At 38.2% G+C, this 144,179-nt stretch overlaps 4 protein-coding genes and 2 long non-coding RNA genes across 13 annotated transcripts; 3 read left to right on the top strand and 3 right to left on the bottom strand.

Moving 5' to 3' along the window:
- The first annotated feature begins 2,162 nt into the window (after positions 1 to 2,162).
- LOC136260366 (uncharacterized) lies at positions 2,163 to 35,177 on the top strand. The gene is made up of 6 exons (XR_010703514.1): positions 2,163 to 2,338; positions 2,757 to 2,890; positions 3,225 to 3,419; positions 32,456 to 32,589; positions 34,316 to 34,424; positions 34,472 to 35,177. It is a non-coding gene; the product is annotated as an uncharacterized lncRNA (long non-coding RNA).
- LOC136260365 (uncharacterized) lies at positions 15,428 to 18,680 on the bottom strand. Its single transcript, XM_066054078.1, has 4 exons — positions 18,357 to 18,680; positions 17,818 to 18,299; positions 15,712 to 17,772; positions 15,428 to 15,657 (listed from the first exon to the last, which is right to left on the bottom strand). Exons 1-3 carry the CDS (start codon positions 18,418 to 18,420, stop codon positions 17,689 to 17,691), a joined length of 630 nt encoding a protein of 209 aa, XP_065910150.1. The 5' UTR covers positions 18,421 to 18,680; the 3' UTR covers positions 15,428 to 15,657; positions 15,712 to 17,688.
- Positions 35,178 to 38,367: 3,190 nt separating the features above from the next.
- On the bottom strand, positions 38,368 to 39,407 carry LOC136262593 (T-box transcription factor mls-1-like). Its single transcript, XM_066056978.1, has 4 exons — positions 39,142 to 39,407; positions 38,936 to 39,094; positions 38,742 to 38,871; positions 38,368 to 38,693 (listed from the first exon to the last, which is right to left on the bottom strand). Exons 1-4 carry the CDS (start codon positions 39,250 to 39,252, stop codon positions 38,512 to 38,514), a joined length of 582 nt encoding a protein of 193 aa, XP_065913050.1. The 5' UTR covers positions 39,253 to 39,407; the 3' UTR covers positions 38,368 to 38,511.
- Positions 39,408 to 42,472: 3,065 nt separating this feature from the next.
- LOC136260364 (uncharacterized) lies at positions 42,473 to 71,665 on the top strand. Of its 8 annotated transcripts, XM_066054075.1 has the most exons (9): positions 42,473 to 42,598; positions 43,505 to 43,615; positions 43,665 to 43,770; positions 61,245 to 61,294; positions 61,363 to 61,426; positions 68,581 to 68,714; positions 71,086 to 71,194; positions 71,242 to 71,533; positions 71,579 to 71,665. In XM_066054075.1, the coding sequence occupies exons 2-6, from the start codon at positions 43,561 to 43,563 to the stop codon at positions 68,675 to 68,677; spliced, it is 372 nt and encodes a 123-aa protein (XP_065910147.1). In that variant the 5' UTR covers positions 42,473 to 42,598; positions 43,505 to 43,560; the 3' UTR covers positions 68,678 to 68,714; positions 71,086 to 71,194; positions 71,242 to 71,533; positions 71,579 to 71,665. The 8 variants fall into 8 exon arrangements, 3 of the variants coding, with proteins under 3 accessions (XP_065910147.1, XP_065910148.1, XP_065910146.1); XR_010703509.1 differs by adding an exon at positions 44,094 to 44,353 and having other exon boundaries at positions 43,505 to 43,638; positions 43,710 to 43,770; positions 61,245 to 61,426; positions 71,242 to 71,653; XM_066054076.1 differs by having other exon boundaries at positions 61,366 to 61,426; positions 71,242 to 71,649.
- Positions 71,666 to 80,927: 9,262 nt separating this feature from the next.
- On the bottom strand, positions 80,928 to 82,612 carry LOC136259877 (T-box transcription factor TBX4-like). The gene is made up of 6 exons (XM_066053432.1): positions 82,464 to 82,612; positions 82,276 to 82,413; positions 81,944 to 82,217; positions 81,738 to 81,896; positions 81,544 to 81,673; positions 80,928 to 81,495 (listed from the first exon to the last, which is right to left on the bottom strand). The coding sequence occupies exons 1-6, from the start codon at positions 82,610 to 82,612 to the stop codon at positions 81,314 to 81,316; spliced, it is 1,032 nt and encodes a 343-aa protein (XP_065909504.1). The 3' UTR covers positions 80,928 to 81,313.
- A 2,668-nt stretch (positions 82,613 to 85,280) lies between these two features.
- On the top strand, positions 85,281 to 112,769 carry LOC136260447 (uncharacterized). Its single transcript, XR_010703546.1, has 5 exons — positions 85,281 to 85,419; positions 86,315 to 86,448; positions 102,605 to 102,672; positions 111,622 to 112,431; positions 112,486 to 112,769. It is a non-coding gene; the product is annotated as an uncharacterized lncRNA (long non-coding RNA).
- Positions 112,770 to 144,179: the final 31,410 nt, after the last annotated feature.

Raw genomic sequence — 144,179 nt, 5'->3', positions numbered from 1 at the left:
TCTTGGAGTACAACCCGTTTTTGTAACCCTGCATGATAACATTGGTTTCTATAAGAGTAAAGCAGTACCAGAAAGTAGAGCTGCTTTTTCTGTATTCTATGACAAAGGTTGACCAGGTTAAACCTACGCTCTCTCCTACACTATCAGGATTGCAAAACGGGCTGTACTCCAAGATGGTGCATGGATGTAGCTATGGCAGCAGTTCACCTGCAAAGGGTCTGTTGTCACAATGTATTAAAAGCCTCCTGTATTCATGTCTGGATGTAACAGAAAAATAATATGTGGAGCCTGGAAATCATTATAGCCACTGCATGCATCATAGCTAGCATAGCTACATATACAGTCTATGACCTGCTACTGTGCATATTGACACCTATACATAATCTGGACACTTCTTAATGGGCTTTAGTATGTAAACTGACCTGGAAAGGCAGGTCAATGATCAAGATCCTTGATTGATCCAAAGGTGGCTATATGACAAATTATGTACATCATATTGTGGAACACATTCATGCAGCTTAACTTGTGGCCCATGTGGTCTAACATTGACAACAACAAAGTAACATTCACAGCAACAATTTACTTTGTGTGTATATGTTGCTGATTAGGTGAGAACCTCCAGGTCAGAAATCACACACTGTATATACAAGCATCCCATGATTAATTTGCTGGTGGGAGGGAGCTACATGTAGCATGTAGGATTCCCATATATGGTCAATCATGTAACACAAAGGGCTAGACTGAATATTGGAGTGATCTATGTACCTGCATCAATGCAGTAAATACAGACTAAAGATACAGTGGAACTTTTAGCCAGCATCCATTTATATATAGAAAGGTCACCAGTCCTTAAAGTGGCTAATTGTCTGTACTCAATGACAACATAGCATAGTGTGGGACAACATAAGTAGCAGTGCAAAATGAAAAGGATGGAAAATGGCGCTGAACAAACAACAATACTGGCAAATGTACATTGTATACTGTTTTGTTGATAACTTGAAGGGATGTGGTGGGCATGATGGGTCAGCAACAAAGTGTAAATCTTGTAAGCCATTGAGGTAAATCTAGCTTATAGCTATTAAGTGACTGCTACAATAATAGCAATAAGACAGATTGCTGCTTAACTACAGTATAGCCAAATATTGTATGGCTCTATGGAGTAAAACTTGTAGCAACTGATTTTTTTTACTTACTGAGGTCTCATGATCACAATAGAATGTTAAGGATTGGTAGGTTTCGTCAAGGTTCATGTGTCGGCTAAAACAGAAATGTGACTCGGTCATAGTGTGATCATGACAAAATGGAAGTCTTATAGTCTTTCCAAATATAAACATCCAAGTTTGATAACCCATGCCTTTGTCATAATCGAGTCTACTTTTCACATGTTAGCTACAGAAACATCTTCAAACTGGCAAAGCTCTAAGCCACCAGCTATCTTCAGTATTCACAACACAGGTTATGATTTGTAAAGTCGTGCCAATTGGAAAGGCTATAGCGGCTAAGACTTTGTTTTGTCAGACCAGGTCACAAATTTAATACTCTTGTACCAGTGATCACACAGATTACTGGTATGCTTTTAACTCTCACACTTGACACCACCTGCATGTACATGGGAATAACAACACTACTGTTAAAGTAGCTATACTGCAGTGAAAGGAAGCCATGAAATTTAATGTTGCTTGAGATGTTGCCACTGGAAATAAATCTGTCTTCTCAGGTGATTCTCTTCACTGTTCTCCACTCCTCCAATATGCACTTTGGTGGAGCATGTTACACATACTAACATTCAATGCTACAAAATACTAGTAGCACCAGCAAGAAAAATTATACTGGCAATCAAGATCACTATCACCTGATGCTACGGGACTGAGAAAAGCACAACAACTGTAGCTACTTCAAGACAATAACGTTGCACATTATCCACAGAGTGTCCATGCTTGGTTCAGCAGTCATCATGTGTCCGGCTAGCTGTAGAATATATGGTAGCTGCTCTACAACAGCTTTTCTCAGTCCTAGCATCAGGTGATAGTATCATATACAAGTTAGCTAGCTACATTGTAAGTGATCAGTACTGTGAGTGACATCTGTTGTGTCAACACTTCAATACAAACTTGTATATAGTGTGACAGTGTAGACTTTACATGATGTCACCAGGGTTGATACACTAAAATAGTGACGTCAAATTAGTTAATTAATTGCTCTGGTGATCGAGTCAGTGTGCTCTAGCTGATCTGACGCCGAGGCTCTGGCTGATGAATGCGAGGATGAATGTCACAGGCGGTGGCAGTCTAGAGTAAAGAGGCCTGAGCAAACACTACGACAAACCTGAGTAGTAAAGGTGGAGTTATAGTGAAACTAATTCTTTACCTGTATTTCGCCAACCTGTTGTTCCCGTCCCAAACTGGCATGCCAGGGTGTAGTTTCTCTCGTCTAGTGGTGGTAACGTCCATTTTTTGCAGCTCACGTGGTAATGGGAATACTTTTTATAAAATTCCTTCACTTGTAGAAACAATGGCTGGAAATGTTTCTTTGAAGTTTCACAATTAGTTATGGTCAAAATTTTACTGTGCAATAAGTGCACAATTCCTTATGCTTACCTCAAGTTACTCCTCCTTTTAACTGAGGAGAGACTCTATTTTATGGCTGGGTGGTATTGAAAGTTTATATTGTATTGCATGAAAATTTTATATGGAATTTAATTTTACCGTTGATGTCACATCCATAAAATTAAACATCCATTAATAATGTTTTTATAGGGCAACACATTGTTGCAAAGCAGCTAACATGACCATCATGGATTTTGTCTTATTCTATGACTGCAGAAATATCCTTGCTGCATACAAGACTATTTGAGCTGAGTAATAGTGGTGATTAATTGATTGTCATGATGGTGAGTAACAATTGTGTTAATGATAGTATATACAATCATGCTGACATGATAAATTATACATACTCAAAGTAAGAGCAAACACAATAGTGTTGAAGTTGAAGAACTGTGATAGTGTGGACTACAAAAACAATAAGTAGTGTTATACAGTGATAACCAGTGTTGGGAGTAACGCGTTACGTAATATTATAACTTTTGTGGTAACTAAGTAATATAACGAAATACGTTATAAAAACAGGTAAAATAACTCAAGTTACTTTACTTACAAATGTAACGCATTACCTAAGTAATATAGTTACTGTAACAAATCTAATATTATGTAATATTATTACTACAGGTAACGAAGTTACTAATCTCGTTAGTAATCCACTGAGAAACGCCTAGCCACAACGAAGTAATGAAGCCTACTGAATGAAGCTTATTCACCAGCTTATTACTTATAACCAAGATTTGTACATTGTCCAACAATGCAATCATGTCACATGATGAGGTGGTAGTTTCACACGTGACAGCTTAAGGCTGTGGACACAAAGTAATATTTTATTTACTTTATTTTATGGGTAATATGTAACTGTAACTAAATAGTTCAGTTGCAAGTAATATGTAACTAGTTACTTTTAAAAAGTAACTTGCCCAACACTGGTGATATAACATAGCAATTTTTGCCAATGGAGTGGATATCTACAGTAATAGTAATATCATGATACTACATTATCATGATATAAAAGTCAGTCGTGATTATTATAGTTACACTATCACTCAACTCTAATTTGTTGCTCCACTGAAACACTTCAGTCACGATCACATGGTCTCAACACATGTGAACACTTCAGTAGCAGAAACTGCTACAACTACTACACTACATGCAATTGTATATGTGGTTCCCACAGATGGAAGAATCATGAAGCCAAGCTTTCATAAATTTAAAGTCCATCAACTTAATTTAGTAGGATTATATGGCGAGGCCATTAATTTTTTTTCTTGTCACATTTTCATGCTATTTGTGATGTTGCTAAATGTCACAATATTTTCAAAATAGTCAAATGTTTTATTAGAACAACTGGCTGTTATATTAGAGTGCTTGACTGCTCTATTAGAGTATCTTGGTATTTGCTTTTTCTAGAGCAAGGAAAGTGGCTATAGGGTTAATTATTAGTAGTGTGGTAATGTCAGTATTGTGCATTGAGGTACATTAGTTTCTCAACATTCAGTTTTGTTTGCTGTAGTTTAGCCCAATAGGTATTGTCTAGGTGATTGTACACTGTTTTGGGTAGTAAAGTGCAAAGAGTTGTAGGAGCTTGAAGTGGTCAGGAGACTAGACTATGCCTTAGGGAACACTAATGCAGAATTTGTTCATTCAATATAATGAAGAGTTAATAGATTCTAGTGCTTACTGTATTGTTAACTCTTGGTACAAACCCTAATCCATTTCCTTGTATGTTTCATATTAAGAAATGGAGTGTGTGGTATCAAGGTAACACTATCTTGTGCTCTATAACATTATCACTACCATATTGTGATTAGCATCCCTGATGAAAATAAAGCAGTAATAGTTAGGTAAAACTAAGCCCAAACAAGCCTTCAGATCAACCCGAAATGCTTTAAACAAGTTGCTATGGAATTCCTTCAGATCAACCCGAAATGCTTTAAACAAGTTGCTATGGAATTAAAGAAAAAGCATTAAATGGAATTTTCTACTGACTGACTGAGTAACTGACTGATGCCTTAAGACAAGCGTAGCTCGATAACAGCTAAGGCTATGGGCTTGATTCTTACACTGTTTGATGTCACTTTGGCCCAAGAGGTGCCTTTTAGCATACCGCAGTACATACAATGCGTGACTTACCAGTGTCCTCCTTTGTGTCCCATTCATCTTTGCTGACAGCGAAAAGTGTTGATTTGCATGATGGCTTCCCTTTGTAACGGAAATCGTCCATATTTTTCATAGTGGCTGCTTTGATTACTTTTTGAACAGTTCTTGATTCACGACACTGTGTAACGGATTGAACATAACTGACAACAAAGCATAATGAATACTTCACTTTCAGATCGTGATAATTGATAGCTGGGATATGCCACACTATTTCTTTTTCTTAATATGGTATGGGTGGGTTCACCAGTCATAATGATGTTATTTTACAAAACCAAAAAAAAATATTGGGTATTTGAACTACCATAGCACATCAATAAAAAGTACTGAAACAAGCTGGAGTAGTGCACAATATTAAATCACAGCATAACAATAAGAAGTGTTATATCCCTACTGTATGTGTGCATTTCCATTATGGTATCTTGAGCACAATAGAGGTATAACACTTCTTATTGTTCAATATCGTGCACTAATCCAGCTTATTTCAGTACTTTATCGATGTGCTATGGTCCCTACTCTAGTTGAAAATTCCAATGTTTTGTGCACTTGTAGAATGATTAAGAGAGTTCACACAAGTTTGAACAAGATATACATACATAAAAGTGAGAGGGACTTAGACTATAGAGGTAATCATCTTCTTTAAGTGAATGTTTTGTTTAAAAAGTGTAACATTTCTACTTTCTCAACATTGAGTCGTGTCCTTTTGTCTAGCTGTCACAATGTTACCAGCAGTGCTAAATAATCTCTTTGATGGAATTGTAGTACAGAGAGGTGTCAGATACTTCCTTGCAATTCGTGTAAGTAGAGGATACCGTGATTTATTCTCCATCCAATACTGTTATGGACTAGTGTGACGATCAGTAATTGGCTCTCCAAGATAATTAAGGATCAACAACTTTTTCACATGATGTATAGTCATCATCGTGTTCACTAGCTGTCATGTTCTTTCATCATTTCATCACAGCTATATCCCAAAGAACACTATCGGCATCACTCCTTTGACTTGTTAAGCTCTTTTAGGAGAGGAGGCATCTATTGGGGTTGATGGACTCTCAGTTGTGTTGGACTGTAGAGTTTCTTGACTTCCTTTATCATCATCACTCTGTTTTTAAACCTTGGATCTAATTGTAGATAAACAGTAAATCTATTGAGCTTCACAACTACTGAATTGGGTTTACATAGAGAGAAGCATTTTTTTCATAGTCATGATTCCAAAGTCAGCTTGAAGAAACTTAGCGAGTGAATATACAAAAGGAATAAATAAAGCGATTGAGGATGTGTCACTGCATGCTTAAGTATACAGTAGTTTGATAACCTTTTCTAGTGAGAAGGAGTGAGATCAAATGATTCTGCATTTGCATGCAGCACGTCTTTTAAGCATGTAATAGCTACTATTCCACTGTGTCAGTTCATATAGATACAGAGTACACACTTTTAATTCTAGTTGGGCTTGTATTTTTTGTAAAGCATATGGAAGGCCACATTAGAATGTTTATAATGGCCTACTATTTTTCTTCGAGCTGCTGATAAATCCTGTACATCTTTCTGTGTTAAAACACCATCGTGAATAACATGTTAAAGGTCATGTGCAAGACAATTAAGTAGCATCAGCACAGTTGAATCCTGAAACAAAATTTGAGCCTCAATTCTCAAAACACACTAGATATTGAATCTCCCATTGAGAAACACAATCAGAATACATTGAAACGATGTTGTCACCAGTATGCCTTTCATTAAACTTGCTTGCAACAAGCAGTGTTTCCAGAGAAACTGTCCTCTGTTATGAAGTGGGCTGTAATTATAACTGAGTCATGGCCATGGGAAGACCAGATATCAACTGTTAGCACAATATAATTATCTCAGCAATTTCCTTGCACTTCTCAAACAGGTGAAGAATTAAGGTTGTTGAAAAGTATTTACGACTACATCGACTAGGCATCTGGTAACAGGGTTGTAGTTTGTTTACTAGATTCACAAAACCATCATCTTCTACAATGCTGAATGGCTGACAGTCTACAGCTATCATTTCCCCAATCAGACAGGTGATCTTCCGTGCCACTGGATGATACACAGGATAAGGTCCCGTGCACTCAAAGCAATCATCCAGTGTTATCACTGTATAACTGGGAGAATTTTATAAGTCCGGATATCAGAAAATGGTCAGACAGATTTTGGATTGATTTTATAAAGAACAAGATGTCACAGAGATCATAACAAATTGAGTTTGATAAGTAACTTTAAGTGTATAAATACTCCTCTTTATAGCATTCAGAGCTGGAGGCTATGTTGCTGTTCAGCACACTACATAGCATATATATTCTGCAACTGGACATGTGATGGCTGTTCACAATGATATGTCATTCTTGCTCTGTTGATAGTGCGTCAGCTTTATTGTCTTGAAGTCCACTGGTCAGTTGTTTAGTTTTTCTCACCATCAGGTGATGATATGCTCATATTAGTTACATTTATGAGCGACATCTATTTTGTTTTGACACCACCAGTGTTATCGACACAAATGTGTAGTGTGGACGTTGTAGCCTGTCCATGAACTCATAAATGAGTTTAAACTTGCAACTGCATCAATACATGCATTCTTGACAACCTTGTCTGTTGTGAATGATAGGAAGATACAGCAATAAATGTTGTTTGTCTTGTTTCTTTACTTAATATACACTTCATCCAGATTATGGAGTGTTAGCTTGCTTGTTAACTAATGCTAACTTGTACCATAGCTTGAGCTGAACACATAGTTAAGTCATCTTTAAAAAACGGTTGTGGTTAAAAACTTTAAAAATAGCCAAACAGGTTTTAATTTATTTGCTCCCACACCATACCATACCCATACACACCCACTACTTAATTCATTACTGGGTTGTGCCACCACAGAAGGTTGGCTATTAATAATGGTTGACCACTAGGGTTGTGCCACCACAGAAGGTTGGCTATTAATAATGGTTGACCACTAGCATACATACAAATCCTTTACAACAACTAACTAATACTTAATCAGATCTTGCATTACAGAAAAAGAAAAACTGCATGAGTAATGAAGTGGGGGCTAGCAAAATAAAAATAAGCTCAACAAAAAAATTCTGAGCACCCAGCCCAAGGCAACTCAAGGAAAAAAACCTGCCGGCCTTTTTTTTTTTTTTTTTTTGACCGTACAGGAAAAAACCCAAAAAGCTCCACTCCAGTGCATGTATATGTTAAAGTCAAAAGTTCTCCGTCTGTCTGCTCCGGTTATCTGATGTGAGTTAAGGAATTTCACAGGGGAGGGTGGGTGGGTCCAACCTGTTTCAACACACGTGGCCTAGAGTGAATTATAACACACCACAACACACTTTTTATACTAGGCGTCACGTGCAGACGTGACGCAACACTATCAGTATTAACGTGGGAGCTTATTTTCTGTCTAATTCATTGCATTCAAACGCCAGAAAATACACCTCCCACACCATACCATACCCATACACACCCACTACTTAATTCATTACTGGGTTGTGCCACCACAGAAGGTTGGCTATTAATAATGGTTGACCACTAGAGAGGCCAAAGAAGGCGTTTACAAGATACAGTCCCAAGCTTTGGGAGACCTGCAGCCTGCTCTCCACACTATCCTTCACGTATCCATCCTTGGCTGATTCAGAACGCCATCTCCCATGCCTTTTAAACAGCCTATCAGGCACCTTAGCATTAGCTGCTGCTGTAGCACCACCAGATCTCATACTGTGCAGGCCAAAATCGTTGACATTGAAGCCAAGGCTGGATAGCTTTTTCCGAAAGAGATCTCTGAGGCAACTATAACTTATCTTGCCTGTACTTCGAAGCTCTTCACCATTTTTGGATCTATGGATTGGCCTAAACAGGAAGCGCTGGTCATCCTGAGGTGTGCTAGCAAGAAGGAATACAGATACAACGGATGCACATTTATTTATTTATTTTTAAAATTTATTTGTATACTTATTTATTTTATTTATTTATTTATTTTTTTTATGGCTACATTGAGGGTGCTTTTTAGGTAGTAAAATCTAGCCGTAATGCCAAAACTGGAGTGTTGGGTATGCCTTTAAACAGATTATGACCTGTTTCACCTGGTAAGAGCAGGGTTTCACTGTTAGGGAGCTCAGCTATCCCCACAACTGAATCTATCGGGTTCGCACCATCAGGGAACAATAGGGGCCAAAAGGGGGAAGACACCCACTGGGGTGTAATCAGGGTTCCCCTACAATGTGTACTTTGAGCATGCCTAATGACTCTGGGGATTAAATAGACAGGGGGACACCACCAATTATTCTCTCCTGCCCAGGTGCAGGTAAAAGCGTCTACAGCTTCTGATCCTGGTGACCAAAATCTTGAGTTAAAGCGTTCAAGCTGCGCATTAGATGGGTTAGCAAACTGGTCAATTGTATGAGGACCCCACAAGGCATCCAACCAGCTGAAAATGGAAGGGTTCAACATCCAGTCATTGTAGTCAACAATACGACTATAATAGTCTGCCAATTCATTTTGCTCCCTTGGGATCCACTCAGGCTCTATCCGTATATTATTACTCACACATGCAGAGAAAATTCCTAGAGCCTCAGTTTGTAGGGCAAGCTTTTTACTTCCACACTGGACAATTCTGACCACATTCTGGTTGTCAGTAAACCAACGCACACACTCATTTTTTAACTTAGTCTGGAATGATTCTAATACCATCCTCACGGCTCTTAATTCTCTCCAAGTTGAGCTTTGTGTTGCTTCATCAGGTGACCACTGCCCATTAGCAACAACATTCCCGTGTTCCACGAAGTACCCCCCATAACCAGTGATGCTTGCATCTGAATACACCACTCTGACTGCAGAAGCTGTGGGCCATATCTTCTGACCATTAAAGTGAGATATCTCATCCAGCCAAAACTGCAATTCATCCAATGCGTCCTTTGACAGTGCTAACCTCTGGCACCAAGATACACGGTCATTTAGCACAGCGTACAGGTTGCGTGTCATTAGGCGAGTAACTGGGCCCAGGGCTATGGACATAGAAATAATTGTACCAATCACACTGGCCAGCTGTCGGGCTGGAACTAACTGGGCCTCTTTAGCTGTCAACAGCTTTGACCTGATCATATTAATTTTACATGCAGGGACTGAGAACTCGCCCACTGATAAGTCTATCTGAAACCCAAGCCATTCTGTATTACGGCTGGGCACCCAATTGCATTTCTCATTGTTAACTATAAAGCCAGCATTATCAAGGTCAAGCTTTACTTGAGCACTCTCTCTCAGGTCTTGTTCTCTGTCTTTTATTGCCACAATTCCATCATCGAGATAAACAATAGCCTTCAGTCCTCTCCCACGCCAGTGTCTAATCAAAGGCCTCATCAACTTGGTGAATAGGTAACATGCAGATGAAAGCCCAAAGGGTAGGACTATAAACACATAGTTTTTAACTTTGTCATGTGTCTTCCACTGAAAACCCAAGTATTTCTGATACTCGGGATGGATGTCAACATGGTGATAACCAGATTTTAGATCAAACTTAAAGAGGTATTCGTTTACTTCAAACATCAGAGCAGCCGTTCTAAGGTCTTCATACTTAAAACTCAAGACATGCAGGAACTGATTCAGGTACTTTAGGTTGAGAATGAGACGCAGCTTGCCTGATGAGTTTGATACAACTGAGAGGGGGCTACATACATAGGGCCTATCATTCACAAGTGCTACGCATCTATTTTTGACTAAATTTTCAATGGCCTCATTTACAAACTCATTGTGGGTTGCTGTTGAGTTGTGGTTGCACTGAAAGCGCGTTGGGGGAACAAACTTAAGCGGAAGGCGATAGCCATGCAGTACATTTTTCCAGTACATTAAATGTTTCTTCAGGCGCCCTTGAACATCAGTTATCTGTTTGAGTCCACTGGACTCCACTTCCCAGAACTTTGGGTTTACTTCTGAACACATGTCACTGCTATTCACATAGTGCGTAGCACTGCATTCCACCTCATGCATATTACAGGATTCTAACTCATGCAAGTCATACATACCATTGCCCTCTGTACTATCAACACTTTCCCCATTGGTCACATGCTCTGAGACCTTAGTTGCAGCCTCATCAACACATTCTATACCTCTGGCTGATCCAGCAGCCACATTATCAACACATACACCACAAGTACTTTGATGTATGAACTCAGACACATCAGCAGCTCTGCTCACCACAGGCTGGTTCAAAGGATATGGGCGTTCTTTTGCCCCACAACTGGCAGCCAGATGACCATATGCTCCACAGCTGAAGCATGGGCCTGTTACGATACTGTGGGGGTGGTCTATTCTGGAATTGGTACTGCCCCATCAGCGGTGGTGGTGGTTGATACACTTTTGGATCTCGCTCATCAGCTTCTCGAACTTGTCGTCTTCCATTACGTAGACTATAAGTTTACGAAACGCAGCCAACCTGTTTCAACACACGTGGCCTAGAGTGAATTATATCACACCACAACACACTTTTTATACTAGGCGTCACGTGCAGACGTGACGCAACACTATCAGTATTAACGTGGGGGCTTATTTTCTGTCTAATTCATTGCATTCAAACGCCAGAAAATACACCTGCTTGAATTAACACGTTTGTCTGTCATACAAAATTTGCTGCAATCAGCAAGTAGTGACATAATTAACTTGCGAGAAGTGGCAGTTTGGTGAAATATTGGCGTCCCACTCGTTACTTTCTAAGAATAATGTGGCAGCCTACTTTGAACACAACCTCAACACATACCAGCTACTCAACATCTCCTTTGTGTGAAATAGCTGATGGACCACTGATCAAGGAAGGCAGAGATCACGCAACACAGGTTATGATTTGGCTATAGCTAAGACTTGTTTTGTCAGACCAGGTCACAAAATTAATATTACTGCTTGCTCTTGTACCAGTGATCACGTAGATTACTGGTTATGTGTTGTTGAACCTTGAATCGGGAATACCACCCTATAGACTTCAGTCACATACTTGTGCAGTGTGTGTAACAAAGTCTGTGATGTATAGATTAGGCTTGTGGTGACAGGTAGAATAATACCAATGTAAATGCTGTCCTTTCCAATGGTCTTCTTTGTTACTCTGCATTAGTTCAACATTTACTTCTGTAGTGTACTTATTTAGTGTGTGTTAGAAAATGTTTAATGTATAGGACAATTGCATCAAGTTTACTCATCTGCTGCAGGATGTAAATTGAACTCATCTCATCTACTCATCTGCTGCAGGATCTTCAGTGAATTGCATGAGTTAACACTTTAGCATTTGAACTAAATTTTAATGGTTATGTGTTATTGAACCTTGAATCAGGAATACAAGCTTATAGCGTAGCAGGAAATGGAAAGTCCATACATGATGTAGTAGAGAAGTATAGAGACGTGATTCATAGAACTGCAGGTATATATACATAAGCTTTTAAAATATTCTTTATTGCAAGGGTTATATCCCAAACTATATAGCATGTGATGGAACACAGCTTGCTAATGGTACTAGTAGCAGCAGAGAAAGGAAAACAATGTTATACTCACATTGGCTTTTTGATAATGACTTTAGTTTCATTGTTTTGTAAGCTATATCATGATGTGCCTACCCAGTGGTATTGGCACAAACCGTGTAGTAGTGCAGAGAACTGTTGGCTTTAGTCCTGTTGGAGTTATCACGAAACATCCTCCTGTAAAATAACATGATATAGTGACCACAAAACATCCATTAGTAAATTACCTTCCACCCTTGGTAACAATCATCTTGTTGTCCACAGTATGGAACTCTTCCCACAAGCAGTGCTACAAGAGATCTAACCAACTTGCATATACACTTGGCTTCACTTGTAGGTTGATGCCACAACTTGTACATGTACAAAATAAGAGAATAAATTCAGGTGTGTTTATACCATATGCATAGCAAAAATGCTCTAATATAAGAAAGTAATAGATAGGACTGCAGGTACATGTGATATTGTGTCATACTTATACAATACATCAGATAGAAATGGCTTGTTATCAGTAATGTGTTCTTGCCACATTGCTAACATGTAAATGGACAGTCCATACTTTACTAGTAGTGTTGCACCGAATCGGTTCAATAATCGGTATCGGGCCGATATTGGCTACTAGCCGATTAATCGGTTTTGATTAAATCAAGGCCGATGTTAATCTCTACTGTGTTAATCTCCACTGCGTGGTGTAGTATAATGATGTGGGGGAGGCTAGACATAAGTTATTTGGCATTTTAATTAAGTTATGTGTTAATGGTTTAGCAGTGACTACAAGCCATGCCCATAATAAACTGTCAGGGTTTAGGCCATGCCCAACAATAAACTGAGGTTTTTAGGTTTCTATGTAGTGCCAGCCACTTGTCTCAACTGTATAGCAGTAGTAAAATGTACTTAAACCCCAGTGCGTGGGAGTATCAAAGTGCCGCGCTGGGTTATAACTACCATACAGCTAGACAGAGCGGCGCTGCTACTGTACGATATATTAGTTAACTTATCACCCTGTTGCGGAGCCACTCAGTCTCTTTCGTGACATCATAATAACCGCGAATGGCATTGTTTACCAATGGAACAAAGAACCAAATAAGGAAATATTGATACAAAACACACCAATACAGCACTTAAAACTACCTAAATCTTACAAGAAAACTGTTAATCCTTTACACAATAACACTACAAGTTACCAATACCGTGATAGCTAGTTTAACAAATGTCAAGAATAGTCCGTGACGATTTTCGCTCCAGCAATCACTCCCAACGGTCACTATGGTGAAGAACTAACTTCCTCTAGCTTCATCGTTCTATCTTGGACTATGGTAGCCACTTGTTGGTCTTTATTTTTCTCTTGCACACCACGCGACACCACCATACCAATTTCTGACGAAGGCGAATCGTACCTGGAACCGCTGCTTCATAACACCGCCCTTCGCTACAGTTTGTAAGCAGTATGTAAGGTCTCTCTTGTAGCTACGATGTAGAATCTCCACACAATTCGGACGAAATCTTGAGCACAGTGACAGGAACTCAAACCGGAACTTAATTTACTATCCGTAAACTTCTGCGCACTCCCGCGCACTGGGATATAAAACAGTTATATCCCGTATACTCGGATGATATCATTGTTATTACACTCGTCCTCGGCTCCGCCTCGGACTCGTGTAATAACAATGATATCACCCTCGTACCGGGATATAACTATAACTTAAAACCTGTTTACCATGAGTAACTTTTACTTGTGGTATACATCTAACTTTACATTTTAGCCTAGAATGAGCTGTATATCAATGGTTATGTCACTAATATGAGCCATTTAATAATGATGAGGATAAGTGTTAGTGTTATTAGTGTATATCGGATCGGTTATCGGTATCGGCTAATTCTGTTGCTTAATATCGGTTATCGGAATAATCGGCTAATTTGGATATCGGTGCAACACTATTTACTAGTGATGGATAAGCTTAAGAGATGTATCCTGGCATGTGTACATGTTACGTCATAGAGCACATGTGTAGTGGATCATATGATCTATCACTGATAACATACTTCACTACAGTAATGTACTTTTTGTGGTCTGTCTTTTAGGTACACAATGGGGTGGACTTTCAAACTCGGGAAATAATGATACATCGTCTGCATGTAAAGTTCAATGGGTATAATAATGCCGTTATGAATCAAAAATTAGTAATGTGGCTCCTTGCCTGAGTGATAGTACCCTGTGTGACCGTTAGTTAATACACACATTTGGCAATCCTAGGAATTGGCAGATTGTTGCATCATCAGTTAAATACATAATGATGCCTAATATTTTATGATGTTGACAAATACATCAATATATTCTATAAGCCTGTGATGACAGGTTGGATGATACTGCTATGAATGTTGTCATTGAGAATTAATCTTTTGTCTCATTACTCTGCACTAGTCCATTATGTATATCTGCCATGCACAGAATGTTACAAAATACGTAATGTATAGAGTAATTACATCAAGTCATTGTACTGCTGCAGGTTGCAAATTGTGGACATCTTGAAGTAAATTGCATGATTTACAATATGTGTTTTCTTGAATCAAGAATGCTAACTTGTACCATAGCTACATGGAAATGGAAAATTTGTATATCGTACATGATGTAGGACTGCAGGTACATGTGATGTTGTGTCATACTTATACAATCTATCAACAATCAAGTGATGTTGTCATATGAACTACAATTGATTCACTTCTATATACAAGTAACTAGTAACATACACAAGCTCTTAAAGTATTCATCATGGAACATGACTTGCTAAAGGTACTAGTAGCAGCAAAGGGATAAGGCTGCCAAGGAAGGAATAACTGTTGTGGTCTGTACCAAGTGCAAAAGGATTTCCTTTTAATGCTAATAATACATGAATCTGTAGTTTGTACATACAGTAGCCTATCAGTAATACAGTAAAACTTCCTTTAACTGCAAGGCATACATATAGTAATAGTTTTGCATCAGTTCTCAATTGTCATATTATATTATAAGCTGCGCTGCACAGCTACAGTTAATTTACCAAGATTTGTAATCATATTTGCGGTCTTTGATGATCGGTAGGTTGAACCTTTTGAGAGAATGAGGTGCATGTTGTTGTTGTGTCTGCTGAATATTATCTTGTTACTAGACATTATAAACTATAACCAAGCTTCAGAGATATGATTAGATAATTTTAAAAATTGTGAAATTACAAATTTGAATAGGTGAAATACATAGCTGTACAATAAATTACAAATACACTCTTAATTAAAATACTCCGGCTGATTGTGTGCAGTCACAAAAGGGATTTCACTGCATGGTATTCCATATGGAACAAAATATGGCTCATTACCATAGGTAGCACCCAACTTCCAGGGTAGAGTTGGCATTGCAGGGAAACCTGGAGACAAAAGACATTTAAAATTAACTTGTATTGGATTAAGTGTACACTAACTGTTATGATGAGGAATCAGTGGAGGAGATGGTAGTGGTGGTATGGTTGTTGGGCCTGGATTGACCAATGCCAAGGGAGAATGATTCAACTGTGGTGGGTTTTTGAACCCTTGAGCAAATTGATTATGTTGTACTTTCAATGCACATACCTGAAATGACATTATACATACATCTCCAGTCTGTGTAAAATCATAGATAGTATAGACTCCGTACCCGGGATTGCGCACCAACTTCATTAACACTTATCAACACACACAATCCGTGTTGTACTTTAATATCCGGTGTTCCGGATTACTCTCGTTAATTTGTCTTGAAAAATGGTGCTATTTGCTGGCGATGTGATCGATGAATCCGGCGGTCTCATTCCTAAATCTTGCTCGAAAAGTAGTAGCAATGCCATATCAGGTAGCTACTTATTAGGGTTAATGTTTGATTCATTATTAGCTTTTTCTGTTTTTTATCCGGTGTTTTTTTCAACAGGTCATGACAACAACAATGACAATGAGTTGGCGAGAGCGCTGAAGCAGGTGCTTGATGATGATTCATTCAAAGTGAAGGCACCAGCAACGATTGCAGCAAGAAAAAGTGCAGATGAATTGCTTAACTGGTGTCTAGGCACTAAAAATAGTGAATTCCTTGAAGATTTTACCAAACACTTGGCTGATTCTTTGACTAAAGTAATCAAAGCATCTTCTACAAGGTCTTTTGCCTACAACAATGACAAATTGTGGAAAAAAATTTTTCTGCTACGATCTAGTCCGGAGTTCATAAAATGGTGGACCACCTTTTTAAAGCCCACTGGTGTAGCAGTAAAACCAGTTTTATTTCAACACCTCGCAGACAATATCTTTAGAAAGTTTCTTAATGATCATTTTCGAACAGAATATCTAAATCAACAGGATGGAACAGCTGATGTAGAATTGACGAAAACTGAAAAGGGTGTTCTGCGTTATGTTGCTGGCTACATCTGTAGGCATTTAAGGCAAACTTTGGAAAGAGAGAGACACCAATTTAAAGAAGAAATGGTACTATGTTTAATGGAATTGGTGAAAGATCAGGATGCAGAACAAGCAGGCGTGGATGAAGAGTGGACTGATTTGATTGATAGGGGTGGACTGTGGCACATCAAAGAATGCACTTATCAGTTTTTCCGTGCAGTTGAAGATGTGATTAGGAATGATTTACATATGCTTGCTCATCCAGTACCACCATCAAAGCTTCAAATGATTTAAAATATTATGACCGATGAAGATGTCCAGTTTTACTGGCTTATTGTGAGTGCCGACTTCGATACAGATGACCAGGAAATTCATGAAATCCTGCTAGAAAAGATAGCAGCGCTTTATGTCACAGTACGTGGCTTTTCATATGCTAGTGGCTGGCTTGAAAAGTACAAGCAACGTACTAAACAGGCTACACAACGAACCAAAAGTCTCCGCAGAGAATTGCACGATGGCACCAATGCCCAGTAGTGTAGATACTATGACATTAGTAATGTACTTGCATTATTATGTACGTAAAGAATATCAGCAAATGTTAACAGAATATACATGATCATAATCCAATAAAATGTTAACCCTACAATAACATTTTTTGTAGCAGTTCAGATTTCATTTGCTCTCTAATAGCAGGAATGTCTTTTTGAGAAAAGTCTAATCTATGGTTTGCTGCTAAGAAACGAGCATACAAACAAGTAAAAACAACACAGTCATAAGAATTCAACTGCCTTGGAATGCTCTTTTCTTTGGTAATTGAGTAGCACTGTCCATTTAGCTTAAACAAGAAATTTTTCAAACCATTAAACAGTCATAGTTGTCTTTCTCAAGAGAATCAAAACAAGTAATTAGCTTAGCGGGAACATCAGCTACAGCCAGGCACCAATGAGAAATTGCTTCTTGATGGACCAGAAATATTAGCAGCCGTTTGTTGACGAAGTCCACTCTTTTGTGCCAATGAAAAACAGAACCCAAGCCATGGCTTAACAGTTTAGTATATAAAATGTACTAAATATGAAAATGTCATCATGCTTCTCCATGACTAACTTCATGTAGTAGTTGATTACCTGGACATGAAATATCTTACTCATATTATTATGGTATAAACTAACCTGGTCATTCAACCAATTATGGTTGTTGAGTGTGTTAAGATCCTGATGTCGCAATACAATTCCACAGTGTTTGGCTACTACATCATTAGCTCTGCTTAAAGCTGGCTGATATTGTGCTGGTGTTGGAAGTGACGATTCAACATGTGGAGGTGGTGTTGACAGTGAAACATGAATAACTTCAGCGGACTGAATTGAACTATCTTCTGGTACAGATTGGATTGGCAGTGAAGAATTGACTGGTTGGACTGACGAATGTTGGACCAATGATTTGACTGGCTGGACTGATGATTTGACTGGCTGGACTGATGATTTGACTGGCTGGACTGACGATGAATGTTGGACCGATGATTTGACTGACTGGACTGATGATGAACATTTTACTGGTTGAGCTGGTAATGAAGATCTGACTGTTTGGACTGACAAAGATTTGACTGGTTGGACTGGAGTTGAAGATTTGATCGATGAAGCAGGGGATGAAGGTTCTAATAGTGGAACTGGTGTTGAACAGGCAGTCTCATCATGCAATAATGAATTCTTACCTGTGTTATGTGATGGTGGTTTTCTTATTCGGCGACGTTTCGGTAATGGTTTAGTGTCTTCCATGTCAATACTCTGTTTCCAACCACGACAATTTCATTTGGAAATATTTCCACAAACTGAATTGATTACCCGAATCGCCTGAGTATTTGTACAAAATTGAGAAGCATTGGGGTTTTCTCCTGTTCTTCCTCTTTGCCTTTGTACTCCAAAAAAATTTTGAAGTGGATCTTGAGAAATCCGCTCACTTAGGAACAACTGTGCACCAGGTACTTTCAAAATATACTGTACTAGCTCAACAAATGATTTAACTGCAGAATAATACACCACATGTGGATATACACAAGGGTTCATATACGATAAGATTTACCTGTTACATCTATTCCTTGACGTGTTTCTTTAGCTAATACCATCATGGCCTTTGCTTGTGGAGAAAATCCTTCCCTCTTCTACACATCTTCTTCCCATTGTTTGAGATATGGGACAAATTCATCAGTCAGCCACTAAAAGTGCAAGCAATTCAGTAACATGAGGAAATGACCATATACTTAAGTCTATTGACCTATAGTGTTGTCAGTTTACATATGAATATATAAATGTATGGTGTGCATGACATTAGCTCTGTCATGAATATATATAAACACATTACAGCATTTATATCTTTTATTTTAGAGGCTGACAGAGTAATTATATAAATTTCACTAACACTAATCCATGCTTGAAATGGAAAAAGGTAAATAGGTACTTATATTGGTGATGGCACTATGCAAGTGCAGCTACTTTATTCATTTATGCCTCGTACTTGGAAATATGTGACACCGTGTGCAGAATGTATACCTTCAGCCGAAAGTCATCAACCTTTCTATATGGTGACTGGAAAGACTTCCTCTTCTTCCTTCCGGAGTTCATGTCAGTGACATTTAAACAATCAAAAAATTTATCAATCATGCCAATAAATTTTGCCGTCTCTTCAACTGTGTTATCATGGGCATCTAACAAAGCTTTAGACACTGTTTCGCTCATGACCTATAGAAAATCAAAAGAAAATTAAAAATAACGCAGACAACAAGTGATCCTCTATACCTGTGCAGCAAGGTCAACCCACATCTTTGAAAATGAGTTGAGCATCATATGCTCATACTTAACTTTCCTGATTTGTCTTAGATTAATTGGCCTTGCAGTGTCTTGATAGTAAAGATTAACCACATGCTGCCAAGAAATTTCTTTGCCATTGCACTAGAACAGTAAACAGCCACATATAGGAATTGCCCAAAAACAGTCATAATTTCCACAATGTGGGAAATTATAAGATCAACAGACACATGCACATTTACTTGGTTATATATACCTGAGTTCAAAAATTGGTACAATGAATGTTCATAATAAATATTCTTGGGGTTCAACCTAGTAAATATGGTACACAAACTTACTACATAATTTTTCCTACCCAAAGTCTTCTCTTTGGATTGCAGAAACTATTTCGTATCGTCTTAAGTAAATGCGGAGGGTCTGATATAAAATAAAAGTCCCTTTCATCATCTGCAAACAAATTTGGAACTTTATGAATCAGCTCATCATGATTATTATGTAATTTCCATAATCTGCGATTTGGCAATGCTCCATCACAAGAAAGCCCTAGAACACAGAAGCCTAGCCTTTCCAGTCTCGACACAGCCTCCCACATCGGGTCAAACATTTGACTGCCACTAATATCACTGCATGCAAACTGCACATATGGGTAGTTGAACTTGCACAAGAGGCCTCTAACATGAAAACTAGCATAGTGGATGCCAAAGTTCGATCAGTTGTATCAGCAGCCAATGTTTTCTCAAATTCTAATATCTGATTATTTGTGCTGCCTAGATCCACAAACCCTATCAAGGAACCACTATGCTTATCATACACCAAGTCGTGCTTAATGTGCATTTCATCCATCACTAGTAAAACATATTTGTTCATTTCACAGCTTAGAAATGCTGTATCAACTAGACAGATGCTAAAAGCATTGTGGGGCGAGCCTGATCTATAGCTAAAAGACTTGTATAGCTAGCTATACACATTAGGGATGCAACAATACAGGTAAACACCCTAATTGCGTATTGTCTTTATCTTGCTGTCTTCTGGTAAGCCTTTGGTGTTCATCCACGTTCTCGCATCTAATTCTTTCATATTGACTTTGCCTAGCCAACCTACAGTAGTATTTTCGAAAGGCACAGGTAGCAAGCTGCACTTAGTGCATGTACCGGCTATTTACGTTTACAAACCTTGCTTGTCTTTCCTCCTCGGTTTTTCTCTCTCTTCTGGGCCTATCGCGCTCCCTTCTTCTTCTGAGCCTTTCTTCTCTCTGTTCTGCACTTTCAACACTCGCCATGGTCACATCGCGCCACGTGCAATAAAGTGACCACTGTAAATTTTTGGAAACTGAATGTGACGGTCCCGACTACCAACAGTGTGGGATTTTCCGTGTTCTTTGCGTAAACGTTTGGGAATGCGACGATCGTACGGTCCAATGGAGTACTAACAGTGTGGGACTTTCCGTGTTCTTTGCGTAAACGTTTGGGAATGCAAAAGTCATACGACGGTCCAATGGACTACTAACAGTGTGGGACTTTCCGTGTTCTTTGCGTAAACGTTTGGGAACGCGACGATCGTACGGTCGAATAGAGTACTGTAATTGTGGGACTCGCTCAGGCTCGCCCCAACAAGATGCTGGTCAACTTCAGCTGAAAATCCTATTTTAGCAGGAATGTGGTGAGTATAATCTCTTAGAGTTGATTGAGATGGCAGTTTAATGCAACCAGACTTAGCAATAGCTCATAAGCCTTTCCAGAAAGGTGCTTTAAATATAAGCTCCATTTAATAAAGAGTGGATGCCACTTCATTGACTTTGAGTTGCTATATCCACTGGCTTTAATTTGTTGGTCCCAAAACAGTCTTTGAAAAGAGCCTTCTGGATATGAACTATAAACCTGTTTTGTAAATGATGCTGCCATCTTCTTCATATCATTGTGAAGTTCATCATTAAGGGTGACGCCATCTTGCATAGTTGCTGCAGCCAACTTGCACTCTAGTTCTACAACTTTACGACTTAGTTTCTGCTTTTCTTTCTGGGTCCGTGACAGTCTCTCATGTTTCTCTGGTGTATATAAGCGTGCATAAGCAGTGTGACTGCTGGGATTTGTTACATCATCTTTATGTTCATGACAAGCCATGGCACACAAAGTCTTCCTATGTTTCTTGCAACATTCACATCTGCTGCTGCCTCGAGCCACCAAAACTTCACAATCAGTATGATATATGGAAGGCATCTCCCCTCTACTGGACTCCAGGGTTGCGATTGTACGACTACCTAATAAAGATACAAGCTTGTATGAAATCGCATATGTAAATCATAAGAATAAATTTATGCAAAACTTTGGCACGCACAACATACCTGTGGCATCTTTCATACAATTTTTGTGAATGTTTAGTAGTGCCAAGAACCGTTCATCTTCACACATGTCAGCCTCAGACAATATATTTAAAACATCCTTTACTTTTGACACTAAATGATTTCCAAAATATCATATAAGATATAAGTTATTCAGAAATATACCTGTGTTTATCTCTGATGGAAGATCCCTTAAAAGTCTACAAACTTCTCGATTAACACTATGCCTTCGATAGGAGACTGTCCAAGTGAAATCCTGCTTCACCGTTAACGATATGGTGACCTCTGGCCCAGTTTTGAAAAATGCAAGTTTGTAAATGACCAATGTCCTTTCCTGAATTTCATCAGTCCATCCTATCAACAATCAATTATGCCACTGTTAACCATAACATTTTCCAATACCTGATGGAATACTTCCAAGTTTTTTTAGCCGTTTATGTAAATCATCGATTGCTATCAATGGTAAATCCATATAGGCTGAAACTGGTATAGAGATCTTCAAACTAGTAGGTTCAGGTTCTTCTTGTGGACATGGTGATTCGTCCACTATAACAGTTCTGGTCTGAGCCTGTTTAGGCTTTGGTTTAAAATGTTTCCTGCTAGTAAGCCTTAGCTTTCTGTGTCTCCTTCTGTCAATCATCCCTCTATTGATGACTGTTAGTCAGCAATGACCTATAGGATCAAACAGAATTGCACAAGTGCTATGACAATTAAAAATCACAAGCAAATAGGGCATTGGTGAAAGCTTAGCAGCTGTCAACTATGGCAACAGTATGAGAAATTAGAGTCTAAAAAAGCACAGGTGTGATAAATTCACACACGTAATTAGAACATATCATTTGCAACAAGAAGGATTTAAAATCTTAAACAACACAAATATCACAAAACCTTCAGCTAGAACGGTGTTTGATGGAGTGAATTACCAGAAAATAATAAGAAATACAGAGCATTATTCTTACAACAGACTTTATAATCTCCAAACTTTACACTATGCGGCCATCTTAATCCTTTCAATACACGGGTTATGGTGAACACTAAACCAATGTTAAACAGTCCGCAATGGTTATCTGAACTAGCAGAGCTAAAGTTTACTGAATCATCCGTCTTTAAAAAGTCACTGTGAACCCCAAACCACTTCCAGAAAAAATCTCACGTACTGGCGCACAACCACAAATTTTACCTCGCTCCGCACTTACCCAACACATCTCAAACGATTACAACGCCAACAACAGTAAAGAGTGGCAGTACTAGCCCGATTTCTTCGACTGGACCAACGACCCATACAACACCTTGGCAGAAAAGTTCAAAGGAAAAGTGTTAATGAGTACAACGATGATCATTCCTTTGAAATCCGGCGGTGCGCAATCCCGGGTACGTAGTCTATACTATCTATGGTAAAATTTAACCTTACTTGTGGTGACAAGTAAGAAGACACCACAATGAAGCTGTGACAGGGAATTGGTAATGAAACTGTTCTTTCTCTCCATGATTCTGCTGCGGCACTGATTCAATAAGCACTTCAGATACATATTTGTGCAAAGTGTGCAACAAAATCTGCAACATAGGGAATTAAGAGTCAGTGTAAAAGAGCTATTTAGGTACACAATGACTACTTGCATGTCCATTCTTGCTGTTTGAGTAGTGAGTTAGTTTCATTGTTTTAAAGTCCATTGTTTGATCGTTTAACTGATCACCTAGTGCCGGGGTGGACGGATGTTGATACCTCATACGAGTTACATCATGAGTCACATCTGATGTGCCAGTGCTGTGCCACTGAGTTTATATACTTGTATCTCAAGTTATCAGCACAAACTATTTGCAATTCAACAGTGTAGAGAAGTGTGGGATTTAATCCCTTTGGAGTTATCACCACAAAGGGGAACATCCTTCTGTAAAATGATAAAAGAATTATCACAGTAGCTACCAAGATGCAATAAATTACCTTCCAGGTTTGGTGACAATCATTTCATTGCCCACTGCCCTAAAATCTTTCCATAAATTATACTCATGAATCTGGACGACAGGTTTACCCTCAGCTTGTGCTGTTCTTGCACTTTCGAGTTGACGCTGCAACCTGTAAGAAGATAACCTAGAATATGGTAGCTGAACACGCTTGCATGCCACAAACCCAGGTGTAACTTGAGAACAATTTCCACCTTCAGGAGACCAGATCCAGTGGTATCTTCAGCTGCCATGCTAGTGATATCAAACACTCGCAAACACTATTGATAACTGAGAACGTTCGCTCCTGAGTCTCCATATTTATTTGCCATTCCAGTTGGCACCTTTGTCTGTTTGGAAAACTCTCTCATCCTTCGGTCCTTTGAAGCAAGTCGGTGAAGCCACTGATAGAGGTGTCAAAGGTGATGAAATTATTTTTGAATAATAATAATAATACGTCCATAACTGAAGCAGCCGCATTAGCAATCATGTCAATGTGGAATCCCTTCAGTGTCAACTTCAACCTGCAACTAGACCTTTTTGTATAAGTGTATGGAACCAGATGAATTGCCCCTTAAAGCACAAAAGTTGTCTAAGTAAGGTCAAGTCAGTATAAGCTACTCAATAGTCTTTGTCTACCCATAGCAGGAGAAAAATTGCATCACACAATGGGAGTGCTACAATAAGCCATGTATGGATCATCAGAAGTTTCTTGATGGTCTGTGTTGTGGTCCATACTTGACCAGATTGTGTTTTACTCTCAGTGATACATGCATCTTCAGTCTGTATAAACTTCAACCTGTTGGTGACAAGTATGACAAATGTGGTCACAGGAAATAGATAAGGAAAAGCGTTCTTGTTCCCTATCTCTCAGCATCGATTCAATGTGGACTTCAGTCACATACTTGTGCAGTGTGTGTAACAAAATCTCTGATGTAGATAAGGCTTGTGGTAATAATACCAATGTAAAAGCTGTCCTTTCCCATTGTCTTCTTTGTTACTCTACGTTAGTTCAACACTTACTTCTGTAGTGTACTTATTGTAATATATAGGAGAATCTACTGCTGCAGGATCGATGCACATTAAATTTGGTAAATTGCATGATTTAACTCTTTAGCTTTTGAACAAAATTTTAATGGTTACTTGTTATTGCACCTGAATCAGGAGTACAAGCTTACAGTGTGGAAAATCCATAGATGATGTAGTAGATAATGTAGACCTGCAGGTGTATTAAAATATTCTTTGTTGCAAGGTTATATCCAGCTTTCCATAGTATGTGATGGAACACGGCTTGCTATTGGTACTAGTAGCAGCAGAGAAAACTGCCAAAGGAAAAATATTATACTCACATTAGCATTCTTGATAATGACTTGGTTTCGTTGTTTTGTAAAGACCAAGTCATATGGTTGCTCCAGGAGTGGATGGATGTTGGTATTTCATTTTAATTTCATTGTGAGTGACATCCAATGTGCCTGCCCAGTGGTATTGACACAAACTGTGTAGTAGTATAGAGAACTGTTGGTTTTAATCCTGTTGGAGTTATGACGACGAAACATCCTCCTGTAAAATAACATGATATAGTGACCACCAACATCAAATTGCCTTCCATGCTTGGTAACAATCATCTTGTTGCCCACAGCATGGAACTCTTCTCACAAGCAGTGTTTGTGTAGTAGTAGACAAGAGGTCTAACCAACTTGCACTACACTTCTGGGTTGATGCTGCAACTTGTACATGTACAAAATAAGAGAATAAATTCAGACCATTCCCTCAGTTATTTGTGCTTATAATGTATACCATATGCATAGTAAAAATACTCTAATATTAAAGTTTTGATTGGAAACGTTCTCAGTCTAAACTTTGTCTGACACAGCAGAAATCAACATTATTACTGGAAGCTTCTAAATTTCCAGCACATACCTGTGGAGTATGGTAACAAAACATGTAATGTACACTGCTACGTCATTACACATGGGAAAGGATAAGAGGAGGTATAGAGGAATGATTGTTGTTGTCAGGTGTAAACAATATACAAGGCTGAACAATGTACTTGTCATCTGGTAAATATTGTGGTCTGTCTTTAGATGCACAAATGAGGTTGACTTTCAAACTCAGGGAATAACGATACTTTGTCTGCATATATAAATTCAATGGGTATAATAATGCCTCTATGAATCAAAAATTGGTAATGTGGGTCCTTGCCTGAGTGATGGTACCTTGTGTGACCGTTGGTTAATACGCACACTTGGCAATCACAGGCATTGCTAGATTGTTGCATCATTAGTAAAATAAATAATGATGCCTGGGTCTGATTCATCATGGTCCACGTTCATATGTTTCTCCACCAAGAGTCACAGGTTTCGTTAGAGATGGTAGTCTATGGTTTATCAGAAACAAATTTGTCCATTTGACAACGTGGAAACTTAATAACACTAGTTGCACAGCTCTTTCATTAGCCACACCCACTTATTGCGTTGCAAACATATGTTCAGCCATGCCCATTTATTAATAGGTGCAGTCTGTAGCAATAAATAAATTATGATGATTACTGAGCAACCAACACCCATAGCAAATACCTCCCAGGTTTGGTCACAATCATCTCATTGCCAACTGTTCTGTGTTCCTCTCATTCTCATACAACTGGACAACAGGTCTAGTGTAACCCACATCTTGCACTCCACTTGGCAGGTCAGCACTTTCCAGTTGACACCACAACCTATAAGAAAAAAGAATCAATTCAGACCATTCTGGTAAGCATGATTACTTTCCAGGTACATTTTTTGGACTATTTCCACCTTCAGACGTGTACCATGGTGATGGCCGTTGGGAGAACAGTTGCCAGGTGACCAGTAGCTATAGCTAACTTCAGCAGAGCCTGCTGCCATGTTAGTGATCATATCAAGCATCCGACTTCTGTGGTGGCAAGTACGACAACACTGCTATAATTGTTGTTACTGGAAATGGGAAATTAAAGAGCTCATCTTCCCCATCACTCTGCAGTCTGCACTGATTCAATACATACTTCAGTGACAAATTTTATGATGTAGACAAATACATCAATATGTTCTATAAGCCTGTGGTGACAGGTAGGATGATACTGCTATGAATATTGTCATTGAGAATTAATCTTTTGTCTCGTTACTCTGCACTAGTCCATTATATATATCTGCCATGCACAGAATGTTACAAAATACGTAATGTATAGAGTAATTACATCAAGTCATTGTACTGCTGCAGGTTGCAAATTGTGGACATCTTGAAGTAAATTGCATGATTTAATACTTGAATAAAATTTTAACAAATCAAAATATACATTTTCTTGAATCAAGAATGCTAACTTGCACCGTAGCTTGAGCTGAACATGTAGCTGCTGGATTTAACAAGCAAGTCATCTTTATGATTGAAAACTTGAAAAACAGTCACACAGTTTTCAATTTATTTTGCTGATTGGATTAACACATTTGTCTGTCCTGCAAAATTTGCCACCAACAGCAAGTAGTTTACGAGAAGTGGTAGTTTGGTGAAACGTTGGCGTCCCACTCATTACTTTCTAAGAATAATGTGGCAGCCTACTTTGAACACAACATCTCCTTTGTGTGAGATTTCTGGCAGAGACCACTGATCAAGGAAAGCAGAGCTCATACAGCACAGGTTATGATTTGTAAAGTCATGCCTGCCAATTGGAAAGGCTATAGCTAAAACTTGTTTTGTCAGACCAACCAGGTCACAAAATTAATATTACTGCTTGCTCTTGTACCAGTGATCACATAGATTACTGGTATGCTTAAGATTTGACACCACCTGTATGTACATGGGAATAACAACACACATTTAATAATGCTATGTTTAAAGTAACTGCTGTATACTGCAATGAAAGGAAGCCATGAAATTTAATGTTGCTCAAAATGTTGTCAATCTGTCTTCTCAGGCGATCCTCTTCACTATTCTCCAATATGCACTTTGGTGTATGGAGCTTGTGCCACAACATCTTATACACAATAAAAGTAAAGCAGTCAATGCTACAAAATGTTAACTAGCTACATCGTGAGTGACTAGTACCAAGAGTTAATAATACTCTCAATTATTAACTCTTGCTAGTACTGCGGGTGATATCTGTTGTGTCAACACTTTGATATGAACTTGTGTATAGTGTGGCAGTGTAGGCTTGAAATGGCTTCCATCCTGAATAAAGACCTCTACATGTTGTCACCATGGATACACTAGTGGTGATACACTGAGAATATTAACTTGTTGTACGCACATCATAAAGGCACAGCCTATATACCATAACTGAACAAATTCAACAAATGCAATCATACATAACTGGCATTAGCTACAGCATCAAAATTAATATGCACAGTGCTTTGATAATTAAAGTGCTTAATATCATAAACTGCACTCTGTGCTCTGGCACCAAGGCTCTGGTTCTGGCTGATGACTGCAAGGATGAATGTCACAAAGTGGTGGTAGTCTAGAGTAAAGAGGCCTGAGAAAACAGTACGACAAACCTGAGTAGTAAAAAGGTACAGTTATAGCAAAACTTTACCTGTATTTTGTCAGAAGGCTCTCAGAGAAATCAAACCTGCTGCTCCCATCCCAAACCGGCATGTGAGGGTGTAGTGTCTCTCATCTAGTGGTGGCATCCATTGTTTGCAGCTCACGTGCTAATGAGTGTATTTTGGAATATGTTTTATAAAATTCTTTTGCTTGTAGAAATATCGTCAATGATTGCTAGAAATGTAAGAAAATTAATCAGAAATTTGATTCGACATTTCCAACTCGATAGACCAATCACGTGGGAAAACATTGTAAGTGGATTGTATATATATGGAAAATACTGATACTCACAATACATTACTAAACTCACAACTAAGATTTTCTCAAACAATATTCTGAAGGCCTCCTTTTGCAATGGTATATTGTATCAGTTGAACATATCTCTGAACCAAAACTTCTTGCTTAGAGGTTTAAAATCACTGTAGAACACTTCACTATTTATCCATTCATACTCATTACACCAAGCATTTGTATGTGAAAATGTGACTCTGGAGTGCTGGAAAAGCTGGAAAAGGCTGCCAAGGAAAGAATAACTGTTGTGGTCTGTACCAAGAGCAAGAGAGTTATGTTTTCCTTTTAATGCTAATAATACATGAATCTTTAGTTTGTACATACAGTAGCCTATCAGTAATACAGTAAAGCTTCCTTTAACTGCAAGGCATACATATAGTAATAGTTTTGCATCAGTTCTCAATTGTCATATTATACTATAAACTGTGCTGTACAGCTACAGTTAGAGATTTGTAATCATATTTGCGGCCTTTGATGATTGGTAGGTTGAATTTTTTGAGAGAATGAGGTGTTACTGTTGTGTCTGCTGCTTGTTACTCTCCTGTACAGATAATATAAACTATAACCAAGCTTCAGAGATATGATTAGGTAATTTTAAAAATTGTAAAATTACAAATTTGAATAGGCGAATAAATAGCTGTACAATAAATTACAAATACACTCTTAATTAAAATACTCCGGCTGATCGTATGCAATCACAGAAAGAATTTCACTGCATGGTATTCCATATGGAACAAAATATGGCTCATTATCATAGGTAGCACCCAGCTACCAGGGTAGAGTTGGCATTACAGGAAAATCTGGAGACAGAAGACACTTAAAAATTAACTTGTATTGGATTATGTGTACACTAAATGTTATGATGAGGAATCAGTGGAGGAGATGGTAGTGGTGGTATGGTTGTTGGGCCTGGATTGGCCAATGCCAAGGGAGAATTATTCAACTGTGGTGGGTTTTTGAACCCTTGAGCAAATTGATTATGTTGTACTTTCAATGCAGATACATTATACATACATCTCCAGTTTGTGTAAAATTCAACCTTACTTGTGGTGACAGGTAAGAAGACACCACATTAAAAGCTGTGACAGGGAATTGGTAATGAAACTGTTCTGATTCTGCTGTGGCACTGATTCAATAAGCACTTCAGATACATATTTGTGCAAAGTGTGCAACAAAATCTGCAACATAGGGAATTAAGAGTCGGTGTAAAAGAGCTATTTAGGTACACAATGACTACTTACATGTCCATTCTTGCTGTTTGAATAATGAGTTAACTTCATTGTTTTAAAATCCATTGGTTGATCATTTAACTGGTCTCCTAGTGCCGGGCTGGACGGATGTTGATACCTCATACGAGTTACATCATGAGTCACATCTGATGTGCCAGCGCTGTGCCACTTAGAGTTTGTATACTTGTATCTCAAGTTATCAGCACAAACTATGTGCAATTCAACAGTGTAAAGCATTGTTGGATTTATAATCCCTTTGGAGTTATCACCACATAAGGGAACATCTTTCTGTAAAATGATAAAAGAATTATCACAGTAGCTACCAAGATGCAGTAAATTACCTTCCAGGTTTGGCGACAATCATTTCATTGCCCACTGCTTTAAAATATTTCCTTAAATTATACTCATGAATCTGGACGACAGGTCTACCCGCAGCTTGTGATGTTCTTGCACTTTTGAGTTTACACCGCACCTGTAAGAAAATATCTAGAATGTGGTAGCTGAACACGCTTGCGTGCCACAAACCCAGGTGTAACTTCAGAACAATTTCCACCTTCAGGAGACCAGAATCCAGTGGTATCTTCAGCTGCCATACTAGTGATATCTAACACTCAATAACTGAGAACGTTTGCTCTTGAGTCTCCATATTTATTTGTCATGCCAGTTGACACCTTTTTCTGTTTGGCAAACTCTCTCATCCTTCGGTGCTTTGAAGCAAGTCGGTGAAGCCACTGATAGAAGTGTCAAAAGTGATGAGATTATTTTTTGAATAATACGTCCATAACTGAAGCAGCTGCGTTAGCAATCATGTCAATGTGGAACCTCTTGAATGTTAACTTCAACCTGCAACTAGACTATACAGTCTCCTGGGTCAGTACCCCATACTACATTGTAATACTCCCTTGTCTTTGATCACTCAAAAACCATTTGCTAGAAAAGCCACTTGAACTGTGCTTCTTTACTACTATATACTGAGGGATTTCCCCTCCTAACACATGCGTGCATGTGTGTAACTTCCCTAATACAACACACACATAATACACTGTATGGTGATAAGATTGTAACCCTTTATGGAGTAGCAGACTGTTCATGATTAGTGTATGGTATTAATTGGCATAAAAACTGCATGTGTGCATAGCCAGCAATAATGAATGGTTGAAATACTGATTAACATGCAATGGTAATAGTTCACAGATCTGTCCATTAATCCATACATCATATCACTTCATAACATTTCACTGTGGACCATGCAGTTAAGATGGGTTTGAAATTTCATCCATTACAACAGTGTAGCTACACAGTAGTGCTTGTTCTACCACCAGATTTGTGACCATATAACAACAGGTGATTTATGATTAAAGGGCTACATCAGCTCAAAAGAGGTGCTTTTCAGAATTGGTAAGGCAAAAGTAAATCACACTGTAATAGATGTGATACTAGTTGATCACGAATTATATACTCAAAAATCTTTGAAAAAAAATGGAAGAACTGAGATCGGATGTAAGTTAGGCAGAGTTAAGTTACCCTTAGACTTCCGAATCAGGGTAACAATAACACTCTTTCAAAGATCGGGATAGCTATGTAGAAGACAAAATGCTTTAGTCAAAAAATTCTCCATTGCATGCCTCTAAAAACTTTACTGGGGGGAGTGTGAAAACATTCACATGCGAAAACATTGTGAGTGGATTGAATATGGGAAAATAGTGATACCCACAATACATTACAAAACTCACAACTAAGATTTTCTTGAGCAATATTGTTTTTACTACTGAAGGCCTCTTTTGCAATGGTATATTGTACCTGTTTCTCTGTGCCAAAACTTCTTGCTTAGTTGTTTTAAAATCACTGTAGAACACTTCACTCGTTCATCCACTCATACCCAAGCATCTGTATGTGAAAACGTGACTCAGGAATGCTGGATAACCTCTATTGACAGTTTTTTTGTAATAAGCTCAGTCAGTAGGTGCCTAGTTGCACTAAGAAGAATTTTTACATGTGATTGAGCTGATTTGCCAGCAGAAGGTTTGTCACAGCTTGACATGGTTCGAAACCACATGTTGGTGTGAGTGTTGGTGATGACCCAAATATAAACCAAGTAAAAGGATGACTGTTAACAAAATATATGGGTGAGCATAATCCAAATTTCAAAGTTTGCTCTAACATCAAAGTCACAGTAAGTTAGCACAAACTTTGGCTGTCATTACAAAGCCTGTTTAATAGTGTGTCAGCTGTAAAAATTTCATATGATCAAAATTTTACTGTGCAATAAGTGCACAATTCCTTATGCTTGCCTCAAGCTCCTCCTTTTGTAGCAGTAAAACTAGAGTACCAGTCATCTACTGCCTACAAATTAAGTCAGAAGTGTTAACTGTTCTGGAAGATGTTGTATATAATGTGTGTTCATGTATTCTTCAAACTATTTCTTTGTGTGGTTCAATCAAGTAGTTGTTTGAAAGAAGTCATCTGTCACTCCTTCATGTGTTGTGTGGATAACAAATCTTATGTTTGCTACAACTTTAAAGGAGAGACTCTATTTTATGGCTGGGTGATATTGAAAGTTTATATTGTATTGCATGAAAATTTTATATGGAATTTAATTTTAAAGTTGATGTCACATCCATAAAATTAAACATCCATTAATAATGTTTTATAGGGCAGCACATTGTTGCAAAGCAGCTAACATGGCCATCATGGATTTTGTCTTATTCTATGACTACAGAAATATCCTTGGTGCATACAAGACTATTTGAGCTGAACGATAGTGGTGATTAATTGATTGTCATGATGGTGAGTAACAATTGTGATAATGATAGTATACAATCATGCTGACATGATAAATTACAAGTACACGAAAAAATTTGGAATTTTCAACTAGAGTAGGGACCATAGCACATCGATAAAAAGTACTGAAACAAGTTGGAGTAGTCCATGATATTAAATCACTGTAAAACAATAAGAAGTGTTATATCCCTCCTGTGCATTTCTGTTATGGTATCTTGAGCACAGTAGGGATATAACACTTTTTACTGTCATGGACTACTCAGTACTTTTTATCGATGTGCTATGGTCCCTACTCTAGTTGAAAATTCCAAATTTTTTCATGTACTTGTTTGTTAACTTTTTTTGTAAATTTTACTATGACTGGTGAACCCACGCATACAGCATCTGAAATGGCACCGTGCACCCCAGCTATATCAATTATCATATAAAAAGTGAAGTATCTATTATGCTTCGTTGTCAGCTATGTTCAACCCGTTACACAGCATTTCGAATCAAGAACTGTTTGAAAAGCACCTCTGCAATCAAAATAGCCACTATGAAAAATACGGACGATTTCCATTTCGAAGGGAAGCCATCACGTGCTCGCGTCAAATCGACACCTTTCCCTGTCAGCAAAGATGAATGGGACACAAAGGAGGACACTGGTAAGTCCATGAAGAATGCATTGTACATACTGCGGTATGCCAAAAGGTACCTCTCGGGCCGAAGCGACGTCGAACAGTGAAAAAATCAAGCCTGTAGCCTTAGCCGTTATTTAGTTACGCTTGTCTGAAGGCATCAGTCAGTCAGTTACTTACTCAGTCAATCAGTAGAAAATTCTGTCGAATAAAAAAATTTAAAATTCCGTAGCAACTTCTTGAAAGCGTTTCAGGTCAATCTGAAAACTTGTTTGGGCTTAGTTTTACCTAACCAATACTGCCTCATCGTCGTAAGGGAAAATTGAGACTGGTTTTTGGTTGATATTATTTTGTGGGCCACGCCTACTCCTTTGTGGTCCCTACTATACAGTACTATCTATACAGTACTATTGTCTTGTATGATAACATATATCAAACAACCCCCTATCACCCCCACCATTTGCCGGTTTTGTATTGCAATTGTTGAGGGAATTGTGAATACTGGTAGAGCATGTACATCTAAGATAATAAGTGTAATTACCAATGAGAGTTATAAAAGTTGATATGTGGTGTATGGAGTATTCATGTGTTGAGGTTGAGTATCTTTGATAACTGTTAGTAATATCATGATACTACCGTTATCATGATACAAAAGTCAGTAGTGATTACGCAATCACTCAGCTCTAATTTGTTGCTCCACTGAAACACTTCAGTCACATGATCTCAACACATGTGAACACTTCAGTAGCAGAAACTGCAGTTTAGCCCAATAGTGATTGTCTTGAAGTTGGTTAAGTGACAACTGCTCTTGTGTTAGTTGTAGCTGATCTAGTCTTGCATGCCCTAGACAAGCTTGTTCTAATGAATAATGGCAGAGCTCCCAGCCGTCTTTGACAAATACTGCTTTCCAGATGAGAGGAATTTGTCACACCGCTTGTATGTGTGCACATAATGAAGTGACTCTCATAGTTCACAATCCATTTGGTCACCATTGTGATGTGTTCAAAATCACAAACTTATACTAGAGCATTTTTACTATGCATATGGTATACATTATAAGCACAAATAGTTGAGGGAATAATCTGAATTTATTCTCTTATTTTATACATATACAGGTTGCATTGTCAACCCAGAAGTGTAGTGCAAGTTGGTTAGACCTCTTGTCTACTTGTGGGAAGAGTTCCATGCTGTGGGCAACAAGATGATTGTTACCAAGGGTGGAAGGTAATTTGCTAATGGATGTTTGTGGTCACTATCATGTCATTTTACAGGAGGAACTCTAACAGGCAGCAACATGTGCTGCAGCCTTTGGATAACAGCCTCCATTTACTCCTGGAGGAACCATATCACAATGGTTCACCTGCAATGCCAATGATCTCCTGGCAGCCATTTTTAATGCGGTGGTACCTATAACAACCAGCCACCTATTGGATACCATACAATTTAGGATATGGAAACTTAGTAATATACTTTAATTATACTTTTAGTAATCATATCTTACATCTACATAATGACATACACATGTGCCCAAGAGTTCACTGTATGGTGAAGAGCAACTGAAAAGTATTCAGCAGACGCGTAACATATTAAATGTTTGACCTTATCAACAGTTTTCTATTAGATCAAAAGGAAAGTGCTTGTGTTCTAGTGTATGATTTATGGTGCATAAGGATGTGAAGGAGCATGCTGTCTTCATGCATGCAATGGAGGGAAATGGTATTTTCAAAATAGTTATCATTGTCTAAAATCTAAACTTTCAAGTATCAGCATTCTACATGTCACTTATTGTACTGTTTCTGACAAGTATGTGAACTAGTGCAGTAACAACAATCATTTCCAGCTTTTGCCAATTGGTGCAGCAGTGGATGTTGATCCAGGAGCAGTTCAGTGATGATCATTCCATATGAGTATAGTACACAGAACCTTATGTACTAAAGGGACCTACATCTAGTGTATTATATGTGTGGTGTACATGATTTGGTAGTTTCTATAACTTGAGCATGAAGCACATGCACTTGTATTTTGAAAGTCTATCCCAAGAAAAGTGCTAGTATTATACTCCCAGTGGTTACATCTAAATGGTCTGAAAATATTGTTTATGTTCACAGTTTATACGTTAGCTGGTTTATAGTGGTACAAGTGTCCCTCAGGGTAAGGCTGGTTCAGCTACTGATGTCATGAGTGATGCCACACATTTAATTGTAATGAACGGTGGGTGGGTGTGGCTGTTACACAATTTGTTTAAGTGTTGCTATATTATACCTGTATAGTGGCATGACGTAATGGTGCACCTGCCATCATCTCATCAGAAAACTGTATGCCATCAGGTTACTAGCATTTTGTCCAAACGTATGGTCTAGACTAACACACACTCTACAAGGTATGGTTTCTAATGCACCTATCAAATGTGAAGCCTCATCCCCACTCACCTATACTGGGGATTTGACATCTACATCTTGTCCCACCCCTGGGGGCTTTTGATAATGGCAGTTTGCTGCAAGCTGACCCAATAATTATTTTAATAGGTAAATCAAATCAGATTCAGTGGAATGGAACGGTAGCTACTTAGATAATTTGAATTAGTGCTCACCTCTTTATGAAAACCATTTTACTTTAATGTTGTATCCCCATAGGATGGTCTTGTTTATCAGTTGTGCACCACATGCTGAGAAAAGATATCTAATTTGTACTGAATACAGCAATATACCCCATGCAAAACAGTTTAGCTGTATACAAAAATAACATGCCTAGCTAGCTATATATCAAACTGACAACTAAAGGAGCTAAAATCTGGTGAGGCCAAGGAATGAATGTTAATACCAGCAACCAAGCAACTAATTGGCTATAATTCATAAAATAAATAAATAAAAAATTGGTCCTTTATCATTGACTCGTGCAGTCTTGCTGCTTATTAGTGTCCCTGTAATTACCTAGTAATCCTTTTCTCCTCTACAATGACTATTATATTGGAAAGGTACCAATTTACTAGCCAATTAGACTGACAGGGAATTAATTAGGATTACAGCCAAGTCAATGATAAAGGACCAAGATTATTGTAAAAAATAATATACCGTAACTTGCTTTTTTTTCGTAGTAAAATAATTTTCGTATATATGCAAAATTTGTACGAAAATTTCTTGCACGAAAACTTTTATACAAGATCGAACTACTCTAGCTAATAGAGCAGTCATTCACGTAAATCATACGAAAATATTTTTACAAGAAAGTTTTCACGAAAATTTTGCACGAAAATAAAGCGAATTACAGTATTTAGTTGCCAGCATAGGCGGCGGAAAGGGGGGGCTAGGGGGCTAAAGCCCCCCTCGGTCTGCTGAGGGGGGCCCAGCCCCCTCTCAGAATGATACCACGCCGAAGTTATCCTTCTTGGAGTGGGGCTGAAAACCGCGATAAAGATCGAGATACTCTAATAGAGCAGTCAGTCTAATAAAGCATTCATAGTATTAGAGCAGTGTGTAGCGAGCTATGTAAGGATTTTTATGTAGTTTATCAGTTATGAATACGTAGCTGGTGAGGTGGGCAGCTATTGTTAGCTGGTTGCGAACTTTTTTTTTTTTTTTTTTGGTCTCACCATACCAAACCAGAGACTAAGTCTGGGTCAGCCCAGCCCCCCCTCATATCAACTACTTCCTCCGCCCCTGGTTGCCAGTATATATTAACATTCATTTCTTGGCCTCACCAGATAATTAGCTCCTTTAAATACCAGTCACTTTTACCAAGAGTTCATGAACTCTTACTTTTAGCTTAATGGACACGTCTTTTTGTATAGCCAAGCTGTTTTTAATTTGTATGGGATAGCTGTATTGTATCATAAATCAGTTATCACTCTGAGTTTTCTAGGCATAACATGTGGCACACGATTCATTGATAAGACTGTCTTATGGGGATACAATGTAAAACAACAATTTAGACATTAAAGTAAATGGTCTTTGTAAAGAGGTGGTCTTATTAGAAGATGGTCTTTATAAAGAGGTGACCACCAATTGAAATTATTTATGTACCATTCCATTCCACTGAATCAAAAACAGCATTTTAACATCAACATCATTGCAGCCATTTCATGACCGCCACCTTTGATTTCAGGCCGCACCCTTTTTATACAGCTTGGCTTTTTTGCATGGATGTAGGAGTAGCTATATCACCTACAAAAACACAAGATACAAAAACAAAACACAACAAACTATACATACACATCAGAAGTTGACAAGCTAGTGGGAGGTGAACAGAGCATGTACCTGTGTGCCGATCGGTTTGTGTTATGTACTTCAGGTTGATGTGTCAAATTTTGTACAATCATCTGAGGCCTCTAAGAAGTAACACTGCATGAAGCACAGAGCATTCGGTGTGCCTGGGTAAGGAATGACAATTACTTGGTAAAAATTTTTGGTATGCCAGAAGAGATCATCTGCTCTGGGGTGTAGACCAGATGTTACTAGTGGAGTGTTACTTTGGTGACATGACCGCAGCACCTAGCTTTACGACTCACCAACGCCACAGGAAAATGATATTGATGGACCATGCCAGTCCCCTGGAGCTCCATGCAACTGGACACTTTCACACGCTCTATACAGCCAATGAATATTACTTTCCTATTTTATTGGGTGTGCATTGTTTAAAGAGATTGGCACTGCAATGGTCAGAATAATTGATGCTTTGCATAGTACAATGTGTAAAGTACCATTGATGGCAATGTCTGAAGTGAAAAAGGCAATACATGGCACGAGATATGAGAGATTGGTCTGACTATCATAACGTGAAACTGCAATGGCTATCCACATTCTAAAAACTAGCTTGTAGTTACACGGAGCCCAGTTATTGCAGTCTACACTATGCAGGTACAGTGGTTATATGTAGTCACTAATACACATCAACTAATGACTGTATACAAGCAAGTGTATGAGAGTGCATTAAATCACATTACACATGTTTTGTCTCTCACATTCCATTCCTTCAATTAGTGTATCTAACATAATTTTCTTTTACAGCTGTAGCTAATTATATACATTACAAATACAAGAAATGTACAGTGGTTATTTAATATTACTGTTAGTTGTTCACATTCTAATGAATTGTTGAGTAATGTATGAATGATGAGGATTTGGTATCGGCCTAAAATTAATCCTGCCACTGAATATCATCATGACTGCATTCTTCTATAAATAATGTCAGTATTGAGCAACCCATTTCCCAAATAAGTGCTAGCTTTATTAATAAAATTTGCCAAACAATTCCTGATAACAAACAACACACAAAATTCATTTGCTATAAATTTATAAACGTCAACTACTTGTATTCAGTTTTGCTGCTCTTCATTACTGACTGAATAATGGACTGGATAGTTATAAGGATCTGGGTAGTAAGTGGTAAGACTAGGGTAGAAATTGACTGGAGTTGGGTTTATGGCAGTCGGGAAAGATTGCAGTGATGTGAAAGATGGCAGTGATGTGAAAGATGGCAGTGATGCAATTGGCAGACCTAGAATACCACCAATAGTATACATATCATACACTGTATGGTACTAACCATGTGGGTTTGGAGGAGGGAAGATAATGGGTAATGGGCTGGATGCAATTGTTGGTATTAAATTCTGCTCATCTGGTCTGTTCTTGAAACCTCTAGCAAAGTGGTTGTGATCCACCTTCAATTGTGTTAACTAGAGGTAAAGATTGATTACATTCTACATAATTAGTAATATGATTTTTTTGTGATGTAATTACCTGTGGTGAAAGGTAAGAAGTTACAGTAATAAAGGTAGTGACTGGGAATCTAAAGACATAGCTTGCTTTCTCAACATCATTTTGGGGGTGACATTCTTCACCATATGTTTCTTTAATGTGTACCTCCACCAAATATTTGTGCATTGTGTTTAATAAAACCTGATAGTGACAGACATCAGAAATTGTATCAACAACATTGTACTCACGTCTCCATTCTTGCTTGTTGAGTGGTGTGTCAATTTCATGGTCTTGAAATCTAATGGATGATTATTCAAGTGTTCTCCCAGTGCAGGGGTAAATGGGTGCTGATACTTCATTTGACTTTCGTCATGCGTCACATCTGTTCTGATAATGCTGTGCCATCTGGAGTCCGTATATTTATACCTGAAGCTGTCTGCACAGACTATCTGCAATACAACAGTATAAAGAGCTCCTGGCTTGAGTCCCGACGGAGTAACGACGACAAACGGAAACATCCTCCTGTAAAGCATGTAGCTATAATTGTGGTGCTGAAATACATACACAATAATTCTTGCCTGCCAGCTTTGGTCAAAATCATTTCATTACCAACGAGATAGAACTGTTTCCACAATTCGTTCTCTTGCAAGGAGACATGAACTGTCTGTCCTGATCCACTGGCTCCACTTGACACTTCAGTTCCGCCATCGGACAACCTGAGTAGTACAATGATTGACAGTACTGGCACGATTGAGTTGACACTTACGTCGATGCAATGTCACGACGATTTTCGCATTCACCACTGATGATGCTTAAATCCTGACTGCTACTACTGCAGCTACTACTCGAGTAGGTAGGAATAGAGGACATTAACGAGACTTCTGAGGTACTGCGATTTTGAGCTGTCATCTTTAGTTACGATTAAAAACTTAAAAGACAGCCACACAGTTTTTCAATTTATTTGCTGCTTGAATTAACACGTTTGTCTGTCCTGCAAAATTTGCAACAGCCAGCAAGTAGTGACGTAATTGACTTGCGCGAAGCGGCACTTTGGTGACCCACTCGTTAATTTCTAAGAATAATGTGGCGGCCTACTTTGAAAGGTCACAACCTCAACGCATACCAGCTACTCAACATCTCCTTTGCGTGAAATAGCTGGCAGACCACTGATCAAGCAGAACTCACGAGACTAATCTAGGGAAAATCAGCTGTCCCTGGGACCAATTGATTACTCTCTTCCTCTACTTTTACACTGTTTGACCTGTTTTCACCAGCAGGTCCCTTGGCTTTAAGTACGTATTTAACCACTGGCTGGGATTTAATATCATGCATGTCAGCCATACAAAATACACACATATCATTATTAGTTATATAGACCCTGAGCTGCTACCATAGCAACATCCGCTATCTTGGAGTACAACCCTGTTTTTTTTTTTTTTTTTTGCAGCCCTGATAGCATTGGTTTTTATAAGAGTAAAACAGTTCCAGGAAGTAGAGCTGCTTCTATATTCTACGACAAAGGCTGATCAGGTTAACCCTATATGCTCTCTCCTACACTATCAGGGTTGAAAAATGGGCTCAGTACTCCAAGATGGTGAAAGTAGCTATGGTAGCAGCTCACCAAGGGTCTATTGTCATAATGTATTAAAAACCTCCTGTATTCATGTCTGGATGTAACAGAAAAATATATACGTGGAGCTGAAAATCATTATAGCCATTGCATGCATCATAGCATAGCTACACATACAGTCAGTATGACCTGCTACTGTGCATATTGACACCTATACATAATCTGGACACTTCTTAATGGGCTTTAGTATGTAAACTGACCTGGAAAGGCAGGTCAATAATCAGGATCCTTGATTGATCCAAAGGTGGCTATATGACAAATTATGTACATCATGTTGTGGAGCCTTAACTTGTGACCCATGTGGTCTAACATTGATAACAACAAAGTAACATTCACAGCAACAATTTACTTTGTGTGTATATGTTGCTGATTAGGTGAGAACCTTCAGGTAAGAAATCACACACTGTGTATACAAGTATCCCATGATTAATTGCTGGTGGAGTATGTAGGATTCCCATATATGGTCAATCATGTAACACAAAGGGCTAGACTGAATATTGGAGTGATATACATACCTACATCAATGCAGTAAATACAGACTAAAGATATAGTGGAACCTGTCTTAGCCAGCATCCATCTGTATAGAAAGGTCACCAGTCCTTAAAGTGGCTAATTGTCTGGGACTCAATGGCAACATATATACATAGTGCAAAATGAAAAGGATGGAAAATGGCGCTGAACAAACAACGATACTGGCAAATGTACACTGTGTACTGTTTTGTTGATAACTTGAAGGGATGTGGTGGGCATGATGGGTCAGCAACAAAGTATAAATCTTGTAAGCCATTAAAGAACTTATCATATATATTAAGTGACTGCTGGAATAATAGTGACAAGACAGTTTGCTGCTTAACTACTAAATATTTTATGGCTCTCTGGAGTAAATCTTGTAGCAATTTTTTACTTACTGAGGTCTCATGATCACAATAGAATGTTAAGGATTGGTAGGTTTCGTCAAGGTTCATGTGTCGGCTAAAACAGAAAGTGACTCGTTCATGGTGTGACAAAATGGAAGCTTTATAGTCTTTCCAAATACAAACATCCAAGTTTGACAACCCATGCCTTTGTCATGATTGAGTCTACTCACATGTTAACTACAGAAACATCTTCAAGCTGGCAAAGTTCTAAGCCACTAGCTATCTTCAGTATTCACAACACAGGTTATGATTTGTAAAGTCGTGCCAATTGGAAAGGCTATAGCGACTAAGACTTTGTTTTGTCAGACCAGGTCACAAATTTAATACTCTTGTACCAGTGATCACACAGATTACTGGTATGCTTTTAACTCTCAAACTTAACACCACCTGCATGTACATGGGAATAACAACACTATACTGTTAAAGTAGCTATACTGCAGTGAAAGGAAGCCATGAAAGTTAATGTTGCTTGAAATGTTGCCACTGGAAATAAATTTGTCTTCTCAGGTGATTCTCTTCACTGTTCTCCACTCCTCCAATATGCACTTTGGTGGAGCATGTTACACATAATAAAACATTCAATGCTACAAAATACTAGCAAGAAAAATTATACTGACTGGCAATCAAGATCACTATCACCTGATGCTACGAGACTGAGAAAGGCAAAACTGTACTTCAAGACAATAACATTGCACACTACCCACAGAGTGTCCATGCTTGAAATTGCAGTTTGGTAGTCATCACGTGTCCGGCTAGCTGTAGAATATATGATAGCTACTCTACAACAGCTTTTCTCAGTTCTAGCATCAGGTGATGGCCGGTACCATATATAAGTTAGCTAGCTACATCATGAGTGACCAGTACTGAGTGATATCTGTTGTGTCAACACTTCAATACAAACTTGTATATAGTGTGGCAGTGTAGACTCACCTCTACATGTCACCAGGGTTGATTTACTTAAAAAGTGACGTTAAATTAGATAATTTATTGATTTAATTAGCACTTAATAATATATGCTTTGGTGAGACACTCACAGTGTGCTCTAGCTGATCCGACGCCGAGGCTCTGGCTGATGAATGCGAGGATGAATGTCACAGGCGGTGGCAGTCTAGAGTAAAGAGGCCTGAGCAAACACTACGACAAACCTGAGTAGTAAAGGTAGAGTTATAGTGAAACTAATTCTTACCTGTATTTTGCCAACCTGCTGTTCCCGTCCCTAAGTAGCATGCCAGGGTGTAGTTTCTCTCGTCTAGTGGTGGTAACGTCCATTATTGCAGCTCGCATGGCAATGGGAATACTTTTTATAAAATTCCTTCACTTGTAGAAATAATGGCTACTGGCTCGGTGGCTGGAAATGCTTCTTTGGATTGTAGTACTAGTTTCACCATTAGTTATGGGCATAATTTTACTGTGCGATAAGTGCATAATTCCTTATGCTTGCTTCAAGTTACTCCTCCTTTTGTAGCAGTAGAGTACCAGTCATCTACTGCCTACAAATTAATTAAGTCAGAAGCGAGGTCAGAAGTGTAAATTGTTCTTGAAGATGTTGTATAGACCCTTTTCAGGTAAGCAGCTGTCAGCAACATCCGCCATTTTGGAGTACAACCCATTTTGAAACCCTAGCCTGGTAGCATGGGGGAAAGCATATGTTTAACCAGGTCAACCTTTGCTGTGGAATGCAGAAGAAGTTCAACTTCCTGGGTATTGTTTTACTCTTATAGAAAGTAACGCTAACGGGGTTGCAAAACGGGTTGTACTCTAAGATGGCGGATGTTGCTATGGCAGCAGCTCACCTGAAAAGGGTCTATATAATGTATTCTTCAAACTGTTTTTGTGTTTCAATCAAGTAGCTGTTTAAAAGAAGTCATCTGTCACTCCTTCATGTGTTGTATGGATAACAAATCTGTTTGCTAGATCTTTCACTTAACTGAGGAGAGACTCTATTTTATGGCTGGGTGGTATTGAAAGTTTATATTGTATTGCATGAAAATTTTATATGGAATTTAAGTTTAAGGTTGATGTCACATCCATAAAATTAAACATCCATTAATAATGTTTTTATAGGGCAGCACATTGTTGCAAAGCAGCTAACATGACCAACATGGATTTTGTCTTATTCTATGACTACAGAAATATCCTTGCTGCATACAAGACTATTTGAGCTGAGCAATAGTGGTGATTAATCAATTGTCATGATGGTGAGTAACAATTGTGTTAATGATAGTATACAATCATGCTGACATGATAAATAATATAAACATGAAAGCAGGAGCAAACATGATAGTGTTGAAGTTGAACGACCGAAAGAGCGTGGACAACAATGACAATATGTAAGTGTAAGTGAATGTTTTTTTTTTTAAAAGTATAACATTTCTAGTCGTGTCCTTTTGTCTGTCGAACACAATATTACCAACATGCAGTGCTGAATAATCTCTCTGATGAAATTGTAGTATACAGAGAGGTGTCAGATACTTCCTTGCAATTCATGCAAGTAGAGGATACCATGATTTATTCTCCATACAATACTGTAATGGACTAGTATGACAATGAGTATTGGCTCAATCTCCAAGATAATTTAGTATCAACAACTTTTTCACATGATGTATAATCATCATCATGTTCACTGTCGTGTTCTTTCATCATTTCATCACAGCTGTAGCTCAAAGAACACTCCTTTGACTTGTTAAGCTCTTTTAGGAGAGGAGGCATCTATTGGGGTTGATGGACTCTCAGTTGTGTTGGACTGTAGAGTTTCATGACTTCCTTCTTCTTCATCATCACTCTGTTTTTGAACCTTGGATCTAATTGTATAAGCAGTACATCTATTGAGCTTCACAACTACTGAATTGGGTTTGTGTAGAGAGAAGCATTTTTTTCATGGTCATGATTCCAAAGTCAGTTTGAAGCAACTCAGTGAGTGAATTAAGAATAGGAATAAATAAAGTGATTGAGGATGTGTCACTGCTTAAGTCTATAGTACCATAGATAATAGAGTATTTAAAAGGGATAGGAAACGCAATAACGTGACGTCACAAAATACGTACATTTCTATTAGAATTCCTTGTATTACATCACGAACATACTCGTTACGCTTGCTGCGCTTGTATCAAAGAGAGACAAATTGTTGTAACGACAGAATTTTGCAACCAACAACTGTGAAACTTCGCTACAATGAACTCAAGTAAGTAACCAAGGGAACTAGGATGGTACCAACCTTCAAGGAAGTTGTGCGCAAAATTAAAGAGATTGAAAGTAAAAAAAACGGCCCAAAAATTACTTTAAACCACTTTACTTTCTTCGTAAATATATTCTATCCTTTTAACTGTGATAAACCTATTCCTTACCATTTAACAGAGAGAACCAGAGGAAATATCAGAGCAAAACAGGAACTGTTGCTTGAAGAAACGACTAAGTATCTTCCATTTTTTACCAAAAGTTTAAACCACCTTGCAGTGCAACGCAACGGTAAAAGACTGTGTTGGTGACACGCCTAGCTTACCACAAGATTCGAAAGTGGAACCGGCTATAAAAAGAAGTGGTATGGACGAGGCATGAAGGTACTATGAGCGAAACTATGACAGCATGTAACAATTACGGTTAATGCGATACGCTTTGTTACAAAATCTACGGTCTGAATTCTCTCGCCAAAATCTCTCACAAAGGCCTAAATACTTGCTGTAGTCTGTTGGGTCACTATTTACGCTGCTTAGAACACTAATTCCCATGCTTGAGCACAAAACTGTCTTGTCCTTTCAAGTCACGCGTAACGGAAATCAAACCGGAAATCGCTTGCGTTTCCTATTCCTTTTACTCTATTATCTATGATAGTACATAGCATATATATTCTGCAACTGGATATGTGATGGCTGTTCACAATGATATGTCATTCTTGCTCTGTTCAGTTTTATTGTCTTGAAGTTCAATGGTCAGATGTTTAGCTTTTCTCACCATCAGGTGATGATATGCTCATATTAGTTACCTGTATACGTAAAAAATTTCGAGGTGGAAAATTTTCATAGATTTTGTAGATCACCTTTCACCTACGAAAATTTTCCTCCAAATCCAGATTATATACATATAATTAGCTATTGTAACTACCTATCTACGAAAATTTTCCTACGAATCTTGCCATAGTCATTCATCTACGAGTTTTCCACCTCGAAACTTTTTACGTATATGGTACAGTTATGAGTGACATCTATTTTGTTTTGACACCATCAGTGTTATCGACACAAATGTGTAGTATGGATGTTGTAGCCTGTCCTTGAACTCATAAATGAGTTTAAACTTGCAACTGCATCAATAAATGCATTCTTGACAACCTTATCTGTCATGAATGTTAGGAAGATACAGCAATAAATGTTGTTTGAGGAAATATGTCTTGTTTCTTTACTTAATATGCACTCTATCCAGATTGTGGAGTGTTAGCTTGCTTGTTAACTAATGCTAGCTTGCACCATAGCTTGAGCTGAACACGTAGTTACTGAATTTAACAAGCAAGTCATCTTTACAAAAATGGTTGTGATTGAAAACTTGAAAAACAGCCATACAGTTTTCAATTTATTTGCTGCATTAACACGTTTGTCTGTCGTACAAGATTTGCCACAGCCAGCAAGTAGTGACATAATTAACTTGCGAGAAGTGGCAGTTTGGTGAAATGTTGGCGTCCCACTCGTTATTTTCTAAGAATAATGTGGCAGCCTACTTTGAACACAACCTCAACACATACCAGCTACTCAACATCTCCTTTGTGTGAAATTTCTGGCAGAGACCACTGATCAAGGAAAGCAGAGCTCATGCAGCACAGGTTATGATTTGTAAAGTCATGCCTGCCAATTGGAAAGGCTATAGCTAAGACTTGTTTTGTCAGACCAGGTCGCAAAATTAATATTACTGCTTTCTCTTGTACCAGGGATCACATAGATTACTGGTATGCTTAACATTTGACATCACCTGCATGTACATGGGAATAACAACACACATTTAATAATGCTACGTTTAAAGTAACTGCTGTATACTGCAATGAAAGGAAACCATGAAATTTAATGTTACTCAAAATGTTGTCAATCTCTCTTCACTATTCTCCAATATGCACTTTGGTGTATGGATCTTGTGCCACAACATCTTATACACAATAAAAGTAAAGCAGTCAATGCTACAAAATGCTAGTAGAACCAGAAAGAAAAATGATACCAGTAATCAATGTCACCATCACCTGATGCTACGGGACTGAGAAAAACCGTTGTGTAGTCACTGTACTTCAAGACAATAATGTTGCACACTATCCACAGAGTGTCTATGCTTGAAATTGCAGTTTAGCATCAGGTGATGGTATCCTATACAAGTTTGCTAGCTACACCATGAGTGACTAGTACTGTGGGTGACATCTGTTGTGTCAACACTTTGATATGAACTTGTATTTAGTGTGGCAGTGTAGGCTTGAAATGACTCCCATCCTGCATAAAGACCTCTACATGTTGTCACCATGGATACACTAGTGGTGATACACTGAGAATATCAACTAATATTAACTTGTTGTACCACATCATAAAGGCACAGCCTATATATACCATAACTGAACAAATTCAACAAATTTAATCACCTCTGGCATCATATGTAGCTGGCATTAGCTACAGCATCAAAATTAATATACACAGTGCTTTGATAATTAAAGTGCTTAATATCATAAACTGCGCTCTGTGCTCTGGCACCAAGGCTCTGGTTCTGGCTGATGACTGCGAGGATGAATGTCACAAAGTGGTGGTAGTCTAGAGTAAAGAGGCCTGAGCAAACAGTACGACAAACCTGAGTAGTAAAAAGGTACAGTTACAGCAAAACTTTACCTGTATTTTGTCAGAAGGCTCTCAGAGAAATCAAACCTGCTGCTCCCATCCCAAACCGGCATGTGAGGGTGTAGTGTCTCTCATCTAGTGGTGGCATCCATTGTTTGCAGCTCACGTGCTAATGAGTGTATTTTGGAATATGTTTTATAAAATTCTTTTGCTTGTAGAAATATCGTCAATGATTGCTGGAAATGTAAGAGAATTAGTCAGAAATTTGGTTCGACATTTCCAACTCGTCACGTGGGAAAACATTGTGAGTGGATTGAATATATATGGAAAGTACCGATACCCACAATACATTACTAAACTCACAACTAAGATTTTCTCAAACAATATTCTGAAGGCCTCCTTTTGCAATGGTATATTGTATCTGTTGAACATATCTCTGAACCAAAACTTCTTGCTTAGTGGTTTAAAATCACTGTAGAACACTTCACTATTTATCCATTCATACTCATTACACCAAGCATTTGTATGCGAAAATGTGACTCTGGAGTGCTGGAAAAGCTGGAAAAGGCTGCCAAGGAAAGAATAACTGTTGTGGTCTGTACCAAGAGTAAGAGAATTATGTTTTCCTTTTAATGCTAACAATACATGAATCTTTAGTTTGTACATACAGTAGCCTATCAGTAATACAGTAAAACTTCCTTTAACTGCAAGGCATACATATGGTAATAGTTTTACCTCAGTTCTCAATTGTTATATTATATTATAAACTGTACTGCACAGCTACAGTTAATTGTAATTATGTTTGCGGCCTTTGATGATTGGTAGGTTGGACCTTTTGAGAGAATGAAGTGTTACTGTTGTGTCTGCTGAATATTTTCTTGTTACTCCCCCTGCACAGACGTTATAAACTATAACCCAAGCTTCAGAGATATGATTAGATAATTTTAAAAATTGTGAAATTACAAATTTGAATAGGTGAATAAATAGCTGTACAATAAATTACAAATACAATCTTAATTAAAATACTCCGACTGATTGTATGCAATCACAGATGGAATTTCACTGCATGGTATTCCATGTGGAACAAACTATGGCTCATTACCATAGGTAGCACCCAGCTTCCAGGGTAGAGTTGGCATTGCAGGAAAACTTGGAGACAAAAGACATTTAAAATTATCTTGTATTGGATTAAGTGTACACTAACTGTTATGATGAGGAATCAGTGGAGGAACTGGTAGTGGTGGTATGGTTGTTGGGCCTGGATTGACCAATGCCAAGGGAGAATTATTCAACTGTGGTGGGTTTTTGAACCCTTGAGCAAATTGATTATGTTGTAGTTTCAATGTAGATTCCTGAAATGACATTATACATACATCTCCAGTTTGTGTAAATTCAACCTTACTTGTGGTGACAGGTAAGAAGACACCGCTATGAAAGCTGTGACAGGAAATTGGTAATGAAACTGTTCTTTCTCTCCTTGATTCTGCTGTGGCACTGAATCAATAAGCACTTCAGATACATATTGTACAAAGCGTACAACAAAATCTGCAACGTAGGGAATTAAGAGTCAGTGTAAAAGAGCTATTTAGGTACACAATGACTCCTTACATGTCCATTCTTGCTGTTTGAATAATGAGTTAACTTCATTGTTTTAAAATCCATTGGTTGATCATTTAACTGGTTTCCTAGTGCCGGGGTGGACGGATGTTGATACTTCATACGAGTTACATCATGAGTCACATCTGATGTGCCAGCACTGTGCCACTGAGAGTTTGTATACTTGTATCTCAAGTTATCAGCACAAACTATGTGCAATTCAACAGTGTAAAGCATTGTTGGATTTATAATCCCTTTGGAGTTATCACCACATAAGGGAACATCCTTCTGTAAAATGATAAAAGAATTATCACAGTAGCTACCAAGATGCAATAAATTACCTTCCAGGTTTGGTGACAATCATTACTACTTTAAAATCTTTCCGTAAATTATACTCATGAATCTGGACGACGGGTTTACCCTCAGCTTGTGCTATTCTTGCACTTTCAAGTCGACGCTGCAACCTGTAAGAAGATAACCTAGAATGTGGTAGCTGAACACGCTTGCATGCCACAAACCCAGGTGTAACTTGAGAACAATTTCCACCTTCAGGAGACCAGGATCCAGTGGTGCCATGCTAGTGATATCTAATACTCGCAAACACTATTGATAACTGTGAAGGTTCGCTCCTGAGTCTCCATATTTATTTGCCATTTCAGTTGACACCTCTGTCTGTTTGACAAACTCTCTCATCCTTCAGTACTTTGAAGCAAGTCGGTGAAGCCACTGATAGAGGTGTCAAAAGTGATGAAATTATTTTTGAATAATAATAATAATACGTCCATAACTGAAGCAGCTGCATTAGCAATCATACCAATGCGGAATCCCTTCAGTGTCAACTTCAGCCTGCAACTATACCTTTTTGTATGAGTGTATGGAACCAGATGAATTGCCCCTTAAAGCACAAAAGTTGTCTAGGTAAGGTCAAGTCAGTATAAGCTGCTCAATAGTCATTGTCTACCCATAGCAGGAGAAAAATTGCGTCACACAATGGGAGTGCTACAATAAGCCATGTATGGATCATCAGAAGTTTCTTGATGGTCTGTGTTGTGGTCCATACTTGACCAGATTGTGTTTTACTCTCAGTGATACATGCATCTTCAGTCTGTATAAACTTCAACCTGTTGGTGACAAGTATGACAAATGTGGTCACAGGAAATGGATAAAGAAAAGTGTCCTATCTCTCAGCATCGATTTAGTGTGGACTGCAGTGTGTGTAACAAAATCTGTGATGGTAGATAAGGCTTATGGTGACAGGTAGAATAATACCAATGTAAAAGCTGTCCTTTCCCATTCTCTTCTTTGTTACTCTACGTTAGTTCAACACTTACTTCTGTAGTGTACTTACTGCTGCAGTATCGATGCACGGGTAAATTACATGATTTAACTCTTTAGCTTTTGAACAAAATTTTAATGGCTACTTGTTATTGCACCTGAATCAGGAGTACAAGCTTACAGTGTGGAAAATCCATAGATGATGTAGTAGATAATGTAGACCTGCAAGGTGTATTAAAATATTCTTTGTTGCAAGGTTATATCCAGCTTTCCATAGTATGTGATGGAACACGGCTTGCTATTGGTACTAGTAGCAGCAGAAAAGAGGCTGCCGAAAGAAATATATTATACTCACATTGACATTCTTGATAGTTTCATTGTTTTGTAAAGACCAAGTCATATGGTTGCTCCAGGAGTGGATGGATGTTGGTATTTCATTTTAACTTCATTGTGAGTGACATCCAATGTGCCTACCCAGCGGTATTGGCACAAACTGTGTAGTAGTGTAGAGAACTGTTGGCTTTAATCCTGTTGGAGTTATGACGATGAAACATCCTCCTGTAAAATAACATGATATAGTGACCACCAACATCAAATTGCCTTCCATGCTTGGTAACAATCATCTTGTTGCCCACAGCATGGAACTCTTCCCACAAGCAGTGTTTGTGTAGTAGTAGACAAGAGGTCTAACCAACTTGCACTACACTTCTGGGTTGATGCTGCAACTTGTACATGTACAAAATATGAGAAGAAGCTCAGACCATTCCCTCAGTTATTTCACAGTAGATGTGCTTATAATGTATACTAAAAATGCTCTAATATTAAAGTTTTGATTGGAAACGCTTTCAGTCTAAACTTTGTCTGACACAGCAGAACTCAACATTACTACTGGAAGCTTCTAAATTTCCATCACATACCTGTGGAGTATGTGTAACAAAACATGTAATGTACACTGCTACATCATTACACATGGGAAAGGATAAGAGGAGGTATAGAGGAATGATTGTTGTTGTCAGGTGTAAACAATATACAAGGCTGAACAATGTACGTGTCATCTGGTAAATATTGTGGTCTGTCTTTAGATTCACAAATGAGGTTGACTTTCAAACTCAGGGAATAACGATACTTTGTCTGCATATATAAATTCAATGGGTATAATGATGCCACTATGAATCAAAATTGGTAATGTGGCTCCTTGCCTGAGTGATGGTACCCTGTGTGACCGTTGGTTAATACTCATACTTGGCAATCCCAGGAATTGCTAGATTGTTGCATCATCAGTAAGCACTTTCCAGTTGACACCACAACCTATAAGAAAAAAGAATCAATTCAGACGTAAGCATGGTTACTTTCCAGGTGCATTTTTTGGACGATTTCCACCTTCAGATGTGTACCATGGTGATGGCCGTTGGGAGAGTAGTTGTCAGGTGACCGGTAGCTATAGTCCTAACTTCAGCAGAGCCTGCTGCCATGTCAGTGATCATATCAAGCATCCGACTTCTGTGGTGGCAAGTACAATGACACTGGTACAAATGTTGTTACTGGAAATGGGAAATTAAAGAGCTCATCTTCCCCATCACTCTGCAGTCTGCACTGATTCAGTACATACTTCAGTGACATATTTTATGATGTAGACAAATATATTCTATAGGCCTGTGGTGACAGTTAAGATGTCACTACAATAAATGTGGTTATTGAGAATTAATCTTTTGTCTCGTTACTCTGCACTAGTCCATTATGTATATCTGCCATGCACAGAATGTTACAAAATACGTAATGTATAGAGTAATTACATCAAGTCATTGTACTGCTGCAGGTTGCAAATTGTAAACATCTTGAAGTAAATTGCATGATTTAATACTTGAATAAAATTTTAACAAATCAAATATGCGTTTTCTTGAATCAAGAATGCTAACTTGCACCGTAGCTTGAGCTGAACATGTAGCTGCTGAATTTAACAAGCAAGTCATCTTTATGATTGAAAACTTGAAAAACAGTCACACAGTTTTCAATTTATTTTGCTGATTGGATTAACACGTTTGTCTGTCTTGCAAAATTTGCCACAGCCAGCAAGTAGTGTCATAATTAACTTGCGATAAGTCGCAGTTTGGTGAAATATTGGCGTCATCTTTGAGGTGCTGCGATAGCTTTCCAGCATAGCTTGAGCTGTCATCTTTAGTTACGATTAAAAACTTAAAAGACAGCCACACAGTTTTCAATTTATTTGCTGCTTGAATTAACACGTTTGTCTGTCCTGCAAAATTTGCAACAGCCAGCAAGTAGTGACTTGACTCGCGTGAAGCAGCACTTTGGTGACCCACTCGTTACTTTCTAAGAATAATGTGGCAGCCTACTTTGAACACAACCTCAACACATACCAGCTACTCAATATCTCCTTTGTGTGAAATTTCTGGCAGAGACCACTGATCAAGGAAAGCAGAGCTCATGCAGCACAGGTTATGATTTGTAAAGTCGTGCCTGCCAATTGGAGAGGCTATAGCTAAAACTTGTTTTGTCAGACCAGGTCACAAAATTAATATTACTGCTTGCTCTTGTACCAGTGATCACATAGATTACTGGTATGCTTAACATTTGACACCACCTGCATGTACATGGGAATAACAACGCACATTTAATAATGCTATGTTTAAAGTATGTAACTGCTGTATAGTACTGCAATGAAAGGAAGCCATGAAATTTAATGTTGTTCAAAATGTTGTCAGTCTCTCTTCACTATTCTCTAATATGCACTTTGGTGTATGGAGCTTGTGCCACAGCATCTTATACACAATAAAAGTAAAGCAGTCAATGCTACAAAATGCTAGTAGAACCAGAAAGAAAAAATGATACTAGCAATCAAAGTCACCATCACCTGATGCTACGGGACTGAGAAAAACCGTTGTGTAGTCACTGGACTTCAAGACAATAATGTTGCACACTATCCACAGAGTACCTATGCTTGAAATTGCAGTTTAACAATCATCATGTGTTCGGCTAGCTGTAGAATATATGGTAGCTGCTCTACAACAGTCCTAGCATCAATCCTATACAAGTTAGCTAGCTACACCATGAGTGACTAGTACTGTGGGTGATATCTGTTGTGTCAACACTTTGATATGAACTTGTATTTAGTGTGGCAGTGTAGGCTTGAAATGACTCCCATCCTGCATAAAGACCTCTACATGTTGTCACCATGGATACACTAGTGGTGATACACTGAGAATATCAACTAATATTAACTTGTTGTACCACATCATAAAGGCACAGCCTATATATACCATAACTGAACAAATTCAACAAATTTAATCACCTCTGGCATCATATGTAGCTGGCATTAGCTACAGCATCAAAATTAATATACACAGTGCTTTGATAATTAAAGTGCTTAATATCATAAACTGCGCTCTGTGCTCTGGCACCAAGGCTCTGGTTCTGGCTGATGACTGCGAGGATGAATGTCACAAAGTGGTGGTAGTCTAGAGTAAAGAGACCTGAGCAAACAGTACGACAAACCTGAGTAGTAAAAAGGTACAGTTATAGCAAAACTTTACCTGTATTTTGTCAGAAGGCTCTCAGAGAAATCAAACCTGCTACTCCCATCCCAAACCGGCATGTGAGGGTGCAGTGTCTCTCATCTAGTGGTGGCATCCATTGTTTGCAGCTCACGTGCTAATGAGTGTATTTTGGAATATGTTTTATAAAATTCTTTTGCTTGTAGAAATATCGTCAATGATTGCTGGAAATGTAAGAAAATTAGTCAGAAATTTGGTTCGACATTTCCAACTCGTCACGTGGGAAAACATTGTGAGTGGATTGAATGTATATGGAAAGTACTGATACTCACAATACATTACAAAACTCACAACTAAGATTTTCTCAAACAATATTCTGAAGGCCTCCTTTTGCAATAGTATATTGTATCTGTTGAACATATCTCTGAACCAAAACTTCTTGCTTAGTGGTTTAAAATCACTGTAGAACACTTCACTATTTATCCATTCATACTCATTACACCAAGCATTTGTATGTGAAAATGTGACTCTGGAGTGCTGGAAAAGCTGGAAAAGGCTGCCAAGGAAAGAATAACTGTTGTGGTCTGTACCAAGAGTAAGAGAATTATGTTTTCCTTTTAATGCTAACAATGCATGAATCTTTAGTTTGTACATACAGTAGCCTATCAGTAATACAGTAAAGCTTCCTTTAGCTGCAAGGCATACATATGGTAATAGTTTTACATCAGTTCTCAATTGTCATATTATACTATAAACTGTACTGCACAGCTACAGTTAATTGTAATTATGTTTGCGGCCTTTGATGATTGGTAGGTTGGACCTTTTGAGAGAATGAAGTGTTACTGTTGTGTCTGCTGAATATTTTCTTGTTACTCCCCCTGCTCAGACGTTATAAACTATAACCAAGCTTCAGAGATATGATTAGATAATTTTAAAAATTGTGAAATTACAAATTTGAATAGGTGAACAAATAGCTGTACAATAAATTACAAATGCACTCTTAATTGAAATACTCCGACTGATTGTATGCAATCACAGAAGGAATTTCACTGCATGGTATTCCATGTGGAACAAACTATGGCTCATTACCATAGGTAGCACCCAGCTGCCAGGGTAGCAGGAAAACTTGGAGACAAAAGACATTTAAAATTAACTTGTATTGGATTAAGTGTACACTAACTGTTATGATGAGGAATCAGTGGAGGAACTGGTAGTGGTGGTATGGTTGTTGGGCCTGGATTGACCAATGCCAAGGGAGAATGATTCAACTGTGGTGGGTTTTTGAACCCTTGAGCAAATTGATTATGTTGTACTTTCAATGCAGATTCCTGAAATGACATTATACATACATCTCCAGTTTGTGTAAATTCAACCTTACTTGTGGTGACATGTAAGAAGACACCGCTATGAAAGCTGTGACAGGAAATTGGTGTTCTTTCTCTCCATGATGCTGCTGTGGCACTGATTCAATAAGCACTTCAGATACATATTTGTGCAAAGCGTACAACAAAATCTGCAACGTAGGGAATTAAGAGTCAGTGTATAAGAGCTATTTAGGTACACAATGACTACTTACATGTCCATTCTTGCTGTTTGAATAATGAGTTAACTTCATTGTTTTAAAATCCATTGGTTGATCATTTAACTGGTTTCCTAGTGCCGGGGTGGACGGATGTTGATACTTCATACGAGTTACATCATGAGTCACATCTGATGTGCCAGCACTGTGCCACTTAGAGTTTGTATACTTGTATCTCAAGTTATCAGCACAAACTATGTGCAATTCAACAGTGTAAAGCATTGTTGAATTTATAATCCCTTTGGAGTTATCACCACATAAGGGAACATCCTTTTGTAAAATGATAAAAGAATTATCACAGTAGCTACCAAGATGCAATAAATTACCTTCCAGGTTTGGTGACAATCATTCCATTGCCCACTACTTTAAAATCTTTCCATAAATTATACTCATGAATCTGGACGACGGGTTTACCCTCAGCTTGTGCTATTTTTGCACTTTCAAGTCGACGCTGCAACCTGTAAGAAGATAACCTAGAATGTGGTAGCTGAACACGCTTGCATGCCACAAACCCAGGTGTAACTTGAGAACAATTTCCACCTTCAGGAGACCAGGATCCAGTGGTGCCATGCTAGTGATATCTAACACTCGCAAACACTATTGATAACTGTGAAGGTTCGCTCCTGAGTCTCCATATTTATTTGCCATTTCAGTTGACACCTCTGTCTGTTTGGCAAACTCTCTCATCCTTCAGTGCTTTGAAGCAAGTCGGTGAAGCCACTGATAGAGGTGTCAAAAGTGATGAAATTATTTTTGAATAATAATAATAATACATCCATAACTAAAGCAGCTGCATTAGCAATCATACCAATGCGGAATCCCTTCAGTGTCAACTTCAGCCTGCAACTATACCTTTTTGTATGAGTGTATGGAACCAGATGAATTGCCTCTTAAAGCACAAAAGTTGTCTAAGTAAGGTCAAGTCAGTATAAGCTGCTCAATAGTCATTGTCTACCCATAGCAGGAGAAAAATTGCATCACACAATGGGAGTGCTACAATAAGCCATGTATGGATCATCAGAAGTTTCTTGATGGTCTGTGTTGTGGTCCATACTTGACCGGATTGTGTTTTACTGTCAGTGATACATGCATCTTCAGTCTGTATAAACTTCAACCTGTTGGTGACAAGTATGACGAATGTGGTCACAGGAAATGGATAAAGAAAAGTGTCCTATCTCTCAGCATCGATTTAGTGTGGACTGCAGTGTGTGTAACAAAATCTGTGATGGTAGATAAGGCTTATGGTGACAGGTAGAATAATACCAATGTAAAAGCTGTCCTTTCCCATTCTCTTCTTTGTTACTCTACGTTAGTTCAACACTTACTTCTGTAGTGTACTTATTGCTGCAGTATCGATGCACTGGTAAATTACATGATTTAACTCTTTAGCTTTTGAACAAAATTTTAATGGTTACTTGTTATTGCACCTGAATCAGGGGTACAGGCTTACAGTGTGGAAAATCCATAGATGATGTAGTAGATAATGTAGACCTGCAGGTGTATTAAAATATTCTTTGTTGCAAGGTTATATCCAGCTTTCCATAGTATGTGATGGAACACGGCTTGCTATTGGTACTAGTAGCAGCAGAGAAAACTGCCAAAGGAAAAATATTATACTCACATTAGCATTCTTGATAATGACTTGGTTTCGTTGTTTTGTAAAGACCAAGTCATATGGTTGCTCCAGGAGTGGATGGATGTTGGTATTTCATTTTAACTTCATCATGAGTGACATCCAATGTGCCTACCCAGTGGTATTGACACAAACTGTGTAGTAGTATAGAGAACTGTTGGCTTTAATCCTGTTGGAGTTATGGCGACGAAACATCCTCCTGTAAAATAACATGATATAGTGACCACCAACATCAAATTGCCTTCCATGCTTGGTAACAATCATCTTGTTGCCCACAGCATGGAACTCTTCCCACAAGCAGTGTTTGTGTAGTAGTAGACAAGAGGTCTAACCAACTTGGACTACACTTCTGGGTTGATGCTGCAACTTGTACATGTACAAAATATGAGAAGAAGCTCAGACCATTCCCTCAGTTATTTCACAGTAGATGTGCTTATAATGTATACTAAAAATGCTCTAATATTAAAGTTTTGATTGGAAACGCTCTCAGTCTAAACTTTGTCTGACACAGCAGAAATCAACATTATTACTGGAAGCTTCTAAATTTCTATCACATACCTGTGGAGTATGTGTAACAAAACATGTAATGTACACTGCTACGTTATTACACATGGGAAGGGATAAGAGGAGGTATAGAGGAATGATTGTTGTTGACAGGTGTAAACAATATACAAGGCTGAACAATGTACGTGTCATTTGGTAAATATTGTGGTCTGTCTTTAGATGCACAAATGAGGTTGACTTTCAAACTCAGGGAATAACGATACTTTGTCTGCATATATAAATTCAATGGGTATAATAATGCCACTATGAATCAAAATTGGTAATGTGGCTCCTTGTGCAGCTTGCCTGAGTGATGGTACCCTGTGTGACCGTTGGTTACTACGCACGCTTGGCAATCACAGGCATTGCTAGATTGTTGCATCATCGGTAAAAATAATGATGCCTGGGTCTGATTCATCATGGTCCACTTTCATGTTTCTCCACCAAGAGTCACAGGTTTCATTTAAGAAATGGTAGTCTATGGTTTATCAGAAACAAATTTGTCCATTTGACAACGTGGAAACTTAATAACACTAGTTGCACAGCTCTTTCATTAGCCACACCCACTTATTGCGTTGCAAACATATGTTCAGCCATGCCCATTTATTAATAGGTGTAGTCTGTAGCAATAAATAAATTATGATGATTACTGAGCAACCAACACCCATAGCAAATACCTCCCAGGTTTGGTCACAATCATCTCATTGCCAACTGTTCTGTGTTCCTCTCATTCTCATACAACTGGACAACAGGTCTAGTGTAACCCACATCTTGCACTCCACTTGGCAGGTCAGCACTTTCCAGTTGACACCACAACCTACAAGAAAAAGAATCAATTCAGACCATTTTGGTAAGCATGGTTACTTTCCAGGTGCATTTTTTGGACTATTTCCACCTTCAGACGTGTACCATGGTGATGGCCGTTGGGAGAGTAGTTGTCAGGTGACCAGTAGCTATAGTCCTAACTTCAGCAGAGCCTGCTGCCATGTTAGTGATCATATCAAGCATCCGACTTCTGTAGTGGCAAGTACGATGGCACTGCTACAAATGTTGTTACTGGAAATGGGAAATTAAAGAGCTCATCTTACCCATCACTCTGCAGTCTGCACTGATTCAATACATACTTCAGTAACATATTTTATGATGTAGACAAATACATCAATATATTCTATAAGCCTGTGGTGACAGTTAAGATGTCACTGCAATAAATGTGGTTATTGAGAATTAATCTTTTGTCTCATTACTCTGCACTAGTCCATTATGTATATCTGCCATGCACAGAATGTTACAAAATACGTAATGTATAGAGTAATTACATCAAGTCATTGTACTGCTGCAGGTTGCAAATTGTGGACATCTTGAAGTAAATTGCATGATTTAATACTTGAATAAAATTTTAACAAATCAAATATGTATTTTCTTGAATCAAGAATGCTAACTTGCACCGTAGCTTGAGCTGAACATGTAGCTGCTGAATTTAACAAGCAAGTCATCTTTATGATTGAAAACTTGAAAAACAGTCACACAGTTTTCAATTTATATTGCTGATTGGATTAACACGTTTGTCTGTCCTACAAAATTTGCCACAACCAGCAAGTAGTGTCGTAATTAACTTGCGAGAAGTGGCAGTTTGGTGAAATGTTGGCGTCCTACTCGTTACTTTCTAAGAATAATGTGGCAGCCTACTTTGAACACAACCTCAACACATACCAGCTACTCAACATCTCCTTTGTGTGAAATTTCTGGCAGAGACCACTGATCAAGGAAAGCAGAGCTCGTGTAACACAGGTTATGATTTGTAAAGTCATGCCTGCCAATTGGAAAGGCTACAACTAAGACTTGTTTTGTCAGACCAGGTCACAAAATTAATATTACTGCTTGCTCTTGTACCAGTGATCACATAGATTACTGGTAAAGACAATAACGTTGCACACTATCCACAGAGTGTCCATGCTTGAAATTGCAGTTTAGCATCAGGTGATGGTATCCTATACAAGTTAGCTAGCTATATCATGAGTGACTAGTACTGTGGGTGACATCTGTTGTGTCAAAACTTTGATATGAACTTGTGTACAGTGTGGAAGTGTAGGCTTGAAATGGCTTCCATCCTGCATAAAGACCTCTACATGTTGTCACCATGGATACACTAGTGGTGATACACTGAGAATATCAACTAACATTAACTTGTTGTACGCACATCATAAAGGCACAGCCTATATATCCTAACTGAACAAATTCAACAAATGCAATCACCTCTGGCATCTTATGTAACTGGCATTAGCTACAGCATCAAAATTAATATGCACAGTGCTTTGATAATTATTAATTAAATAAGTGCTTAATATTGTTAACTGCACTCTGTGCTCTGGTACCAAGGCTCTGGTTCTGGCTGATGACTGCGAGGATGAATGTCATAAAGTGGTGACAGTCTAGAGTAAAGAGGCCTGAGAAAACAGTATGACAAACCTGAGTAGTAAAAAGGTACAGTTATAGCAAAACTTTACCTGTATTTTGTCAGAAGGCTCTCAGAGAAATCAAACCTGCTGCTCTCATCCCAAACTGGCATGTCAGGGTGTAGTGTCTCTCATCTAGTGGTGGCATCCATTGTTTGCAGCTCACATGCTAATGAGTGTATTTTGGAGTATGTTTTATAAATTCCTTTGCTTGTAAAAATATCATCAATGATGGCTGGAAATGTAGAATTTCTTTTAGAAATTCAGAAAATTAATCAGAAATTTGGTTCGACATTTCCAACTCAATAGACCAATCACATAGGAAAACATTGTAAGTGGATTGAATATGGGAAAATACCAATACCCACAATACATTACAAAACTCACAACTAAGATTTTCTCAAGCAATATTGTTTTACTACTGAAGGCCTCTTTTTGCAATAGTATATTGTACCTGTTGAACATATCTCTGAACCAAAACTTCTTGCTTAGTGGTTTTATAATCACTGTAGAACGCTTCACTCTTTATCCATTCATACTGATTACACCAAGCATTTGTATGTGAAAACGTGACTCTGGAATGCTGGATAACCTCTATTGACAGTTTGGTGGTAATAAGCTCAGTCAGTAGGTGCTTAGTTGTACTCAGAAGAATGTTACAAGTGATTGAGCTGAGCTCAGTTTGTGGGGCAGCAGAAGGTTTGTCATAGCTTGGCATTGTTTAAAACCACATGTTGGTGTGAGTGCTGGTGATGACCCACATGCAAACCAGATGATTGCTAGTGGAAAGGATGACTGTTAACAAAACTATGTGGAAAAAATATATGCGTGATCATAATCCAAATTTCGAAATCTGCTCTAACACCACAGTCACAGTAAGTTAGTACAAACTTTGGCTGTCAATACAAAGCCTGTTTTATGCAGTACAAATTTCATGATTAGTTATGGTAAAAATTTTGCTGTGCAATAAGTGCATAATTCCTTACGCTTGCCTCGAGTTACTCCTTTTGTAGCAGTAAATAAACTGGAGTACCAATCATCTACTGCCTACAAATTAAGTCAGGAGTGTAAACTGTTCTGGAAGATGTTGTATATAATGTGTGTTTATGTATTCTTCAAACTATTTCTTTGTGTGGTTCAATCAAGTAGTTGTTTGAAAGAAGTCATCCGTCACTCCTTCATGTGTTGTGTGGACAACAAATCTTATGTTTGCTACAACTTTAAAGGAGAGACTCTATTTTATGGCTGGGTGATATTGAAAGTTTATATTGTATTGCATGAAACTTTTACACAGAATTTAATTTTGCGGTTGATGTCACATCCATAAAATTAAACATTCATTAATAATGTTTTTTTAGAACAGTATTGTTGCAAAGCAGATATGTGTCCATCATGGATTTTGTCTTATTCTATGACTACAGAAATATCCTTGCTGCATACAAGACTAGCGATAGTAATGATTGTCATGATGGTGAGTAACAATTGTGTTAATGATAGTATACAATCATGCTGACATGATAAATAATATAAACATGAAAGCAGGAGCAAACATGATAGTGTTGAAGTTGAACGACCGAAAGAGCGTGGACAACAAAGATAATACGTAAGTATAATACAGTGATAATATAACAATTTTTACCAATGAGAGTTATAAAAGTTGATATGTGGTGTATGGATTATTCCTGTGTTTTGGTTGAGTATCTTTGATAACTGCTAGTAAGATCATGATACTACCGTTATCATGATATAAAAGTCAGTCATGATTATTATAGTTACACTATCACTCAGCTCTAATTTGTTGCTCCACTGAAACACTTCAGTCACATGATCTCAACACATGTGAACACTCCAGTAGCAGAAACTGCTACAACTACTACACTCCATAGATGATCTCAAACCGAGTTTTGATAAGTATTAGGTGTTTATAAAAGCCAAGCTTCCATAAATTAAAAGCGTTCACAAATTAAAAATCTGTTGACTTAATTTAGTAGGATTATATGGTATGTCTGTTAACTTTTTTTCTTGTCACATTTTCATGTTATGTGGTATCTTGACAATATTGTGATGTTGCTAAATGTCACAATATTTTCAAAATAATCAAATGTTTTATTAGAATAACTGGCTGTTATATTAGAGTGCTTGACTGCTCTATTAGAGTATCTTGATCTTTGCTTTTTCTAGGGCAAGGAAAGTGGCTATAGGGTTAATTATTAGTAGTGTGGTAAGGTCAGTATTGTGCATTGAGGTACATTAGTTTCTCAACATTCAGTTTTGTTTGCTGTAGTTTATCCCAATAGGTATTGTCTAGGTGATTGTACACTGTTTTGGGTAGTAAAGTGCAAAGAGTTGTAGGAGCTTGAAGTGGTCAGGAGACTAGACAACATTAGTACAGAATTTGTTCATTCAATATAACAGAGAGTTAATAGATCGTAGTATTTATTGTATTATTAACTCTTGGTACATGTGTGTCTTCTATGGAGGAGCCAAACCCTAATTCATTTCCTTGTATATTCCATATTAAGAATGAAGTGTGTGGTATCAAGTCCAATACTATTTGATGGTCCATAAGATTTACACTACCATATTGTGATTAACATGAGTACGTTACCATAAGGTCATGTTATTCAGGATAACTACATGAACTGGTACATAATATGATGTGTTGCAACAAAGTTTCTCAGGAAATGGAAAAATCTGTACCACAGTGTAACATTCAAACTGACTAACTGTATATAACAACACGTACATTGTGTCAATCTTTACCTTTGAAAGTGCACCAATATCACAAAGTCACATGCGCTGAACCTAAATATAGAATGATTACATCAATGTGTGTGCGTGTGTGTGTGGTATAAATCACATGTCCCCTTTCTTTGGCTAATTGTGATATCTTTCTGAAGGTTAAACAGTGGCTTCAGTAACAGATCTGGTTATATGATGATGTGGACTAACATTTCAGTGTGACAATGTGGTTGGCTGTTGGTAAGGAGCAACATTAAGATGAATTCTCGCTTCCCTATGTGGAGTATTTACAACATAAGTTCACAGAGAGTTCAATGGTGTTCAGAGTTGGACCTGATGTAGCCCATAATTCAGTGTCATTAGGGTTGCAATGGGTGGTAAAGGGTGAGAGTGGTGTCACCTATGAAAATCTGTCTTTTGCTGCTACTGTTTGTTTTTTTAAAATTTTTTTATTAGTTTTTATGTAGTAGCTATTTGTCCAGAATTCTGGACGCTGACTTATACAGGCTGTTCGTCTGGCACTCATCCATCATAACTCAAGTATCAGCACAATAGTCTTCCAACCCTAGCTCACCTCAAACTCACCAAAACTTACCTTCATACAGCCAGTGAAGGATATCATTATGCTTAACAGGTGGACTTAAGGTTAAGGTCAGGTTCAACTTCACCCAGTATTCTTACTATATACAGGTTACTTATTGAATCACTTTTGTCAGATAGAAAAGTAAAGGAGCTGGGTCGCTTATAGCACAGGTGGTGCCATGCTAGCCTTTCACACTGGTGGTCCACATTCAAGCCTTGGGAATTTTGCAAAAAAAAATTGCCAACCTTTTTTGTATAAGTGTATGGAACTGGATGAATTGCCCCTTAAAGCACGAAAGTTGTATAAGTAAGGTCAAGTCGTGTAAGCTACTCAATAGTCTTTTAGCAGGAGAAAAATTGCACCACACAAAGGGAGTGCTACAATAAGCCATGTATGGATCATCAGAAGTTTCTTGATGGTCTGTGTTGTAGTCCGTACTTAACCGGATTGTGTTTTACTCTCAGTGATATTAATACATGCATCTTCAGTCTGTATAAACTTCAACCTGTGGTGACAAGTATGACGAATGTGGTCACAGGAAATGGATAAGGAAAAGCGTTCTTGTTCCCTATCACTCGGCATTGATTCAGTGTGGACTTCAGTCACATACTTGTGCAGTGTGTGTAACAAAATCTGTGATGTAGATAAGGCTTGTGGTGACAGGTAGAATAATACCAACATAAATGCTGTCCTTTCCCATTGTCTTCTTTGCATTAGTTCAACACTTACTTCTGTAGTGTACTTATTTAGTGTGTGTTAGAAAATGTTTAATGTATAGGACAATCACATCAAGTTTGCTGCTATAGGATGTAAATTATATTGGACATCTTCAGTAAATTGCATAATTTTAGCATTTGAACAAAAAGTTTAATGGTTATGTGATGTTGAACCTTACTCAGAAATACAAGTTTACAGCATAACTGGAAATGGAAAGTCCATACATGATGTAGTATAGAAGTGTAGAGGTGTGGTAGGTAGGACTGCAGGTGTATACACAAGCTTCTAAAATATTCTTTATTGCAAGAGTTGTATCCAAAACTGTAAAGCTTTTCATAGCATGTGATGGAACACGGCTTGCTAATGGTACTAGTAGCAGCAGAGAAAAGGCTGCCCAGGAAAAAATATTATACTCACATTGGCATTCTTGACAATGACTTGGTTTCATTGTTTTGTACAGACCAAGTCATATGGTTGCTCCAGGAATGGATGAATGTTGGTATTTTGTTTTAACTTCATTGTGAGTGACATCCGATGTGTTTAACCAGCACAGTATTGGCATGTGTAGTAGTGTAGAGAATTGTTGGCTCCGATCCTGTTTAAGTTATCATGGAACATCTTCCTGTAAAATGATGAGAAAAAATTCAAGTGTGTTTATACCATATGTATAGCAAAAAATGCTCTAAGATAAGAAGTTTAGGTAGGGTAATTACAATCCATTGAGAATCAAGTGATGTTGTCATATGGACTACAATTGATTCACTTCTATATACAAGTAACTAGTAACATACACAAGCTCTTAAAGTATTCATCATGGAACATGACTTGCTAAAGGTACTAGTAGCAACAACAAAGGCTGCCAAGGAAAGGCTGGCAGCAAAAGCTGCCTTTTCAAGTTCTTGATAATGCCACATAGATTATCATTCTTATTCACACTCCTATAATAAAGCATTTCTAGTGTTACGAAGACTACACACCCACTCACCTCTTAGATATGGCCACTTTACACAGAAACTGGAAAGGCTGGAAAAGCCAGGCTACCAAGGAAAGAATAACTGTTGTGGTCTGTACCAAGAGCAAAAGAATTATGTTTTCCTTTTAATGTTAATAATACATGAATCTTTAGTTTGTACATACAGTAGCCTATCAGTAATACAGTAAAACTTCCTTTAACTGCAAGGCATACATATGGTAATAGTTTTGCATCAGTTCTCAATTGTCATATTATATTATAAACTGTACTGCACAGCTACAGTTAGAGATTTGTAATCATATTTGCGGCCTTTGATGATTGGTAGGTTGAACTTTTTGAGAGAATGAGGTGTTACTGTTGTGTCTGCTGCTTGTTACTCTCCTGTACAGATAATATAAACTATAACCAAGCTTCAGAGATATGATTAGGTAATTTTAAAAACTGTAAAATTACAAATTTGAATAGGTGAATAAACAGCTGTACAATAAATTACAAATACACTCTTAATTAAAATACTCCGGCTGATCGTATGCAATCACAGAAAGAATTTCACTGCATGGTATTCCATATGGAACAAACTATGGCTCATTATCATAGGTAGCACCCAGCTTCCAGGGTAGAGTTGGCATTACAGGAAAATCTGGAGACAGAAGACATTTAAAAATTAACTTGTATTGGATTAAGTGTACACTAAATGTTATGATGAGGAATCAGTGGAGGAGATGGTAGTGGTGGTATGGTTGTTGGGCCTGGATTGACCAATGCCAAGGGAGAATGATTCAACTGTGGTGGGTTTTTGAACCTTTGAGCAAATTGATTATGTTGTACTTTCAATGCAGATACATTATACGTACATCTCCAGTTTGTGTAAAATTCAACCTTACTTGTGGTGACAGGTAAGAAGACACCACATTAAAAGCTGTGACAGGGAATTGGTAATGAAACTGTTCTTTCTCTCCATGATTCTGCTGTGGCACTGATTCAATAAGCACTTCAGATACATATTTGTGCAAAGTGTGCAACAAAATCTGCAACATAGGGAATTAAGAGTCAGTGTAAAAGAGCTATTTAGGTACACAATGACTACTTTCATGTCCATTCTTGCTGTTTGAATAATGAGTTAACTTCATTGTTTTAAAATCCATTGGTTGATCATTTAACTAGTCTCCTAGTGCCGGGGTGGACGGATGTTGATACCTCATACGAGTTACATCATGAGTCACATCTGATGTGCCAGCGCTGTGCCACTTAGAGTTTGTATACTTGTATCTCAAGTTATCAGCACAAACTATGTGCAATTCAACAGTGTAAAGCATTGTTGGATTTATAATCCCTTTGGAGTTATCACCACATAAGGGAACATCCTTCTGTAAAATGATAAAAGAATTATCACAGTAGCTACCAAGATGCAATAAATTACCTTCCAAGTTTGGCGACAATCATTTCATTGCCCACTGCTTTAAAATATTTCCTTAAATTATACTCATGAATCTGGACGACAGGTCTACCCGCAGCTTGTGATGTTCTTGCACTTTTGAGTTTACACCGCACCTGTAAGAAAATATCTAGAATGTGGTAGCTGAACACACTTGCGTGCCACAAACCCAGGTGTAACTTCAGAACAATTTCCGCCTTCAGGAGACCAGAATCCAGTGGTATCTTCAGCTGCCATACTAGTGATATCTAACACTCAATAACTGAGAACGTTTGCTCCTGAGTCTCCATATTTATTTGTCATGCCAGTTGACACCTTTGTCTGTTTGGCAAACTCTCTCATCCTTCGGTGCTTTGAAGCAAGTCGGTGAAGCCACTGATAGAAGTGTCAAAAGTGATGAGATTATTTTTTGAATAATACGTCCAAAACTGAAGCAGCTGCGTTAGCAATCATGTCAATGTGGAACCTCTTCAATGTTAACTTCAACCTGCAACTAGACTATACAGTCTCCTGGGTCAGTACCCCATACTACATTGTTATACTCCCTTGTCTTTGACCACTCAAAAACCATTTGCTATAAAAGCCACTTGAACTGTGCTTCTTTACTACTATATACTTAGGGATTTCCCCTCCTAACACATGCGTGCATGTGTGTAACTTCCCTAATACAACACACACATAATACACTGTATGGTCATAAGATTGTAACCCTTTATGGAGTAGCAGACTGTTCATGATTAGTGCATGGTATTAATTGGCATAAAAACTGCATGTGTGCATAGCCAGCAATAATGAATGGTTGAAATACTGATTAACATGCAATGGTAATAGTTCACAGATCTGTCCATTAATCCATACATCATATCACTTCATAATATTTCACTGTGGACCATGCAGTTAAGATGGGTTTGAAATTTCATCCATTACAACAGTGTAGCTACACAGTAGTGCTTGTTCTACCACCAGATTTGTGACCATATAACAACAGGTGATTTATGATTAAAGGGCTACATCAGCTCAAAAGAGGTGCTTTTCAGAATTGGTAAGGCAAAAATAAATCACACTGTAATAGATGTGATACTAGTTGATCACAAATTATATACTCAAAAATCTTTGGAAAAAAAAATGGAAGAACTGAGATCGGATGTAAGTTAGGCAGAGTTAAGTTACCCTTAGACTTCCGAATCAGGGTAACAATAGCACTCTTTCAAAGATCAGGATGGCTATGTAGAAGACAAAATGCTTTAGTCAAAGAATTCTCCATTGCATGCCTCTAAAAACTTTACTGGGGGGAGTGTGAAAACATTCACATGCGAAAACATTGTGAGTGGATTGAATATGGGAAAATAGTGATACCCACAATACATTACAAAACTCACAACTAAGATTTTCTTGAGCAATATTGTTTTTACTACTGAAGGTCTCTTTTGCAATGGTATATTGTACCTGTTTCTCTGTGCCAAAACTTCTTGCTTAGTTGTTTTAAAATCACTGTAGAACACTTCACCCGTTCATCCACTCATACCCAAGCATCTGTATGTGAAAACGTGACTCTGGAATGCTGGATAACCTCTATTGACAGTTTTTTTGTAATAAGCTCAGTCAGTAGGTGCCTAGTTGCACTCAGAAGAATGTTTACATGTGATTGAGCTGATTTGCCAGCAGAAGGTTTGTCACAGCTTGACATGGTTCGAAACCACATGTTGGTGTGAGTGTTGGTGATGACCCAAATATAAACCAAGTAAAAGGATGACTATTAACAAAGTTTCAAAATATATGGGTGCGCATAATCCAAATTTCAAAGTTTGCTCTAACATCATAGTCACAGTAAGTTAGCACAAACTTTGGCTGTCATTACAAAGCCTGTTTAATAGTGTGTCAGCTGTAAAAATTTCATATGATCAAAATTTTACTGTGCAATAGGTGCATAATTCCTTATGCTTGCCTCAAGCTCCTCCTTTTGTATCAGTAAAACTAGAGTACCAGTCATCTACTGCCTACAAATTAAGTCAGAAGTGTTAACTGTTCTGGAAGATGTTGTATACAATGTGTGTTTATGTATTCTTCAAACTATTTCTTTGTGTGGTTCAATCAAGTAGTTGTTTGAAAGAAGTCATCTGTCACTCCTTCATGTGTTGTGTGGACAACAAATCTTATGTTTGCTACAACTTTAAAGGAGAGACTCTATTTTATGGCTGGGTGATATTGAAAGTTTATATTGTATTGCATGAAAATTTTATATGGAATTTAATTTTAAGGTTGATGTCACATCCATAAAATTATACATCCATTAATAATGTTTTATAGGGCAGCACATTGTTGCAAAGCAGTTAACATGACCAACATGGATTTTGTCTTATTCTATGACTACAGAAATATCCTTGGTGCATACAAGACTATTTGAGCTGAACGATAGTGGTGATTAATTGATTGTCATGATGGTGAGTAACAATTGTGATAATGATAGTATACAATCATGCTGACATGATAAATTACAAGTACACGAAAAAATTTGGAATTTTCAACTAGAGTAGGGACCATAGCACATCGATAAAAAGTACTGAAACAAGTTGAAATAGTCCATGACAGTAAAACAATAAGAAGTGTTATATCCCTACTGTGCATTTCTGTTATGGTATCTAGAGCACAGTGGGGATATAAAACTTCTTATCATTTTACTGTGATGGACTACTCCAACTTGTTTCAGTACTTTTTATCGATGTGCTATGGTCCCTACTCTAGTTGAAAATTCCAAATTTTTTCGTGTACTTGTTTGTTAACTTTTTTTGTAAATAATTTTACTATGACTGGTGAACCCACGCATACTGCATCTGAAATGGTACCGTGCGCCCCAGCTATATCAATTATCATATAAAAAGTGAAGTATCCATTTTGCTTCGTTGCCAGCTATGTTCAACCCATTGCAGGGCTGGAGCCCGGAGATTTTGAGTGGTCCGGTCATCCATGGACTGCAATGAAGGTCATAGTCATGCACACTACTCAGTTTTTACTGATCTATTATGATCTGTAAATCAGACATTATCTGCTTTGGTGTGTTACTTAACTGCATGTGCTATAAGTACACAGAGCGTGCTAAGCTAGAGGGGTCATGGGGCATGCTCCCCCAGAGAAGCTTTTGAAAATAGATACTCTGAAATGGCATCCGGAGGCTATGCAAAGTCTCTTCTTTTTGTTAACATCAATGGTAATTTGTGCTACATTACCAATTAATTGAGTTTCATATCTGACTATTATAGCTAGTATATAGCTAATTTTGTGTTCATGATGTATACAAAATTTCTCAACGTGAAAGTTTAGTCGTGAAAGTTGTAGTTTTAGATTGTAACCGCATGCTAATGCATGACATGCATGATCAATTAGCTCAATGCAGTGTGCCATGCAGATGACTCACTGGGTATTTTAAAACAGTTAACACAGATGTCATGGCTTAGACTATAAGTACTGGATGCTTTATTAGAGTATCATGATGATTGTTCTATTAGAGTATATTTTGATGACTGCTCTATTAGAGTATTTCGATCTTAGCTAAAAAGTGATTGGCCGGACCGTGGCTGACCCATTGCACAGCATTTCGAATCAAGAACTGTTTGAAAAGCACCTCTACTTTCAAAACAGCCACTACGAAAAATACGGACGATTTCTGTTACAAAGGGAAGCCATCACGTACTATCGCCAAATTGATACTTTTCACTGTCAGCAAAGATGAATGGGACACAAAAAAGGATACTAGTAAATCCATGAAGAATGCATTGTACATACTGTGGTATGCCAAAAGGCACCTGTTGGGCCAAAGCGATGTCGAACAGTGAAAAAATCAAGCCCGTAGCCTCATCTGTTATCAAGTTATGCTTGTCTGAAGGCATCAGTCAGTCAGTTACTCAGTCAGTAGAAAATTCTGTTGATTTAAAATTCCGTAGCAACTTGTTGAAAGCATTTCGGGTTGATCTTATGGCTTGTTTAGGTTTAGTTTTACCTAACCAATACTGCGTCATCATCGTCTGGGAAAATTGAGGTTGGTTTTTGGTTGATATTATTTTGTGGGCCACGCCTATTCCTTTGTGGTCCCTACTGTACAGTACTATCTATACAGTACTATTGTACTGTATGATAACATATATCAAACAACCCCCTGTCACCCCCACCATTTGTCAGTTTTGTATTGCAATTGTTGAGGGAATTGTGAATACTGGTAGAGCATGTACAACTAAGATAATAAGTGTAATTACCAATGAGAGTTATAAAAGTTGATATGTGGTGTATGGATTATTCATGTGTCGAGGTTGAGTATCTTTGATAACTGTTAGTAATATCATGATACTACCGTTATCATGATACAAAAGTCAGTAGTGATTACACAATCACTCAGCTCTAATTTGTTGCTCCACTGAAACACTTCAGTCACATGATCTCAACACATGTGAACACTTCAGTAGCAGAAACTGCAGTTTAGCCCAATAGTGATTGTCTTGAAGTTGGTTAAGTGATAACTGCTCTTGTGTTAGTTGTAGTCTTGCATGCCCTAGACAAGCTTGTTCAAATGAATAATGGCAGAGCTCCCAACCATCTTTGACAAATACTGCTTTCCAGATGAGAGGAATTTGTCACACCACTTGTATGTGTGCACATAATGAAGTGACTCTCATAGTTCACAATCCATTTGGTCACCATTGTGATGTGTTCAAAATCACAAACTTATACTAGAGCATTTTTACTATGCATATGGTATACATTATAAGCACAAATAGTTGAGGGAATAGTCTGAATTTATTCTCTTATTTTATACATATACAGGTTGCATTGTCAACCCAGAAGTGTAGTGCAAGTTGGTTAGACCTCTTGTCTACTTGTGGGAAGAGTTCCATGCTGTGGGCAACAAGATGATTATTACCAAGGGTGGAAGGTAATTTACTAATGGATGTTTGTGGTCACTATCATGTCATTTTACAGGAAGAACTCTAACAGGCAGCAACATGTGCTGCAGCGTTTGGATAACAGCCTCCATTCACTCCTGGAGGAACCATATCACAATGGTTCACCTGCAATGCCAATGATCTCCTGGCAGCCATTTTTAATACGGTGGTACCTATAACAACCAGCCACCTATTGGATACCATACAATTTAGGATATGAAAACTTAGTAATATACTTTAATTGTACTTTTAGTAATCATATCTTACATCTACATAATGACATACACATGTGCCCAAGAGTTCACTGTATGGTGAAGAGCAACTGAAAAGTATGCAGCAGACGCGTAACATTAAATGTTTGACCTTATCAACAGTTTTCTATTAGATCAAAAGGAAAGTGCTTGTGTTCTAGTGTATGATTTATGGTGCATAAGGATGCGAAGGAGCATGCTGTATTCATGCATGCAATGGAGGGAAATGGTATTTTCAAAATAGTTATCATTGTCTAAAATCTAAACTTTCAAGTATCAGCATTCTACATGTCACTTATTGTACTGTTTCTGACAAGTATGTGAACTAGTGCAGTAACAACAATTATTTCCAGCTTTTGCCAATTGGTGCAGCAGTGGGTGTTGATCCAGGAGCAGTTCAGTGATGATCATTCCATATGAGTATAGTACACATAACCTTATGTACTAAAGGGACCTACATCTAGTGTATTATATGTGTGGTGTACATGATTTGGTAGTTTCTATAACTTGAGCATGAAGCACATACACTTGTATTTTGAAAGTCTATCCCAAGAAAAGTGCTAGTATTATACTCCCAGTAGTTACATCTAAATGGTCTGAAAATATTGTTTGTGTTCACAATTTATACGTTAGCTGGTTTATACAGCGGTACAAGTGTCCCTCAGGGTAAGGCTGGTTCAGCTACTGATGTCATGAGTGATGCCACACATTTAATTGTAATGAACGGTGGGTGGGTGTGGCTGTTACACAATTTTTGTTTAATAAGTGTTACTATATTACACCTGTATTAGTAGTGGCATGATGTAATGGTGCACCTGTCATCATCTCATCATCAGAAAACTGTATGCCATCAGGTTACTAGCATTTTGTCCAAACATATGGTGTAGACTAACACACACACTCTACAAGGTATGGTTTCTAATGCACCTATCAAATGTGAAGCCTCACCCCCACCCTGGGGGTCCCCACACACCTACTGGGGATTTGACATCTACATCTTGTCCCACCCCTGGGGGCTTTTGATAATGGCAGTTTGCTGCAAGCTGACCCAATAATGATTTTAATAGGTAAATCAGATTCAGTGGAATGGAACGATAGCTACTTAGGTAATTTGAATTAGTGCTCACCTCTTTATGAAAACCATTTTACTTTAATGCTGTATCCCCATAGGATGGTCTTTTTTATCAGCATGCTGAGAAAAGATATCTAATTTGTAATACAGCAATATACCCCATGCAAAACAGTTTAGCTGTATACAAAAATAACATGCCTAGCTAGCTATATATCAAACTGACAACTAAAGGAGCTAAGGCCACTGCAAATAAATTCTTTGTTTCCCGTCCTGGACTCAAGCATATCATTTCCATTATTTCATTATAAGATTGGCAGCTTTTCAAGCCATTACTTGCCTGGCATAACCATAAAAAGCTGCATAAAAGCATGCTTAAGCTTGTTCCTTCCTTTTCAAGTTGCGAAAATAGTACAAACGTGAAGTTTGTGCCAACTCGATATCATTTACTGACACGTGAGCTGACACTGTTTCAAGATGGCTTTTACTGAGCCTCTCAGTATGCAAGAATAACCGGAAAATAATGGAAGAATACGGAATAATGGAATATTTAGAGCTGACAGTAACTAGATGCGGGCGGTGGATGGGAAACAGAGAATTACACAGGGGCCTAGCCAGGATTTTTTGAAGGGGGGTTCCAGCACCAGCATTGAGTTGCTAGAAGCAGGGGTCTGGGGGCACAGCCCCCAGCCGCTGAGAGACTTTCAATATTTTAATAAATCAAAACTCAGCAAATTGCTATATTTTATGCAAAAGTACATTAATTATGATGCATTAAGTGCCCCTGGGATGAATGTAGTACTAGATAAAGTCACCTAGTGGAAACAGACAGCATGACACATATAGTAATCTGTAAGTGATGGTTATATCTCACTGTGGTATAGGAGCCATGAATCCACTGATACAAATGACAATCAAAACGATATAACTATACAAATATGCATAGCATGAATTCATTTTGCATAACACAAGTGATAGCTCTATATCTTTAAACACTGCACACCAAAGCTATAGCAATATAAGGTCATGCTAAGTTTTGCATTTATAATGTTGGAATGTCTCAAAAACTTCATATGGACATGGATATTTACATGCATGTTTTATTAGAGTATACCTGACTGCTCTATTAGAGTATATACCTGACTGCTCTATAAGTTTTGAAGAGGGCTCATGTTACCTCTGTAAATCCTTCCCTGAGAGATGAATGTAAGTTTTATCAATTGTTGTGCTGTGCCATTATATTATATTGCTCACTCATTTTGTCCTGCCACACTAAATGGTGTGTTAGGATCCTGCTTGCAGAAGTCTAAATTTTACAGGGGGGGTTCCTGAACCCCCCAGAACCCCCCCTCCCTACGCCCCTGGGACTCAGTGGCCTAAAATCTGGTGAGGCCAAGGAATGAATGTTAATACCAGCAACCAAGCAACTAATTGGCTATAATTCATAAAATAAATAAATAAAAAATTGGTCCTTTATCATTGACTCGTGCAGTCTTGCTGCTTATTAGCAGGGCCGCCCACAGGGGGGGGGGCAACTGGGGCATTTTGCTCCGGGCCCCAGCCTGAAAGGGGCCCCAGGAGGCCCCATGAAGGGCCCCCTGAATACCTGTTTAAAAGATCTATATACTCTAATAGATCAGTCAGATCTAAATACTCTAATAGAGCAGTCACAGTAGTCTTCAGAGGAGCAGTGTAGCAAACTTATAGATAAGGAGATATGGTTGGTAATGGGTAGTTATTGTCATTGCCAGCAGGTTGTGACCTTTTTTTTTTTGTTTTGTTTTTTTTGGTCTTCACCTTACAACTTGGGTGAAGGGCCCCACTTTAACTCTTTTCCCTGGGCCCCTTAATTTCTCTGGGCGGCCCTGCTTATTAGTGTCCCTGTAATTGCCTAGTAATCCTTTTTTCTCCTCTACAATGACTATTATATTGGAAAGGTACCAATTTACTAGCCAATTAGACTGACAGGGAATTAATTAGGATTACAGCCAAGTCGATGATAAAGGACCAAGATTATAAAATATTTTTACAAGAAAGTTTTTATCACGAAAAATTTTGCACGAAAATAAAGCGAATTACGGTATTTAGTTAGTCTCGCGTGGCCAGACCCTTTCCGCGCAGCCGCTTATCGATTGGAAATTATCAGCGCCGCGCTACAAGGTAGTGCGGCGCTTATAATTTCCAATCGATAAGCAGCTGCGCGGAAAGGGTCTGGCCACGCGAGACTAGTATTTAGTTGCCAGCATAGGCGGCGGAAAGGGGGGGGGGGGGGGGGGGGCAAGGGGCTAAAGGCCCCCTCGGTCTGCTGAGGGGGGCCCAGCCCCCTCCCAGTATGATACCACGCCGAAGTTATCCTTCTTGGAGTGGGGCTGAAAACCGCGATAAAGATCGAGATACTCTAATAGAGCAGTCAGTCTAATAAAGCAGTCACAGTATTAGAGCAGTGTGTAGCGAGCTATGTAGGGATTTTTATATAGTTTATCAGCTATGAATACGTAGCTGGTGAGGTGGGCAGCTATTGTTAGCTGGTTTCGAACTTTTTTTTCTTTTTTTGGTCTCACCATACCAAACCAGAGACTAAGTCTGGGTCAGCCCAGCCCCCCCTCATATCAACTACTTCCTCCGCCCCTGGTTGCCAGTATATATTAACATTCATTTCTTGGCCTCACCAGATAATTAGCTCCTTTAAATACCAGTCACTTTTACCAAGAGTTCATGAACTCTTACTTTTAGCTTAATGGACACGTCTTTTTTGTATAGCCAAGCTGTTTTTAATTTGTATGGGATAGCTGTATTGTATCATAAATCAGTTATCACTCTGAGTTTTCTAGGCATAACATGTGGCACACGATTCATTGATAAGACTGTCTTATGGGGATACAATGTAAAACAACAATTTAGACATTAAAGTAAATGGTCTTTGTAAAGAGATGGTCTTATTAGAAGATGGTCTTTATAAAGAGGTTGTGGTATATCTGTACGCATGTCTGTAATTACGTAATCCTCGTTGTGTAATTGTTTACTTGTATTATGCTTACGTAGCTGATAGTGCACGTGTTTGCTGTACTTCTTGAGAGTTGTAGCTTTTAATCCTTAGTGATTGTATCATGATTGTGCTTGTACATCTGTGGTAATTGACAGTGTTAATTATACTACAATTCAATATTACGAAGATACTACAACTGGCGACGAGGATGGGATTCTACAATGGCAAGTGCCCCGCCACAGTTTGACACTTTCAATCCTGCAAAGGACGAGTGGAACTCATGGAGTCGCCGTTTCGAACAATGGTTGCTACTCAGTCCGTTTTCCATAGGCGACGATGCCGAGGCGAAGAAGCGAGCAGCTCTCTGCACGTATGTGGACTCGTCTACCTTCAAACTTTTGTGTTCCCTTTGTGCTCCAGATAAGCCCGAAGATACTTCTTATGCCAATTTGAAGGAGAAACTAGACAAGCAATACGGTGTCAAGAGACTAGTCTTAGCTGAACGCCACAGGTTTTACACCTACAAACAAGGGAAGACGCAACCTCTCTCAGAATATGTTTCTGAACTACGACGACTTGCTCTGACGTGTGACTGGAATCAAGCTCAGTTAGCTGACAATTTGCGTGATAAATTTGTGATGGGTCTTTACAATGAGCGTCTGTTACAACAGCTCCTGAGCCAAGATCACAAGAAGTCATTAGAAGACCTGTTTCAACACGCCCTTACTTTTGAGGCAGCTGAACAAGAGTCGCTCAAGCGTGCTGATTCGGGAACTACCAATTCAGTGAATGCTTTAAGCCAACGTCACAAGAAGTCCAAGTTTCCAAAAGCTCCCAGTGTTACTAAACCACCAGCAAAGCCTAAGAACTTTCCCAAACAAACTACACAACCCGGTTCATGTAACAGTTGTGGTGAGAATCATGCTCGTAGCACATGTCGTTTTCGTAATGCTAAATGTTTGAATTGTGGGAAAGTTGGTCATATTCAAAGAGTTTGCAGATCATCTCCAATAGCAGTTGTTCAATCTAACACTTCAGCAGAATCTTCAAATTCCTCACAACAACCAACACATTCCTTACCACAATCTTCAGATTCTTCACAACAACCTACAGCAGACTCAGCAGTAGTAACACTTTCACATTCTTCAGAAGAAATTCCCCCAATGTTTCAGATACTGCAACTTCCAGAGCTGGGCAGACGACTTCGTCTTATGGTGGATTCAGCATCTCCTGTCACCTTTATCAATTCTGCCACCTGGAACGATCTGGACCAGCCACCACTAACATCTACTAACAGAGAACTCAATGCTTTTGAAGGTCAACAGATCAAACCACTAGGCTATTTCCAGACTCTGGTAAAGCGTGAAGACCTCCCTTCCCAGTCTGCAGTTATGTCAATATTTGTGTCACATAATGGAGTGAATATTATTGGCAGAGATGGTCAAAAGCAACTCAACATAGTGATTGACCCCCAGCAGTTTGGAATTGTGTCATCAGTGAGTGTACCAGACAAATGTTTACAAGACATTCTTGACATTCATTCAGAATTGTTCAAACCAGGTCTGGGCTGTTGTACTACAACAACTGCAAAGCTGATTCTAAAAGAAGATGCACAGCCAAAATACTGCAAACCACGTAAGTTGCCATTTGCTCTCAAACCAATTGTTGGTGCTGAATTAGATCGACTAGAGAAAGAAAGGGTACTTGAGAAAGTCAACCACTCAGAGTGGGCAACCCCCATTGTTGTTGTAAAGAAACCCAGTGGTAAAGTGAGAATTTGTGGTGATTTCAAGGTATCGCTAAATCCAGTGCTCAAAAGTGATGTTCACCCATTCCCACTTCCAGAAGAATTGTTTCACAAGTTGAATCAAGGCTACAAGTTTTCAAAAATCGATTTAGCAGATGCTTATCTTCAAATTGAGCTTGATGCCGAGTCTCAATGTTTGGTTGTCATCAACACACATCAAGGTCTTTACCGCTATAAGCGTTTACCGTTTGGCCTTAGTTGTGCTCCAGCTGTTTTTCAGAGAATTGTTGAAAGAGTGATACAAAATGTTCCCGGCACAGCTAATTACCTTGATGACATCATTGTTACCGGCAGTACAGAGAAAGAACATCTTGCTAACCTTGAGTCAACCCTTGCAAAACTAAAAGAATGTGGTTTCCGCCTTAGAATGGATAAATGTAAGTTCTTTCAGAATGAAATTGAGTATCTGGGCCATGTAATTGATAAAGAAGCCATACATCCTCAACCAGCCAAAATTGATGCAATAACCAACATGCCGTTTCCGAAGAACCAAGCAGAGTTACGCTCATTTCTGGGCATGGTAAATTATTATGACAGATTTAGTCCTGGTTTAGCAACAAAATGTGCTGTGTTGAATGATCTGTTGCACAAGGATGCTCAGTGGTGTTGGACTCCACAACATTCACAAGCTGTAAAAGCTATCAAAGAAGTTTTGACATCTTCCACTACATTGTCACATTATGATCCTGAGCTTCCTTTGAGTATTGCCTGTGATGCAAGCCAAGTGGGTATTGGAGCTGTGCTCTTTCATACACTTTCAGATGGTTCAGAGAAACCAATCGCATATGCTTCACGCAAACTGACTAAAGCTGAAAGGAACTATGCTCAAATACAGAAAGAAGCATTAGCCATCATTTATGGTGTTCAGAAATTTTGACAGTACCTACTTGGAAGAAAGTTCAATCTAATTACAGATCACAAACCTTTATTGACGATTTTCCACCCAACCAAAGGTATACCTGAAACTGCTGCTAGTCGTTTGCAAAGGTGGGCAATTATTTTATCTGCTTATGACTATGTAGTTCAATTTAAGCCCTCAGCACAACACGCCAATGCTGATGGATTGTCTCATTTACCACTGAACACTGACGAAATCAGTACTGATGAAACTGATGATTTGGCGATAGTGTGTGCTGTGGAGCAGCAACAGTTAGATTGCCTTCCAATACAAGCTACTGACATTCAGAAAGCTACCATGCAAGATCCAGTTTTATCACAAGTTTTCAGTTACACCTTAAATGGTTGGCCAAGTTCCTTACAATCTTTACCAGACACCCTCAAACCGTTTTTCAATAAAAGATTTCAGATCACAATTGCAAACAAGTGTTTACTTTGGGGTATTCGAGTTGCTGTTCCCAAGAATTTTCAGTCCAAAATTCTACATCTTTTACATGAAAATCACCCAGGCATGACAAAGATGAAGTCACTAGCTCGTTTACATGTTTGGTGGCCAGGCATTGATGATGAGATAGAAAATTTTGTGAAAGCCTGCCAAAGTTGTTCTCAGAATGCTAGAGACCCAGTCAGAGTACCATTACACCAATGGGAACTACCAGCTCAGCCATGGCAAAGACTTCACATAGACTTCGCTGGACCATACAAGGACAAGATGTGGCTCCTAGTTATTGATGCCTACAGTAAGTGGCCTGAAATTCACAGTATGGAATCTACAACTGCTGAGACTACAATCAAACATCTCAGACAGATTTTCGCCACACATGGTTTGCCGCGTCAAATCATCTCCGACAATGGTCCACAGTTTGTTTCAGCTACTTTTCAGAAGTTTTGTGAAGCTCGAGGCATTCAGCACACCAAGACTGCACCCTACAGTCCCAGATCAAATGGTGAGGCTGAAAGACTGGTACAGACTTTTAAGAATGCTATCGACAAGATTGATCCTCACACTAATTCAGAAATTCAAGAAGCTTTGGTTGATTTCTTAGCCAAGTACAGATCAACACCTCATTCTGCTACAAATCAGACACCATCAGAAATGCTCAACAACCGTCGAATGAGAACAATTCTAGATTTGTTACACCCCTGCAACAGTGAAGCAGCTAAGTCACAGCAACGTCAGAAAGCTGATTATGATGTTCATACCCAGCCAAACAAGTTTAAAGTTGGTGATTTAGTCTGGGCACGCAATTTCAGAGAGGGGAAAAGATGGTTGCCTGGAAACATTACCCAGCAGAATGGAAATGTTCTTTACGAAGTGTTCATTAAGGACTTGAATTCAACTTGGCGTCGACATGCAAATCAGTTACGTACTAGAATTGAGTGGATTCCAGAATCTGAATCTGTTGGTGATCAGATACAAGAAACACCACAAGAGACTGTACAGCCTTCAACACCTCCTTTGCGTAGATCTACAAGAGTCAGGCAACCACGACAACCTTGGTCACCCAGCAACACATAAACTTAACAGGGAGGAACTGTGGTATATCTGTACGCATGTCTGTAATTACGTAATCCTCATTGTGTAATTGTTTACTTGTATTATGCTTACGTAGCTGATAGTGCACGTGTTTTGCTGTACTTCTTGAGAGTTGTAGCTTTTAATCCTTAGTGATTGTATCATGATTGTGCTTGTACATCTGTGGTAATTGACAGTGTTAATTATACTACAATTCAATATTACGAAGATACTACAGAGGTGACCACCAATTGAAATTATTTATGTACCATTCCATTCCACTGAATCAAAAACAGCATTTTAACATCAACATCATTGCAGCCATTTCATGACCGCCACCTTTGATTTCAGGCCGCACCCTTTTTATACAGCTTGGCTTTTTTGCATGGATGTAGGAGTAGCTATATCACCTACAAAAACACAAGATACAAAAACAAAACACAACAAACTATGCATACACATCAGAAGTTGACAAGCTAGTGGGAGGTGAACAGAGCATGTACCTGTGTGCCGATCAGTTTGTGTTATGTACTTCAGGTTGATGTGTCAAATTTTGTACAATCATCTGAGGCCTCTAAGAAGTAACACCGCATGAAGCATAGAGCATTCGGTGTGCCTGAGTAAGGAATGACAATTACTTGGTAAAATTTTTTGGTATACCAGAAGAGATCATCTGTTCTGGGGTGTAGACCAGATGTTACTAGTGGAGTGTTACTTTGGTGACATGACCGCAGCACCTAGCTTTACGACTCACCAACACCACAGGAAAATGATGTTGATGGACCATGCCAGTCCCCTGGAGCTCCATGCAACTGGACACTTTCACACGCTCTATACAGCCAATGAATATTACTTTCCTATTTTATTGGGCGCACATTGTTTAAAGAGATTGGCACTGCAATGGTCAGAATAATTGATGCTTTGCATAGTACAATGTGTAAAGTACCATTGATGGCAATGTCTGAAGTGAAAAAGGCAATACATGGCACGAGATATGAGAGATTGGTGTGAGTATCATAACGTGAAACTGCAATGGCCATCCACATTCTAAAAACTAGCTTGTAGTTACATGGAGTCCAGTTATTGCAGCCTACACTATGTAGGTACAGTGGTTATATGTAGTCACTAATACACATCAACTAATGACTGTATACAAGCAAGTGTATGTTCTATTAGAGTGCATTAAATCACATTACACATGTTTTGTCTCTCACATTCCATTCCTTCAATTAGTGTATCTAACATAATTTTCTTTTACAGCTGTAATTATATACATTACAAATACAAGAAATGTACAGTGGTTATTTAATATTACTGTTAGTTGTTCACATTCTAATGAATTGTTGAGTAATGTATGAATGATTTGATTGATGAGGATTTGGTGACTCTTGTTGTATTGGTCTAAAATTAATCCTGCCACTGAATATCATCATGACTGCATTCTTCTATAAATAATGTCAGTATTGAGCAACCCATTTCCCAAATAAGTGCTAGCTTTATTAATAAAATTTGCCAAACAATTCCTGATAACAAACAACACACAATTCATTTGCTATAAATTTATAAACGTCAACTACTTGTATTCAGTTTTGTTGCTCTTCATTACTGACTGAATAATGGACTGGATAGTCATAAGGATCTGGGTAGTAAGTGGTAAGACTAGGGTAGAAATTGACTGGAGCTGGGTTTATGGCAGTCGGGAAAGATTGTAGTGATGTGAAATATGGCAGTGATGTGAAAGATGGCAGTGATGCAATTGGCAGACCTAGAATACCACCAATAGTATACATATCATACACTGTATGGTACTAACCTTGTGGGTTTGGAGGAGGGAAGATAATGGGTAATGGGCTGGATGCAATTGTTGGTATTAAATCCTGCTCATCTGGTTTCTTCTTGAAACCTCTAGCAAAGGGATTGTGATCCACCTTCAATTGTGTTAACTAGAGGTAAAGATTGATTACATTCTACATAATTAGTAATATGATTTTTTTGTGATGTAATTACCTGTGGTGAAAGGTAAGAAGTTACAGTAATAAAGGTAGTGACTGGGAATCTAAAGACATAGCTTGCTTTCTCAACATCATTTTGGGGGTGACATTCTTCACCATATGTTTCTTTAATGTGTACCTCCACCAAATATTTGTGCATTGTGTTTAATAAAACCTGATAGTGATAGACATCAGAAATTGTATCAACAACATTGTACTCACGTCTCCATTCTTGCTTGTTGAGTGGTGTGTCAATTTCATGGTCTTGAAATCTAATGGATGATTATTTAAGTGTTCTCCCAGTGCAGGGGTAAATGGGTGCTGATACTCCATTTGACTTTTGTCATGCGTCACATCTGTTCTGTTAATGCTGTGCCATCTGGAGTCCATATATTTATACCTGAAGCTGTCTGCACAGACGATGTGCAATATTACAGTATAAAGAGCTCCTGGCTTGAGTCCCGACGGAGTAACGACGACAAACGGAAACATCCTCCTGTAAAGCATGTATAGCTATAATTGTGGTGCTGAAATACATACACAATAATTCTTACCTGCCAGCTTTGGTCAAAATCATTTCATTACCAACGAGATAGAACTGTTTCCACAATTCGTTCTCTTGCAAGGAGACATGAACTGTCTGTCCTGATCCACTGGCTCCACTTGACACTTCCGTTCCGCCATCGGACAACCTGAGTAGTACAATGATTGACAGTACTGGCACGATTAAGTTGACACTTACGTCGATGCAATGTCACGACGATTTTCGCATTCACCACTGATGATGCTTAAATCCTGACTGCTACTACTGCAGCTACTACTCGAGTAGGTAGGAATAGAGGACATTAACGAGACTTCTGAGGTGCTGCGATAGCTTTCTTGAGCTGTCATCTTTAGTTACGATTAAAACTTAAAAGACAGCCACACAGTTTTCAATTTATTTGCTGCTTGAATTAACACGTTTGTCTGTCCTGCAAAATTTGCAACAGCCAGCAAGTAGTGACGTAATTGACTTGCGCGCAGCGGAACTTTGGTGACCCACTCGTTAATTTCTAAGAATAATGTGGCGGCCTACTTTGAAAGGTCACAACCTCAACGCATACCAGCGACTCAACATCTCCTTTGCGTGAAATAGCTGGCAGACCACTGATCAAGCAGAACTCACGTGACGAGACTAATCTAGGGAAAATCAGCTGTCCCTGGGACCAATTGATTATATACTCTCTTCCTCTACTTTTACACTGTTTGACCTGTTTTCACCAGCAGGTCCCTTGGCTTTAAGTACGTATTTAACCACTGGCTGGGATTTAATATCATGCATGTCAGCCATTCAAAATACACACATATCATTATTAGCTATATAGACCCTGAGCTGCTACCATAGCAACATCCGCTATTTTGGAGTACAACCCGTTTTTTTGTTGTTTTTTTGCAACCCTGATAGCATTGGTTTTTATAAGAGTAAAACAGCTCCAGGAAGTAGAGCTGCTTCTATATTCTACGACAAAGGCTGATCAGGTTAACCCTATGCTCTCTCCTACACTATCAGGGTTGAACTGAAAATGGGCTGTACTCCAAGATGGTGAAAGTAGCTATGGTAGCAGCTCACCAAGGGTCTATTGTCATAATGTATTAAAAACCTCCTGTATTCATGTCTGGATGTAACAGAAAAATATATACGTGGAGCTGAAAATCATTATAGCCATTGCATGCATCATAGCATAGCTACACATACAGTCAGTATGACCTGCTACTGTGCATATTGACACCTATACATAATCTGGACACTTCTTAATGGGTTTTAGTATGTAAACTGACCTGGAAAGGCAGGTCAATAATCAGGATCCTTGATTGATCCAAAGGTGGCTATATGACAAATTATGTACATCATATTGTGGAGCCTTAACTTGTGACCCATGTGGTCTAACATTGATAACAACAAAGTAACATTCACAGCAACAATTTACTTTGTGTGTATATGTTGCTGATTAGGTGAGAACCTTCAGGTAAGAAATCACACACTGTGTATACAAGTATCCCATGATTAATTGCTGGTGGAGTATGTAGGATTCCCATATATGGTCAATCATGTAACACAAAGGGCTAGACTGAATATTGGAGTGATATACATACCTACATCAATGCAGTAAATACGGACTAAAGATATAGTGGAACCTGTCTTAGCCAGCATCCATCTGTATAGAAAGGTCACCAGTCCTTAAAGTGGCTAATTGTCTGGGACTCAATGGCAACATATATACATAGTGCAAAATGAAAAGGATGGAAAATGGCGCTGAACAAACAACAATACTGGCAAATGTACACTGTGTACTGTTTTGTTGATAACTTAATTGAAGGGATGTGGTGGGCATGATGGGTCAGCAACAAAGTATAAATCTTGTAAGCCATTAAAGAACTTATCATATATATTAAGTGACTGCTGGAATAATAGTGACAAGACAGTTTGCTGCTTAACTACAGTATAGCTAAATATTTTATGGCTCTCTGGAGTAAATCTTGTAGCAATTTTGTACTTACTGAGGTCTCATGATCACAATAGAATGTTAGGTTTCGTCAAGGTTCATGTGTCGGCTAAAACAGAAAGTGACTCGTTCATGGTGTGACAAAATGGAAGCCTTATAGTCTTTCCAAATACAAACATCCAAGTTTGACAACCCATGCCTTTGTCATGATTGAGTCTACTCACATGTTAACTACAAAAACATCTTCACGCTGGCAAAGTTCTAAGCCACTAGCTATCTTCAGTATTCACAACACAGGTTATGATTTGTAAAGTCGTGCCAATTGGAAAGGCTATAGCGACTAAGACTTTGTTTTGTCAGACCAGGTCACAAATTTAATACTCTTGTACCAGTGATCACACAGATTACTGGTATGCTTTTAACTCTCAAACTTAATACCACCTGCATGTACATGGAAATAACAACACTATACTGTTAAAGTAGCTATACTGCAGTGAAAGGAAGCCATGAAAGTTAATGTTGCTTGAAATGTTGCCACTGGAAATAAATCTGTCTTCTCAGGTAATTCTCTTCACTGTTCTCCACTCCTCCAATATGCACTTTGGTGGAGCATGTTACACATAATAAAATATTCAATGCTACAAAATACTAGCAAGAAAAATTATACTGACTGGCAATCAAGATCACTATCACCTGATGCTACAAGACTGAGAAAGGCAAAACTGTACTTCAAGACAATAACATTGCACACTACCCACAGAGTGTCCATGCTTGAAATTGCAGTTTGGTAGTCATCATGTGTCCGGCTAGCTGTAGAATATATGGTAGCTACTCTACAACAGCTTTTCTCAGTTCTAGCATCAGGTGATGGCCGGTACCATATACAAGTTAGCTAGCTACATCATGAGTGACCAGTACTGAGTGATATCTGTTGTGTCAACACTTCAATACAAACTTGTATATAGTGTGGCAGTGTAGACTTGCCTCTACATGTCACCAGGGTTGATTTACTTTAAAAGTGACGTCAACTTAGATAATTAATTGATTTAATTAGCACTTAATCTCGCACTTAATATATGCTTTGGTGAGACAGTGTGCTCTAGCTGATCCGATGCCGAGGCTCTGGCTGATGAATGCGAGGATGAATGTCACAGGCGGTGGCAGTCTAGAGTAAAGAGGCCTGAGCAAACACTACGACAAACCTGAGTAGTAAAGGTAGAGTTATAGTGAAATTAATTCTTACCTGTATTTTGCCAACCTGCTGTTCCCGTCCCAAACTGGCATGCCAGGGTGTAGTTTCTCTCGTCTAGTGGTGGTAACGTCCATTATTGCAGCTCGCATGGCAATGGGAATACTTTTTATAAAATTCCTTCACTTGTAGAAATAATGGCTACTGGCTCGGTGGCTGGAAATGCTTCTTTGGATTGTAGTACTAGTTTCACCATTAGTTATGGGCATAATTTTACTGTGCGATAAGTGCATAATTCCTTATGCTTGCTTCAAGTTACTCCTCCTTTTGTAGCAGTAGAGTACCAGTCATCTACTGCCTACAAATTAATTAAGTCAGAAGTGTAAATTGTTCTTGAAGATGTTGTATAGACCCTTTTCAGGTAAGCAGCTGTCAGCAACATCCGCCATTTTGGAGTACAACCCATTTTGAAACCCTAGCCTGGTAGCATGGGGGAAAGCATATGTTTAACCAGGTCAACCTTTGCTGTGGAATGCAGAAGAAGTTCTACTTCCTGGGTATTGTTTTACTCTTATAGAAAGCAACACTAACAGGGTTGCAAAACGGGTTGTACTCTAAGATGGCGGATGTTGCTATGGCAGCAGCTCACCTGAAAAGGGTCTATATAATATATTCTTCAAACTGTTTTTGTGTTTCAATCAAGTAGCTGTTTAAAAGAAGTTATCTGTCACTCCTTCATGTGTTGTGTGGATAACAAATCTTATGTTTGCTAAATCTTTCACTTAACTGAGGAGAGACTCTATTTTATGGCTGGGTGGTATTGAAAGTTTATATTGTATTGCATGAAATTTTATATGGAATTTAGTTTTACCGTTGATGTCACATCCATAAAATTAAACATCCATTAATAATGTTTTATAGGGCAGCACATTGTTGCAAAGCAGCTAGCATGGCCATCATGGATTTTGTCTTATTCTATGACTACAGAAATATCCTTGCTGCATACAAGACTATTTGAGTTGAGCAATAGTGGTGATTAATCAATTGTCATGATGGTGAGTAACAATTGTGATAATGATAGTATATACAATCATGCTGACATGATAAATTATACATACTCAAAGTAAGAGCAAACACAATAGTGTTGAAGTTGAAGAACTGTGATAGTGTTGACTACTAAAACAATAAGTAGTGTAATAGATAACATAACAATTTTTGCCGATGGAGTAATAGTAATATCATGATACTACCGTTATCGTGATATAAAAGTCAGTAATGATTGTTATAGTTACACTATCACTCAATTCTAATTTGTTGCTCCACTGAAACACTTCAGTCATGATCACATGATCTCAACACATGTGAACACTGCAGTAGCAGAAACCACTACAACTACTACACTCCATACAATTGTATATGTGGTTCCCACAGATGGAAGAATCATGTCTCAACAAGGTATAGCCAAGCTTTCATAAATTTAAAGTCCATCAACTTAATTTAGTAGGATTATATGGCGAGGCCATTAATTTTTTTCTTGTCACATTTTCATGCTATTTATGGTGTTGCTAAATGTCACAATATTTTCAAAATAGTCAAATGTATTATTAGAATAAGTGGCTGTTATATTAGAGTGCTTGACTGCTCTATTAGAGTATCTTGATCTTTGCTTTTTCTAGAGCAAGGAAAGTGGCTATAGGGTTAATTATTAGTAGTGTGGTAATGTTCATTGAGGTACTTATTAATTAGCTTCTCAACATTCAGTTTTGTTTGCTGCAGTTTAGCCCGATAGAGATTGTCTAGGTGATTGTACACTGTTTTGGGTGTCACATGCAAAGAGTTGTAGGAGCTTGAAGTGGTCAGGAGACTAGACTATGCCTTAGGGAACACTAGTGCAGAATTTGTTCATTCAATATAATGAAGAGTTAATAGGTTGTAGTGCTTACTGTATTGTTAACTCTTGGTGCATGTGAAGGAGTCAAACCCTAATCCATTTTGTTAAAAATTCCATATTAAGAAATGGAGTGTGTCTAATACTATCTGGTGCTCTATAAGATTATCACTACCATATTGATTACCATCCCTGACGACGATGAAGTAGTATTAGTTGGGTAAAACTAAGCCCAAACAAGCCTTCAGATCAACCCGAAATGCTTTAAGCAAGTTGCTACGGAATTAAGTAAAAAAAATAAAAGGAATTTTCTAATGATTGACTGAGTAACTGACTGATGCCCTCAGACAAGCGTAACTCTACAACAGCTAAGGCTACAGGCTTGATTTTTTCACTGTTCGATGTCGCTTTGGCCCCAAGAGGTGCCTTTTGGCATATACCACAATGCATGACTTACCAGTGTCCTCTTTGTGTCTCATTCATCTTTGCTGACAGCGAAAAGTGTTGATTTGCATGATGGCTTCCCTTCATAATGGAAATCGTCCATATTTTCATAGTGGCTACTTTGATCACTTTTTGAACAGTTCTTGATTCGTGATGCTGTGTAACAGATTGAACATAACTTGACAACGAGATGTAATGGATACTTCACTTTTCAGATTGTGATAATTGATAGCTGGGATGTGCCACACCATTTCTTTTTCTTAATGCAGTATGCGTAGGTTCACCAGTCATAATAATGTTATTTTACAAAAAAGCAACAAAAAAACCAATGCACAAAAAATAGGGTTTTTGAACTAAAGAGTAGGGACCATACATAGCACATCGATAAGAAGTACTGAAACAAGCTGGAGTAGTGCACAATATTAAATCACAATAAAACAATAAGAAATTTTATATCCCTACTGTATGTGTGCATTTCCATTATGGTATCTTGAGTTTTTAAGTGAATGTTTTTTTTTTTTTAAGTGTAACATTTCTACTTTCTCAACATTGAGTCATATCCTTTTGTCTGTCGAACACAATATTACCAACATGCAGTGCTGAATAATCTCTCTGATGAAATTGTAGTATACAGAGAGGTGTCAGATACTTCCTTGCAATTCATGCAAGTAGAGGATAGCTACCATGATTTATTCTCCATACAATACTGTAATGGACTAGTATGACAATGAGTATTGGCTCAATCTCCAAGATAATTTAGTATCAACAACTTTTTCACATGATGTATAATCATCATCATGTTCACTGTCGTGTTCTTTCATCATTTCATCACAGCTGTAGCTCAAAGAACACTCCTTTGACTTGTTAAGCTCTTTTAGGAGAGGAGGCATATATTGGGGTTGATGGACTCTCAGTTGTGTTGGACTGTAGAGTTTCATGACTTCCTTCTTCTTCATCATCACTCTGTTTTTGAACCTTGGATCTAATTGTATAAGCAGTACATCTATTGAGCTTCACAACTACTGAATTGGGTTTGCGTAGAGAGAAGCATTTTTTTCATAGTCATGATTCCAAAGTCAGTTTGAAGCAACTCAGTGAGTGAATTAAGAATAGGAATAAATAAAGCGATTGAGGATGTGTCACTGCTTAAGTCTATAGTACCATAGATAATAGAGTACTTAAAAGGGATAGGAAACACAATAACGTGACGTCACAAAATACGTACATTTCCATTGGAATTCCGTGTATTACGTCACGAACATACTCGTTACGCTTGCTGCGCTTGTATCAAAGAGAGACAAATTGTTGTAACGGCAGAATTTTGCAACCAACAACTGTGAAACTTCGCTACAATGAACTCAAGTAAACGAGGGAACTAGGATGGTACCAACCCTCAAGGAAGTTGTGCGCAAAATTAAAGAGATTGAAAGTGAAAAAAACTGCCCAAAAATTACTTTAAACCACTTTACTTTCTTCGTAAATATATTCTATCCTTTTAACTGTGATAAACCTATTCCTTACCATTTAACAGAGAGAACCAGAGGAAATATCAGAGCAAAACAGGAACTGTTGCTTGAAGAAACGACTAAGTATCTTCCATTTTTAACCTAAAGTTTAAACCACCTTGCAGTGCAACGCAACGGTAAAAGACTGTGTTGGTGACACGCCTAGCTTACCACAAGATTCAAAAGTGGAACCGGCTATAAAAAGAAACGGTATGGACGAGGCATGAAGGTACTATGAGCGAAAGTATGACAGCGTGTAACAATTACGGTTAATGCGATACGCTTTGTTACAAAATCTACGGTCTGAATTCTCTCGCCAAAATCTCTCACAAAGGTCTAAATACTTGCTGTAGTCTGTTGGGTTACTATTTACGCTGCTTAGAGCACTAATTCCCATGCTTGAGCACAAAACTGTCTTGCCTTTTCAAGTCACGCGTAACGAAAATCAAACCGGAAATCGCTTGCGTTTCCTATTCCTTTTACTCTATTATCTATGATAATACACGTAGCATATATATTCTGCAACTGGATATGTGATGGCTGTTCACAATGATATGTCATTCTTGCTCTGTTCAGCTTTATTGTCTTGAAGTTCAATGGTCAGATGTTTAGCTATTTCACCATCAGGTGATGATATGCTCATATTAGTTACCTGTATACGTAAAAAATTTCGAGGTGGAAAATTTTCATAGATTTTGTAGATCACCTTTCACCTACAAAAATTTTCCTCCAAATCCAGATTATATACATATAATTAGCTATTGTAACTACCTATCTACGAAAATTTTCCTACGAATCTTGCCATAATCGTTCATCTACGAACGTTTTCCACCTCGAAACTTTTTACGTGTATGGTACATTTATGAGTGACATCTATTTTGTTTTGACACCACCAGTGTTATCGACACAAATGTGTAGTATGGATGTTGTAGCCTGTCCTTGAACTCATAAATGAGTTTAAACTTGCAACTGCATCAATACATGCATTCTTGACAACCTCATCTGTCATGAATGTTAGGAAGATACAGCAATAAATGTTGTTTGAGGAAATATGTCTTGTTTCTTTACTTAATATGCACTCTATCCAGATTGTGGAGTGTTAGCTTGCTTGCTAACTAATGCTAGCTTGCACCATAGCTTGAGCTGAACACGTAGTTACTGAATTTAACAAGCAAGTCATCTTTAAAAAAATGGTTGTGATTAAAAACTTGAAAAACAGCCATACAGTTTTCAATTTATTTGCTGCATTAACACGTTTGTCTGTCATACAAGATTTGCCACGGCCAGCAAGTAGTGACATAATTAACTTGCGAGAAGTGGCAGTTTGGTGAAATGTTGGCGTCCCACTCATTACTTTCTAAGAATAATGACACATACCAGCTACTCAACATCTCCTTCATACGAAATAGCTGACAGACCACTGATCAAGGAAGGCAGAGATCACGCAACACTGGTTATGATTTGTAAGACTATAGCTAAGACTTACTTTGTCAGACCAGGCCACAAAATTAATATTACTGCTTGCTTTTGTACCAGCGATCACGTAGATTACTGGTTATGTGTTGTTGAACCTTGAATCAGGAATACCACCCTACAGACTTTAATCACATACTTGTGCAGTGTGTGTAACAAAATCTGTGATGTAGATAAGGCTTGTGGTGACAGGTAGAATAATACCAACGTAAATGCTATCCTTTCTCATTGTCTTCTTTGTTACCGCATTAGTTCAACATTTCTGTAGTGTACTTATTGTAATTCTACTGCTGCAGGATGCACGTTGAATTGGGTAAATTGCATGATTTAACTCTTTAGCTTTTGAACAAAATTTTAATGGTTACTTGTTATTGCACCTGAATCAGGAGTACAAGCTTACAGTGTGGAAAATCCATAGATGATGTAGTAGATAATGTAGACCTGCAGGTGTATTAAAATATTCTTTGTTGCAAGGTTATATCCAGCTTTCCATAGTATGTGATGGAACACGGCTTGCTATTGGTACTAGTAGCAGCAGAGAAAAGGCTGCCGAAAGAAATATATTATACTCACATTGACATTCTTGATAATGACTTAGTTTCATTGTTTTGTAAAGACCAAGTCATATGGTTGCTCCAGGAGTGGATGGATGTTGGTATTTCATTTTAACTTCATTGTGAGTGACATCCAATGTGCCTACCCAGCGGTATTGGCACAAACTGTGTAGTAGTGTAGAGAACTGTTGGCTTTAATCCTGTTGGAGTTATGACGACGAAACATCCTCCTGTAAAATAACATGATATAGTGACCACCAACATCAAATTACCTTCCATGCTTGGTAACAATCATCTTGTTGCCCACAGCATGGAACTCTTCCCACAAGCAGTGTTTGTGTAGTTGGACAAGAGGTCTAACCAACTTGCACTACACTTCTTGGTTGATGCTGCAACTTGTACATGTACAAAATAAGGGAACAAATTCAGACCATTCCCTCAGTTATTTCACAGTAGATGTGCTTATAATGTATACCATGCGCATAGTAAAAATGTTCAAGTTTTGATTGGAAACACTCTCAGTCTAAACTTTGTCTGACGCAGCAGAAATCAACATTATTACTGGAAGCTTCTAAATTTCCATCACATACCTGTGGAGTATGTGTAACAAAACATGTAATGTACACTGCTACGTTATTACACATGGGAAAGGATAAGAGGAGGTATAGAGGAATGATTGTTGTTGACAGGTGTAAACAATATACAAGGCTGAACAATGTACGTGTCATCTGGTAAACATTGTGGTCTGTCTTAAGATACACAAATGGGGTTGACTTTCAAACTCAGGAAATAACCCTGCATATAAAATTCAGTGGGTATAATAATGCCACTATGAATCAAAATTGGTAATGTGGCTCCTTGCCTGAGTGATGTGGCCGTTATACGCACACTTGGCAATCCCAGGCATTGCTAGATTGTTGCATCATCAGTAAAATAAGCAATGATGCCTTCCTGTAGATACACAAATGACAAATGGAAATGTGGAAGCTTAATAACACTAGTTGTGTAGCTCTTTCATTAGCCACACCCACTTATTGCGTTGCAAACATATGCTCAGCCATGCTCATTTATTAATAGGTGCAGTCTGTAGCAATAAATAAATTCTGATGATTACTGAGCAACCAACGTCCATAGCAAATACCTCCCAGGTTTGGTCACAATCATCTCATTGCCAACTGTTCTGTGTTCCTCTCATTCTCATACAACTGGACAACAGGTCTAGTGTAACCCACATCTTGCACTCCACTTGACAGGTCAGCACTTTCCAGTTGACACCACAACCTATAAGAAAAAAGAATCAATTCAGACGTAAGCATGGTTACTTTCCAGGTGCATTTTTTGGACGATTTCCACCTTCAGACGTGTACCATGGTGATGGCCATTGGAAGAGTAGTTGTCAGGTGACCAGTAGCTATAGTCCTAACTTCAGCAGAGCCTGCTGCCATGTCAGTGATCATATCAAGCATCCGACTTCTGTGGTGGCAAGTACAATGACACTGCTACAAATGTTGTTACTGGAAATGGGAAATTAAAGAGCTCATCTTACCCATCACTCTGCAGTCTGCACTAATTCAGTACATACTTCAGTGACATATTTTATGATGTAGACAAATACATCAATATATTCTATAAGCCTGTGGTGACAGTTAAGATGTCACTGCAATAAATGTGGTTATTGAGAATTAATCTTTTGTCTCGTTACTCTGCACTAGTCCATTATGTATATCTGCCATGCACAGAATGTTACAAAATACATAATGTATAGAGTAATTACATCAAGTCATTGTACTGCTGCAGGTTGCAAATTGTAAAGATCTTGAAGTAAATTGCATGATTTAATACTTGAATAAAATTTTAACAAATCGAATATGCATTTTCTTGAATCAAGAATGCTAACTTGCACCATAGCTTGAGCTGAACATGTAGCTGCTGAATTTAACAAGCAAGTCATCTTTATGATTGAAAACTTGAAAAACAGTCGCACAGTTTTCAATTTATTTTGCTGATTGGATTAACACGTTTGTCTGTCTTGCAAAATTTGCCACAGCCAGCAAGTAGTGTCATAATTAACTTGCGATAAGTGGCAGTTTGGTGAAATATTGGCGTCATCTTTGAGGTGCTGCGATAGCTTTCCAGCATAGCTTGAGCTGTCATTTTTAGTTACGATTAAAAACTTAATAGACAGCCACACAGTTTTCAATTTATTTGCTGCTTGAATTAACACGTTCGTCTGTCCTGCAAAATTTGCAACAGCCAGCAAGTAGTGTTGTAATTGACTCGCGTGAAGCAGCACTTTGGTGACCCACTCGTTACTTTCTAAGAATAATGTGGCAGCCTACTTTGAACACAACCTCAACACATACCAGCTACTCAACATCTCCTTTGTGTGAAATTTCTGGCAGAGACCACTGATCAAGGAAAGCAGAGCTCATGCAGCACAGGTTATGATTTGTAAAGTCGTGCCTGCCAATTGGAGAGGCTATAGCTAAGACTTGTTTTGTCAGACCAGGTCACAAAATTAATATTACTGCTTGCTCTTGTACCAGTGATCACATAGATTACTGGTATGCTTAACATTTGACACCACCTGCATGTACATGGGAATAACAATTAATGCACGTTTAATAATGCTATGTTTAAAGTATGTAACTGCTGTATAGTACTGCAATGAAAGGAAGCCATGAAATTTAATGTTGTTCAAAATGTTGTCAGTCTCTCTTCACTATTCTCTAATATGCACTTTGGTGTATGGAGCTTGTGCCACAGCATCTTATACACAATAAAAGTAAAGCAGTCAATGCTACAAAATGCTAGTAGAACCAGAAAGAAAAAATGATACTAGCAATCAAAGTCACCATCACCTGATGCTACGGGACTGAGAAAAACCGTTGTGTAGTCACTGGACTTCAAGACAATAATGTTGCACACTATCCACAGAGTGCCTATGCTTGAAATTGCAGTTTAACAATCATCATGTGTTCGGCTAGCTGTAGAATATATGGTAGCTGCTCTACAACAGTCCTAGCATCAATCCTATACAAGTTAGCTAGCTACACCATGAGTGACTAGTACTGTGGGTGATATCTGTTGTGTCAACACTTTGATATGAACTTGTATTTAGTGTGGCAGTGTAGGCTTGAAATGACTCCCATCCTGCATAAAGACCTCTACATGTTGTCACCATGGATACACTAGTGGTGATACACTGAGAATATCAACTAATATTAACTTGTTGTACCACATCATAAAGGCACAGCCTATATATACCATAACTGAACAAATTCAACAAATTTAATCACCTCTGGCATCATATGTAGCTGGCATTAGCTACAGCATCAAAATTAATATGCACAGTGCTTTGATAATTATTAATTAAATAAGTGCTTAATATCATAAACTGCGCTCTGTGCTCTGGCACCAAGGCTCTGGTTCTGGCTGATGACTGCAAGGATGAATGTCACAAAGTGGTGGTAGTCTAGAGTAAAGAGGCCTGAGCAAACAGTACGACAAACCTGAGTAGTAAAAAGGTACAGTTATAGCAAAACTTTACCTGTATTTTGTCAGAAGGCTCTCAGAGAAATCAAACCTGCTACTCCCATCCCAAACTGGCATGTCAGGGTGCAGTGTCTCTCATCTAGTGGTGGCATCCATTGTTTGCAGCTCACGTGCTAATGAGTGTATTTTGGAATATGTTTTATAAAATTCTTTTGCTTGTAGAAATATCGTCAATGATTGCTGGAAATGTAAGAAAATTAATCAGAAATTTGGTTCGACATTTCCAACTCGATAGACCAATCACGTGGGAAAACATTGTGAGTGGATTGAATATATATGGAAAATACCGATACCCACAATACATTACTAAACTCACAACTAAGATTTTCTCAAACAATATTCTGAAGGCCTCCTTTTGCAATGGTATATTGTATCTGTTGAACATATCTCTGAACCAAAACTTCTTGCTTAGTGGTTTAAAATCACTGTAGAACACTTCACTATTTATCCATTCATACTCATTACACCAATCATTTGTATGTGAAAATGTGACTCTGGAGTGCTGGAAAAGCTGGAAAAGGCTGCCAAGGAAAGAATAACTGTTGTGGTCTATACCAAGAGTAAGAGAATTATGTTTTCCTTTTAATGTTAACAATACATGAATCTTTAGTTTGTACATACAGTAGCCTATCAGTAATACAGTAAAGCTTCCTTTAACTGCAAGGCATACATATGGTAATAGTTTTACATCAGTTCTCAATTGTCATATTATATTATAAACTGTACTGCACAGCTACAGTTAATTGTAATTATGTTTGCGGCCTTTGATGATTGGTAGGTTGGACCTTTGAGAGAATGAAGTGTTACTGTTGTGTCTGCTGAATATTTTCTTGTTACTCCCCCTGCACAGACGTTATAAACTATAACCAAGCTTCAGAGATATGATGAGATAATTTTAAAAATTGTGAAATTACAAATTTGAATAGGTGAATAAATAGCTGTACAATAAATTACAAATACACTCTTAATTAAAATACTCCGGCTGATTGTATGCAATCACAGAAGGAATTTCACTGCATGGTATTCCATGTGGAACAAACTATGGCTCATTACCATAGGTAGCACCCAGCTTCCAGGGTAGAGTTGGCATTACAGGAAAACTTGGAGACAAAAGACATTTAAAATTAACTTGTATTGGATTAAGTGTACACTAACTGTTATGATGAGGAATCAGTGGAGGAACTGGTAGTGGTGGTATGGTTGTTGGGCCTGGATTGACCAATGCCAAGGGAGAATGATTCAACTGTGGTGGGTTTTTGAACCCTTGAGCAAATTGATTATGTTGTAGTTTCAATGCAGATTCCTGAAATGACATTATACATACATCTCCAGTTTGTGTAAATTCAACCTTACTTGTGGTGACAGGTAAGAAGACACCGCTATGAAAGCTGTGACAGGAAATTGGTAATGAAACTGTTCTTCTCTCCATGATTCTGCTGTGGCACTGATTCAATAAGCACTTCAGATACATATTTGTACAAAGCGTGCAATGTAGGGAATTAAGAGTCAGTGTAAAAGAGCTATTTAGGTACACAATGACTACTTACATGTCCATTTTTGCTGTTTGAATAATGAGTTAACTTCATTGTTTTAAAATCTATTGGTTGATCATTTAACTGGTTTCCTAGTGCCGGGGTGGACGGATGTTGATACTTCATACGAGTTACATCATGAGTCACATCTGATGTGCCAGCACTGTGCCACTTAGAGTTTGTATACTTGTATCTCAAGTTATCAGCACAAACTATGTGCAATTCAACAGTGTAAAGCATTGTTGAATTTATAATCCCTTTGGAGTTACCACCACATAAGGGAACATCCTTTTGTAAAATGATAAAAGAATTATCACAGTAGCTACCAAGATGCAATAAATTACCTTCCAGGTTTGGTGACAATCATTCCATTGCCCACTACTTTAAAATCTTTCCATAAATTATACTCATGAATCTGGACGACGGGTTTACCCTCAGCTTGTGCTATTCTTGCACTTTCAAGTCGACGCTGCAACCTGTAAGAAGATAACCTAGAATGTGGTAGCTGAACACGCTTGCATGCCACAAACCCAGGTGTAACTTGAGAACAATTTCCACCTTCAGGAGACCAGGATCCAGTGGTGCCATGCTAGTGATATCTAATACTCGCAAACACTATTGATAACTGTGAAGGTTCGCTCCTGAGTCTCCATATTTATTTGCCATTTCAGTTGACACCTCTGTCTGTTTGGCAAACTCTCTCATCCTTCAGTGCTTTGAAGCAAGTCTGTGAAGCCACTGATAGAGGTGTCAAAAGTGATGAAATTATTTTTGAATAATAATAATACATCCATAACTGAAGCAGCCACATTAGCAATCATACCAATGCAGAATCCCTTCAGTGTCAACTTCAGCCTGCAACTATACCTTTTTGTATGAGTGTATGGAACCAGATGAATTGCCCCTTAAAGCACAAAAGTTGTCTAAGTAAGGTCAAGTCAGTATAAGCTGCTCAATAGTCATTGTCTACCCATAGCAGGAGAAAAATTGCATCACACAATGGGAGTGCTACAATAAGCCATGTATGGATCATCAGAAGTTTCTTGATGGTCTGTGTTGTGGTCCATACTTGACCAGATTGTGTTTTACTGTCAGTGATACATGCATCTTCAGTCTGTATAAACTTCAACCTGTTGGTGACAAGTATGACAAATGTGGTCACAGGAAATGGATAAAGAAAAGTGTCCTATCTCTCAGCATCGATTTAGTGTGGACTGCAGTGTGTGTAACAAAATCTGTGATGGTAGATAAGGCTTATGGTGACAGGTAGAATAATACCAATGTAAAAGCTGTCCTTTCCCATTCTCTTCTTTGTTACTCTACGTTAGTTCAACACTTACTTCTGTAGTGTACTTACTGCTGCAGTATCGATGCACGGGTAAATTACATGATTTAACTCTTTAGCTTTTGAACAAAATTTTAATGGCTACTTGTTATTGCACCTGAATCAGGAGTACAAGCTTACAGTGTGGAAAATCCATAGATGATGTAGTAGATAATGTAGACCTGCAAGGTGTATTAAAATATTCTTTGTTGCAAGGTTATATCCAGCTTTCCATAGTATGTGATGGAACACGGCTTGCTATTGGTACTAGTAGCAGCAGAGAAGAGGCTGCCGAAAGAAATATATTATACTCACATTGACATTCTTGATAGTTTCATTGTTTTGTAAAGACCAAGTCATATGGTTGCTCCAGGAGTGGATGGATGTTGGTATTTCATTTTAACTTCATTGTGAGTGACATCCAATGTGCCTACCCAGTGGTATTGGCGTGGTAGTGTAGAGAACTGTTGGCTTTAATCCTGTTGGAGTTATGACGACGAAACATCCTCCTGTAAAATAACATGATATAGTGACCACCAACATCAAATTGCCTTCCATGCTTGGTAACAATCATCTTGTTGCCCACAGCATGGAACTCTTCCCACAAGCAGTGTTTGTGTAGTAGTAGACAAGAGGTCTAACCAACTTGCACTACACTTCTGGGTTGATGCTGCAACTTGTACATGTACAAAATAAGAGAAGAAGCTTAGACCATTCCCTCAGTTATTTCACAGTAAATGTGCTTATATATAATGTATGCTAAAAATGCTCTAATATTAAAGTTTTGATTGGAAGCGCTCTCAGTCTAAACTTTGTCTGACACAGCAGAAATCAACATAACTACTGGAAGCTTCTAAATTTCCATCACATACCTGTGGAGTATGTGTAACAAAACATGTAATGTACACTGCTACATCATTACACATGGGAAAGGACAAGAGGAGGTATAGTGGAATGATTGTTGTTGACAGGTATAAACAATATACAAGGCTGAACAATGTACGTGTCATCTGGTAAATATTGTGGTCTGTCTTTAGATGCACAAATGAGGTTGACTTTCAAACTCAGGGAATAACGATACTTTGTCTACATATATAAATTCAATGGGTATAATAATGCCGCTATGAATCAAAATTGGTAATGTGGCTCCTTGCCTGAGTGATGGTACCCTGTGTGACCGTTGGTTAATACTCATACTTGGCAATCTCAGGAATTGCTAGATTGTTGCATCATCAGTAAAATAAATAATGATGCCTGAGTCTGGTCCACTTTCATGTTTCTCCACCAAGAGTCACAGGTTCTGTTTAAGAGATGGTAGTCTATGGTTTATTAGAAGCAAATTTGTCCATTTGACAATGTGGAAACTTAATAACGCTAGTCGCATAGCTCTTTCATTAGCCACACCCACTTATTGCATTGAAAACATGCTCAGCCATGCCCATTTATTAATAGGTGCAGTCTGTAGCAATAAATAAATTATGATGATTACTGAGCAACCAACACCCATGGCAAATACCTCTCAGGTTTGGTCACAATTATTTCATTGCCAACTGTTTTGAGTTCCTCTCACAAATGATTCTCATACAACTGGACGACAGGTCTAGTGTAACCTACATCTTGCACTCCACTTGACAGGTCAGCACTTTCCAGTTGACACCACAACCTATAAGAAAAAAGAATCAATTCAGACGTAAGCATGGTTACTTTCCAGGTGCATTTTTTGGACGATTTCCACCTTCAGACGTGTACCATGGTGATGGCCATTGGGAGAGTAGTTGTCAGGTGACCAGTAGCTATAGTCCTAACTTCTGCAGAGCCTGCTGCCATGTTAGTGATCATATCAAGCATCCGACTTCTGTGGTGGCAAGTACAATGACACTGCTACAAATGTTGTTACTGGAAATGGGAAATTAAAGAGCTCATCTTCCCCATCACTCTGCAGTCTGCACTGATTCAATACATACTTCAGTAACATTTTTTATGATGTAGACAAATACATCAATATGTTCTATAAGCCTGTGGTGACAGGTAGGATGTCACTGCAATAAATGTTGTCATTGAGAATTAATCTTTTGTCTCATTACTCTGCACTAGTCCATTATGTATATCTGCCATGCACAGAATGTTACAAAATACGTAATGTATAGAGTAATTACATCAAGTCATTGTACTACTGTAGGTTGCAAATTGTGGACATCTTGAAGTAAATTGCATGATTTAATACTTGAATAAAATTTTAACAAATCGAATATGCGTTTTCTTGAATCAAGAATGCTAACTTGCACTGTAGCTTGAGCTGAACGTGTAGCTGCTGAATTTAACAAGCAAGTCATCTTTATGATTGAAACCTTGAAAAATAGTCACACAGTTTTCAATTTATTTTGCTGATTGGACTAACACGTTTGTCTGTCCTGCAAAATTTGCCGCAAACAGTAAGTAGTGTCGTAATTAACTTGCGAGAAGTGGCAGTTTGGTGAAAGGTCTGCGTCCCACTTGTTACTTTCTAAGAATAATTTGGCAGCCTACTTTGAACACAACCTCAACACATACCAGCTACTCAACATCTCCTTTGTGTGAGATTTCTGGCAGAGACCACTGATCAAGGAAAGCAGAGCTCATGCAGCACAGGTTATGATTTGTAAAGTCGTGCCTGCCAATTGGAAAGGCTATAGCTAAGACTTGTTTTGTCAGACCAGGTCGCAAAATTAATATTACTGCTTGCTCTTGTACCAGTGATCACATAGATTACTGGTATGCTTAAGATTTGACATCACCTGCATGTACATGGGAATAACAACACACATTTAATAATGCTATGTTTAAAGTAACTGCTGTATACTGCAATGAAAGGAAGCCATGAAATTTAATGTTGCTCAAAATGTTGTCAATCTCTCTTCACTATTCTCCAATATGCACTTTGGTGTATGGAGCTTGTGCCACAACATCTTATACACAATAAAAGTAAAGCAGTCAATGCTACAAAATGCTAGTAGAACCAGAAAGAAAAATGATACTAGTAATCAATGTCACCATCACCTGATGCTACGGGACTGAGAAAAACCGTTGTGTAGTCACTGTACTTCAAGACAATAATGTTGCACATTATCCACAGAGTGTCTATGCTTGAAATTGCAGTTTAGCATCAGGTGATGGTATCCTATACAAGTTAGCTAGCTACACCATGAGTGACTAGTACTGTGGGTGACATCTGTTGTGTCAACACTTTGATATGAACTTGTATTTAGTGTGGCAGTGTAGACTTGAAATGGCTTCCATCCTGCATAAAGACCTCTACATGTTGTCACCATGGATACACTAGTGGTGATACACTGAGAATATCAACTAACATTAACTTGTTGTACCACATCATAAAGGCACAGCCTATATATACCATAACTGAATAAATTCAACAAATGCAATCACCTCTGGCATCATATGTAGCTGGCATTAGCTACAGCATCAAAATTAATATGCACAGTGCTTTGATAATTATTAATTAAATAAGTGCTTAATATTGTTAACTGCACTCTGTGCTCTGGCACCAAGTCTCTGGTTCTGGCTGATGACTGCGAGGATGAATGTCATAAAGTGGTGACAGTCTAGAGAAAAGAGGCCTGAGAAAACAGTACGACAAACCTGAGTAGTAAAAAGGTACAGTTATAGCAAAACTTTACCTGTATTTTGTCAGAAGGCTCTCAGAGAAATCAGTAGTGTCTCTCATCTAGTGGTGGCATCCATTGTTTGCAGCTCACGTGCTAATGAGTGTATTTTGGAGTATGTTTTATAAAATTCCTTTGCTTGGAAAATATCGTCAATGTTGGCTAGAATTTCTTTTAGAAATTCAGAAAATTAATCAGAAATTTGGTTCGACATTTCCAACTTGATAGACCAATCACGTGGGAAAACATTGTGAGTGGATTGAATGTGGGAAAATACCAATACCCACGATACATTACAAAACTCACAACTAAGATTTTCTCAAGCATTACTACTGAAGGCTTCTTTTTGCAATGGTATATTGTACCTGTTGAACGTATCCCTGAACCAAAACTTCTTGCCTGGTGGTTTTAAAATCACTGTAGAACGCTTCACTCTTTATCCACTCATACTCATTACACCAAACATTTGTGTGTGAAAACGCGACTCTGGAATGCTGGATAACCTCTATTGGCAGTTCGGTGGTAATAAGCTCAGTCAGTAGGTGCTTAGTTGTACTCAGAAGAATGTTTACAAGTGATTGAGCTGAGCTCAGTTCGTGGGCCAGCAGAAGGTTTGTTATAGTTCAAAACCACATGTTGGTGTGAGTGCTGGTGATGACCCACATGCAAACCAGATAATTGCTAGTGGAAAGGATGACTGCTAACAAAACTATGTGGAAAAAATATACGCATGCTGATAATCCAAATTTCGAAATTTGCTCTAACACCACAGTCACAGTAAGTTAGTACAAACTTTGGCTGTCAATATAAAACCTGTTTTATGCAGTACAAATTTCACGATTAGCTATGGCCAAAATTTTACTGTGCGATAAGTGCATACATAATTCCTCATGCTTGCCTCAAGTTACTCCTCCTTTTGTAGCAGTAGAGTACCAGTCATCTACTTCCTACAAATTAAGTCAGAAGTGTAAACTGTTCTGGAAGATATTCTATATAATATGTGTTTATGTATTCTTCAAACTATTTCTTTGTAATTCGATCAAGTAGCTAAGTCATCTGTCAATTCTTCATGTGTTGTGTAGATAATAAATATCTTATGTTTGCTAGATCTTTCACTTAAAGGAGAGACTCTATTTTATGGCTGGGTGATATTGAAAGTTTATATTGTAGAAATTTAATTTTAAGGTTGATGTCATACCCATAAAATTACACATCCATTCAGTAATAATGTTTTGTTAGGACTCCAGTATGGATTTTGTCTTATTCTATTACTGCAGAAATATCCTTGCAGCATACAAGACCATTTGAGCTGAGCAATAGTGGTGATTAATTGATTGTCATGATGGTGAGTAACAATCATGATAATGATAGTATACAATCATGTTGATATGATAAATTATACATATTCAATGTAATAAACATGAAAGCAGGAGCCAACCAGAGGAGGTCGACAGAGCCTTTAGAAATTAATTACGTAAAAGTTGATATTCTGCAATGAAATAAAATTTGTGGAATATGTAGCAAAGTGTGGCATCATCATTGTACCCAGTTAGTGCTAGAGGATATGTGTCAAATGAAGTTATATAATTTTCACCTCGATATCTATGGTTTTTTTGCAAATAAACGAAGTACATTGTATTTTTCATAGTGGCTACTCTGATTGCAGAGGTGCTTTTTGAACAGTTATTGATTCGAAATTCTGTGTAATGGGTTGAACATAGCTGACAACGAAGCGTAATGGATACTTCACTTTTCAGACGATAATTGGGGCATGCGGCACCATGGTATGCGTGGGTTCACCAGTCATAATAATTATTTATAAAAAAAGTTAACAAAGAAGTACACAGAAAAATTTGGAATTTTCAACTAGAAGAAGTGTTATATCCCTACTGCACTCAAGCACAGTAGGGATATGATACTTCTTATTGTTTTACTGTGATTTAATATCATGCACTACTCCAACTTGTGAAATTTCAGTACTTTTTATTGATGTGTTATGGTCCCTACTCTAGTTGAAAATTCCAAATTTTCTGTGTACTTGTATGTATAAGCATTAGACGGTTTCTGTTACAAAGGGAAGCTATCACCAAATTGACACTTTTCGCTGTCAGCAAAGATGAATGAGACACAAAGGAGGACACTGCATGGTAAGTCCATAAAGAATGCATTGTACGTACTGCGGTATGCCAAAAAGCACCTGACGGGCCGAAGCGACGTCAAACAGTGAAAAACCAAGCCTGTAGCCTTAGCTGTTATCGAGTTACATTTGTCTGAAGGCATTAGTCAGTCAGTTACTCAGTTAGTAGAAAATTCCGTTAAATAAATTATTTTTAAAATTCTGTAGCAACTTGTTGAAAGCGTTTTGAGTCGATCTGAAAGCTTTTTTCGGCTTAGCTTTACCTAACCAATACTGCTTCATCATCGTCAGGGGAAATTGAGGCTGTTTTTGGATGATATTATTTCATGGGCCACGCCTACTCCTTTGTGGTCCCTACTATACAGTACCATAGATTATATATTCCCTACCCGGGATTGGAAACCGACGCAATCAACACCAATCAACAGTTTCACTCAGTGTTGAAAATGATGGAGCATAGTGTAACGGAATCTCGTTTCATTACACCGTGCTTTTGCACAACTGGTGGCAGGTGTTGTCTCGAGCGGGTTCTCGGGTCAAACAGGGTAAATACAGTACGATAGATGCTAAAACAAAAGGTAAGTTTCATGTTACAAAAGCTCTGAAGTTGTTATTTACATAATATAACACTTTCTCTCTTCACTCTTTTTGAAGAAAGGGAAAGCTTTGATTCATTCATGGCAGCCATTAGAAGCGTCCTGGAAGACAGTCCATTTGAAATAAAATCCCAGGTTGCAGCTGAGGCTAGAAAGGTAGCTGCGGATTTGTTAACGTGGTGTTCAAACGATGCCAATATGGAAAAATGCTATGCATTCACAGCAACACTTTTACAAGACTTAAACTAGCCTATTCTGTCCTGTAAAAAATAGTTCTTCAACAGAGAAAAATTATGGAGGAAATACTTTTTACTACGTTCATCAGAAAACTTCATTACTCAATGGGTCACATTTTTAAAGCTTGCTGATTTGTCTCCGACACCAATTCTGTACCAGCACCTCACCGACATTCTTCTTCGGAAACTTTTAGACAACCATTGTACGATCTCATCCCATGGTGGACCATTGTCATCAGTAATCACACAGCGTGAAGGGAATGCTGTACAGTATGCTGCTGGTTTTGTGTGCAAAAGGCTTCAGAAAAAAATTAAGAGGAGTAAGCATGACAATAAAGAAGAGATGGTGCAGTGTTTAATGGCATTAATCAAGAATAAGAATAGCAGAACATGTGGCAATTCTGAAGAATGGATTGTGAAGGTAAATAGAGGAGGACTGTGTCGTATCAAGGAGGCCACTTTTAATGTATTTCTGGCAATTGAGGAAGAATTGAAGGAGTGTCTTAAAACACTCACAGAAACACCAAGAAAAGATGAGATCATTCAAAGGGTTACCACAAATGATGATGTAGAATTCTACTGGTTGATCGCTACAGCCGATTTCGAAGTTGACGATAGAGAAGTGCACCAAGAAGTTTTAAGAAAGATAGTGGAGCTTTATGTAACAGTTAGAGGTTTTTCTTTTGCCAGTACATGGCTCGAATAATATAAACAGAGAACAAAAAAAAGCACGCAATGATCAAAGAGTCTTCGAAGAGATTTTTATGATGGCAATATATAGTTTTATATTAATGATACTAACAGTGATCACACAAACATTGCAATGCATTATAATTGTATAACTTTAATATTTATCAAGGGTAATATAGCTTCACTGAAAGTAATTCAAGCACAATCTGCTTTCTAATATTTGGAATATCATTTTGAATAAAAATAAAGGGTTGATTGGCTGTCAAGCACCTAGCCAGAGCACAAACAAATACACCACAATCTGATGAATTTAGCTGTTCAGGTGTATCCTTGTAGGTACTGCAATTCCATTCACAATCAGAATATTGTGTTCCAAGTGATATCTGTTTAATGTACATTTCAAGTTTCTCATACAAGCTGTATTGCATCCCTGCAGGGAGTCATAGTATAAAATCTGCTGTTTTGCAGGGTTCACACTGGCTAAGCACCAGTGCGTGCCTAGATGAATAGGAAACAACAAAAGCCTGTTAAAGAGTATGTTAGTCTCCTTTGTCCAACGCTGCACAGCTTCATATATCCACAGCTTGCAAGCATTGAATAAAAAAGGTACTGAAAACAAACACATCCCCATAGGTTGCTGATATCAGTTTGAAATATGCATTGACCACCTGAAGAAGAGAAAAAAATAAACTAACATACACATAATACAGCCACACTTACTTGGTCATTCAACCATCCCAAATCTTTTAGTGTCCAAAAGTCACAACGCTTTAGAGAAATAGAATTACATTTTGATATCACTTCTTCTGAAAGGCCAGGGCCTATGGCATTTTGAATCATTTCATTCTGTTGTTGGGAATACACTAGTGTCCTGTTGAATGTTTCACAACATTGAATATCTGATTGGTGATCATAGGTTATATATACCAGGAATGGCAATTTCATGAGAATCTTTGATAACCATCTCAAATTCAGCATTATAGGTTGATGATTCATGATTTCTTACTAAAAATTTTTCGTGTGGTCAGTTGCTGAAACATCAGTTGGTGACTTCGTGCAGTTGGTTGCAGACACATCATTTTGTAATCTAAGTTCAGGTACTCCACAGAATATTTTAGCTTTTGGTGCTACTGACCTCTGGATCTGTTGTGGTTTGTTTATCATTGTCCGAAATTATGACTTGCAAGTAAACAGATTTGGTGGTTTTATCAACTTTGAAAATTGTATCCGTTTCCCATCTTGACTTCTGCAACGTTTTCGGAGAGGCTTACTTTCCAACTGCACATCTAAAGCCTGCTTATTGCCTCTGCAGTTACCTTTAGATACATTTCCACACACAGTGTTGATTACTTTGAAAGCGTTTGTGTTTTTGCAAAATTCATAAGCGTTTGGATTTTCATGTGCACCCCTCCTTTGCCGCTGACACCCAAAGAAATTTCCAGGGGGTCTTGGGAGAGCCTCTCACTAAGAAAACATTTCACTCCAGGGATTGTGAAGATGTACCTTACAAGTTCTAAGAATGATTTTACTACAAGTACAGACACAAGTGAAATTCATACAATATTGTAATGCAAATTATACCTGTGATAGTGATACCAACACGGGTTTCTCTTGCCAGCAACATTAGCTCTTATTCCTTAGCAGAAAAGCCTTCCCTTTCCATGACACCATTTTCCCATTGTTCTGAGTTTGGAAGAAATTCTGTTTCAAGCCACTACAGCAACCACAACAATGATAATGACATGTAACACACAACACAGACAATGAAATGCAACATTTATTTGACACAGACCTATCTATAGTGACCTTTCTATAGTAGCATGTTAACAAGGACAAGAACGTACAATATACTGACTATATATTGTCCCAAATTATGACCCGGGAATTATTATTTTCTCTCCCAGCATTAAGTAAGACTGGCAGATCATTTAAAACATCCAACATTTTGGCATCATTTCTGTTCAGTTATCCAGTAACTGAACAAAACAAGGAATTTTCATGACTACCATAATTCGAGGACATATTAATCAAATATTTTTTAGCATAACTCATTATCCTGAATGTAGACACCTTGAAAATTGTAAACTTCCCTGGAATCTGGTTTGATTTGTAGACCAGCCATTTAGACCCCTAACAGCAAGTGGATGGGCTAACTATTATTGCAATAAGAAGTTCTACCACACTTTCAATGTGTCCACAATAGAAAGTTCCACTCTTCATTACAATAAGCATACATTAAAAGCATACTGTGCAACCTTTAAATGCTCATCCTCGGCACATTTATCATCTGGTGGAATATATGGATCCTGAAAAACTTTGCGTTTGTGCCATCCAGTTAAGGGGTTTTTAACATTCAGGCAGTCAAAGAATTTAATCATCCGAATGAACTTCACTGTTGCAGTCACTTCCTCTCCACCATCATGCTCAATTGCATTGGCTACAGTCTCACTAAGGACCTGGTTTGTAGTGCAAAAACACTAATTTTATCATGTAGCATCCATATAGTCTTACCTCTGCTGCAAGATCAACCCTCATCTTGGAAAACGTTGTTAGGTATACGTGCTCATATTTAAGTTTTGGGACTGGTCTCTTTCCATATGACTTTGTTTCATCAAGGTACAACTTTTCCAAATGCTCCCAAGTGATTTCTCTGCTATCACACTGCAAAGGAAATATAAGCATATAACAAGACATGTTATATGCCATTTACATGACATGTTCAAAGTTGTCATAATTTTGTCAACAAGAATTACATCTAAACCTTAACAATTTAATATGAATTAAAATTTAAAAAATTTTTCTCACCCAAAGATGTCTTTTGCTACTGTTCCAGCTGTTTCTGATAGTCTTTAATAAATGTGGCGGATTGGAAATGAAGAAAAGATCTCTTGGTCCTTCTGGCACAAAAACATTTGGGACCTTATAAACCATCTCATCCTTTTAGCTGTGCAGTTTCCATAGTCGACGATTTGGGGAGGCACCATCACAAGTAATGCCAAGAACCCTGAATCCCATTCTTTCTAATCTTGACACCGCTTCCCAAACAAGGTCAAACATCAAGTCTCCACTTAAATCCTTACATGAAAACTGAGCATACAGGTAGTTCAACTTGAAGAAGATACCCCTAACCATAAATACCAGCATTGAAGAGGCAAGATCTTGATGGTTTTCATCACTGCACATTGCATTTTCAAATTGGAGCAACTTGTTGTTTGTATCCCCAAGATTAACAAATCCAATCAAGTTACCATTGTGCTTGTCGTACACAAGGTCACTGTTAATATGCACCTCATCCATAATCAATAATACATATCTGTTCAGATCATTGTTAAGAAAGCTACATCCAAAAGATCCTGATCAGTTTCAGCTGAAAGCCCAATTGTAGTTGCTGTGTAGTGCGTATAATCACACGATGTCCGTTGTGATGGCAACCTCATGCATCCGGACTTTCGCAAGAGTTCATATCCTTTACCAGATAAATGTCTGAGGTACAGACACCACTTTATAACAAGCGGGTGCCACTTCATTGATCTAGAATCTTTAAAGGACAAAGCTGTTTGCTGTTGGTCCCAAAAACAGTCTTTGAAATGAGCCCTCAGGATAAGTCGAGTACACCTGTTGTGTCTTTGCAGCCATTATAGATTTAAGTTCATTGCTTAATTCATCATCTAATTCTACACCATCTCGAACAGTAGCAGCAGAAATCCTCTTCTTTAATCGGGCTATGCAAAGTTTCACTTTCTTGGTTTCTTGGTGTAAGCGTCTCAAACGTTCATCCTTCTCCGCTGAATGTAAATTTGCATATGTAGTATGGCTACTTGGATTAGTTCCATCATCTTTTTGATGCCGTAACTGGCGTGACACCATGGTAGATAGTGTCTTTCTGTATGTCTTACAGGTTGCACATCGCTTTGAACCATCTAATTTAATCAGTATCTCACATTTGCTGTGGTAAATAGATTTACGGCCAGTTCTAGTGCTATCTACCATTGCAACGGTTGAGGTTCCTGTGAAAAGACATAGAAATTTATACCAAACAAACCTTTAGAACTATCTTACAATTTGTATATAATAAGTTACTATAATACCATTATTATTATACAGCTGTCACATATTCATCATAACATTTCCAGTTTTATTTATAGAGGATTAATCAAAGAAATTTGAAATTGGCAACAAAAAGCAAAAGAAAAGCAAGAGAAAGAAGCTGCACTCTCTTCCTGCAATCAAATTACCCTTACTGAATCAATGTCTATATGTGACCAAATTTGACATAACCAGGCACACATATCCAGTTTTGTGACTTTGAGATATCATAACTCAGTGTAGAATTATGCAATCTGCTTCAAATTTTGACTTGTTATTTTGATTATGGAAGCACTGTGTGAAAGGTTTAGGTCAATAGCATGCTGGCAGGTCATGTTACAGTTGGTCAAAGTCAAAGAATTGGATGTGTGGAAGCTTGGCTTTGTCCAGCGTTGAAACCGGGTCGGGTCATCCGGGTCACATTTTCTCCGGGTCATCCGGGTCTGACCCGGTTTACAATTTATCCGGGTCTGACCCGGATTGGATCACGTGAGAAACGAAATTGTTCGTTTGACGATGTGGAACTTAACGCTATCGCGTAGCTCTTTCGTGAGCCACGCCCACTTATCGCATTACCAGCATATGCTCAGCCACGCCTATTTGTTAGTAAGTGCAGTATGTAGCATGAAACTGAGGGTATCTATGGTGAGGGGTAGCTATTGTCAGTAGGTGAAGACCTTTTTTCTTTTTTTTTTGATCTTCAACCTACAGCTAGGTTGAAGTTGCAATATTTACTCAACACAAATCAAACGCGACTCGTTCGCTCGCCCGAGACTAGCCGAAACACGTCTCGGCTTTAATTAATCCGGGTCACATCCGGGTCTGACCCGGATTGCTATCCGGGTCAGTGGGTCATCCGGGTCAGCAGTAGTGACCCGGTTTCAACGTTGGCTTTGTCACATATACAGAGCTTATCATAAATTCATGCAGGATCACTATATATTAAAATCAAAGGATTGAAGCAGCTTGGAGAAAATAGAACATGCTGCTCTTAACTTGTGACATCAATCATTTACACAATTCATTATAAGTAGCACATTTAAATAACTTACGTGAGGGATCTTTGAATTCACCATCGTGAATATTTGGAAGTCTCAAGTAATCATCATCAAAATTTCCTTCACAAACACTACTGGTGCACATAACGTCCATCAGATCTGACACCCTAGAAACTAAAAATAAAGCATAAGTCTATGTCAGTGATGCAGCTGATATTTATACCACCTCTAGATTATAGACGTGCATTTTAAAACATTCATCAAAAGTAATCATGAGCACAAGAACATTACTAACCCGAATTCAACAACAGTGGACTCTCTCTGATTAGGTTACAGTTTTCAGGCTTTACATGATGCTTCTTGTAGCTTAAAATCCAAGAGAAGTCCTTCTTAATAGTCAAGCATAGCAAGACTTCACAGCCATATTCAAAACAGCCTAACTTGTAAATGCTGATATGATCATTATCAAGCGAATCAATCCAGCCTACATATACACGCAGCTAACAAACACTTCACAGTAGAAACAATGTACATACCTGTAGGGAAAACAGCATACTCCTTTAATCTACTGTGCAATGTCTCTAAAGTTTCGACTGGAGCATCACGGTATGCTGACAATGGTAACTTGATGTTGAATGAAAGAGGCACAGATACTTTGAAGAAACTTCCCTGAGTGGAATCGACACTTGCAATCTTTTTGGCTTAGGCTGAAAATGCTTTTTGCTAGTTAGCCTGAGTGGTCTTTTCCCCCTCCTGTCATTATACTGTAAAAATAGAAACGAATCAGAAATTAAGATAAAAACTACCACATCAACTTTTTTTACGTAAGTATTTCACAGCAATGCCTGAAAACAGCAGCAAATTAAAGCCATGTGAACCACTTTTAGAGGACTGAATTCCCAGTAATATATGACAAATCTACCAAAAGCAATTCAGGCGATCTACTAAAACCTCCAAGCTTTCGCATTACACAATGCGATCAAATTTCACTTCCTCTGCGTTTTTGCTTGAAATTTCAACTCTGTGGGAGCATTAACTTACTCAGAACCACGTGGTATTGGTTTTGTAATAACTTGGGATAATTTACAGGAGATTTAAGTGCTTCCTTGGAGTATAAGGACCTCCAAACTTTCAGGGTGCGGTAAAGAAAGTTCCGGTAAACATTACGAATACTACGCGCATGGTTCTGGGATTTTCGACGATTTATTGCCAACCAAACGACTCTGATAAACTTACCATGACAAGAAATCCTTCCAAAGTAAGGAACAAGATGCCAATCTGCCTTTCCTCTCTTCTTCTTCACCGGCAAGACGAAACCATAATAATCAAAGGAAAGGTGTTGATTATTTCAACGCTAACGGCTCGTGGTTTTTGTACAGAAATTCCTCCGGTTTCCAATCCCGGGTAGGGAATATATAATCTATGACTACTATTGTACTGTATGCATGAAAATATATATCAAACAACCCCCTGTCACCCCACTGTTTGCTAGTTTTGTGTTGTGACTGTTGAGGTGCCAAGATATGCAATTAAGGTAATATTTTATTGTAGCACTTAAAAGAGCTGCCGACCTCCTCTGGGAGCAAACATGATAGTGTTGAAGTGGACGAATTGTGAAAGACTGGTAGAGCATGTACAACAAAGATAATAAGTGTAATCACCAATGAGTATTAGAAGAGTTGATATGTGGTGTATGGATTATTCATGTGTTGGAAGTTGAGTATCTTTGATAACTGTTAGTAATATGATACTATACCGTTATCATGATATAAAAGTCAGTCATGATTATTATAGTTACACTATCACTCAACTCTAATTTGTTGCTCCACTGAAACACTTCAGTCACATGATCTCAACACATGTGAACACTCCAGTAGCAGAAACTACAGTTTAGCCCAATAGGGATTGTCTTGAAGTTGGTTAAGTGACAACTGCTCTTGCATTTGTGGTAGTCTTGCATGTCCTAGACAAGCTTGTTCAAATGAAAAATGGCAGAGTTCCCAACTGTCTTTGACAAATACTGTTTTCCAGATGAGAGGAATTTGTCACACCACTTGTAAGTGTGCACATAATGAAGTGACTCTCATAGTTCACAATCCATGTGGTCACCATTGTGACGTGATCAAATCACAAACTTGTATTAAAGCATTTTTACTATGCCTATGGTATACATTATAAGCGCATGCAAATAGCTGAGGGAATGGTCTGAATTTATTCACTTATTTTGTACATGTACAGGTTGCAGCATCAACCCAGAAGTATAGTGCAAGTTGGTTAGACCTCTTGTCTACTACACAAACACTGCTTGTGGGAAGAGTTCCACGCTGTGGGCAACAAGATGATTGTTACCAAGTATGGAAGGTAATTTGCTAATTTGTGCATGGTCATGCACTATCATGTCATTTTGTGCTGCAGCCTTTGGATAACAGCCTCCATCCACTCCTGGAGGAACCATATCACAGTGGTTTGCCTGCAATGCCAATGATCTCCTGGCAGCCACTGGTGGTTCCTACAGCAACAAGCCACTGCCACATATGGGATACCATACAGTTTAGGATATGGAAACTCAGTAGTATACTTTAATTGTAATTTTTGTATTCATATGTTGCATCTACATAGTGACATACTCATGTGCCCAAGAGTTCACTGTATGGTGAAGAGCAACTGAAAAGTATTCAGCAGACGTGTAACATATTAAATGTTTGACCTTATCAACAGTTTTTAGATCAAAAGGAAAGTGTTTGTGTTCTAGTGTATGATCTATGGTGCATAAGGATGCAAAGGAGCATGCTGTCTTCATGCATGCAATGGAGGGGTAATGGTATTTTCAAAATAGTTATCATTGTCTAAAATCTAAACTTTCAAGTATCAGCATTCTACATGTCACTTATTGTACTGTTTCTGACAAGTATGTGAACTAGTGTAGTAACAACAATCATTTCCAGCTTTTGCCAATTGGTGAAGCGGTGGGTATTGATCCAGGAGCAGTTCAGTGATGATCATTCCATATGAGTATAGTACACAGAACCTTATGTACTAAAGGGACCTACATCTAGTGTATTATATGTGTGGTGTTATAGTAGTTGGTTGAATTAGTTGAAGGGAACTGCATGACAAGTGTAGCATATACACAAGTGACCTGAGTGCCTCACATAGTTCCCTATCTCAAGCTTCAATTAGAATTCAATGCATGGGAGATACTGATAGGGAGAAGGGGTACTGAAGTTTAGGATGAACTGAGCACTGTTTAGGGAATTCTATTTTACATGATTTGGTAGTTAATTGCTTTTGGAAGTCTATCCCAAGAAAAGTGCTAGTATTATACTCCCAGTGGTTGCATCTGAATGCATTTCTATGGTCTGAAAATATTGTTAATGTTCACAATTTATATGTTAGCTGGTTTATAGTGGTACAAGTGCCCCTCAGGGTAAGGGCTGTTTAGATACTGATGTCATGAGTGATGCCACACATTCAATTGTAATGAACGGTGGGCGGGTGTGGCTATTACATGATTTGTTTAATAAGTGTTGCTATATTATACCTGTATTAGATCTGGAGCTAATGGCACGACGTAACGGTGTACCTGCCATTATCTCAGAAAACTGTGTGCCATGAGGTTACTAGCATCTTGTCCAAACATATGGTCTAGACTAACACATACACTCTACAAGGTATGGTTTCTAATGCACCTATCAAATGTGAAGCCTCACCTCCCCACCCCCCGGGGTCCCCATAAACATATACTGGGGATTTGACATCTACATCTTGCCCCACCCCTGGGGTTTTTGACAATGGCAGTTTGCTGACCCAAAATTATATTACTAGGTAAATCGAATTGGATTCAGTGGAATGGAACGGTGGCTACTTAGGTAATTTCAATTAGTGCTCACCTCTTTATGAAGACCATTAATTTATACTTTAATGCTGTATCCCCATAGGATGGTCTTATTGATCAGTTGTGCACCACATGCCGAGAAAAGTCTGAGTGATATTTGATTTGTAATACAGCAATATACCCCATGCAAAACAGTTTAGCTGTATAAAAATGCCTAACTATATCTCAAACTAAAGGAGCTAAAATCTGATGAGGCCAAGAAATGAATGTTAATACCAGCAACTAACTGGCTATAATTTATAAAAAATTGGTCCTGTATCATTGACTTGTGCAGTCTTAAATTGCTGCATTCCTAATTATTAGTTCCTTGTAATTACCTCTACTTGGCTAGTAATTTAGCGGCTGCCTTTTTCTCCTCTACAATGTCTATTGGAAAGGTACTAATTTACTGGCCAATTAGACTGACAGGGAATTAATTAAGATTACAGTCAGACTGCACAAGTCAATGATAAAGGACCAAGATTATTATAAAACATAATATACTAAGTTGCCAGTATATAATTATATTAACATTGATTTCTTGGCCTCACCAGATAATTAGCTCCTTTAAATACCAGAAACTTTTAGTTTAATGGACCTGTCTTTTTTGTATAGCCAAGCTGTTTTTGTTTGGGGTAGCTGTATTGTATCATAAATCAGTTATCACTCTGGGTTTTTTAGGCATAACGCGTGGCACACGATTCATTGACAAGACTGTCTTATAGGGATACCATCTAAAACAACAATTTAGACATTAAAGTAAAATGGTCTTTGTAAAGAGGTGGTCTTGTTAGAAGATGGTCTTTATAAAGAGGTGACCACTAATTGAAAATATTTAAGTACTATTCCATTCCACTGAATCAAAAATAGCTATTATTATCATCATCATTACAGCCATTGCTTTCATGACCGCCACCTTTGATTTCATAACTTTTTTCACCCAGGCTCTTTGAAGGCTGCACCCTTTTATACAGCTTGGCTGTTTTGCATGGATGTAGGAGTAGCTATCACCTACAAAAACACAAGATGCAAAAACAAAACAACAAACTATACATACACATCAGAAGTTGACAAGTGGGAGGTGAACAGAGCATGTACCTGTGTGCCGATCAGTTTGTGTTTTGTACTTCAGGTTGATGTGTCAAATTTTGTACAATCATCTGAGGCCTCTAAAAAGTAACACCGCATGAAGCACAGAGCATTTGGTGTGCCTGGGCCCTGGGTAAGGGATGACAATTACTTGGTAAATTTTTGGTATACCAGAAGAGATCATCTTTTCTGAGGTGTAGACCAGATGTTACTAGTGGAGTGTTACTTTGGTGACATGACCGCACCTAGCTTTATGGGTCACCAACACCCAACCTGGTACAGGAAAATAATATTGATGGACCATGCCAGTCCCCTGGAGCTCCATGCAACTGGACACTTTCACACGCTCTATGTAGCCAATGAATATATATTATTTTTCTATTTTATTTGGTGCACATTGTTTAAAGAGATTGGTACTGCAATGATCTTGATAATTGTGATGCTTTGCATGTAGGTACCATTGATGGCAATGCCTGAAGTGAAAAGGGCAATACATGGCACAAGATACGAGAGATTGATCTGGCTATCATAACGTGAAACTGCAATGGCCATCCACATTCTAAAAACTAGCTTGTAGTTACATGGAGCCCAGTTATTGCAGCCTACACTATGTAGGTACAGTGGTTATATGTAGTCACTAATACACATCAACTAATGACTGTATACAAACAAGTGTATGTTCTATTAGAGTGCATTACACATGTTTTGTCTCTCACATTCCATTCCTTCAATTACTGTATCTAACATAACTTTCTTTACAGCTGTAATTATATACATTAAAAATACAAGAAATGTACAGTGGTTATTTAATATTACTGTTAGTTGTTCACATTATAATGAATTGTTGAGTAATGTATGAATGATTTGATTGATGAGGATTTGGTGACTCTTGTTGTATTGGTCTAAAATTAATCCTGCCACTGAATATCATCATGACTGCATTCTTCTATAAATAATGTCAGTATTGAGCAACCCATTTCCCAAATAAGTGCTAGCTTTATTAATAAAATTTGCCAAACAATTCCTGATAACAAACAACACACAAAATTCATTTACTATAAATTTATAAACGTCAACTACTTGTATTCAGTTTTGCTGCTCTTCATTACTGACTGAATAATGGACTGGATAGTTATAAGGATCTGGGTAGTAAGTGGTAAGACTAGGGTAGAAATTGACTGGATCTGGGTTTATGGCAGTCGGGAAAGATTGCAGTGATGTGAAAGATGGCAGTGATGCAATTGGCAGACCTAGAATACCACTAATAGTATACATATCATACACTGTATGGTACTAACCATGTGGGTTTGGAGGAGGGAAGATAATGGGTAATGGGCTGGATGCAATTGTTGGTATTAAATTCTGCTCCTCTGGTCTGTTCTTGAAACCTCTAGCATAGGGGTTGTGATCCACCTTCAATTGTGTTAACTAGAGGTAAAGATTGATTACATTCTACATAATTAGTAATATGATTTTTTTTGTGATGTAATTACTTGTGGTGAAAGGTAAGAAGTTACAGTAATAAAGGTAGTGACTGGGAATCTAAAGACATAGCTTGCTTTCTCAACATCATTTTGGGGGTGACATTCTTCACCATATGTTTCTTTAATGTGTACCTCCACCAAATATTTGTGCATTGTGTTTAATAAAACCTGATAGTGATAGACATCAGAAATTGTATCAACAACATTGTACTCACGTCTCCATTCTTGCTTGTTGAGTGGTGTGTCAATTTCATGGTCTTGAAATCTAATGGATGATTATTCAAGTGTTCTCCCAGTGCAGGGGTAAATGGGTGCTGATACTTCATTTGACTTTCGTCATGCGTCACATCTGTTCTGTTAATGCTGTGCCATCTGGAGTCCATATATTTATACCTGAAGCTGTCTGCACAGACTATGTGTAATACAACACTATAAAGAACTCCTGGCTTGAGTCCCGACGGAGTAACGACAACAAATGGAAACATCCTCCTGTAAAGCATGTAGCTATAATTGTGGTGCTGAAATACATACACAATAATTCTTACCTGCCAGCTTTGGTCAAAATCATTTCATTACCAACGAGATAGAACTGTTTCCACAATTCGTTCTCTTGCAAGGAGACATGAACTGTCTGTCCTGATCCACTGGCTCCACTTGACACTTCCGTTCCGCCATCGGACAACCTGAGTAGTACAATGATTGACAGTAGTGGCACGATTGAGTTGACACTTACGTCGATGCAATGTCACGACGATTTTCGCATTCACCACTGATGATGCTTAAATCCTGACTGCTACTACTGCAGCTACTACTCGAGTAGGTAGGAATAGAGGACATTAACGAGACTTCTGAGGTGCTGCGATAGCTTTCAGTTACGATTAAAACTTAAAAGACAGCCACACAGTTTTCAATTTATTTGCTGCTTGAATTAACACGTTTGTCTGTCCTGCAAAATTTGCAACAGCCAGCAAGTAGTGACGTAATTGACTTGCGCGCAGCGGCACTTTGGTGACCCACTCGTTAATTTCTAAGAATAATGTGGCGGCCTACTTTGAAAGGTCACAACCTCAATGCATACCAGCTACTCAACATCTCCTTTGCGTGAAATAGCTGGCAGACCACTGATCAAGCAGAACTCACGAGACTAATCTAGGGAAAATCAGCTGTCCCTGGGACCAATTGATTATATACTCTCTTCCTCTACTTTTACACTGTTTGACCTGTTTTCACCAGCAGGTCCCTTGGCTTTAAGTACGTATTTAACCACTGGCTGGGATTTAATATCATGCATGTCAGCCATACAAAATACACACATATCATTATTAGTTATATAGACCCTGAGCTGCTACCATAGCAACATCCGCTATCTTGGAGTACAACCCCGTTTTTTTTTGTTTTTTTTTGCAGCCCTGATAGCATTGGTTTTTATAAGAGTTAAACAGTTCCAGGAAGTAGAGCTGCTTCTATATTCTATGACAAAGGCTGATCAGGTTAACCCTATGCTCTCTCCTACACTATCAGGGTTGAAAAATGGGCTGTACTCCAAGATGGTGAAAGTAGCTATGGTAGCAGCTCACCAAGGGTCTATTGTCATAATGTATTAAAAACCTCCTGTATTCATGTCTGGATGTAACAGAAAAATATATACGTGGAGCTGAAAATCATTATAGCCATTGCATGCATCATAGCATAGCTACACATACAGTCAGTATGACCTGCCACTGTGCATATTGACACCTATACATAATCTGGACACTTCTTAATGGGTTTTAGTATGTAAACTGACCTGGAAAGGCAGGTCAATAATCAGGATCCTTGATTGATCCAAAGGTGGCTATATGACAAATTATGTACATCATATTGTGGAGCCTTAACTTGTGACCCATGTGGTCTAACATTGATAACAACAAAGTAACATTCACAGCAACAATTTACTTTGTGTGTATATGTTGCTGATTAGGTGAGAACCTTCAGGTAAGAAATCACACACCGTGTATACAAGTATCCCATGATTAATTGCTGGTGGAGTATGTAGGATTCCCATATATGGTCAATCATGTAACACAAAGGGCTAGACTGAATATTGGAGTGATATACATACCTACATCAATGCAGTAAATACGGACTAAAGATATAGTGGAACCTGTCTTAGCCAGCATCCATCTGTATAGAAAGGCCACCAGTCCTTAAGTGGCTAATTGTCTGGGACTCAATGGCAACATATATACCAATGGAGGATCCAGGATGGGGCATTTGGGGCAAATGCCCCCCCCCCCCCCCCCCCCTTTAAGAAATTGCATACAAGATCGAGATACTCTAATAGAGCAGTCAATTACTCTAATAAAGCAGTCACAATGTTCATGAGGCAGTGTAGCTTACCTATGAAGCTATAAAGATTTTATTTTACATAACAGACGTGATATAGTTGGTAAGGATAACTAGCTATTATTGTTGTGACCTTTTTTTTTTTTTTTTTTTGGTCTTCAACTGGTTTTCAGCAAGTTTTTTTGGTCTTCAACTGTTTTTCAGAAAGGTGCCCCCCCTCTTTCCAAACTCTGGATCCGCCCCTGTATACATAGTGCAAAATGAAAAGGATGGAAAATGGCGCTGAACAAACAACAATACTGGCAAATGTACACTGTGTACTGTTTTGTTGATAACTTGAAGGGATGTGGTGGGCATGATGAGTCAGCAACAAAGTATAAATCTTGTAAGCCATTAAAGAACTTATCATATTTATTAAGTGACTGCTGGAATAATAGTGACAAGACAGTTTGCTGCTTAACTACTAAATATTTTATGGCTCTCTGGAGTAAAACTTGTAGCAATTTTTTACTTACTGAGGTCTCATGATCACAATAGAATGTTAAGGATTGGTAGGTTTCGTCAAGGTTCATGTGTCGGCTAAAACAGAAAGTGACTCATTCATGGTGTGACAAAATGGAAGCTTTATAGTCTTTCCAAATACAAACATCCAAGTTTGACAACCCATGCTTTTGTCATGATTGAGTCTACTCACATGTTAACTACAGAAACATCTTCAAGCTGGCAAAGTTCTAAGCCACTAGCTATCTTCAGTATTCACAACACAGGTTATGATTTGTAAAGTCGTGCCAATTGGAAAGGCTATAGCGACTAAGACTTTGTTTTGTCAGACCAGGTCACAAATTTAATACTCTTGTACCAGTGATCACACAGATTACTGGTATGCTTCTAACTCTCAAATTTAACACCACCTGCATGTACATGGGAATAACAACACTATACTGTTAAAGTAGCTATACTGCAGTGAAAGGAAGCCATGAAAGTTAATGTTGCTTGAAATGTGCCACTGCATGGAAATAAATTTGTCTTCTCAGGTGATTCTCTTCACTGTTCTCCACTCCTCCAATATGCACTTTGGTGGAGCATGTTACACATAATAAAACATTCAATGCTACAAAATACTAGCAAGAAAAATTATACTGACTGGCAATCAAGATCACTATCACCTGATGCTACGAGACTGAGAAAGGCAAAACTGTACTTCAAGACAATAACATTATACACTACCCACAGAGTGTCCATGCTTGAAATTGCAGTTTGGTAGTCATCATGTGTCCGGCTAGCTGTAGAATATATGGTAGCTACTCTACAACAGCTTTTCTCAGTTCTAGCATCAGGTGATGGCCGGTACCATATACAAGTTAGCTAGCTACATCATGAGTGACCAGTACTGAGTGATATCTGTTGTGTCAACACTTCAATACAAACTTGTATATAGTGTGGCAGTGTAGACTCACCTCTACATGTCACCAGGGTTGATTTACTTTAAAAGTGACGTCAACTTAGATAATTAATTGATTTAATTAGCACTTAATCTCGAACTTAATATATGCTTTGGTGAGACAGTGTGCTCTAGCTGATCCGACGCCGAGGCTCTGGCTGATGAATGCGAGGATGAATGTCACAGGCGGTGGCAGTCTAGAGTAAAGAGGCCTGAGCAAACACTACGACAAACCTGAGTAGTAAAGGTAGAGTTATAGTGAAACTAATTCTTACCTGTATTTTGCCAACCTGCTGTTCCCGTCCCTAACTGGCATGCCAGGGTGTAGTTTCTCTCGTCTAGTGGTGGTAACGTCCATTATTGCAGCTCGCATGGCAATGGGAATACTTTTTATAAAATTCCTTCACTTGTAGAAATAATGGCTACTGGCTCGGTGGCTGGAAATGCTTCTTTGGATTGTAGTACTAGTTTCACCATTAGTTATGGGCATAATTTTACTGTGCGATAAGTGCATAATTCCTTATGCTTGCTTCAAGTTACTCCTCCTTTTGTAGCAGTAGAGTACCAGTCATCTACTGCCAATTAAGTCAGAAGCGAGGTCAGAATTAAGTGTAAATTGTTCTTGAAGATGTTGTATATAGACCCTTTTCAGGTAAGCTGCTGTCAGCAACATCCGCCCTTTTGGAGTACACCCCATTTTGAAACCCTAGCCTGGTAGCATGGGGGAAAGCATACGTTTAACCAGGTCAACCTTTGTTGTGGAATGCAGAAGAAGTTCTACTTCCTGGGTATTGTTTTACTCTTATAGAAAGCAACACTAACAGGGTTGCAAAATGGGTTGTACTCTAAGATGGCGGATGTTGCTATGGCAGCAGCTCACCTGAAAAGGGTCTATATAATGTATTCTTCAAACTGTTTTTGTGTTTCAATCAAGTAGCTGTTTAAAAGAAGTCATCTGTCACTCCTTCATGTGTTGTGTGGATAACAAATCTTATGTTTGCTAAATCTTTCACTTAACTGAGGAGAGAAAGTTTATATTGTATTGCATGAAAATTTTATATGGAATTTAATTTTAAGGTTGATGTCACATCCATAAAATTAAACATCCATTAATAATGTTTTATGAGTCGTGTCCTTTTGTCTGTCGAACACAATATTACCAACATGCAGTGCTGAATAATCTCTCTGATGAAATTGTAGTATACAGAGAGGTGTCAGATACTTCCTTGCAATTCATGCAAGTAGAGGATACCATGATTTATTCTCCATACAATACTGTAATGGACTAGTATGACAATGAGTATTGGCTCAATCTCCAAGATAATTTAGTATCAACTTTTTCACATGATGTATAATCATCATCATGTTCACTGTCGTGTTCTTTCATCATTTCATCACAGCTGTAGCTCAAAGAACACTCCTTTGACTTGTTAAGCTCTTTTAGGAGAGGAGGCATATATTGGGATTGATGGACTCTCAGTTGTGTTGGACTGTAGAGTTTCATGACTTCCTTCTTCTTCATCATCACTCTTGTTTTTGAACCTTGGATCTAATTGTATAAGCAGTACATCTATTGAGCTTCGCAACTACTGAATTGGGTTTGCGTAAAGAGAAGCATTTTTTTCATAGTCATGATTCCATAGTCAGTTTGAAGCAACTCAGTGAGTGAATTAAGAATAGGAATAAATAAAGCGATTGAGGATGTGTCACTGCTTAAGTCTATAGTACCATAGATAATAGAGTACTTAAAAGGGATAGGAAACGCAATAACGTGACGTCACAAAATACGTACATTTCTATTGGAATTCCGTGTATTACGTTATGAACATACTAGTTACACTTGCTGCGCTTGTATCAAAGAGAGACAAATTGTTGTAACGACAGAATTTTGCAACCAACAACTGTGAAACTTCGCTACAATGAACTCAAGTAAGTAACCGAGGGAACTAGGATGGTACCAACCCTCAAGGAAGTTGTGCGCAAAATTAAAAGAGATTGAAAGTAAAAAAAACTGCCCAAAAATTACTTTAAACCACTTTACTTTCTTCGTAAATATATTCTATCCTTTTAACTGTGATAAATCTATTCCTTACCATTTAACAGAGAGAACCAGAGGAAATATCAGAGCAAAACAGGAATTGTTGCTTGAAGAAACGACTAAGTATCTTCCATTTTTTACCAAAAGTTTAAACCACCTTGCAGTGCAACGCAACGGTAAAAGACTGTGTTGGTGACACGCCTAGCTTACCACAAGATTCGAAAGTGGAACCGGCTATAAAAAGAAACAGTATGGACGAGGCATGAAGGTACTATGAGCGAAAGTATGACAGCGTGTAACAATTACGGTTAATGCAATACGCTTTGTTACAAAATCTACGGTCTAAATTCTCTCGCCAAAATCTCTCACAAAGGCCTAAATACTTGCTGTAGTCTGTTGGGTCACTATTTACGCTGCTTAGAACACTAATTCCCATGCTTGAGCACAAAACTGTCTTGCCTTTTCAAGTCACGCGTAACGGAAATCAAACCGGAAATCGCTTGCGTTTCCTATTCCTTTTACTCTATTATCTATGATAGTACGTAGCATATATATTCTGCAACTGGATATGTGATGGCTGTTCACAATGATATGTCATTCTTGCTCTGTTCAACTTTATTGTCTTGAAGTTCAATGGTCAGATGTTTAGCTTTTTTCACCATCAGGTGATGATATGCTCATATTAGTTACCTGTATACGTAAAAAATTTCGAGGTGGAAAATTTTCATAGATTTTGTAGATCACCTTTCACCTACAAAAATTTTCCTCCAAATCCAGATTATATACATATAATTAGCTATTGTAACTACCTATCTACGAAAATTTTCCTACGAATTTTGCCATATTCGTTCATCTACGAACGTTTTCCACCTCGAAACTTTTTACGTATATGGTACATTTATGAGTGACATCTATTTTGTTTTGACACCACCAGTGTTATCGACACAAATGTGTAGTATGGATGTTGTAGCCTGTCCTTGAACTCATAAATGAGTTTAAACTTGCAACTGCATCAATACATGCATTCTTGACAACCTCATCTGTCACGAATGTTAGGAAGATACAGCAATAAATGTTGTTTGAGGAAATATGTCTTGTTTCTTTACTTAATATGCACTTATCCAGATTGTGGAGTGTTAGCTTGCTTGTTAACTAATGCTAGCTTGCACCATAGCTTGAGCTGAACACGTAGTTACTGAATTTAATAAGCAAGTCATCTTTTAAAAAATGGTTGTGATTAAAAACTTGAAAAACAGCCATACAGTTTTCAATTTATTTGCTGCATTAACATGTTTGTCTGTCGTACAAGATTTGACACGGCCAGCAAGTAGTGACATAATTAACTTGCGAGAAGTGGCAGTTTGGTGAAATGTTGGCGTCCCACTCGTTAATTTCTAAGAATAATGTGGCAGCTACTTTGAACACAACCTCAACACATACCAGCTACTCAACATCTCCTTTGTGTGAAATTTCTGGCAGAGACCACTGATCAAGGAAAGCAGAGCTCATGCAGCACAGGTTATGATTTGTAAGACTATAGCTAAGACTTACTTTGTCAGACCAGGCCACAAAATTAATATTACTGCTTGCTCTTGTACCAGCGATCACATAGATTACTGGTTATGTGTTGTTGAACCTTGAATCAGGAATACCACCCTACAGACTTTAATCACATACTTGTGCAGTGTGTGTAACAAAATCTGTGATGTAGATAAGGCTTGTGGTGACAGGTAGAATAATACCAACGTAAATGCTATCCTTTCTCATTGTCTTCTTTGTTACCGCATTAGTTCAACATTTCTGTAGTGTACTTATTGTAATTCTACTGCTGCAGGATGCACGTTGAATTGGGTAAATTGCATGATTTAACTCTTTAGCTTTTGAACAAAATTTTAATGGTTACTTGTTATTGCACCTGAATCAGGAGTACAAGCTTACAGTGTGGAAAATTCATAGATGATGTAGTAGATAATGTAGACCTGTAGGTGTATTAAAATATTCTTTGTTGCAAGGTTATATCCAGCTTTCCATAGTATGTGATGGAACACAGCTTGCTATCGGTACTAGTAGCAGCAGAGAAATGGCTGCCAAAAGAAATATATTATACTCACATTGACATTCTTGATAATGACTTAGTTTCATTGTTTTGTAAAGACCAAGTCATATGGTTGCTCCAGGAGTGGATGGATGTTGGTATTTCATTTTAACTTCATTGTGAGTGACATCCAATGTGCCTACCGAGCGGTATTGACACAAACTGTGTAGTAGTGTAGAGAACTGTTGGCTTTAATCCTGTTGGAGTTATGACGACGAAACATCCTCCTGTAAAATAACATGATATAGTGACCACCAACATCAAATTGCCTTCCATGCTTGGTAACAATCATCTTGTTGCCCACAGCATGGAACTCTTCCCACAAGCAGTGTTTGTGTAGTAGTAGACAAGAGGTCTAACCAACTTGCACTACATTTCTGGGTTGATGCTGCAACTTGTACATGTACAAAATATGAGAAGAAGCTCAGACCATTCCCTCAGTTATTTCACAGTATATGTGCTTATAATGTATACTAAAAATGCTCTAATATTAAAGTTTTGATTGGAAACACTCTCAGTCTAAACTTTGTCTGACACAGCAGAAATCAACATTACTACTGGAAGCTTCTAAATTTCTATCACATACCTGTGGAGTATGTGTAACAAAACATGTAATGTACACTGCTACATCATTACACATGGGAAGGGATAAGAAGAGGTATAGAGGAATGATTGTTGTTGACAGGTGTAAACAATATACAAGGCTGAACAATGTACGTGTCATCTGGTAAACATCGTGGTCTGTCTTAAGATACACAAATGGGGTTGACTTTCAAACTCAGGAAATAACCCTGCATATAAAATTCAGTGGGTATAATAATGCCACTATGAATCAAAATTGGTAATGTGGCTCCTTGCCTTAGTGATGTGGCCATTATACGCACACTTGGAAATCACAGGCATTGCTAGATTGTTGCATCATCAGTAAAATAAGCAATGATGCCTGCCTATAGATACACAAATGACAAATGGAAATGTGGAAGCTTAATAACACTAGTTTTTTAGCTCTTTCATTAGCCACACCCACTTATTGCGTTGCAAACATATGCTCAGCCATGCCCATTTATTAATATGTGTAGTCTGTAGCAATAAATAAATTCTGATGATTACTGAGCAACCAACGTCCATAGCAAATACCTCCCAGGTTTGGTCACAATCATCTCATTGCCAACTGTTCTGTGTTCCTCTCATTCTCATACAACTGGACAACAGGTCTAGTGTAACCCACATCTTGCACTCCACTTGACAGGTCAGCACTTTCCAGTTGACACCACAACCTATAAGAAAAAAAGAATCAATTCAGACGTAAGCATGGTTACTTTCCAGGTGCATTTTTTGGACGATTTCCACCTTCAGACGTGTACCATGGTGATGGCCATTGGGAGAGTAGTTGTCAGGTGACCAGTAGCTATAGTCCTAACTTCAGCAGAGCCTGCTGCCATGTCAGTGATCATATCAAGCATCCGACTTCTGTGGTGGCAAGTACAATGACACTGCTACAAATGTTGTTACTGGAAATGGGAAATTAAAGAGCTCATCTTACCCATCACTCTGCAGTCTGCACTGATTCAATACATACTTCAGTGACATATTTTATGATGTAGACAAATACATCAATATCTTATATATATAAAGCTGAAAACTGTCTGTCTGTCTGTCTGACGGTCACGCTGCTTACTCACCAGACTTGGCGCGAATCGACATAGTCTGTGCTGATAATGAAGCGCTCATCATCCGCCTACTCTAAGATTGTTATCACGAGTTCACGCGTGCTTCCGTTCGGTCTCTACAGCGCGTAGAAGGCCAAGGTGTAGAGAAAACTTGAGCAACATTCCTTTGAAAACCACAGCACATACTGTTCAAGTGGTAGAACGCCTGACTAGCGTGTAAGAGGTCGTGGGTTCAAATCCACGTGTTGACAGATTTTTTTCTTTCTACTCAGTACCTTTTTGTGAACACCTTTTTAAAACACGACTTTTAGCTCATCATATCTTGGCATGCAAAGCACGTATCGAGGCGGGACTTTAGCGAAATTAAACGCCCATCATCTGGCAACTCGAGTGTTGTTGTAGCAAATCAATACGTGCTTTTGTTCGCTCTTTATAGGGCGATGAAGGCACTGGTGTAGGGAAGGATCACTGAAAAGTTGAGCTACATTCCTGTCAAAACCACTGATAAACAACTGTGGCGATTTGTGCACCTCCCCTTAACCCCAAGTTATTATAACCAGCCAGGGTTCAATCCCCGCCTAGGTCATAACTTTTTTTTTCACTTTTGGGACCTTTTTGATGCACCTTTTTGCTGTATCTGTTCCATGCAAGTCTTCATCTACAAACTCTTATGATCAGTTTTTCAGCACTGGCACTGAATTACCTCACATAATAGGGACTCTTATAGCACTTTTGGGACAGGGCAGACAAATTGCCAACATATTTGTCCATCTGTGTGTTGGTCCAGTGTGTTGTATTAGAGTAGGTAAAAGCTTCTTTCACCAGTATCCAGAATATCTACATCTTTGTTTTAAGCACATAGGTGTGCACTGACATGAAAAACTGTTTGTTCAGACTCACCTCAATACTGCTGTAGTAATAGGCAGCTTGCATGATTGAACAAATACTACTGTGCATCTGAAAAATGATAATACTGGAACCATGCAGATCCATAGTTTACACCGAGGAACTGCATCTGACCTGGCACAACTGTTTCACTATCCTGCTTACATGCTTTCACTCTAAAGATTCATACATTGTATACCTTATTGGTCAATTACACTGCAGGTGTTTCAAAACTGGGTTTTTGTATGGAAAGAGGTATATGTGTCACTGCAACATCAGAACTGAAAGTGCATAAGACAAGTTCTGAACTTTTGCTTGCCATGCAGTAACTATAACTGCGAATTGTGTTGACTTTAAATTATGCTCAAGTTCATTTCTCTTTGTGACAGTCGGTAAGGTAAACATCAAAATGTAGAAACTGAAACTGTACCGTGTGTATACAACCTGTATGTAATGTAGGGTACACTGTATACAATTGCCTTAGCTCGCATGCAGTTTAACTAATTAGCTAGCCTTGCATGCATGCTTCACTATAAATTATTATGTACTGCATAAGGATCATGTACTTTAAAGCACTATCGACATACATGCTACACAGCAAATATAGGACACTAATATTTATGCTTGGTTCCCAATATATTAATTATTGTTGCATTAGTTCTCATGTAAAGCAGCAAAGGTTCCGTTTGTTCTATACAGCACGTTGAAGTCACTGGTAGGGAAGATGCACTGAATAATTAAACTACATTCCTGTCAAAACCACAAACAATAAACTTTAGTGTTTTGCATCATTAATGACATAAGAAAACCTCATGCTCTTTAAAAAATGTGACATCACCATGTACCCTACATAGCTACATTAGCAGTGCTGGTGTTTAATGCTTAGTCCCTCTTTGTGGCATTAAAATGTTTAATGTGGAGATGGTCCTGCACATAGGGCAGGTACCAATGCTAGTATTCTATAAGCCTGTGGTGACAGTTAAGATGTCACTGCAATAAATGTGGTTATTGAGAATTAATCTTTTGTCTCGTTACTCTGCACTAGTCCATTATGTATATCTGCCATGCACAGAATGTTACAAAATACGTAATGTATAGAGTAATTACATCAAGTCATTGTACTGCTGTAGGTTGCAAATTGTAAACATCTTGAAGTAAATTGCATGATTTAATACTTGAATAAAATTTTAACAAATCAAATATACATTGTCTTGAATCAAGAATGCTAACTTGCACCTTAGTATGAGCTGAACATGTAGCTGCTGAATTTAACAAGCAAGTCATCTTTATGATTGAAAACTTGAAAAACAATCACACAGTTTTCTATTTATTTTGCTGATTGGACTAACACGTTTGTCTGTCCTGCAAAATTTGCCACAGCCAGCAAGTAGTGTCGTAATTAACTTGCGATAAGTGGTAGTTTGGTGAAATGTCGGCGTCCCACTCATTACTTTCTAAGAATAATGTGGCAGCCTACTTTGAACACAACCTCAACACATACCAGCTACTCAACATCTCCTTTGTGTGAAATTTCTGGCAGAGACCACTGATCAAGGAAAGCAGAGCTCATGCAGCACAGGTTATGATTTGTAAAGTCGTGCCTGCCAATTGGAAAGGCTATAGCTAAGACTTGTTTTATCAGACCAGGTCACAAAATTAATATTACTGCTTGCTCTTGTACCAGTGATCACATAAATTACTGGTATGCTTAACATTTGACACCACCTGCATGTACATGGGAATAACAACGCACATTTAATAATGCTATGTTTAAAGTATGTAACTGCTGTATAGTACTGCAATGAAAGGAAGCCATGAAATTTAATGTTGTTCAAAATGTTGTCAATCTCTCTTCACTATTCTCCAATATGCACTTTGGTGTATGGAGCTTGTGCCACAACATCTTATACACAATAAAAGTAAAGCAGTCAATGCTACAAAATGCTAGTAGAACCAGAAAGAAAAAATGATACTAGCAATGCTAAGATTAATATTAAGATTAAGATTAATATTTAAAATTTGTCTCCATAGCGAATTACGGTATTTATCACAAATTATTACGGTATTTATCACAAATTATCCATTATCACAAAGCCACAAGAAATGTACAGTGGTTATTTAATATTACTGTTAGTTGTTCACATTCTATTTGTCTTCACATTCTATATACTAAGATTAATAAGATTAAGATTAATATACGGGTATAAAATGAAGTAAGAAGACGATTGGAATCCAGAGGCCAAGTTTGGGCTCTCCATGGCCCTCCATGGCCCTCAAATTATTCCAAATTGACTGAGAACACTATTGGCGAGCTCTCTGTGAAGTCCCAGCTCACTACACACCATTATCACAAAGCCATGGCCATTTAATGGTGCCAATCTCACACTCGTGGCTTTGACATGGTCGGAAGAAAGCTGCTACAGAAACCAGACTTGTCAGTGCTGAAGGAAGTACAAAAAACCGTTGTGTAGTCACTGGACTTCAAGACAATAATGTTGCACACTATCCACAGAGTGCCTATGCTTGAAATTGCAGTTTAACATTCATCATGTGTTCGGCTAGCTGTAGAATATATGGTACGTAGCTGCTCTACAACAGTCCTAGCATCAATCCTATACAAGTTAGCTAGCTACACCATGAGTGACTAGTACTGTGGGTGATATCTGTTGTGTCAACACTTTGATATGAACTTGTATTTAGTGTGGCAGTGTAGGCTTGAAATGACTCCCATCCTGCATAAAGACCTCTACATGTTGTCACCATGGATACACTAGTGGTGATACACTGAGAATATCAACTGATATTAACTTGTTGTACCACATCATAAAGGCACAGCCTATATATACCATAACTGAACAAATTCAACAAATTTAATCACCTCTGGCATCATATGTAGCTGACATTAGCTACAGCATCAAAATTGATATGCACAGTACTTTGATAATTATTAATTAAATAAGTGCTTAATATCATAAACTGCACTCTGTGCTCTGGCACCAAGGCTCTGGTTCTGGCTGATGACTGCGAGGATGAATGTCACAAAGTGGTGGTAGTCTAGAGTAAAGAGGCCTGAGCAAATAGTACGACAAACCTGAGTAGTAAAAAGGTACAGTTATAGCAAAACTTTACCTGTATTTTGTCAGAAGGCTCTCAGAGAAATCAAACCTGCTGCTCCCATCCCAAACCAGCATGTCAGGGTGTAGTGTCTCTCATCTAGTGGTGGCATCCATTGTTTGCAGCTCACGTGCTAATGAGTGTATTTTGGAATATGTTTTATAAAATTCTTTTGCTTGTAGAAATATCGTCAATGATTGCTGGAAATGTAAGAAAATTAATCAGAAATTTGGTCAACATTTCCAACTCGATAGACCAATCACGTGGGAAAACATTGTGAGTGGATTGAATATATGGAAAATAACGATACCCACAATATATTACTAAACTCGTAACTAAGATTTTCTCAAACAATATTCTGAAGGCCTCCTTTTGCAATGGTATATTGTATCTGTTGAACATATCTCTGAACCAAAACTTCTTGCTTAGTGGTTTAAAATCACTGTAGAACACTTCACTATTTATCCATTCATACTCATTACACCAAGCATCTGTATGTGAAAATGTGACTCTGGAGTGCTGGAAAAGCTGGAAAAGGCTGCAAAGGAAATAATAACTGTTGTGGTCTGTACCAAGAGCAAGATAGTTATGTTTTCCTTTTAATGCTAATAATACATGAATCTTTAGTTTGTACATACAGTAGCCTATCAGTAATACAGTAAAACTTCCTTTAACTGCAAGGCATACATATAGTAATAGTTTTGCATTAGTTCTCAATTGTCATATTATATTATAAACTGTGCTGCACAGCTACAGTTAGAGATTTGTAATCATATTTGCGGCCTTTGATGATTGGTAGGTTGAATTTTTTGAGAGAATGAAGTGTTACTGTTGTGTCTGCTGCTTGTTACTCTCCTGTACAGATAATATAAACTATAACCAAGCTTCAGAGATATGATTAGGTAATTTTAAAAATTGTAAAATTACAAATTTGAATAGGTGAATAAATAGCTGTACAATAAATTACAAATACACTCTTAATTAAAATACTCCGGCTGATCGTATGCAATCACAGAAAGAATTTCACTGCATGGTATTCCATATGGAACAAACTATGGCTCATTATCATAGGTAGCACCCAGCTTCCAGGGTAGAGTTGGCATTACAGGAAAATCTGGAAACAGAAGACATTTAAAATTAACTTGTATTGGATTATGTGTACACTAAATGTTATGATGAGGAATCAGTGGAGGAGATGGTAGTGGTGGTATGGTTGTTGGGCCTGGATTGACCAATGCCAAAGGAGAATGATTCAACTGTGGTGGGTTTTTGAACCTTTGAGCAAATTGATTATGTTGTACTTTCAATGCAGATACATTATACATCTCCAGTTTGTGTAAAATTTAACCTTACTTGTGGTGACAGGTAAGAAGACACCACATTAAAAGCTGTGACAGGAAATTGGTAATGAAACTGTTCTTTCTCTCCATGATTCTGCTGTGCCACTGATTCAATAAGCACTTCAGATACATATTTGTGCAAAGTGTGCAACAAAATCTGCAACATAGGGAATTAAGAGTCAGTGTAAAAGAGCTATTTAGGTACACAATGATTACTTACATGTCCATTCTTGCTGTTTGAATAATGAGTTAACTTCATGGTTTTAAAATCCATTGGTTGATCATTTAACTGGTCTCCTAGTGCCGGGGTGGACAGATGTTGATACTTCATACGAGTTACATCATGAGTCACATCTGATGTGCCAGCACTGTGCCACTTAGAGTTTGTATACTTGTATCTCAAGTTATCAGCACAGACTATGTGCAATTCAACAGTGTAAAGCATTGTTGGATTTATAATCCCTTTGGAGTTATCACCACATAAGGGAACATCCTTCTGTAAAATGATAAAAGAATTATCACAGTAGCTACCAAGATGCAATAAATTACCTTCCAGGTTTGGTGACAATCATTCCATTGCCCACTGCTTTAAAATCTTTCCGTAAATTATACTCATGAATCTGGACGATGGGTTTACCCTCAGCTTGTGCTATTCTTGCACTTTCAAGTCGACGCTGCAACCTGTAAGAAGATAACCTAGAATATGGTAGCTGAACACGCTTGCATGCCACAAACCCAGGTGTAACTTGAGAACAATTTCCACCTTCAGGAGACCAGGATCCAGTGGTATCTTCAGCTGCCATGCTAGTGATATCTAACACTCAATAACTGAGAACGTTTGCTCCTGAGTCTCCATATTTATTTGTCATGCAAGTTGACACCTTTGTCTGTTTGGCAAACTCTCTCATCCTTCAGTGCTTTGAAGCAAGTCGGTGAAGCCACTGATAGAGGTGTCAAAAGTGATGAGATTATTTTTTGAATAATACGTCCATAACTGAAGCAGCTGCGTTAGCAATCATGTCAATGTGGAACCTCTTGAATGTTAACTTCAACCTGCAACTAGACTATACAGTCTCCTGGGTCAGTACCCATACTACATTGTTAGTTAGCAATCATGTCAATGTGGAACCTCTTGAATGTTAACTTCAACCTGCAACTAGACTATACAGTCTCCTGGGTCAGTACCCATACTACATTGTTATACTCCCTTGTCTTTGACCACTCAAAAACCATTTGCTAGAAAAGCCACTTGAACTGTGCTTCTTTACTACTATATACTGAGGGATTTCCCCTACTAACACATGCGTGCATGTGTGTAACTTCCTTAATGCAACACACACATAATACACTGTATGGTCATAAGATTGTAACCCTTTATGGAGTAGCAGACTGTTCATGATTAGTGCATGGTATTAATTGGCATAAAAACTGCATGTGTGCATAGCCACCAATAATGAATGGTTGAAATACTGATTAACATGCAATGGTAATAGTTCACAGATCTGTCCATTAATCCATACATCATATCACTTCATAACATTTCACTGTGGACCATGCAGTTAAGATGGGTTTGAAATTTCATCCATTACAACAGTGTAGCTACACAGTAGTGCTTGTTCTACCACCAGATTTGTGACCATATAACAACAGGTGATTTATGATTAAAGGGCTACATCAGCTCAAAAGAGGTGCTTTTCAGAATTGGTAAGGCAAAAGTAAATCACACTGTAATAGATGTGATACTAGTTGATCACGAATTATATACTCAAAAATCTTTGGAAAAGAAATGGGAGAACTGAGTAAGTTAGGCAGAGTTAAGTTACCCTTAGACTTCCGAATCAGGGTAACAATAGCACTCTTTCAAAGATCGGGATGGCTATGTAGAAGACAAAATGCTTTAGTCAAAAAATTCTCCATTGCATGCCTCTAAAAACTTTACTGGGGGGAGTGTGAAAACATTCACATGCGAAAACATTGTGAGTGGATTGAATATGGGAAAATAGTGATACCCACAATGCATTACAAAACTCACAACTAAGATTTTCTTGAGCAATATTGTTTTTACTACTGAAGGCCTCTTTTGCAATGGTATATTGTACCTGTTTCTCTGTGCCAAAACTTCTTGCTTAGTTGTTTTAAAATCACTGTAGAACACTTAATTCACTCGTTCATCCACTCATACCCAAGCATCAATGCAGTAAATATGGACTAAAGATATAGTGGAACCTGTCTTAGCCAGCATCCATCTGTATAGAAAGGTCACCAGTCCTTAAAGTGGCTAATTGTCTGGGACTCAATGGCAACATATATACATAGTGCAAAATGAAAAGGATGGAAAATGGCGCTGCATGAACAAACAACAATACTGGCAAATGTACACTGTGTACTGTTTTGTTGATAACTTGAAGGGATGTGGTGGGCATGATGGGTCAGCAACAAAGTATAAATCTTGTAAGCCATTAAAGAACTTATCATATATATTAAGTGACTGCTGGAATAATAGTGACAAGACAGTTTGCTGCTTAACTGACTACTAAATATTTTATGGCTCTCTGGAGTAAATCTTGTAGCAATTTTTTACTTACTGAGGTCTCATGATCACAATAGAATGTTAAGGATTGGTAGGTTTCGTCAAGGTTCATGTGTCGGCTAAAACAGAAAGTGACTCGTTCATGGTGTGACAAAATGGAAGCCTTATAGTCTTTCCAAATACAAACATCCAAGTTTGACAATCCATGCCTTTGTCATGATTGAGTCTACTCACATGTTAACTACAGAAACATCTTCAAGCTGGCAAAGTTCTAAGCCACTAGCTATCTTCAGTATTCACAACACAGGTTATGATTTGTAAAGTCGTGCCAATTGGAAAGGCTATAGCGACTAAAACTTTGTTTTGTCAGAAAATTTAATACTCTTGTACCAGTGATGACACAGATTACTGGTATGCTTTTAACTCTCAAACTTAACACCACCTACATGTAGCTACATGGGAATAACAACACTACTGTTAAAGTAGCTATACTGCAGTGAAAGGAAGCCATGAAAGTTAATGTTGCTTGAAATGTTGCCACTGGAAATAAATCTGTCTTCTCAGGTGATTCTCTTCACTGTTCTCCACTCCTCCAATATGCACTTTGGTGGAGCATGTTACACATAATAAAACATTCAATGCTACAAAATACTAGCAAGAAAAATTATACTGACTGGCAATCAAGATCACTATCACCTGATGCTACGAGACTGAGAAAGGCAAAACTGTACTTCAAGACAATAACATTGCACACTACCCACAGAGTGTCCATGCTTGAAATTGCAGTTTGGTAGTCATCATGTGTCCGGCTAGCTGTAGAATATATGGTAGCTACTCTACAACAGCTTTTCTCAGTTCTAGCATCAGGTGATGGCCGGTACCATATACAAGTTAGCTAGCTACATCATGAGTGACCAGTACTGAGTGATATCTGTTGTGTCAACACTTCAATACAAACTTGTATATAGTGTGGCAGTGTAGACTTGCCTCTACATGTCACCAGGGTTGATTTACTTTAAAAAGTGATGTCAAATTAGATAATTAATTGATTTAATTAGCACTTAATATATACTTTGGTGAGACAGTGTGTTCTAGCTGATCCGACGCCGAGGCTCTGGCTGATGAATGCGAGGATGAATGTCACAGGCGGTGGCAGTCTAGAGTAAAGAGGCCTGAGCAAACACTACGACAAACCTGAGTAGTAAAGGTAGAGTTATAGTGAAACTAATTCTTACCTGTATTTTGCCAACCTGCTGTTCCCGTCCCTAACTGGCATGCCAGGGTGTAGTTTCTCTTGTCTAGTGGTGGTAACGTCCATTATTGCAGCTCGCATGGCAATGGGAATACTTTTTATAAAATTCCTTCACTTGTAGAAATAATGGCTACTGGCTCAGTGGCTGGAAATGCTTCTTTGGATTGTAGTACTAGTTTCACCATTAGTTATGGGCATAATTTTACTGTGCGATAAGTGCATAATTCCTTATGCTTGCTTCAAGTTACTCCTCCTTTTGTAGCAGTAGAGTACCAGTCATCTACTGCCTACAAATTAATTAAGTCAGAAGCGAGGTCAGAAGTGTAAATTGTTCTTGAAGATGTTGTATAGACCCTTTTCAGGTAAGCTGCTGTCAGCAACATCCGCCATTTTAGAGTACAACCCATTTTAAAACCCTAGCCTGGTAGCATGGGGGAAAGCATACGTTTAACCAGGTCAACCTTTGCTGTGGAATGCAGAAGAAGTTCTACTTCCTGGGTATTGTTTTACTCTTATAGAAAGCAACACTAACAGGGTTGCAAAATGGGTTGTACTCTAAGATGGCGGATGTTGCTATGGCAGCAGCTCACCTGAAAAGGGTCTATATAATGTATTCTTCAAACTGTTTTTGTGTTTCAATCAAGTAGCTGTTTAAAAGAAGTCATCTGTCACTCCTTCATGTGTTGTGTGGATAACAAATCTTATGTTTGCTAAATCTTTCACTTAACTGAGGAGAGACTCTATTTTATGGCTGGGTGGTATTGAAAGTTTATATTGTATTGCATGAAAATTTTATATGGAATTTAGTTTTACCGTTGATGTCACATCCATAAAATTAAAGATCCATTAATAATGTTTTATAGGGCAGCACATTGTTGCAAAGCAGCTAGCAAGACCATCATGGATTTTGTCTTATTCTATGACTACAGAAATATCCTTGCTGCATACAAGACTATTTGAGTTGAGCAATAGTGGTGATTAATCAATTGTCATGATGGATAGTAACAATTGTGTTAATGATAGTATATACAATCATGCTGACATGATAAATTATACATACTCAAAGTAAGAGCAAACACAATAGTGTTGAAGTTGAAGAACTGTGATAGTGTTAACTACAAAAACAATAAGTAGTGTAATAGATAACATAACAATTTTTGCCGATGGAGTAATAATAATATCATGATACTACCGTTATCGTGATATAAAAGTCAGTAATGATTGTTATAGTTACACTATCACTCAATTCTAATTTGTTGCTCCACTGAAACACTTCAGTCATGATCACATGATCTCAACACATGTGAACACTGCAGTAGCAGAAACCGCTACAACTACTACACTCCATGCAATTGTATATGTGGTTCCCACAGATGGAAGAATCATGTCTCAACAAGGTATAGCCAAGCTTTCATAAATTTAAAGTCCTCAACTTAATTTAGTAGGATTATATGGCGAGGCCATTAATTTTTTTCTTGTCACATGTTCATGCTATTTATGGTGTTGCTAAATGTCACAATATTTTCAAAATAGTCAAATGTATTATTAAAATAACTGGCTGTTATATTGGAGTGCTTGACTGCTCTATTAGAGTATCTTGATCTTTGCTTTTTCTAGAGCAAGGAAAGTGGCTATAGGGTTAATTATTAGTAGTGTGGTAATGTTCATTGAGGTACATTATTAATTAGCTTCTCAACATTCAGTTTTGTTTGCTGCAGTTTAGCCTGATAGAGATTGTCTAGGTGATTGTACACTGTTTTGGGTGTCACATGCAAAGAGTTGTAGGAGCTTGAAGTGGTCAGGAGACTAGACTATGCCTTAGGGAACACTAGTGCAGAATTTGTTCATTCAATATAATGAAGAGTTAATAGGTTTTAGTGCTTACTGTATTGTTAACTCTTGGTGCATGTGAAGGAGTCAAACCCTAATCCATTTTGTTAAAAATTCCATATTAAGAAATGGAGTGTGTCTAATACTATCTGGTGCTCTATAAGATTATCACTACCATATTGATTACCATCCCTGACGACGATGAAGTAGTATTAGTTGGGTAAAACTAAGCCCAAACAAGCCTTCAGATCAACCCAAAATGCTTTAAGCAAGTTGCTACGGAATTAAGTAAAATAAAATAAAAGGAATTTTCTAATGACTGACTGAGTAACTGACTGATGCCTTCAGACAAGCGTAACTCGACAACAGCTAAGGCTACAGGCTTGATTTTTTCACTGTTCGATGTCGCTTTGGTCCCAAGAGGTGCCTTTTGGCATATACCACAGTACGTACAATGCATGACTTACCAGTGTCCTCTTTGTGTCTCATTCATCTTTGCTGACAGCGAAAAGTGTTGATTTGCATGATGGCTTCCCTTCATAATGGAAATCGTCCATATTTTCATAATGGCTACTTTAATCACTTTTTGAACAGTTCTTGATTCGTGATGCTGTGTAACAGATTGAACATAACTTGACACCGAGATGTAATGGATACTTCACTTTTCAGATTGTGATAATTGGTAGCTGGGATGTGCCACACCTTTTTTTTTTCTTAATGCAATATGCGTAGGTTCACCAGTCATAATAATGTTATTTTACAAAAAAAACCAATGCACAAAAAATAGGGTTTTTGAACTAAAGAGTAGGGACCATAGCACATCGATAAGAAGTACTGAAACAAGCTGGAGTAGTGCACAATATTAAATCACAATAAAACAATAAGAAATTTTATATCCCTACTGTATGTGTGCATTTCCATTATGGTATCTTGAGTTTTTAAGTGAATGTTTTTTTTTTAAGTGTAACATTTCTACTTTCTCAACATTGAGTCATGTCCTTTTGTCTGTCGAACACAATATTACCAACATGCAGTGCTGAATAATCTCTCTGATGAAATTGTAGTATACAGAGAGGTGTCAGATACTTCCTTGCAATTCATGCAAGTAGAGGATACCATGATTTATTCTCCATACAATACTGTAATGGACTAGTATGACAATGAGTATTGGCTCAATCTCCAAGATAATTTAGTATCAACAACTTTTTCACATGATGTATAATCATCATCATGTTCACTGTCGTGTTCTTTCATCATTTCATCACAGCTGTAGCTCAAAGAACACTCCTTTGACTTGTTAAGCTCTTTTAGGAGAGGAGGCATCTATTGGGGTTGATGGACTTTCAGTTGTGTTGGACTGTAGAGTTTCATGACTTCCTTCTTCTTCACCATCACTCTGTTTTTGAACCTTGGATCTAATTGTATAAGCAGTACATCTATTGAGCTTCACAACTACTGAATTGGGTTTGCGTAAAGAGAAGCATTTTTTTCATAGTCATGATTCCAAAGTCAGTTTGAAGCAACTCAGTGAGTGAATTAAGAATAGGAATAAATAAAGCGATTGAGGATGTGTCACTGCTTAAGTCTATAGTACCATAGATAATAGAGTACTTTAAAGGGATAGGAAACACAATAACGTGACGTCACAAAATACGTACATTTCTATTGGAATTCCGTGTATTACGTTATGAACATACTAGTTACGCTTGCTGCGCTTGTATCAAAGAGAGACAAATTGTTGTAACGACACAATTTTGCAATAACTTCGCTACAATGAACTCAAGTAAGTAACCGAGGGAACTAGGATGGTACCAACCCTCAAGGAAGTTGTGCGCAAAATTAAAGGAAGTTGAAAGTAAAAAAAAACGGCCCAAAAATTACTTTAAACCACTTTACTTTCTTCGTAAATATATTCTATCCTTTTAACTGTGATAAACCTATTCCTTACCATTTAACAGAGAGAACCAGAGGAAATATCAGAGCAAAACAGGAACTGTTGCTTGAAGAAACGACTAAGTATCTTCCATTTTTTACCAAAAGTTTAAACCACCTTGCAGTGCAACGCAACAGTAAAAGACTGTGTTGGTGACACGCCTAGCTTACCACAAGATTCAAAAGTGGAACCGGCTATAAAAAGAAACGGTATGGACGAGGCATGAAGGTACTATGAGCGAAAGTATGACAGCGTGTAACAATTACGGTTAATGCGATACGCTTTGTTACAAAATCTACGGTCTAAATTCTCTCGCCAAAATCTCTCACAAAGGTCTAAATACTTGCTGTAGTCTGTTGGGTTACTATTTACGCTGCTTAGAACACTAATTCCCATGCTTGAGCACAAAACTGTCTTGCCTTTTCAAGTCATGCGTAAAGGAAATCAAACCGGAAATCGCTTGCGTTTCCTATTCCTTTTACTCTATTATCTATGATAGTACGTAGCATATATATTCTGCAACTGGATATGTGATGGCTGTTCACAATGATATGTCATTCTTGCTCTGTTCAGTTTTATTGTCTTGAAGTTCAATGGTCAGATGTTTAGCTTTTTCACCATCAGTTGATGATATGCTCATATTAGTTACCTGTATATGTAAAAAATTTCGATGTGAAAAATTTTCATAGATTTTGTAGATCACCTTTTCACCTACGAAAATTTTCCTCCAAATCCAGATTATATACATACAGTATAATTAGCTATTGTAACTACCTATCTACGAAAATTTCCTACTAATCTTGCCATAGTCGTTCATCTACGAAAGTTTTCCACCTCGAAACTTTTTACGTATATGGTACATTTATGAGTGACATCTATTTTGTTTTGACACCACCAGTGTTATCGACACAAATGTGTAGTATGGATGTTGTAGCCTGTCCTTGAACTCATAAATGAGTTTAAACTTGCAACTGCATCAATACATGCATTCTTGACAACCTCATCTGTCACGAATGTTAGGAAGATACAGCAATAAATGTTGTTTGAGGAAATATGTCTTGTTTCTTTACTTAATATGCACTTATCCAGATTGTGGAGTGTTAGCTTGCTTGTTAACTAATGCTAGCTTGCACCATAGCTTTGAGCTGAACACGTAGTTACTGAATTTAACAAGCAAGTCATCTTAAAAAATGGTTGTGATTAAAAACTTGAAAAAGAACCATACAGTTTTCAATTTATTTGCTGCATTAACACGTTTGTCTGTCGTACAAGATTTGCCACAGCCAGCAAGTAGTGACATAATTAACTTGCGAGAAGTGGCAGTTTGGTGAAATGTTGGCATCCCACTTGTTACTTTCTAAGAATAATGTGGCAGCCTACTTTGAACACAACCTCAACACATACCAGCTACTCAACATCTCCTTTGTGTGAAATAGCTGACAGACCACTGATCAAGGAAGGCAGAGATCACGCAACACTGGTTATGATTTGTAAGACTATAGCTAAGACTTACTTTGTCAGACCAGGCCACAAAATTAATATTACAGCTTGCTCTTGTACCAGCGATCACATAGATAACTGGTTATGTGTTGTTGAACCTTGAATCAGGAATACCACCCCACAGACTTTAATCACATACTTGTGCAGTGTGTGTAACAAAATCTGTGATGTAGATCAGCGTTGAAACCGGGTCGGGTCATCCGGGTCAACCGGGTCACATTTTCTCCGGGTCATCCGAGTCTGACCCGGTTTACAAATTATCCGGGTCTGACCCGGATTAGATCACGTGAGAAACGAAATTGATCGTTTGACGACGTGGAACCTATAAACGCTAGTCGCGTAGCTCTTTCGTGAGCCACGCCCACTTATCGCATTACAAACATACTCTCAGCCACGCCCATTTATTAGTAAGTGCAGTCTGTAGCATGAAACTGTGTCCGTTTCTGTCTGCAAGCTTACGTGAAGCCACGCCCACTAATCGATTAATGTATGAGTTGTATATAGTCTAGGTCTAGTCTTGCAGCAGGATAAGTACTTTTGTGAGCCACACCCATTTTAATACATTGGGAAATTGCAATACTAAGTATGTACGAAGCCACACCCAATTGCTGTCTGTAAACTCACAGAAGCTACGTGGAAACAAACCCACTGACTGATTTTTAAATTATAAACTTACCGGCTTAGTTATCACATAACTACTTGTTTACTCAACACGAATCGAACGCTCGAAACGTAGTCTCGCTTGCTCGAGAGTACCCGAAACATAGCTCTTATCGCACGCCTCGGCTTAATTTAATCCGGGTCAAATCCGGGTCTGACCCGGATAGCACAGTGGGTCATCCGGGTCAGCAGTAGTGACCCGGTTTCAACGCTGATATAGATAAGGCTTGTGGTGACAGGTAGAATAATACCAACGTAAATGCTATCCTTTCTCATTGTCTTCTTTGTTAACGCATTAGTTCAACATTTCTGTAGTGTACTTATTGTAATTCTACTGCTGCAGGATGCACATTGAATTGGGTAAATTGCATGATTTAACTCTTTAGCTTTTGAACAAAATTTTAATAGTTACTTGTTATTGCACCTGAATCAGGAGTACAAGCTTACAGTGTGGAAAATCCATAGATGATGTATTAGATAATGTAGACCTGCAGGTGTATTAAAATATTCTTTGTTGCAAGGTTATATCCAGCTTTCCATAGTATGTGATGGAACACGGCTTGCTATTGGTACTAGTAGCAGCAGAGAAAAGGCTGCCGAAAGAAATATATTATACTCACATTGACATCCTTGATAATGACTTAGTTTCATTGTTTTGTAAAGACCAAGTCATATGGTTGCTCCAGGAGTGGATGGATGTTGGTATTTCATTTTAACTTCATTGTGAGTGACATCTAATGTGCCTACCCAGCGGTATTGGCCCAAACTGTGTAGAAGTGTAGAGAACTGTTGGCTTTAATCCTGTTGGAGTTATGACGACGAAACATCCTCCTGTAAAATAACATGATATAGTGACCACCAATATCAAATTGCCTTCCATGCTTGGTAACAATCATCTTGTTATCCACAGCATGGAACTCTTCCCACAAGCAGTGTTTGTGTAGTTGGACAAGAGGTCTAACCAACTTGCACTACACTTCTGGGTTGATGCTGCAACTTGTACATGTACAAAATAAGGAAACAAATTCAGACCATTCCCTCAGTTATTTCACAGTAGATGTGCTTATAATGTATACCATGTGCATAGTAAAAATGTTCAAGTTTTGATTGGAAACACTCTCAGTCTAAACTTTGTCTGACACAGCAGAGATCAACATTATTACTGGAAGCTTCTAAATTTCCATCACATACCTGTGGAGTATGTGTAACAAAACATGTAATGTACACTGCTACATCATTACACATGGGAAAGGATAAGAGGAGGTATAGAGGAATGATTGTTGTTGACAGGTGTAAACAATATACAAGGCTGAACAATGTACGTGTCATCTGGCAAACATTGTGGTCTGTCTTAAGATACACAAATGGGGTTGACTTTCAAACTCAGGAAATAACCCTGCATATAAAATTCAGTGATGCCACTATGAATCAAAATTGGTAATGTGGCTCCTTGCCTGAGTGATGTGGCCGTTATACACACATTTGGCAATCCCAGGCATGTTGCATCATTAGTAAAATAAGCAATGATGCCTACCTATAGATACACAAATGACAAATGGAAATGTGGAAGCTTAATAACACTAGTTGTGTAGCTCTTTCATTAGCCACACCCACTTATTGCGTTGCAAACATATGCTCAGCCATGCCCATTTATTAATAGGTGCAGTCTGTAGCAATAAATAAATTCTGATGATTACTGAGCAACCAACGTCCATAGCAAATACCTCCCAGGTTTGGTCACAATCATCTCATTGCCAACTGTTCTGTGTTCCTCTCATTCTCATACAACTGGACAACAGGTCTAGTGTAACCCACATCTTGCACTCCACTTGACAGGTCAGCACTTTCCAGTTGACACCACAACCTATAAGAAAAAAGAATCAATTCAGACGTAAGCATGGTTACTTTCCAGGTGCATTTTTTGGACGATTTCCACCTTCAGACGTGTACCATGGTGATGACCATTGGGAGAGTAGTTGTCAGGTGACCAGTAGCTATAGTCCTAACTTCTGCAGAGCCTGCTGCCATGTCAGTGATCATATCAAGCATCCGACTTCTGTGGTGGCAAGTACAATGACACTGCTACAAATGTTGTTACTGGAAATGGGAAATTAAAGAGCTCATCTTCCCCATCACTCTGCAGTCTGCACTGATTCAGTACATACTTCAGTAACATATTTTATGATGTAGAAAAATACATCAATATATTCTATAAGCCTGTAGTGACAGTTAAGATGTCACTGCAATAAATGTGGTTATTGAGAGTTAATCTTTTGTCTCGTTACTCTGCACTAGTCCATTATGTATATCTGCCATGCACAGAATGTTACAAAATACGTAATGTATAGAGTAATTACATCAAGTCATTGTACTGCTGTAGGTTGCAAATTGTAAAGATCTTGAAGTAAATTGCATGATTTAATACTTGAATAAAATTTTAACAAATCAAATATGCATTTTCTTGAATCAAGATTGCTAACTTGCACCGTAGCTTGAGCTGAACATGTAGCTGCTGAATTTAACAAGCAAGTCATCTTTATGATTGAAAACTTGAAAAACAGTCACACAGTTTTCAATTTATTTTGCTGATTGGATTAACACGTTTGTCTGTCCTGCAAAACTTGCCACAAACAGTAAGTAGTGTTGTAATTAACTTGTGATAAGTGGCAGTTTTGTGAAATGTTGGCGTCCCACTTGTTATTTTCTAAGTATAATGTGGCAGCCTACTTTGAACACAACCTCAACACATACTAGCTACTCAACATCTCCTTTGTGTGAAATTTCTGGCAGAGACCACTGATCAAGGAAAGCAGAGCTCATGTAACACAGGTTATGATTTGTAAAGTCGTGCCTGCCAATTGGAAAGGCTATAGCTAAGACTTGTTTTGTCAGACCAGGTCACAAAATTAATATTACTGCTTGCTCTTGTACCAGTGATCACATAGATTACTGGTAAAGACAATAACGTTGCACACTATCGCAGAGTGTCCATGCTTCAAATTGCAGTTTAGCATCAGGTGATGGTATCCTATACAAGTTAGCTAGCTAT

Source organism: Dysidea avara, chromosome 7 (genome assembly GCF_963678975.1).
Source record: "Dysidea avara chromosome 7, odDysAvar1.4, whole genome shotgun sequence".
NCBI classification, from domain to species: domain Eukaryota; kingdom Metazoa; phylum Porifera; class Demospongiae; order Dictyoceratida; family Dysideidae; genus Dysidea; species Dysidea avara.
Note: the sequence above shows the minus strand (reverse complement) of the source record. Positions and strands in the feature narration are given on the sequence as shown.

Coding starts and splice junctions, on each gene's coding strand:
- LOC136262593 (XM_066056978.1), bottom strand. CDS start 39,252: ATGAAGTATCAGCACCCATTTACCCCTGCACTGGGAGAACACTTGAAT. Junction 38,872..38,935: donor CTTCTTACCTTTCACCACAG/GTAATTACATCA, acceptor CTTTACCTCTAG/TTAACACAATTGAAGGTGGA. Junction 38,694..38,741: donor CCCTCCTCCAAACCCACATG/GTTAGTACCATA, acceptor GTGGTATTCTAG/GTCTGCCAATTGCATCACTG.
- LOC136260364 (XM_066054075.1), top strand. CDS start 43,561: ATGACTACAGAAATATCCTTGCTGCATACAAGACTATTTGAGCTGAGC. Junction 43,771..61,244: donor GTGGACAACAATGACAATAT/GTAAGTGTAAGT, acceptor CTATGACTACAG/AAATATCCTTGCTGCATACA. Junction 61,427..68,580: donor GTGGACAACAAAGATAATAC/GTAAGTATAATA, acceptor AATGTTTTATAG/GGCAGCACATTGTTGCAAAG.
- LOC136259877 (XM_066053432.1), bottom strand. CDS start 82,612: ATGACAGCTCAAGAAAGCTATCGCAGCACCTCAGAAGTCTCGTTAATG. Junction 82,218..82,275: donor ATTTTGACCAAAGCTGGCAG/GTAAGAATTATT, acceptor CATGCTTTACAG/GAGGATGTTTCCGTTTGTCG. Junction 81,496..81,543: donor CCCTCCTCCAAACCCACAAG/GTTAGTACCATA, acceptor GTGGTATTCTAG/GTCTGCCAATTGCATCACTG.
- LOC136260365 (XM_066054078.1), bottom strand. CDS start 18,420: ATGGAAGACACTAAACCATTACCGAAACGTCGCCGAATAAGAAAACCA. Junction 18,300..18,356: donor ACCACCATCACATAACACAG/GTAAGAATTCAT, acceptor TTCCACTATTAG/AACCTTCATCCCCTGCTTCA. Junction 17,773..17,817: donor ATAATTGGTTGAATGACCAG/GTTAGTTTATAC, acceptor TTTCATGTCCAG/GTAATCAACTACTACATGAA.